The sequence below is a fragment of the Typopeltis vanoorti genome, chromosome 21, assembly GCF_054136105.1.
Source record: "Typopeltis vanoorti isolate ZY-2024b chromosome 21, IOZ_Tvanoo_1.0, whole genome shotgun sequence".
NCBI lineage: Eukaryota > Metazoa > Arthropoda > Arachnida > Uropygi > Thelyphonidae > Typopeltis > Typopeltis vanoorti.
Window position 1 is genome coordinate 87,126,696 of NC_143569.1, and position 144,179 is coordinate 87,270,874.

Here is a 144,179-nt window from a genome sequence, read left to right on the forward strand (position 1 = left end):
GTCGACATAACAAGGTATTCAATGTACTCAACACCCATCCAACCTGCAAATAGAATTCTTTTTACACCACAAGTGGGTAGGTTTGATATTATTATTATTTTCCGGAGATCTTTCTTCTACAAAGGCAACGTTTTCAAGTAAGGTTCAAAAATATGTTGACTGTGAGTAAAATTTAAATATGGGTTACGTCAGTTATTACAATTTTAATATTAAATACTTTAACATTAAAGTATTTAAAAGTAATGTGAAAGTGAGCAATAAATACAAAACGTTATATTCAGGCAATGGGGCAATGACAATCAAGGAAAATAGTATTCAACACTAAATACGAGGCTAATCATCTTAAATGGCAGTCAGTCTCAAGTAGAGTGATGTGGGCAAATATGAGAATGGGGAACTGGACAATGAGACTTATTTGTGCCTATGGTCCCACAGAAGGTTCTACTAAGGTAGAAGTGGAGGGATTTTTTGAGGCTTTAGAAAAGGCCACTGACACAATGAAAAATGAAAAGTTGGTCCTTGTTGGGGATCTAAATAGCAGAGTAGGAAATGATTGTGAGACATACAAAAATATTTTGGGAAAATTTGGAGAAAAGAGCAAAGCTAATAAAAATGGCAAATATCTGTTGGATTTCTGCTCAGGACATGGACTGGTTATTACTAACACCATGTTCCAACATAAAAATGTGCACAAATTCACATGGAGAGAAGAGGCTAGGAATAAGAAAAGTCTCATTGACTATGTTATTGTTGATAGTGATGTTTTCTCCCTCGTCAGGACACCAGAGTGTACAGAGGATTTGAAATTTGAAGTGATCACTATTTAGTCTTGAGCAGGATAAAATTGAATTTCATATTGAAAAGAATAACATGTAAGAAGGAATAAAAGTTAAGCAGCTCTCAGAGGTGAACTGTAGACTAAAATACACAAAGATTATTGAAGAAAAAATGAAACAGTTTGAGAACAGGAATCAAATCTTGGAGATTCAGAACTGAAGAAAATCAATGTTTTCTTCAAACTCTGAAGAACACATTGATTGATTCTGCCAGAGAGGCATGTGGTGAGGTTGTCTGCAAGGATAAAAAAATCAGAACTCCCTGGTGGACACAGGAAGTTAAAGAGGCAGTGAAGGAAAAGAAGAAAGCATATCAAAGGTTTCTGGCAAATAAGTCAGCTTGTGCTCTTAGAGAATATAGAGACAAATGCAAGAATGCTAAACACTGTGTAAAACTAGCTAAACAAAAGTCATAGGAGGACTTTGGCAAGAATATAGAAAATAAATATCACGAAGGTGGCAAAATATTCTGGAGGTTGTTGAAGAAGCTTAGGAATGGAGGAAAGAGTGCTGTAAAAGGAGTTGGAGATGATAAAGGTGACATGAAAACGGGAGAAAAAGATATCCTTGAAGTATGGAGTAATTACTTTGAAAACCTGCTAAATGAAACAAGCAGTGATGACAGCACAGTGTTAAAAAACACTGACCAGGCATGCAGTCAGGAATACATATCCATATTTGAAGCAGAAAAAGCCATCAAAGGCTTGAAATGTGGAAAGGCAGCTGGAGTAGATGATATTCGACCAGAAATACTGAAGTATGGTGGTATAAGAGTCTTACAGTGGCTGCACTGCATAGTTCAGAAAGCCTGTACAGAGGGACGAATTCCCGATGATTGGAGTAGAGCTCTCATAGTACCCATATATAAAAAGGGAAATAAAACTGAATGTGAGAATTACAGAGGTATTTCCCTACTGAGTGTTCCTAGCAAGATCTATGCAAGTATACTTGAGAAACGGTTGAGAAGAATTGTGGAAAGAAAGCTTGGTGAAGAACAAGCTGGATTCAGGCCAAATAGAGGCTGTCAGAATCAAATCTTCACTTTACAACAAATAGTCGAGAAATCATGGGAATATAACAAAGATCTGTATTTTAGTTTTGTCGATTTGGAAAAGGCATATGACAAGGTGCCAAGAGAGAAGCTGTTCAATACGCTGCAGTTATATGGTGTGAATGGGGCATTATATCAAGCAATACTTAGTCGTTATTTGAGTTGTAAGTCAGCAGTTAGAATTGAAGGGAGTACAGGAAGATGGTTTAATGTTAAATCTGGTGTGAGACAAGGATGTCCATTATCCCCTCTATTATTCATTATCTATATGGATCAGATTATGAAGGAAAGTGGTATTAAACAATATCTCCAAAATTGGAGATATTAATGTCAGCTCTTTGCTTTCTGCGGATGATGTTATACTTCTAAATAAATCCGCTAGAAGTCTACAAGATTCTCTGACTAAATTGAATAGCTGTTGTAATAGATATGGTATGAAGGTCAGCAATAAAAAGACAAAGACAATGAAAATAGGCAGAATCATTGAAAATATCAACTGTTGTGAATGGAGAACCTGTGGAACAAGTAAAACATTTCAGCTACTTAGGCGCGATTTTTACTGAAGATGGGAAATTAAATATAGAAATAGACAACAGAATCAGCAAAGCTGGTATGGTAGGAAGTAAATTGAATAAATTCATATGGAATAAGAGAGAAATTAGTCGGAACACTAAATTAGCTGTATACAAGATGGGGTTCAAACCAGCTTTAATTTATGGATCTGAGAGCTGGGTCAGAAGTAAAACACTTGACCAAAGACTAGAGACCACAGATATGAGAGTCCTGAGAAAGATTAGAGGCGTGAACAGATGGCATCAATGGCAATATCATATTAAAAACGAGGATATTAGGAAAGAAGTTGACATTGTCATCATCCAGGAATGTGTTAGCAGAGCTAATCTCAGGTGGTATGGTCACTTAAACAGAATGGGCGAGGAAAGATTAGCAAAGCAACCAGGTTGGCAGGAAAACGACTCAGAGGATGACCAAGATATAGGTGGATTGATTGATACGGTACAAAGTGCCTTAGACGATAGAAATATAAGATCTGATAATGTTGGAGTCTTCACAAGTAACAGACTGATTTGAAGGAAAATTGTAGATAGGAAGTTAGTAATGATGTAATTTTTTTCATGTAGTACTATCATATCCTGTACACCCCTTGAGGGTACATGGCAGGAATTTGATGATGATGATGATGATGATGATGTATTTAAAAGTATTTATTAAAGCTGCTAAGTGTTTAATATTAAATGGAATATGTTATTGATACTAAGGAGACCCAAGTCAGATATCTCAATCATGAATACAAAGAAGCTTCATAGAACGGTAGAAAAATAATTTATTCTACGTTTTATATATATATTATAACAAAAAACAAATTAATTCTATCTACCGGTGTTAATAACCTTAATATTTCTTCTTTTACACTTATCAGGCTGGAAGTACTCTGCACTGCAACAAGTGATGAATGATTTTGTTAAAAATTCTGAGATCAATAGACTCTATGTTCTTCACATGTATTCTGCTACATTAGGTGAATTTGTTCTTGGATGACATACTTCCCATTTTTTGTTTGTTATCTTTATTTTATTCTAAATTCTTTATTCCCAAAATGTAATTACTATCTCTTTTAAGTACTGATTTCTTTTATCCAAACAAAAGATTATGATACTATGACACTAGTCTTAAGACCATTTATCATAATGATTTCGTTTATTATTGGATTCATATTATTTGTTCTAAACAAAACCAAGGAACAGGCAGAGATATAAATAAACAAATAATAGTTGTTGCTTTCTTTTATCTGCGAATTGTCTCAATAAAAAATGCATTATTTCAAAATCATTGTTGCTTATATACGGACGATGTATTTAAAGCTATGCAATCATTATATTATGTCTGTCGATCGCGTGTGTTCTCTGGTCGATTTGGATGTTTTCGAGTGAAAAAAAGTTTCTAATAGAGGGGAAACGCTACCATTTCCTTGAGCACGAGACTGTCCAACCGTAGGTCAAATGTCTCGTTAGTCATTGCAATTATATTAAGGATGTGCTTTCTTTATTAATAAAAATTAATTATCTATTATTCCGTCTTTTGTAATTATTTTATAAGATGCAATAGTAACCACGAAATGTATAATCAAAATTATTTGAATGCATCGTTAAAACTCTTACTGGTGATTCCATTAATCTGCAATGAAAAAAGGATCAAATTCTACTCCATTCCTCTTTGAAAGAATTAGTAAAATCAGCCATTTTCATTAATTCGACTAGTGAAGTGGATCTTTTTGGCTGCGTTTTATTCCTGTAGGGTTCAATTTGACGATCTCCGCTAGTTACTGAAATATTCCAATGACTTTCCCTTGAAGCTACAATTTTATACTAACTCTTTTTGAAGTGGAACTTATCATTTTGGAACGTGGTTAGGGCCATTTACCATACAATTACCAAAATATAGGATACGTAAAATCGCCCAGAACATCACCGAAGGACTTATCATTATTAAAATGACGCCATTAAATATCCTCGTTGGTAAAGTAACTCAGGATAAAAGTGTTCTCTAGCCATCCTCCATAATTCAGTAGGCCTATCGCATCAAAAGAGCTTGCATCATGACTTCTCAATTTTTAAGACCCATTTCTATTTTCTGTATGGCTTGTGCTATGCCAATCGATGATTTATACTGTGCACAACATCTCTACAAAAGATATGGTGGAATCTTTCCTTAAAATTCCAAGAACACTCTAATCTCTAAGTGGTAAAACACTTATGGGAGTTCTGTGGCTTCCTCTCTCTGCAGTTACAGATTGTTTAGGATCTGAGGATGACACGAGATAATGATCGTTTACTCTCGGCAATTTAGGCCTTCACTAGTTTCACATCCTGTACCTTGTATCACCATCCAGTGCGGTTGCATTTCCCCAGTATGCTGCAGACTGCGGATTTCGAAATGTTTACTGGTTTATAATGAAGTTCTCATACAAAAAATAATACGACAGTATGGTCGGTGGACAAGAAGGAATTATTCATATTGATAGGAAGAACTGTGAACCATTAATTGGGATAAACAAGAGAGAAGTCTGACGCAGAAAGCTTAATCTCTTTTATATTGCTACCGTCTAATATCACCAAAAATTGATGTACGTAGGAAAAGTGATTCTTGAGGAAGCTCCAGCATTAGGTGCATAATTAGCAGATACAGAAAGAACCGTACAATTACAAAGCTGGCAACCTTGTTACAGAAGTAAGGGGATTTGACTAAATGATGAGGCTTATTTAAAGGATTTTGTGTTAAAATATTCAAAAGCATTAGAGATATTAGGAGAGACCACTGGCGATTCTCCATAGTTTCTGTGGTATTTTCCCAGATATGGTGGCCTAAATAAGGAGATCCTTGTTGATCAATTATGGCAGAATCCATACTAGGAGTAGTATTTAGTTGAAAGCCTTCAGCATAGCGTACCTAGTGGGAAGTTGTTTCTTTCAGTTATTTTAGAGAAAATTAGCGCGAAAGAAACTGGTTGCCAGTTTTAAGTTAATGTGTGACCATTTGTAGAAATGGGTTGTATGCGTGCTAATTTTCACGCTTCATGGAGTCAGCTCTGAAGTGAAGCATGCATGGAGAACGACTGGAAGAAATGGAAAAAAGGTTAGGAGCTTTTTTGGTGTTCAGTTTGAATGGACATCATTCTTAGGAGAGATCCAATGAATTATGTCCATTTCTAATGGTTGGGAAAATTTATAAAAATTAACTGCGCAGTAATTTATGGAGAGATAAAAAGCTAGAAGTTTTTTGTAGTTGTAGCAGTAGAAGTAGTAGTAGTACCTGATGATGCGATAGAACCATCCGAGTGGGACGGCATTGTGCGAAATGTAGGACAAAAGTTACCATTAATAGCTTTAACAACAGACCAGAAGGCATAACTTCTATTTGTACATGATGCAGTTTTTTCCTGCTCTTAGATCTTTAACATCAGCTGTGCATGTGCTGATCACTTTCTTTCTTTGTATTCCAGACTTGAAGTATTCAATATAGGAAGATGGAAATTGGATGATGGACAGTAGAGGATGATCGGTTCTTCTCTTTACAGCCTTTTTGGAGAATACGACAGTGAACAGAATTTAAGATGGAATGGTGAATAAATATTTGCATAAAAATAAAAATAATTTTGGTGATACTTTTGGTGAATAATTTCAGATGGAAGAGACGGAAAGAATACTCCAACCTTGAGAATGAAGCAGAGTTTCAAAGTTCATCACACTTGGAATTCTCATAATGTCCTCAAGGCATGGATGGGAGCCGTTGTGTACGAGCTCGTATTTATTACTCGACTTGAGAAGAGGTCTTTAGTAGATTTTTTTTGGTGTTGTTTCAGTTACCAAGGGGACAGATCGCCTTCAACAACTGATCACAAGTATTGAAGAGATACATTTATACGTTTGGAGAGTAGTTGTGGTTATCTTGTATTCTGATGTGCCTATAATGAATTTTTATCTGATCATTTGTAGAAGCAAATGTCTGAGCGTCACTACTTGAATGATCAGTGCAATTGAGAAAGGAATTGCAGATGAAGTTTTGATCATGAGAACGTCCGACTAACAGTGAAGATTACTTTAGTCTTCGGAAGGATGGACTGAAGAAAATAGACATTTAAAATCAAGAAAAATTAAAACGTTCAGAATGGAGAGGACAAATTTTTATCAAAATGAGAAGGTTCCATTTTGATGTTTTTCTTCCAGTTAATGAAATCTGCTGTCAAAGTTAGATTCTTCGAGGAATTGCTAATAAAATAACATTTATGAAAGCCACGACACAAAAGACGGAATTCGCATCCAACCAAAAACTTCCACCCATTACACAATACTAACCAACTTACTGGATAATAGCAACCTACCCTACCACACATTTGTCCTCAATAGTGAGAAGAACCTTAAAGTTGTGCTCAGAGAGGTAACAATCAATTATAATAGATGAAATCACATCAGACTTCCAAATCAGAGGTTTCAGACCTGTTAAGGTCAGCGGCATGCACAGAGCCGACAAAACACCATACTCCCTTAGTACTGGTAGAAATCAGCAAAGACCAGAAACACATCTACGATCTCCAAACTATCTGCGATTTAGTCAACGACACAATGTCATCGCTGCTAAACGTTTGGCCATGCAGAACGCTGTTGCAAAGCAGATTACCGATGAGTTAAATGTATTGGCAAACATACAACGACTGAATGCCAAAAACAACGCCCACAACCAGCAAAGTGTACAAATTGCGGAGGTCCACATCCCGCAAACTACAGAGCTGTACGGCATTCCCACAGAACCAAAAGACTCAACCCCAAATCAGTAAACCTCCACAAGAAAATAGAAGCCACGAGCTCCACAACAATACCCATACTACACCCATGCCAACTTACCCCCAATAGATCTATACCACGATAAAACTACCCAAAATTCTACTAAACCTGACCTGTCAAATTTAACAAGCTTCATCGGAACAATGCTATCAGATCTTCGACAAACTAACCCCCTACCCCCTCAAGAAGCCAAGGATCATTCTTAAGCATACTCAACTACTATCCTCAGCAATCCTAAACAGAATAGAAAACCTACCTCACTACAGATTGTCAGCTGGAACGCAAATGGAATAACAAACAAATCCCAGAACTACGGGAATTCACAGCAGAGACCTAAGCTGATATTCTTCTCATCAACGAAACACATCTGCGCCCAAGCGACAAATCAAACTTAACAACTATATCACCTGCCGTACGGACAGGTTCTACGTAAGAGGAGGAGGCACAGCCATCTTAATCAAAATAAAAATTAAACACAATGAATTCGCTAAGCTCCAAACTGAACTCATTGAAACAACAGGAAGTGAAGTCCACATGGAAAACACAAACAATCTCAAGATATTTGCAGCCTACAATCCCCAAAATACCCAACTTGGAACAGTAGAAATTCAAACAACAACGTCAGAACACTTAACTCATATGCAACTACAAGAAACATGACAATGATAGGACCCAGAGAGCCCCACGTACTATGGAGCTACCGGCCGTCCACACGTACTTGATATAGCAATATTAAAAAAAAAAACATAGCACACGACTATCAAATACAGGCAATCATCGCCATCAGTTCGGACCACAACACCATCATATTGCAACTAGGCACCATACATGATCTAACAGAAAACAAGATCACCTTTATTAACTGGAAACAATTTCCTTCAGCCGTCCAGGAAAACCTAGGCCCAGTGTCACACATAACATCTACTGAAGAAATAGAAAAGGCAGTGGCAACCCTTGAAAAACAAATATTGGCAGCAATATCGTATATAACAGACACAACCACCTGTGCACCCCCAAAACAGACTCCCTGAGGAAATAAAACAACTTATCCGAGAAAAGAATAAGCTCGAAGACAATATCACAGAACAGTGGATCCCACAGATAAACAGGCAGTTAATAGAGCAAAGAACCAGGTTCGGTACGCACCACCGAAACCAACTTTGGAACAACAAAGTATATCACCTAAGCACAGAAGACCAGTCAATATGGAAAGTTATGAGGTCGCTTCGCTCAAAGCACAGCACACTCCCTCCAATCCAAGGCGAATATGGAACAGCATATAAAGATGAAGAAAAAGCACAGGGATTTGCAGATAGAATAGAAAGAAAACGCAGCCCCAATTATTCCCAAGCGGACTTAAACTTCATAAGAATAATCCACACCCAATTGCGCAAAATAACTCAGAACGCGAAGCCCTAATCCAACAATAAACTCATATCACCAGAAGAAATAAACCAAATCAAAAGAAAACTCAACAGCAAGAAGGGACCGGGCGGAATCACGAACAAGGCACTCAAGCTGCTCTCTCGCGAAGGCATTATGAATCTAGTGGCAATCACCAAGGCCATCCTACGGCTAACTTACTATCCAGAAAGGTGGAAACTTAGACGTCTTTCTAATTCTAAAACGAGGACAAAATACACAATTTTCATACAATTATCGATCTATCAGTCTACTATCATGCGCAGGCAAGATAGCCGAACATGCTATACTTGCAAGGATTCAAGAGGCAGAAGAAAACAACCTCGTCATACCAAATGAACAATTCGGAGTCATTGAATACATTACCCAATGGCATCAGCACTCTGGTGCAATCTTCTTGGACATCGCTGGCATTACTGATTAATTTTCAAGCAACACCAAGTAGAAATGGAATCCATTATCACTAGTTCTACTTATCAAATCATATCTGAACAACAGAAAATTTAGGGTAAAAATAAATGGAATTAGATTCACTGAAAGAAAAATCACGGCTTGAATAAAGAAGACTGGAGTCCCCCAAGACTCCAGTCTTCTTTACTCTTCTCCATATATATGGCAGATCTCCCCAAGTTGTCCCCATCCATCACCGCTCGCTATGCCAATGACACGATCATCATAGCCAGGACCCCTCCAACCACAGCTGGCCATAAAGAAACTGCAGATAGAAATCAGGTAACCATAGAATTAGTACAGCAAATGGCGCATCTCAATCGACCAGAAAAAAGCTCCGCAACAATACAAATGTTCGGGAAAATAATCCCTTGGTACAAATCAGTCAAATATCTAAGAGTTCAGCTTGATAAAAGCATAACCCTCAAGAGACGTAAATAATGTCTCCAAAGCCAACCAAACCACAGTACAGCTATATCAACTCCTGACTTGGAACAGCCTCCTAAAAAGTTCGGAGTGAAGTACCAACGGACACCCCGTGATTTTTATCTCTTAGGATGACTGGGGGTATTCTTTCTTTTGAGTGTGTATCATTGTTAAGCTCCATTTCCACTGGTTTGGGTGTGTCTCTGGTAATGGAGAATTTCCTATTTTTTTATTTTTTGGAATTCCTCCTACACTGTATGAGGTGGCAATTGGTTTGGAATTTTGCCGCATTGAATGAATCAATCCCCGCATCTCACGGTCAATTGATTCCATAATTTGACCTTCATTAGTCGCAGCATTGCCATTCGTTACCCTGGTTAGTAAATAAAGGGTAAAATCTCAAAAAATCGGACGATCTCTAGGCCACTCCATAGTGGACGAAAGACCGTCCAAATCTCCGCGTTGGTTCTACTCAGTGAAACTCGACCACTGAGCAGAACCGCTCAAATTCCGAAGAAAATAATTCACCGGCAAGAACCCCTCAGCGGGCCGTGCCGGAGACTCAAAGTGCTCCCTTAAGGCAAAAACCTTAAGAGAGCGAACTCAAATACTCATCACCCAGGATAACAGCAACAGCCGAAACTCAGTTAACTTCCTTGGTTCAGCATTGCCATTTATTACCCTGATTAGTAAGTAAAGGGTAAAATCTCAAAAAATCGGACGATCTCTAGGCCACTCCATAGTGGGCGAAAGACCGTCCATGTCTCAGCGTTGGTTCCACTTAGTGACCGCCCCCCGACGGGCTCCCCGTTTAAGCAGAACCGCTCAGCGTTGGTTCCACTGAGTGTCGGCCGCCCCGTCCTAGCACCCCGACTACTGAGTAGAACCGCTCAAATTCCGAGGAAAATAATTCACCGACAAGAACCCCTCAGCGGGCCGTGCCGGAGAACACCTTCCCCGGAGACTCAAAGTGTAAGGCAAAAACCCTAAGGGAGCAAACTCAAAAACTCACACCCAGGATAACAGCAACAGCCGAACCTCAGTTAACTTCCTTGGTTCAGCATTGCTAATTGTTACCCTGATTAGTAAGTAAATGGTAAAATCTCAAAAAATCGGACGATCTCTAGGCCACTCCATAGTGGGCGAAAGACCGTCCATATCTCAGCGTTGGTTCTACTCAGTGACGGGCTCCCCGACCACTGAGCAGAACCGCTCAAATTCCGAGAAAAATAATTTAATTCACCGGCAAGAACCCCTCAGCGGGCCGTGCCGGAGAACACCTTCCCCGGAGACTCAAAGTGCTCCCTTAAGGCAAAAACCCTAAGAGAGCGAACTCAAAAACTCATACGCCCAAGGTAACAGCAACAGCCGAACCTCAGTTAACTTCCTCGGTTCAGCATTGCTAATTGTTACCCTGATTAGTAAGTAAAGGGTAAAATCTCAAAAAATCGGACGATCTCTAGGCCACTCCATAGTGGGCGAAAGACCGTCCATGTCTCAGCGTTGGTTCCACTCATTGACGGCCGCCCCGTCCAAGCACCCCGACGGGCTCCCCGTTTAAGCAGAACCGCTCAGCGTTGGCTCCACTCAGTGTCGGCCGCCCCATCCTAGCACCCCGATGGGCTCCCCGACTCCTGAGCAGAACCGCTCAAATTCCGAGGAAAATAATTCACCGACAAGAACCCCTCAGCGGGCCCTGCCGGAGAACACCTTCCCCGGAGACTCAAGGTGCTCCCTTAAGGCAAAAACCCTAAGGGAGCGAACTCAAAAACTCACACCCAGGATAACAGCAACAGCCGAACCTCAGTTTACTTCCTCGGTTCACCATTGCTAATTGTTACCCTGATTAGTAAGTAAAGGGTAAAATCTCAAAAAATCGGACGATCTCTAGGCCACTCCATAGTGGGCGAAAGACCGTCCATGTCTCAGCGTTGGTTCCACTCATTGACGGCCGCCCCGTCCAAGCACCCCGACGGGCTCCCCGTTTAAGCAGAACCGCTCAGCGTTGGTTCCACTCAGTGTCGGCCGCCCCATCCTAGCACCCCGATGGGCTCCCCGACTCCTGAGCAGAACCGCTCAAATTCCGAGGAAAATAATTCACCGACAAGAACCCCTCAGCGGGCCCTGCCGGAGAACACCTTCCCCGGAGACTCAAGGTGCTCCCTTAAGGCAAAAACCCTAAGGGAGCGAACTCAAAAACTCACACCCAGGATAACAGCAACAGCCGAACCTCAGTTTACTTCCTCGGTTCAGCATTGCTATTTGTTACCCTGGAAGTCCTAAAAAGGACTATTCATCTTCAAGTCATAATTTGACCTCAAAATAAAAAACTCTTTTATAATAAATTGTTATTATAGTTACTAAGGTGTGCGAAAATTTATACTTTAATATTTTAAAATAAAGAAGGTTTCTAAATGTTTTATTAAAAATTGCCATTATAATAAATTTTCCATTAAATTATTAAATTCTTTGTTATTACTTTTGAATAATTTAAAATATTAGTGGATTTAGTATGGAACCGCATATCAAGCTACCACAACTATTTATTATATTAAGTCTAACATATTCAGTTATAACTAATGTAACTTTTTATACTCGTATATAATTAGTCATACATTATTAGGTGACAAAATTCAAAGGTGACACAAGTCTCCTTTGAAAAGAATGATCTCATATTCTAATTTCAGATCAATTAATCAATCTCCAAATCGGTCGGAAACCGAGAAAACAAATATTACGAGACTCCCTCACGATGATACTGAGCGCTTTTACAGAACCATATCTTCACCTCACTCTGACTCCATAAGTGTAATATTCCTAAAACTTTAATAAAATATTTATAAAATATAATTGTAATTGTTATATTGAATTAAACTTTAAAAATATATTGAAATGTTTTAAAATTTCCTAAAAGTAAAATAAAACAGGTAATGCACCTTTTATTAATTTATATGTAAATCATATATTAGAATCTTTGAGGTGTGTTTGTTGGTATTTCTTAATTTTAATATAAAATTATTAAGAAATTTTGTTGCATGTAATTGCATGTAATATTAAGCATAAATTGTTTTATAACTGTCTTTCGTCCCAGAGCTGCCATTGGCGTGATAAACAAACGAAATAAAAATAAATACTACACAAATTTTAAAAAATCTTCTCTGCGATAAGAAACGTTGTTAAGCTTTTTTCTTATCCCAGCTTTTCAGGTAATCCCACCTATATTTTTTTTTTTCAGTGATGATTCTTGTGTTGATAGTTCAGTACTTCTGAGACTGTTCCGGCAACCGTGTTTTCACTGTTCTCCTTTTACCTTAATAAAACTGCTCCAGCAAACATGACAATCTAATCACCTTCTGCCATCGAGAGTATAAGTGATTTCAGTAAATATAAAATATAATTTGGTCTGCTTAGTCCCAAATGCAGCACATCCTCGTTCGTTCAGCTCCGCGTGAATATCATTGTAATGGTGATATTCGTTCATTCATTTTGGTATGGTGATTCAAATGGTAAAAGTCACCAGGAGCCTGAGATGTGCAAATACCGCTGGAGTAGATGGCATTGACTAGCTGAAATACGATGGTATAAAAGTATTGTAATGGCTAAATGTTTCTATTTTATAAAGCTAGTTTTGTTGGAGTTGTCTTTAGAATTAGCACCCTTAAGTCAATTAAGGTTATAACGCCAATGTGTCATGTCTATTAATTGAGTGTGTTCTTTGGATAGTTTGCCTGTTTTGCAGGGAAAAAACAGGAAGACTATCCTGAAATAAAAAATTTCTCTGTTATTTCCGTATGTGACCAACTGGCGTACTTACAGCTGAAGAACACGTGACGTTCTTCACTTCGTAAACAAGTTGCGAACCTTCTTGAAATGCTTCGGTCAATTGCTGCACACACAGGAAGCTCTGTTTATCCGTAAACCTTCTCAGACGACGTCGTTCCTGACAAACTTAGGACCACAGTTACTCCTCTTAGACAAGCAATGTGGGTTATTTTTCCACTGATTAAACACCCGGAACATCTCACCGCGTAAGTGGCGTTTACGTATATCTTCATAAGTGTGTCTAATTTAGTGGCCTATATTATCGATATGCAAGTACAGTCTCGATTAATTGACACTGAATCTTGATCGCGATAAAAATGTGTTACAAATACAGTTCAACAGTATTCTGTCAAACGTGGATTTGTAGACGAACTTTTTAACCTCGTTTTAGCTTTTATAGCCATTCCATTTAATTGAAGCTTGCGTCATATCAGAAAGCATTCTCTTTTAGCCTATTTTGTGATAACCAGCTGAATTTTCGGTTTTCTTTATTTTCTCATATCGTTTGTATACATATTTTATGAAAACTCGAGATTGAGATTCAGATATAAAAGGTAAATAATTAATTAAAAAAATTCCAGAAGGACATAGATGTCGCTTCTGTTGTTACACACAATGCTACTAGTTATAATTAGGATCTCCATTCCCATCTATTCATTGGACATCATCAGATGCCATATGGTCACTCAGTTAATTGGTGATGGCCATAGGAATCCTCGCCAGGTGGTTATGTTGAATGCTTTACTCGATGCTTCAACTCTATGAAGACCATTGAGGATCCATCCTTCCTTTTTTTCCGGGAACTTTATCTTCTATTCCTCTATTGAGAAGTCCTCCTTCTATCCTTCTAATGCACCCAAAGTACGCATATCGGTCATTGAATTAGAAACTCTTATATAATATCGTGTTGGATCTCATCTCTATGTTTACTGGGCATCTACAGATGCCGTATGGTCACTCCGATGCTCGGTGATGTTCCACGCCAGGCCTCGCCCTCGCCATATAGTCCTGTTATTTGCTTTTCTGGCGGCCTCAACTCTCTGAAGATCAGTCACTCCACACACACCATCCATCCATCTCATTGATGGTCTACCCCTGCCTCTTTTTCCAGGAACTTTACCTTCTATTACTGTTCTGAGAAGTCCTCCTTTCATCCTTTCTATGTGTCCAAAATATTTTAATTTTCTTCTGTGAATATCCTTAAGGAGCCTCAAAGTTCTACTAATCTTTTCTAACACCCATTCATTTGTACGCCTTTCAGTATATGATATCCTCAACAGCCTTCTGTAACACCACATCTCAAAAGCAGATATCCGTTTCTTATCGGACTTCTTTAGGTTTCAAGTCTCACATCCATAAGTCGCTGTTGGAAAAACTACTGCATACAAAATCCTCAACTTTGTTCCCATGAAGATAGATCCATCCTTCCAGATTTTAGACAGGTCTCTGACTGTTGTTTTAGCCATTCCTAACTTTTTTCTGACATTTTCTGAACAGCAATTCTTCACATTAATAATGGATCCCAGGTACCCGAACTTGCTGACTTCCTCAATTCTTTCTCCATTAAGGTACACTTGTTTCTCAAGAGCTTCTCTGTTTGTATTTCCTTTGAGAACCATAATCTTTGTCTTGCTAGGATTGAGTTGAAGTCCTCTGTTATTACTGATCTTGTTAACTTTGGACCTCCTGGTAGCTCAATTTACAGCACATAAGCAGTTTGAATTGCATCTATGTATACAACATACCAGGCGTTCACGAGATAGTTCATTAACTGGCTCAGGTTTGATAGAAGAGGACTTTGTTGCCGGATCTATTTTTCTAACAAGTCCCACACATGCTCATTAGAGTTCAGATCCAGATTTTTTGGTAACCAGGGAAGATGGTGGAAGTTGCTGTCATGCTTGCTGAACCACTGATGAACAATTCCTAAGCGAGGACAATAGCATTATCGTTCATGAAATAAGTCACTTGCTGAATAAAAAAAAAATCAACGTTGCAGGATGAACTTCATAGGTGACAATGTTAAGATATTCCTTTCAGGAATATCTTAACATTGACACCACTTCCAGAATCTCAAGTTTTGTTTACAAGACAAACTGTGTTCATTACTTCGTGGTCCGACGATTTCTGGTTCAAGGTATACCAATATGAATCGTCGGACTACATGACACTTTTTGCAGTTTCCAGTCACGATGTTCCTGACACCACTGTAAACAAAACAAACGGGTTCTTCGCAGAAATAGGTGATATCCGTATATTCATGCGCTGCCAGTACCGATCCGCTTCAATCCCTACGCATATCTCAATGAGAGATGGGTCGGGAATAGCCTTGATTAAATTCTCCGGTCAGTTGCTGCACACAAGAAATTGTTTGTCCGTACAAGCCTTCTTAGATGACGATCTCTCTCTCTCTCTCTCTCATAACCACGGTTATGCTTCTTGGGCAACCAATTTTGATTATTTTTCTACTGATTAAACACCCAGGATATCTCACCTTTTGAGAAACTAGTCAGCTCATCTGTTTTCAAAATCGTGACTCTAGTCAGACAGGCACCCACAGTAAACTCTTTATCGAACTTCCAAAAGATCCTTTGTGTTTCCTACTTGTGACCAATACTATTGGCAATTACTGACTAGCAGCATTCTTAAATAGCTGTCTAAAATACCGGGTGACGCACCTGGCTAAACATTTTACATACGCTGCATTAGTGAGGTTAACTTACATCTCCATAAAGGTTTATAATTTCCTGCCGGTATGTTCATCTTTCTTCTGCCAATATCCTTAAGGAGCCTTAAAGTTCTATCGATTCTTTTTAGCACCCATCCGTTTGTCCGCCTTTCAGAATATGATATCCTGAATAGAAGGCTGTTGAGGATATCGTATCATATCAAAAACACCATCTTTTTCCTATCAGACTTTTTTTTTTTCCGTTCCAGATTTTATTTTTGACTAAATTACTTCATTACAAATGTATTTATTTAATTCCTTTTTGTATTTAATTCTTTTTGCATATTTAATGCATATTGCATATATTTAATGCATAGAATGCATATTTAATATGAGATTTTTTTTTCTAATTTCTCTATTTTTCACATATTTTTGTATTGCGTAAATTATTGTTTTTATTTTATATTTATAATTGCTACAATAGTTTATTTTCATCTGTTTCATATTAATAAAAGATAATTCACTGAAATGAAGACCCGGAATGCGAAACGAAAATACGATTAAAAGAAATTAATGTTTGGAATGCAAATAAGCTTTTTTTTATTATTGAAAGCTAATCAAAACACGTATATTGTAGTTTATAGTAATTTGTTCATTTGATTTCCAAATCAGTTAATCTCGATCCCAATATGCATTTATTTTACCTTGAAAATAAGTTCCCAATCTATAAACTCCACTTAATAATCAGCCATGATTGCTACAGTATAGTGCCACCATCTTGTGGAAATATACAGAACGATCCAGTTAAAAACTTGCTTATATGAAACCATACATCGTGAATGACATTGCATTAAACTTAGACGTTATTAACTTAAGAATAATAAACTAAACCTCAGACCTTGTTGCTTTTGCTCAGTATTAAATCCCGAGATAACTAAAGTAGTGGTTTGCAAACTCTTGGAAGCGATCTTCCAAGACAATAAAGCGAACTTGTTGGTTCAAATGTTAAATTTATAATAAATTACTATTTTACTCTGTTTTGTCTATAAAAATAATAACAAATAAATCAGTGTCTATTAGCGTAGTAATTCTTTTTTCTCGAACTTTGTTCTTACAAAATGTAAAGTGATATAACACAGTTGCCTGCAGCTTGATGAGTGAATTATCTATATTTATTCCACAAATTAAAAGATCATGAAAAGTAGTGTTTCTTTGATTATAATTCTAAATCTCTAATTAAAAATTAAGATTTTAAACAAAATTAATTTTACTAAATAATAAATTGTTTTCTTATAAGGACAATCTTTGAACTTTAAAATGTAATGCAAAAAATTTGTTTTATTTATACACCATTATATAATTTATATAGATAAGTATATAAACTTGAAAGTAGGAACTTGAATCAATCGACCGTGAGATGCGGTGATTGATTCATTCAATCCAATATCCTTGGAGGGTAATGGATGGCAATTTTGTAGCCAATGAAGTTCTAACTGAGGCTCAGCTATTGCTGTTACCCTCCTGCCATGATCAGAGCTTTAATTGCTCAATAACATCTTATCCATACACTGTCCTCTACAGATAACGGGGCAGATGAAAAGCATTCTTGCTTCGCCCCTTTAAGCCAGTCCTTATAAGGACTATAAGGAATTGTTGTGAGGGGATGATTAATTCATTCAATCCAACATCCTTGGAGGGTAATGGATGGCAATGTTGTAGCCAAAGAAATTCTAACTTCGGCTTGGCTATTGCTGTTACCCTCCTGCCATGATCAGAGCTTTAATTGCTCAATAACACCCTATCCCTACGCTGTCCTCTACAGATAACGGGGAAGATGAAAAGCATTCCTGCTTCGCCCCTTTAAGCCAGTCCTTATAAGGATAAGGAATTGTTGTGAGGTTTCGGGGAATCAATCGACCGTGAATTGCGGTGATTGATTTTATACCCTTGGAGGTAATGAATGGCAATGCAATGCTGTACCAATGAAGTTTAACTGAGGTTCGGCTGTTGCTGTTACCCCCTTGGGTGATGAGTTTTTGAGTTCGCTCTCTTAAGGTTTTTGCCTTAAGGGAGCACTTTGAGTCTCCGGGGAAGGTGTTCTCCGGCACAGCCCGCTGAGGGACTTTGTCGGTGAATTATTTTCTTCGGAATTTGAGCGGTTCTGCTCGGTGGTCGGGGGAGCCCGTCACTGAGTGGAACCAACGCTGAGATAAGGACGGTCATTCGCCCACTATGGAGTGGCCTAGAGATCGTCCGTATTTTTGAGATTTCACCTTTACTTACATAGTCGGTGATTGATTTTATACCCTTGGAGGTAACGAATGGCAATGCTGAACCAATGAAGTTTAACTGAGGTTCGGCTGTTGCTGTTACCCCCCTTGGGTGATGAGTTTCGAGAGTTTTGAGTTCGCTTTCTTAAGGTTTTTGCCTTAAGGGAGCACTTTGAATCTCCGGAGAAAGTGTTCTCCGGCACGGCCCGGTGAGGGGCTTTGTCAGTGAATTATTTTCTTCGGAATTTGAGCGGTTCTGCTCGGTGGTCGGGGAGCCCGTCACTGAGTGGAACCAACGCGGAGATAGGGACGGTCTTTCGCCCACTATGGAGTGGCCTAGAGATCGTCCGATTTTTTGAGATATCACCTTTACTTAAACAGTCGGTGATTGATTCATTCAATCCAATACCCTTGGAGGGTAATGGATGGCAATGCTGTAGCCAATGAAGTTCCAGCTGAGGCTCGGCTATTGCTGTTACCCTCCTGCCATGATCAGAGCTTTAATAGCTCAATAACGCCTTATCCCTACACTGTTCTCTACACATAACGGGGGATATGAAAAGCATTCTTGCTTCGCCCCTTTAAGCCACTCCTTATAAGGATTAAGGAGTAATTGTTCTAAGTTGTAAATATACTGACTTCTGGGTTTTTTTAAATCATGGAAATTATAAAATCATGTGCAATATAGGTATTTATTATACAAATATTTCATCTTGCGTATCACAAAACATTATGATTTTAAGTGAAGAATAATAGTTAAAAGAATTAAAAATATATTTAATATAGTTAAGGACAACAATTTTCCGAAGTTTAGGGATAGAAATGCACTCATTCGGATTAAGATTTGGATGATGAAATGGACTTCAGCACTCTCCTAGAATAAGAGTTGTTGAATAAACCTTGTTTACACATAGATTTATGCAAATTATACCATTGTTTATCGTGGCTAGCGTTGTCAGTTCCGTGTTGTGCTAGTCCAGATTTATGAGGTTTGATATTGCCTTGGTGTTCAGAAACAAGTTTTTTTCTGTTTGTCCGTAATAAGATAAGCTGCATGAACATGGAACTTGGTAAACATGAGTAGGTATCATTAGTGAAAGTTTGACCTTTGGAGAAGGAATTAAACTGCTACTTAGTTGATGGACTTGAACTTAGTGATGAATGTATTTCTTCATTGTCTTTGCTACACGTTCATAAACGCCCTTTACATATAGGAGTCCGTGGACTTTCCCCCCCCCCCTTTTTTTTTCTGCATAGGAGAATCATTAATTATTTTCTGTGTTACTCTTCAGCCGTTTAGTAAAGCTGTTTGTGTGATGGTTTCTTGTCGAAGAGATCCTCGGGAGGAACAAAAGTTTTGTGGAACAAAAATCCGTCTCAATCGGTACCTTTCCATTGTATGTCAAGTGATGTAGATTAAGATGTCAGCCATGAAGCCATGAATCTAGACTAGCAGAATCCATACTGGTGGTCGTTGTTTAACCAGTGAGTCTCTAGGTAGTGAAGAAGTAGTCTATTGATAACTTTCTTCATTTCCATTAATATGAGAGGGTTGCAGTAATGGCGATTGATAGGTAGTTGGACGGCAGACTTTTATCTCCCTTTTTGGAATAGGCTGGATTATAGAGACAATAGAGAACAGGCGGTAGCTTGAGCACAACGTCTGAGTACAGTTAGAGAGACAAAATCTGGACCAGAAGACTTTTTTGTGTCCAAGTGTTTAATATTCTTCTGATGTTTTTTTGCCAAAAACTACACGAACTACGTAGGTGGTGATTTGCCTTTAGAATCTGTCTGTGCAGGATATGGATGAAAATATTGATATTAGGAGGTTAGCTTTGTCTTTATAGCCTGTAGTAGTGGTGGTGTGTGTATATATTTATTTATTTATTTATCTATCTATGCTTCTGCAATATATATTACTCAGAAAGAATTTGACACTGTATTGAGTACTTTGAATACTGTTTCTGAAGTTTATTTTATTACTGAAAATGCAATATCGAATAAATTACAAAAGAAATAATGCAACTTTTTTTACATCATGTACATCCCTCTTGTTCAGAATCATACCAGTATCTGAATTGAAACATGAGAATTATTAAATCCATTATAATTTATCGTATACTTAAGATGAGCATCGTACAATCAACAAGATTAACCTTTGATTTTGCGTAGTTATTTACTTCCCACCCACCCCACATAAAGTACAATATTCGATTTCTGTTACCGATTTTGATTTTATCGAAGCACCCACTGTTTCGCATTTAGAGAACAATTCTTCCATTCTTTAAATAAGAATCTGAAATGCTATAGTATATTGAAGTTGACTGTTTCTTCGTTCTTGTGTACAGTTTCTCAATTGCATTTCTGCTTCAGTTCTGTATTAATATTTTTAAGTCATTGAGTAATCCACACAGCTAAAAGTGTCCGGCACTATGTCGCTGATATACGTACTGAAAATCACTGATAAAAAAATAAGAAAGAAAAATATTAATCTTTACTAAAAGAGCACACCTCCGAAGAAGTGTTAGAATTAATAAAAGGCTTCTTCGGAGGTGTGTCATATCGAAAGATATGTTATCGTAGCGTTCCAAGAATTTCGCAGTTCTTTGAAATTGTGTTTCAAGCACAAACTCTCCTCTTTTTTGCTTTATATTATATGGATGACGTAAATTATTTTAAAATTAAAATTCTTACTTTAGAAAATAACGAATTGAAATTTAAAATTCGATTATCCATTTTTAATTATTTAAAAATATCAAATACGGTTCATTTTAACTTTAAAAAATCTTTTAGAAATTTTAAAATATAAAAATGAAAATATTTAAAATAACAGACGAATCTACTTCGTGCTTTATAATTCTGAATGTGTTTATAGAATGCCTGAACACACCGCGCAATGTCGCTTTGATCGTCTCCATGACAACAGGATATTTCCACTACGTGAAGTTCTATCAAACAACAAGGAAGTGTGAATTGAGAATATTATAACAATGAATCAACCAGCTTCATGATACGGGCAATTCGTTTTCCTAGGAATGTTTACAACACACAGCAGGAAACGCAACACTGGTTTGTTTTCTTCAGGTTATATTCATCGTCAGACGTATCATAGAAAGGTCCTCTCACATCTGGTGTGTTGCAGAAGCCCCTCGAAGTGAAGTTAACACTACAGGCTGCATATCCACTGCGTTAGATTGTTCCGAAATGATTTTAATCTTATGATCGTTCTGCTGTATTTGCAGTGTTTGTCCGTTTCTTGTCACTTCTTGACTATTATTTTTTCTTTTACCAAAGAAGAGCATCCTCTCCAAACGAGCAAAAGGTGCCTCGATGGTCAAGTAGGTGAACATTGCTAAGAGGATGCATATCCCGAGATTGGCAATGAAATCGTAGACCTGCAAAAAAGAAGACAAAATAAAATAAATAATAACAGTTAAACGAAAAATATGCGGTCATTTTCAATCAAATATTTATAAATATAAAATCACTACATGCAATGTTCATGCGGATAATTCAGCAATATCACTTGTAAAGTTATTATTGATAAACAATGAAATTTCATGTTTATGGCTATTCACATTCAACCGTTTTATGTTTCAATTTATATTAAATCAACACAATGCTTATTACAGTTTTTTTTTATTATTATTATTCATATCGGTCAGTAAGGCAATTCGAATAAAATATACTGTAACAAACACTGCTGAAGGTTTTTTTTTTACTTACCTAAACATTTGCTATAAAATTAATAAATCTGCTGTATAACCCTACAATCTAAAAGAACCGAAGTAAACAGAAGAATATTATAACAAAATAAGGGGATAGGGATAGTATAACAGTAATGTAAAGCAGAAATTCGTATACTTAGGGGTGGGGAGAGATGAGAAATCTTCCCAATGATTCTAAAGCATGTACGTACCATGTTGTAGTGAGAAAGGAAGTAGCCTCCCTTTAGTGAACCGTATCGTGTCCAAATCACAAGGCTGTGGGTTAAATAAATACAGAAAGTCAATCTGCTGGGAATAATCCATCCTTTCCAGGAAAGAATCCAATCCACCGGACCTGGGAAGGAAACACAAAACATTCAGCATATTTGTATCGTTAGCTTTACAGTACATTATCCTTATCTTTGTGCATTATTTTTATTTTTCCCATCATCTTTAGAGTACATTATATTTGTGCATTATCATATTTATAATTGTACATCATCTTATCTTTCTATATATCACTATTTTATATATTTGTACATTATCATCTTTATATTTGTACATAATTTTATCTTCGTATATAACTATTTCATGTATTTGTACATTATCATCTTTATCTTTGTACATAAATTTCTTTACCTTTGTACATTATCATCTTCATGATTATCTTTATCTTTGTATATAACTATCTTTATATATTTGTACATTATCATCTTCATGATTATCTTTATCTTTGTATATAACTATCTTTATATATTTGTACATTATCATCTTCATGATTATCTTTATCTTTGTACATTATCATAATTATCTTTCTTTGTACATTATCATTTCATAACTATCTTTATTTTTCTACATTACATCTTTATCTCTGTGCATTATATTCATAGATGTCTGCTGATTACTGTAGTTTTTCACTTTAATTCTGTCAGCTTCCTAAAATTTCTGAGCTATTCATGCAGTACATCAGTATTAGTGCGATTTAGCAATTATTTTCCTCAGTATTCTCCAATGCGTAAAACAAGTATTTTTTTTTTGTCTTTCTACCAGTTTTTTTTAGAAAGATACTTTGATTTGTATATTGTTTATTTACCTCCATAACCTTGCAGACAGGCAAATGTCATCCATGCCAGACATAATGCAAAACCTGTGCGATGACATCCTGAATAGATAGCATTGGAAATAGGCAGTTGCTGATTACCACGTATGGACTCCAGAGGCCCGATTAGAACACTAAAAGCCACTGTGACGGCGCAAAGCCATCCAAGCACTCGTAAAACCTAGAGAGAAAAGAGGTAGGAAAAGAAACAAAAAAAGGAATTAAACAAGAGAAACCTAAAATTGCTAAAATCGTAAAAATGACAAAATTAAAATTTAAACACAAAATATCTGAAACATTAAATTAATTCACTGAATAATAAATTAATAGAAAGTAAGCATAGATTATCAAAAATCATTTTTAAATTCTTTTAAAAATGATTTTTGACAAATGATATAATACAATAGTTACAATAAGGAATAAGAGATGGCAGCAGCTGCCTGTCGTATTCACCTCCATGCAGCATGCTGAAAAAAGTATACCGAAGTTTACAGGATTGTAAAAGGTGAAAATAAGCCATTCATTCCTAAAAACAGTCAGGACTAAAAAGATGTCTCTATTTCCTTTAGAAAGCAAAGAGACGTTATAAGATTTTTGTTTAAAAATTAGAGAAAAATAAAAATTAATTAATTAAATGGACTTATATTATACTCAGAGTCTCACTTACCGGATGCAAAGAAATCTTTTTCGACTTTGAGTGAAAATATCCAAGAGCAATTCCAATGCAGTAAGGGGCCACATGGACATAAGTGCGAAAGAACACCTCACTTATCATAACTTTCCGAAACCTAATAAATATAAAATTGCACCAAATTAGCAAAATAAGAAGAGAAAATATTAAGTTATTTTTCTCTTAACAAAATATGAATATACATTTACACTTAGGGCCGACGGAAGTGGGCATGCAGAGCATGCGGGCGCCGCTACGAAGGGGACGCCGCCACCAGAGCACGGTTCATAAGTTCATTTTTAATAAACAAAATTTTTATCATAAAAACAAAAAAATTCTTAGCATGATCAATATTAAACTAAATAAGGCCGGATACACCGAATAAAAATTTAAAAACAATGTATATTGCTACCTCTTTGATCAGCCGTCTGTTTACAATTTTGCAGTGAGAGCAGGCTAAATGCTTGCCTATGATATAACAGAACATGAAAGCACAGAATGTGAAGAAACAGAACAAAACAATGTTGTGTCTACTGCAGTCTATCTAAAGTGAAACGGTGAACGGTTTTTATGAGCAGAAACGAATTTTTGTGCAAAGCATTTGTTGCTAGTTAACCAGTCATATGGTTCGCATCTCAGTAGACTACTGACAGTAGCGCAGTGCGGACTATTATTTCGTCTCTGTGTCGTGTTGTGTAATAATTTCTTGTGGGTATAAAATAGAAATGGAATCAAAAATTAAAAAAAAAAAGTTATTCGATGCACAAAATCGTAAGCGTCATGCTGCGAAAGAAGCAGATATTAAGAAACAAACTGGGGTTCTTAATAAATTTGTTAAAATATTAAAATATTCTGATGCAGATTGTAACCAACTCGATACATCAGAAATCAGAGTTGAGGAACCGTGCACATCATCCAATTTGCATGAAAGTACTATTACAACTGTTGAACAAGATAACAAGAGGCATGATTTAAGTTAAAAACAGTTAGGAGAAGATTTAGTTGTAGTTGACCACGAAACTAACACATTGTTAGCCTCTGTAAATTTAGAAGATCCAGGTGAATGGGGAATTGATGAACTTGATGAAAAATTACGAGTTGTTTTAATTGAAATGGGGCTTGTTCAAAAGAAAAATATAATATATCCCAGAGATATATATGGTCGTAAATTTGGCGACACGTATTATAATAGAAAAATGGAAAACGGGGAGCTCGTGCCAAGAATATGGCTCATTTATTCCGAAACTTTAAATTCTGTTTTTTGCTTTTGTTGCAAACTTCTCGCAACTACTGAATCAAATAGTCTTGTAGAAGGTTATAACGATTGGAGAAATGTAAGTACAACTTTGCATAGACATGAGACTAGTTTAACTCACATAAAAAATTACTTAAAATAGAAGGAACTTGATAAAAATTTAAAAAAACAAAACGGCAAAGGTTGGTCGATTGGCAGAGCCTCTGCTACTAATGGCTCAGTTAAGTAAGTTTGAGCTCGGTTAGTAGTTGGAAGGGAACCAATCGTTCGATGCTGTTGGCACACTCTCCTTCGATGAGTCTTTGGACTCCCTGGAGGTGTCAAATAATAATGATAATAATATTGATTTCCAGACTCAAAACATGTATGAAATGGAAAAGAAACATTGGACGAGTGTTTTAGAACGCTTGATTGAAATTATAAAATTCCTTGGTAATCGAAATTTAGCTCTTCGCTGATCATCTGCTAAATTATATGAAAGGAACAGCGGATGTTTTTTAAAATTACTCGAACTGTTTGCGAAGTTTGATCCCGTTATGGAAAATCATGTTGAAAGGGCCCTACAATAGAGAACACTATTTGAGTAAAGACAGTCAAAATGAAATATTGGAAACTTTAAGTAATGCAATCGGGGATACAATTTTATTATCAATTCGAAAATCTAAATATTATTCCATAATTTTACACTGCACCTGATGCAAGTAAAACTGAACAAATGACCATTATTATTCGCTTTGTTTCCTGTGACAATGGAATTGTCAAGATCAGGGAAAACCTTTTAGGTTTTTTTGCAGATATATCAGATTCCACATGACGTGGTTTATGTGCAACAATAATGGAACAACTGGAAAAATGGAACATCCCCATTGAAGACATGCGAGGTCAAGTGTTTCACAATGCGGCAAATATGAAAGGGAAAAAATATGGGCTCAAAATTTTGCGTTTGAACAAAAATCCTCGAGCTTTTTACGTGCCATGTGCTGCCCATACTCTAATCATTAACGATGCAGCCAAAGTGAATGCAGATACAATTAGTTTCTTTACAATTATTCAAGAAATATAAAATTTCTTTTCATTCTCTTACAAACGTTGGGCAATCCTTTTAAAGTTCGTAAAAAAAATTAACATTGAAACAGCCATCAGAAACGCGATGGGAAAGTAAAATTAATGCAATCCGCTCTCTACGATATCAGTTAGGAGAAATTTACGATGCAATTTTTGAAATTTTAAATAATGAAAATTTTAATAAAGAAACTCAGAATAAATCACAAACGTTGTGCTAAATTAAGGACCACAAATTTATTTGCGTTTTTATAACTTGGCATAATATACTTAACAGAATAAACCCTGTGTTACATACTGAATGATCAAATTTGGAAAGGAATTATTTCATTCAGAATCTAACAAGTTAAAAATGTAAAATGAGAAACTTGTACTTGGGCAAGAAAGTAAATCCACATATATTAAACTTAAGTAGAGCTGAAAGAACGTTGATTTAAAAATGTGAAAGTAATCCTGTTTACACAAAGTTCATGAAAGGAATTTTGTATAAAATTGTAGTTAAAATAGAATATCCTATGCAGTGTATCTGAATTAATTGAGTGTAAGCTAAAGTCTTAGCCGTCCAGTGTAACTTATGGCCTAAGGCAGAGAGAAATTATATGGAAGATGAAGCTCGAACGCGTTCTTGGAAGACGCCATTCGCGGAAGATGCGTGCCGTGCGGAAAAAACGTAAGGAAGAGAGGGTGCCAAGGAGGTGGTATAAAAGGAGTTTGCCCCCTCTCTCAAAGCTCCTTTTGGTTCCTGGTTCCTGTTTTTCGTGGACGTTGGCTCTCTCTTCCGGCGGCTGGGTGATTCCGGATCGGCCATACAAGTTATGCGTTGTCTTTTAGACCTCAATAAACATGTAAATCAAAAATATCAGCTAACGCCTATTTGTTCCCGTATAGGGAGTAGGCGGGGCCGTCTACCCTATCTAACGTTTGGAGACTGAGTGGGCAGTTCAATCTCCACTGGTAGTCAATCAGAGAGAAGCTGGCCCAAGGCTATCACTGATTCATCGGTACACAGTGAAGAAGGCGGCAAGCCAGTGCCGCCATCTCGTGGTCCCTAACCCTAACACAATATTTTTAATGTCTGAAAATAGTGTGGGTTCGACGGTCGATTTTCTTGAGTTTACGGGACGAAAAACCCGAGTTACCGGAGGAAAACTCTCTAGCCCGTGCCAGAGATCGACTAACTCGGGAACCGGTCGAAAAAAGGTTTAGAAAAATTTCCTCTATCACTAGATTTGAACCACCAAATCCTTTCTTCGTGCGGTCAAGCGCCATAGATTGCAAACGCCACTTCTACTGAGCTACACAGGCTCTTCAATAAACATGTTTTGTATTTTATACCTGATATTGGCCTGAGATATGAATTCAAATTACCACTCATAAAACTGAACCTAAGCGGGAGGGATATAGCAGTATAGTAGAGATTTATGAGCCACGACTGCATGCTCAGTTTGATATAGGTGAATTGAACTAGATTAAATATGAGTATGAGTACTAGAACTTTCACCGCTGTATATTATTCTGAGAAGGTCTCCTTGGATAAGAGTCACATCTATCCTAGGATATTGGCTGGCGCAGCTTTAAAAAAATAAATGTGCCAATATTTGATCAGGAGACAGTCTCAGATAATAGAATTAAGGGTTTTGTTCCTGACTATAAAGTAACTTTATAGTCTTTATAGTAACTTTTAACGTCTAGAAGTGTATAAAGTTTATACACTTCTAGACGTTGCAATGCGTTCGTTAATAGAATGTTTTGAACAACTAAAAACATATTATGATAATTTCAATTTCTTGTATAGATTACTACAAATTAATAACGAAGATTTACGAAGAAACTGTGACGATTTGGAGATTTGCTTGAAGGACGGCGACAATAAAGACGTAAATGTAATAGAACTATATGACGAGTTATGTGCTTTCCGGGATATTTTTCGGAAGGATAATTTAAATATTCAAAACCCTTTCGATATTGTTAATTTTATTGTGTCCAATAATTTATCTTTCACTAACTTTTCAATTGCTTTAAAAATACTGTTAACCTTACCTGTTAGTGTAGCGAGCGGTGAACGTTCTTTTTCCAAGTTGAAAATTGATCAAAACCTACTTAAGAACGGGTATGCCAAAAAAAAGGCTTGTTAGTTTGGCGCTAATAGCTATTGAAAATGATATATGTGGGGAATTAGACGTTAAGACCATTATTTCTAATTTTGTGAACATGTAATCAAAAACCGTAAAATTTTAATTAAAAAATTTCAAGTATATTTATGTAATTTAATTTATTTTCTGTTATTCTGTAAAGATGTTATTTTTTGAATACTTATATTAAATGTTCTAATTATTTCTGAATTTTTTTATTATTTTTTCATCTATCTTGAGTTTCTTTTATTTTCTAAAAGATAGTTCCACTTATAAAAATTATTAAAAAAAATTTTACAAGTTACTAAGAATTTAGTAACTTGTAAAATGCAAGAATTTTTTAAACTTTAGTTCAAATAAATTTTAACTTTAATTAAAATTCATTTTAATTTTGTTAGCGATTCGGGTAGGTGAGAAGGCTATAATCCCTGTATCATTATATTGAAGTGGCTTTATCAAAATTTGCTTTAACTTTTGAGAATTTTTTGAATATTCGGGTTTTTAACGATTATCCTGCCTAGTCAATACTCCCGGTTCGTTGCATTTAGCGAACCAACGTGTGACTGTTCTGTCAAAATTTAAGAAATTTCAAATAATTTAAATTTTTATTATTGTAAAAGAACCACACACGCCCAGATCGTTACAATGGGCGCTTAGATAGAAATTGCATGCGGGCGGCAAAGACCCTACCGCCTGTTCTGCTTACACTGCTTGGAAAGAAGTCAACGGACACCCCAATGAGCAAGGTGCATCGTGCCGTTTAATGAGTCACATGTTTGTAGACGGTATAAATTGGAGGAATATGATGCTCCCAAGTCAGTGTAACTGGGTCATGGTGAAATGCCTGCGAGAAGGGAACTTACGGACTTCAAACGAGGCATGATAGGATGCCATGTTGCAGGCCTATCTGTTTGGCAAACTGTTGACAAATTGGGCCGTCGCACGTCACCAGTCATTGATACCCTACTGAGATGGGAGCGCTGGACTTCAACTGCAAATGCTACCTGCAATGCAGACCCACCATATTCACCCCAAACGTGGCCGTAGGATGCTACGAAGCATAATACGCCAAAATGGTCCAAAATTTTCATTGCTCGCTGACCTATACTTGTGGAAAGTAAGTCTCATAGGATTGCTGCAGTCATCACAGGAAAGGGGTCCTATATTATATTAAGGTGGGCGTCATGGCTGTTTGTTCCTCACACTGTGGCATCCGTTGACTTCTTCCCAATCAGTGTATGCATGTTTTTCTTATATCTGTAAGTTTAGCCCTCTCCTTATTGACAATATACATTCTAAAAATTATCATTGTACAAACTACTACAAATATTTACTAGTGAAATAATTATAAATAACAATAACTATAATAAAATAATTATTATAATTATTCCAATCAGAAATGGTTAATTCCTATCACAAATGGTTAAGCAGTAAAAGATTAGAAGATGAAATAGAATATAAAAGAATAAGAGCCATAGCTAAAAGAGAAGTCAGAAAAAGACAGAGAATCATGGAACAAATTTGTTTCTAATTTAGAACATGATTTATATAAAATAAGACCCAATGTATATTAGATTTTGAAACACCTAATTGCAGATACCAAAGAAAACATAAAATTAAACAGTGAATTGAAATTAGAAGAATTTCTAAATTACTACACAGAACTGTGGACAGACAAATATTTTAAAAAAGACAACTGGAAAACAATTAACGAAAATGAAAAGGAAATAACGAAAGAAGAATTAGAAATCAGCCTGAAAGAAACAAGAAACGGAAAATCACCTGGAGAAGATAAGCTAGGTTCAGAACTATATAAATACGCAGGAACAAGATTCAAAGGAAGACTCTTATTATTTTTAAATAAAATTTACTCAACTGGTATCCCCCCAATAGAATGGAAAAAAGCAATTGTGATTCCTATCTTTAAGAAAGGTAATAGAGATGACTCTAAAAACTATAGAGGTATCAGTATACTAAAATCATGTTACAAAATATACAGCAGAATCTTAAATAACAAACTAATAAAATATTCCGAAAACTTTATTCTAGAGGTACAAAATGGATTTAGTAAAGGACGATCATGTATAGACCCAGCCTTCTGCCTAAAATTAATAACAGAGAAAAGAAGAGAATATAATTTAGAAACACATATTGCATTTATTGACTTTGAAAAAGCATTTGACAAAGTTAAAAGAAATATATTATTTAACATATTAAAAGAAAGACAAATACCAAATAATATCCTAAAAGCTGTCACAAGTATATATGAAAATAATCAAATACAAATAAGATTAAATCATGAGCTATCATATACAAGAGAGATAAACCAAGGGGTCCGACAGGGATGTCCCCTCTCAGCAATTCTTTTTAATATCTACTTAAATGAAATAATAATAAAATGGAGTAAAAATTTACATCAAGGAATTAAATTTTCACCTACAATTAACTTAAACACTCTCCTCTTTGCAGACGACCAAATAATAATTACAAATTCTGAAGATAACTTACAGAAAGCTATTTTAAATCTAAATGAGATATCCAAAGATTATGGTATGATAATATCAACGGAAAAATCAAAAACTATGGCCTTTAAAGGACAAGATCCAGCAAGAACTAAAATAGTATTAGATAACAAGATCTTAGAACAGGTGAATTCATTTAACTACCTAGGATGTATGATCACTTATGAAAATGAAAAAGATATAAACATAAAACTTGCCTCAGCCTGCACTACCTTTAGGGTCAGTTGCTGCAGTATCCAGGTATTTGCTTACGCTTGGAATCGCCGAACTTTATATATATATAGTTTCTACTATATTCGGCATGAAACTCTTTGAGTTTCTTATTCGGCTAAGAAACTATATGGGATGTAATATCCCTAAACTTAAACAAGTTATATGTCGCCGAATTGAAGCCTTTGGCTCTTCATTTATCTAATAAAAATTGCAAAATATTTTAAAATAACAGGAGTAATTAACTCTATATTTATATCAAACCTAGTTCAAAAACAAACCAGGCTAAAAGTATACAATACATTAGCCCTACCGGTCTTAATGTATGGAAGCGAAATCTAGACAATAAAACAAAAAGACAAACAAAGATTAATAAGAGCAGAAATGAAGTTTATGAGAAAAACTGCATAGTATGCCCTATTTGATCACAAAAGAAACGAAGATATTATGAAAGAATTAAACCAAAAACCAGTAATTGAAAAAATTATAAAATATAAACATAGATGGATGGAACACGTTCAAAGAATGAAAACAGAAAGATTACCAATACAAGCCTTAAAGTACAAGCCATTAGGAAAAAGAAAACCAGGACATCCTCTTAAACGATTCAACGATGACTTCTAAGGCCGGAACAGGCCATACTAGGCCTAAATCCTTGATACGTATGATGATGATGATGATTCCAATCAGAACAGATTGAACTCCGTAACGCATTCGGTTGTTTTTTTTATTTTATTTTTATTTTTTTTTCGAAAGGCTTTTTATGTACAGTTTAACTCTTTTTTTTCTGTTGTTGTTTGTTTTCTTTTAACAGCAAATTAATTACTTGTTCATTTAGTCTTTCCAAGTTATTCTTATAAAGAGCCCATCAAGTTGAAAGTGCGATCGACATGCGACCGGCGTAAATTTGGAATAAATGTTTGGAAGTGGTGGCGAGCCTTTTACCATTGAACCACAGATGGCATATCTATTTTGTTCTTCACGACGTAACAGTATTTTCAAATTATAAACACATAAGCTAGCTACAGGGACACGTGATGGAGACATGCAGAATGTATTGTTGTCATGGAAACGTTGCATATTCAAAAACAAACAAACGAAATTATTATATAGCCAGAATTATTAATAGAGATAATAAATATAATAATCATTTGAATGCATTATATTCAGTGTAGTGGTGGAGATGGAGAGTTGGATAATGGGTGTCCTCTCGCGATGAGTTTTCGGACTCCTTGGAGGTGTCACGAATAATAATAATAATAATAATATATTCGATATGTTGCATATTATTCGCTTTCAGTGAAAACAAGTAAAGAAACAATAACTAGTAATACGTTTTGAAAGAGGTATATCGTTAGTAGACATATCGATACAAAATTAATCACAGAAAACTCACGTACAAAGATTATTTAATAGCATAATTTTCGCCTGTGTGTCACAGGCATCTTATATCACTATCACAGGCGAAAATTAATTAAATAATCTTTGTACGTGAGTTTTCCGTTATTAATTTTGTATCAATAACTAGTAATATTATGATTATATAACAAAACTTACTCTCTGTCTACTTGGGTGGCAAGCGTAATTGGGGGATAGTCCTTTATGTAAGTCAAAACGCCAAGGGCCATATTACACCCTATGGTCCACATGAAGACACTTAGAAATCCTAGTACTGGTTTTCTGAAATGAGAGTTCAAATACATGAACAACTCAATAAAATATACAATAAACTAAATAAAATTAAATAATTATTAAAACGGTTTTTTTTAGATGATAGCACTTGTCTGCCGTAATCTCTTCTAAAAGCCTAGCGGTCACTATCAGTAATGTCTGAAGAATGGAGACTGTTAAAATCTTAAAAAGAAAAAGCTGAAGAAGAGCCACCTATATACTATTTATGATGTATTATGAAATGAACTAAGAAATAAACAATAGCTAGACGAAAATAACTGAATAAAAAAGAAAACAATTATAAGTAAATAAAAACCCAGGAAATGTCATTAAAAAATAAATAAATAAAGCAAAGAATATAAAATTTTAAACTGCAATAAAACAAAAATGAAAATTTAATAAATTAAAAAAAAAAAAACAGTAATGTAGACCAGTACTTTCCAAATCTGGATGTCAGGACCCCCTTTGGAAAAATAAAAATATTTCACGCCCCCCTCGAAAAAAATCGTAATATAGACATATATTATTATAATATTTATTGTATTTATATTCAATACAAAACATACTCAGCGAATATTGCAAAAATCAAATGCAAATATTACATTTTTAGCATCTTACATACACATTTGACATGACACATTATCTCATATTTTTATATAGAGAGATATATTGTTATTGTACATTTGCAGTACAAGTACATGAAACGTAAAACGATTGATTAGTAACAAAGAAAGAATTAAAAAGTAGTTTAATGATTTAATGCATATATCAAAAAATACTCGCCATTGGAAGAGGAAAATCAAAAAACATTAACGAACTTAATAGTTCGAGCCGTTCTTCATTTAAATGATACCAAATGATGAAAACAATGTGTGCATGAATTTCAAAACTTTGAAAAAGCTGATGAATTTCTTGTTTGCTGTGATCATAAATATTTATTTGAGGGTAATTTTTTTTTTCTTTACAATTTTTCTTTCTTTCTTTCTGAGCTAATTTTCATTTGAAATAAGAATAAATAATTATTTATTTTTATTGGAAAGAATATCTAATATAATAATTGTGTTAAATATATGCAGGGTGTCCGTGAATTCATGGCCCAAATGTGAGGGGATAGTAGTACACATCGAAACCATCAATAATCATCATAATGTGGCCACAAATGCAGCTCGGTGCCGGTAGTGGGCGCAGACGTTCGACTGTCCATCGTAGCTGGCGATGTGTGCAACAAGTCCAGTGTTTACGAGCAGGTATGCCAATCATTACTCTGCCATTGTGCCGTGTGTATCAACTTTGGTGGGCGGACTTTGAGCATCTGTTGTAATTATCTCCAATAAATGTGACTCTGGAAACCTGTGTTGTCTGTGCTTCATTTCCGACTCCTCATTGCGTTTGCAGCCGCATATTCTATGACGAATATTGCTGGTTTCGGTGAGTACTACCATCCCCCTCACGTTTGGGCCATGAATTCAGGGACACCCTGTATATAACTATCCCTACTGTGAAATAAATGTCGGACTGAGAGGACAACAGTCAATTGGGACTAACGGAAATGAGTTTTACATAGTTGAACTATGTTAAAACTTAAAACCATAGTTCAACTTGTTTTGAAATGTCACATGGAGAAAAATCACGTGGATTACATGTAAACACCAGAGTTTCAAATGAATATTAGCTCAACTGAGCTAATATTCATTTGAAATAATATGAAATAACTATTTATTTGATGTGCTGGCAAAAGAAGTTTCTAAAAGAAAACGCTAACAGGGAGTTCAAAACCTTGTTTGTCTCATATCTGTTACTTAAAATTACTAATGCTAAAGAAAATATAAATAAATAATAAATTTCAGTTACAGAAATTAGTTAAGAGCACAAGGAATCGAAGGGAAAATTAACAGTCATATTGGTTTAAAAATAAAATAAAACGCATGCATTAATTTACTACAGCATTAATTTCCCATGGGAAAGAAGAGTTCCAATCTAAACACAGGATTTCTCACCTACGTACAACACTTTGGCGACCGGATAAGAGACATATCTTTAAGATAAGACTTATTGAGAATTCTACAGTGTTGGAAAATAAATTCAGATACATTTTATTTATTTATTTAATTTGCTCAGTTATTCTCTTAGAATATGTAGTTAAACTGAATTTTAAAAGTAAAATAGAGAAAATAACCAATCAATTTGAAATAAAAATTCATTTCACTTGTCAAAGAATTCCATACTCTAACAGCATTCGGAATTCGAAACCGGAAATAACACTTACCCTAAACTAAACGGTGCATAGACTTTCCCACCAAGCTTGGCAATACATAACATGAGTAACTGTGGGAAGGAATTAATACAGAGAACCAGTCAGATAGTAATCTATATTTAGTAGTCAACTAGATTTTCTGGTTATTTACAGAAATATCTTTCAACTCCAATGTTTCGTGTATTTTTGTGCTGTGAATATATGTTATCCCTAGTATCCTATAATGCAAAAAGAGTCAACTGCATTTCAGATCTTGTGTTTGTGTGTTTTGTGCTATGAATATATTAAAATCAGCAATTTGGAATATTCAGAAAACCTCGATAGTTCCAAGATGTCCCATTCTGGAAAGAAATGTAAGTTAATCTTTTTTTTCTTTATTTTTAAACTTAAACATAACAAGTGATTTGTAATTACAATAACCGCTGGTTGTATGTTTGGTTAACCACAATTCTAATACTGGATAGTTTTTTTTCATAACGCTGCTGCCATATCTAAGAATTCTAAGAACTCTAAGAATTCCCACCCTTTAACAGGAAAGAAATGCCCCAAAATGTATTGGAAAATTAGTACAGCCATCCATAGACAACCAAAGACTAAACATGATGACCATGACAGATGTGTGTCACCCTGGGGAAATTCCAAGATATCTTATCTCAGAAACATCGCCTTCAATTCCATAGGCAAACCAAAATCATGTGATATCACAGAGAGACATATGTTCCCCAGAAATTTCCAAACACATAACTTCACGATTACTTATCTCTAAAATCACCCACAAAGCTATATGCGAACCCAACACACCACGTGATGTCCATGACAGAAGAGGATGCCCCGGTGATATTCCAAACATTCCAAACTTTATCTTATCACTATTCATCACCCATAATGCCATATACAAAACAATACACATCCAAGACACTGACGTCACTCCCCCATTCAAACTACCCATATTTTGTTCATAGTATCCCAACAATCACCACACGAATCCTAATCCACTAATGATATCTTCCTTTTCCATTCAAAACAATAACATCTCTTATTTACAACTAACAAATCATGTCACTTATCTACATCTGATAATAACAAACATCACTTCACGATTCCTTGTCTTATCTTGATCTTGATCTGGTCAGAAGTGGCTACCATGCTACTCATACATTTACTAATATTCATTAAGTGCCAAAATAAGCCGGAAGCAAAATTTGTGAACCAACACCAAATGTGTGATTTTTTCCATTAAAATATAAAAAATAACAATAAATAAATAATAAATAATAAAAATTAAATGTATTTCTTTTAAGATTAAAAAAAATAGTCTTAAAAGATTTTAAAATTGTTTTCATTATTTCACAGCTCCCCCTCAACAAAACCTACAGCGCTTCCCACTGATGTAGACAATGAAAATTTTTCAAACGAAATTAAAATATGCTGAATGAGAAGGCTTCGAAAATATGATAAAAATGTTAAAGTTAATGTATGAACAAAAGCAGAATAAAATTTAAAATAAAGCATAAAATTTTAAATAAAATAAATATAAACTAAAAAGCAAATATATAAGAAATAAATAAATTACATTATAATAAAAATGAAAATAAAAGATTAAATTAAATTAAAATTAAATAGATATAAAAATAAAACGTGATGTGTCTACCTAAAATTAGAATAGGTAATAAAAATAAGCATAAGGACATTTGTAGAAATATTTATTTCTCGCCAATATTTCAGCCTGAATATTACAGGTCATCATTCGTGGCAATGATACTTAATTGAAAGATCGAACGCAAACAGTGGATTGATTAGAAACAGTAAGAGCCTCATGATGTTATAAACTGCTCGTAAAGAAGTCATCAGACATCACAGTGTGAAGAACATGGCACCATATTAAAAATATATAGGACCTCCTGTCACTACTCTGATGTCTGCAGCAATCCTACGAAGTATACTTTCCACAAGCGTACAGTAGCGATCGATGGAATTTAGGACCATTTTTCTTGTAGACATGTAAAGGGAGTCCTGGACTGTGGTGGGCCGATGTCCCTTGACCTCGTCCAATGCTCCAGTTCATCCCGCAGATGTTCAATTGGATTGAGATCAGGGATCTATGGAAGGCAGTCAGGTGTGTTGACGTTCATGTCCTCAAACAACGCAGTTACAGCAGCAGTCTTATGAGCCCAGTGTCTTGCTGAAAGAGACAATGGTCAGTTAGAAGAAATGCCACAAAGTAGGAAGCATTGCACTGCCACGAATGCTTCCTACTTTGTGGCGTTTCTTCTAACTGACCATTGTCTCTTTCAGCAAGACACTGAAAGAGACAATGTTTTTCCTGGTTGGGTCTCGGACATCTTGTGGCTTAACGAACACTGATGTCCGAGACCCAACCAGGAAAAAAGGTCCATACTATTACATCGCTACCTCCGAATTTCATACTTGGTGTTACCGACTCTTGTAAGAAGACGTTCATTGGGCATCTGCCACTCCCACAACCGTTCCATCTATTCGGTAGAGATGTCGTGTGACTCGTCTCTCTATAACTCAGCTTTCGAAACTTCCCCACCTCACTATACATGCTCCTTGTACAACTGAAGACGAAGCTCTATATTGAGTCGAGTAATGTGAGGCTTGCGCATTTCGTCCTACCATGGAAACCGATGTTGTGAACCTCGGTTCTTAATCTTTTTGTGCAGATTCGTGTTTCGATTAATGCCATAACTCCGCACTCAACGTGTCTGCCGACAAATAGCTGTTTTATATATTATCCTTTATAGCACTCTACGGTCATGTTCGGTGAGTGTGATGAGTTTTCAATTGCGAGTATTACTTGCAGTTGACTCCCTGCACTTCCCCGTTAGTATGGTATCACTGATTGATGACCTGGGATGACCCAATTTGTCAAGAATTTGCCGAACAGATAGGTCAGAACTCAGAAAAGAAAAAGTGCCAGAGTCAGTTCTCTTTTGGCAGCCGTTTCATCTGGACACAGTTGCACTCACAAGAGCATCATATTCTTCACATTTATACTGCTACAAACACGTGACTTGTTACATGGCACGATGCACCTTGCCCATGGCGCTGTCCGTTTACTTCTTTCCAAGCAGGGCACATAAAGACAACGCAATGGTAAAAATGAGGAAACGTATTATTATAAGTATTTATTAACAGTATTAAAAAAATATAAAACTGTATTTTTAAATTATCCAAAATTGTATTTTTTAAATAATCTAGTACAAACCATCGACATTCACGAATTAAATTCACTATGGAAGTAGAAAAAGTCAACAAACGATCCTTTTTAGATATTCGAATTCTTCCTCACCATCAGGTGAATTAGTTACTTCCATTTATCGAAAGCCAACTTTCACTGGATGCAACACTCAACATCATTCTGCTCACCACTCCAGTCCTCAGTGATAAATATTATCACTGAAAACTGGAATTATAAAAACGTTTTACTCGAGATACTTCCATTGTTTGTTCTACGCCTTAACAATTACAAGTAAGAACTCTTAAACATCAAATGATATATGAAATTCAATGGCTTCTAGGAAAGGACCACAGAACGTATTTTTAATTCCTTTAATCCTACTCATATAACAAGCAAACGTACATTGAGTCCCAATCCCATATATTTCTGGCATCTCAGAACCTCAAATCAATCCATTTTTCGTGTTCTATCTTGTAATTTACTATCATTGCCACTAAAGATGGCTTGTGGCATTCAGATTGAAATACGTATATGGCTTTAAATGAATATTATTTACTTATTTCCTTGTGTTTTTCGTTTGAATAAAAGAAACATCTCATAGCACAAGTATTTCTTAAAGAACAATAATAAAAACAAATTAAAATTGTAAATAAGGAAGCATTAATGTTGCAGTAATGTATAATAATATTATTGGGTATTTTATTTATGGTCGCTGTGTTTTGCTAAGACTGTCATTTCTGTAGCCTTAAAAAAGATCGGTGACAAAAAGCGGCATTGATAATCTCGCACAATATTAGGAATGTTAAAATGGTAGCATTTCCATTTTAAAAGGCCTTGGAAAGACCACATCTAAACATTTTTTGCTCAGATGTCGTCAATGTGATTTGGAATGATGAAAAAACTTTGGAGAGAATGAAGAATCGGCTAACGAAACCTATTTCAGGACTATAGAATGTTAGCTTACGAGGACGGATCGAAGGCATAGAATTTGGTGATATAACTGAACTTGAAAAGAATCTAATTTTAAGGATATTATAAAAACCCCTCTTACCTGTATAATGGGATCAGGAAGAAGAGCGAAAGAATATGAAGTTGTAGATCACAACTCAGAAACCACAACGGATGGAGACACTGAAAAGAAAAACAAACAATAATAACGTGTAAAATAAGTACACTTGATGAAGTGATATATATATATATATATATATATATATATATATATATATATATATATATATATATATATATATATATATATATATATATAGAGAGAGAGAGAGAGAGAGAGAGAGAGAGAGAGAGAGAGAGAGAGAGAGAGAGAGAGAGAAAGAGATATCATTTCTTCATTACATGTATCAAGGAATTTGGCATAATACCAATAGATCATACAAATGATGATGAAACTGTGATATCATTATAATTATGTAGTTACATAACATTGTTTACCAAGAGAGTGTACTGACAAACACATCAGTGTTTATGTATTTTACTAAATGAAGAATAGCTGAAGCCGATTTAGTGATGGGTGTGAAGAAATATTATGAACCAGTCCAGTATGATAATATGCAATATTACTAAAAGTGAACAAAAAATGCTAATACTTCTGTTCTCCAAAGATTACTGGACAGCTACCTAGTCTCTACCCTTAGCTGGTCACCCAATGTTTGGCCCAAGACTATTCGTGATTTTCAGTTACTACCTGTACAGGAGAGTACCGCAAACGCCATCATATCGGGTTCCGATCTTAATATTATATATTATTGTCTGAAATAATGTGAGTTCTACGGTCGATTTTCTTCAGTTTCATGGCATGAAAATCCAAAGTTTTCGTATTATAAAATATCTAATAGATATTTTATAACTTTTAAGATGTATTTGCAGTGTTTCCAAATGTTAGTATAAAAAAAACAAAAATGTTAGAATGAAAGCCAACGCTACAAACATGATATTTATTCCGAGTGAAATAGATTAGATGGCAAAGCATAAAAGTGGAATGTGACGTCACTCCCGTTTCTACTTATCAAACAGAAATATTCATATCGTGTTATTAATGTTACATTATTATTTCTGAGTGAAACAGATTACTTTGCAAAACAAAAGTAGAATGTGACCTCACGTCCATTTCCGCCAATCAAATAAATATATTTATGTCATGTTCTTTACTATCTAATGTAATAAAGTCTACTTACATGATCATCGATATGCTTCCAGTTGCTAATGTATAAGATGTTGTACCACCAGTTGTTGTAGCAATTGGCGATCTCTTTACCAACTGTCTCGTACCATAAAGGACCATCGGCGATCCACGGTAGAAAGAACATGAGTCCCATGCAAAATAACATAGTTGGTGTGAACCTGCGTCGAACATCAAGATACAGTTCAATGATCGCTTAACTGAAGTTAAGAACAAAATTTCATTTTTATGTTCACAAATGTCGAGAGATGAATTTACCTGAGGAAACGTCTGAGAATAAAGATTCCGATATTTAATTGACCTTTAGTAGTCCTCATAAAACTCAGCGTGCCATAAGCGGTTAGAAAGCCACTGCAAATTGCAAAAGAATTTTTGTTGTGGAAAAATTTTAAAAAGATTTAAAATTTTAACATTTGAAATCTTTAAAATCATTAAATATTTAAAATCTTTTAAAAAATTAAAGAAATCGAAATTGAAAAAAAATAATTTTTAAGCTTATGTTCGAAAACCCGAATTAATAAATACATGAAAATCCAAGAAAATTCAAAAGGTGACGGGACTGGAAAATTAATATATTTTTATTTGATGAATTACACTCTGATATCATTTATGATAGCCAATAAAGGGTTATAATATAAGGTTCATTCATTTTGTATGGTGATTCAACAGCCTTGAGCGCCTTTTAGAGGGAGGTATGGCACCACCTCAATCCACCCTATTTTTATCCGGGCTCAGGGCCGGCATAGCTGACAATTGAGACCTATGTTTGGAGGGAATGTCTTAAGTATTCCTGACTGTATCCATGTGTATTCACGGGGCCGGTTTGCCTGCTTGCAGGATGAAAAACCCCAGATAAACTGGGGGAAAACCCTGCTGTCTACACCCAACACCGGCTAACTTGGTTATGGCTGAGAAAGATCCTTAAGCTCCTCACGTCGTCGACGAGAATCGAACCTAGGATACTCCTTCCCCAGGCATATGGTTGCGAAGCGCATAGCCACTAGGCTAACCGCCTGGACATAATATAGAGCGAGTAGCTGTTAGGCCGAAACAACTGCTATGAGACTAGTGCCTTATATCTGTTAGTTTTGTGTCCTTTTCTGGGTGGGTTTCTGTTTTGAGGAATGAAAAACAGAGTTTCAAAGAAGAAAAATCTTCCCACATACATATAAGTATATCTAACTCTCTACCAGATGAAAAAAAAACGCACCTCATAATGGTTCTTTCTAAACAGGATTCGAATCCAAATCTGTTCATCCAAAGGACATCGTCAATACCGAGTACGCTACGAAGGCTCATATCTGGTTATTGGAAGTGAATAATAAGATTATACCATTGGCTATGAGGACAACTTTCTGAAAGATATGCAAAGATGAAAAGGGTCAAAATGAACGTGATATCATTTAGCTGGTCTAATGACATGAGATGGTAGATCCCCTCCCTAGAATCTAGGACTTCCCACCCTCGCAGGCCGCAAATCAAACATAAATTAATTATACACTCACTTTACCAAAAGATATACTGAACTCATGGCCTTAGTTGCGTTCTTCATGCCTAATCAACCAATCTTGATCCACAACTGTGTAGTTTTATGTACATGTTCTCAATAACTATATTGCTTCTCCATTATCCTCATTTAAATACTGAACTGATCAGGCCATTATGCATTATTAATGATAGAAACACTATATTATTACCTACTTGCCACACGCTCGTATCTATCCGTTTTTTTTTCTCTTCATATTCAGATCTCCTGCTTCACATTACCAAAAATAAATAAATTAAATTAAAATACAAACTGGACAGGCTTTCATTCATATAATCCAATCTATTTGGAAAAATAATGTTTATAAAGACTGATTAATTCATAAAATGTCAAATATTATCGTCAAAATTTATTTCTACAAGTGCAGAAAGAACTGCAGATACACATGGTACTTCCATGTAATCCAAGGACTTAGGTGAGGCCATTCTATCCTATACAACTCTAGTCGATACATCAACACTACTGACATCAACATTTCAGTATTCACAACAGCATTCTTGTACGTCATTCATAGTTTTACCGAGAGTCGTGACTTGTGTATCTCATTTAATATAATTTTATTAAATGTACCTCATTAGGTTCGATGCATTTTTCCAAAAGCAACTACAATTACAGTGCCTAATACAGTTAAATGCTAATGGAGAAATCAACATTAATTTTATTGTTTGCTATTCATATGTTTGTTCTGTTATTTTTTGAGAATTTTCTCGAAGTGATTTTAGCGCCCCTACCTGAGAAAGAAAAACGTATCCACTGACAACCAGCCATTGGCAATTACCTCAAATTGAACACTCTGGAACCAGGTAGGCGCTAGGGATAAGTTTCCTAAAAAAAATTCAGAAATCATTGCAGCACAATTGAACTCTGGAAATAATATAATAAATATAATATAAATAAATAATATATATTTCTACTTATAAAACCACAATCTATAAAATGGTATATTTGTATTTACTATAATTCTATATGAATTTTAAAATAAAAACTAATATAAATCACTTATTATATAGCGTATTATATTATTTAACAATTTATAAATAGTATAAGAAAAAATATCTTTAGTTTTCACTTAATTAAATAAATTTATAAACACACCTTTTCTTTAATTATATACTGTTTATAATGTATTGCTTTTTTGGCATTTTACTTACACATAACAGATATTTCTGTTATATCTTTCTAATGTTCATCATTTCTGTTATATCTTTCTAATGTTCATCATTTGTGTTATATTATATTTTTCTTATTTATAACTTATAACTTATATTTAAATATAACATATATATTTTTCTTATTTAAATATATCTTTCTAATGTTCATCATATCATCATATTTGTGTTATGTTATTTTTCTCTTCTGTTCATCACATTTCTGTTATATTTTTCTTATTTAAATATTTAAATATAACTTATAAGTGCAAATTTTGGTCGACGTTTTTTGATATTCATAAAATAACCACAATCTCGTTATGCTTACTTGTTGCTTGTAAAGGTTTCCAGCCGTAGGTGTGGATTAGAATAATCCAGGTTATTGTGATGAACCTCATACCATGCAGTGGGGCCATTTCTGAGATAGATGACTGGGTGTCCACTAGCTTCGTATAGTTAGCGTGTACAGAGAAGGCCTTGAAAATCTCAACTAGATTACCTAAAAAATGGAAACAGCGGAATAAATGGTGTTCCTTATAAGGATTTCAGGATCATGGAAAAATAAACAAAAAATATATAAAAGTAATTTTAAAGATTCCATCGCTCACCCATCGTTCGAACGTACAATACGTTTATTTACAACTTTTTGCCGATGGGAGTTATCGAGTGAAATAGCACCGGTTTCTTCCAAGTTTCTCATTGTACATGGGTGATGTTGGCCAGGAGATCTGCTGTAGACCTTAGTAGGCGAAATTCATATAGTTGGTCATTGATTAGGTTAATAGTTCTCAAAATAATTAACTTTTCTACTAATTATTGGCATTATTCATGAGTTGTCATCGTAGGCAATTATTTAAATAAATTTCAATTAAATAACTGCAACTTCCAAGAATTTTCTTCAAGAAACGCATGCTGAAAACGAAGACGACCTTAATAGAAGAGGGAAAATAACTGGTTACGCTCTGATTGGTGCTACATACCACAGGAATTATGGCATTGCAACATATATCAAGGATGATATAGAAAATGCTTCTGTCCTGACAACGAGATGTGAAAACGATGCCCATCTTGTGAGTGTGAAAGTTCACCACATGACAATAGTCAATGTCTATAAACCTCCTTTAACATCATGGTCTATAGATGTGATACCTACTTATCAACATCCAACAGTATGGATTGGTGGTTTTAATAGCCATCATGAAGAATGGAAGTACCGTGATAATAACAACGACTAGGGTACTACCCTCGTTCAATGGGCAGAAATAAATAATATACACCTTGTATTTGATGCCAAGGATAGAAACACCTTTTGATCATCAGCATGGCAAACATCGTCTAATCCGGACTTATGTTTTGTTTCAATAAACACAGAAGGGCAACCATTACCAGCAAGGCCATATGTACTTTCTAACTTCCCACACAGTCAACATCGACCGGTGTTACTGGAAATTGGTATGACACTACCTATAGCAAGATCCTTTCCACGACCTCGTTGGAATTTTAAAAAAGCAAATTGGAGAAATTTTACGAATAAATTGGATAAATGTGTTCGTTGGATACCTGCTAGAGTTGCGGAGTACAATAGATTTGTAGGAGCAATCATATCAACTGCGAAAAAATATATCCCTAGAGGTTACAGACAAGATTATGTCCCCGGATGGAATGAAGAGAGTGAACATCTCTACAGAGAGTTCCTGAAAAGTGAAGATCCTGAAATAGCAGATGAATTACTACACAGCCTGAACTCATCTTGAAAAACAAAATGGATTGATACGGTTGAAAACCTTGACTTCAAACGATCAAGTAGAAAGCCTTAGAATCTTCTCCAACAACAATCCACAACTAATCTACCTAAAAGAAAAAACACAATTATCTCCCCTGAGAAAATAGCTAATCAAATCGTTAATATGTCAAGAGCCACCTAGGGACCGTGAACTTACCAAGAAAGTTAAGAAAGAACTTAGAGCTTTAAAAACAAATGCCCCTGCTTTCTCTCAATATGCCTCAATCTTCACTATAGATGAAGTAAAAGCCGTCATAAAAGATATCAAAGCAGACAAGGCCCCAGGCTTAAACGGTGTCCATCCTGAATTTCTGATTAATAGCGGGCCAAATACTATAAAATGGCTCTGTGAATTCTTTTCTGATATATTATTGACTGGCCGACTACCTAGCCAGTTTAAGCAGTCAAAAATAGTTGCTATTCTTAAACCTGGAAAATTACCCCAGGAGGCAAAAAGTTACAGACCTAATGCTTTATTGAGTTGCACCTATAAAATGTTAGAGCGCCTTCTGTACAACAGCTTGTCCATACCAATTATGCAGCATGTCCCGATTGAACAAGCTGGTTTTAGAGAAAAGCGTGGTTGCTGTGATCAAGTGCTCACTTTAACATCATACATAGAAGCTTCTGGACTTCAGAAGCAAGAAAAAACATCAGCCGTCTTCTTAGAGCAGCCTATGATACAGTATGGCGTGAAGATCTTATATACAAATTTCTTAGCATTATCCCATGTAAACAGACCGCACACTTAATTTTCTCCATGCTCAATGAACATTTCTTTCAAGTTATATTAGGAAATAAAATGTCCCGACAACGAAAACTTAGTATTGGCACCCTTACTTTATAACCTATACACATATGACTTGCCTGCTACCATCTCACGCAAGTTCTGTTATGCTGATGACACTGTAATTGCCATTCGACACAACAACATGAGTCAGGCTGAAGACGTACTTACAAAAGATCTGAAAACAATCGGTGAATATTACAAAAAATGGAGACTCCAGCTCAATCCAGACAAAACAGATGTATCAAGCTTTCACCTTAATAATCACATGGCAGATGTCACTTTACATATCTTCTTTGAAGGATGTTTACTACGACACAATAAGTTTCCAAATATTTGGGCGTGACCCTGGACCGCACGCTTTCTTACAAGCAACCTAGCAAACGTTTCTGCTAAGTTAAGAACCCGTAACAACATAATACAAAAACTAATAGGCATGACATGGGGAGCAACAGCTGATAATCTGCGGATTACAGCTCTTTGTCTAGTTTTCTCTGTTGCCGAATATTGCTCACCAGTGTGGCTAAATAGCACACATGTTAAACTTGTTGATGGCCAAGTAAATAATACAATGAGACTGATTTCTGGCACAATTAAATCAACGCTCACACACACACACACACTGGCTTCCAGCTCTTAGCAACATTGTTTCACCGAATCTGTGCAGGACTAAGGCTCTTTTACAAAAGTATAAGAAATCTTAGAGAACACAGTCCTACCAATACATTTAGATCTCCCACACTTAAGTGTATGACGATTGATATCAAGATACCCACCACTACAATTAGCCCAATTACTACTACAATTTGACTTTAACCTGAAGTAGACGTGGCAAGAACAGTAGGAGAGCCAGACGGATGACATCGCAAAATTTTCTCTCAAAGAATTACAAGAAAGTTTTGATGGTTGCTCACACCTCCCACGAAAATCCTGGACTCAGCTTAATAGAATACGAACTGGTCATGGTGTATATGCCGACATGATCTTTAAATGGGGCAAACGACCATCCCCTCATTGTGATTATGGAGCTCAAAGACAAACTGTGGGCCATATTGTGACTCAGTGATATCTCAGAGCATAATCGGGAGACAACGTGGACTTTTTAAGTGCAACACCCGAAGCTATGAACTATCTGACCAATATGGATGTAACCTTTTAATTTTATTGGTTTTTAAAATGATTTTTAATTTTATATGTTTTTGAAGTGACAGTGTATTGTACTGCATGTTTTGTTATTCATGCCATACGAATAAATAAATAAATAAATTTGAATATAAATACGAATTTTCTACATCACACACTGAGATGTCTGATTACACTTTCATCTTGGTGATCTTATTTATTTTTGAACGTATTTCAGAATAAGAACTTTCGTTCCTCGTGTTTTGCAATGGGTTTACATTACCAGGTTGTTTTTGAAATTCATCACTCTCCTTTCTTCCCTTGAGCAACTGCAGTGTGATTGTAAAGCTGGTGATGTCCTTTGTTCTTTGCTCATTGCTGACTAGGGTCCAATTTGTTCTTTTTTTTATACCCAAAATTTGGATTCTTCTTAGCCAATTTCGAAGAATTTTGTATCACTGTCTTTGGCATGACAAGTGGAATTACTTTGTAGCACTTTTAAATTAAAAACTGGAGTTAGAACTACTTTAAAGCTATAAAAACGGGAGCAGCGATATCACCTTGTACCTGTTCGCGTGCCTACAGAGCTCCCTCTCTGAATTGGTCTGTATCACCATTCAAATTTTTGTTTATATGCTATCTTGTTTTGACTGTGTATCAGTTATGTGAATAAAATAATAATAATGGGATGGAAGGGGTGGTGAAGCGCAATACATAGCCTCTCCCACTGAAATGCCACCCTCACCTGATTCTGGTGGTCCATCCTGTTCTAAAAGCAAAAACGAGGAGCTGACGACCGAGTATAGGCGGTATAACTTTAACATCCTAATAAATTAAATGCTGGTAGATCTGTCAGTCCAGAGGCGTTAGGTAGCAACCCTACCACTGGACCCAGCGACAGGCTAGTAACCTGCCCTGAGGAAATTCAATATACAATTGATCCTTGAACAACGTGGGGGTTTAGGAGCGCTGACCTTCCTCGTTGTTCGAAAATCCGCGAATAACTTTTGACTCCCTAAACAATTAACTGCTAATAGCGTACTGTTGACTGAAAGTTACTGATAATGTAAACAGTCAATTAATACATATTTTCTATGGTATGCATGTATTATATACTATATTCTTAAAATAAAGTAAACATTTATTGAATCCTTCAGTTTACGTCGTCTGTTTACAAGATGAATTGTTCTGCCAGTTCCTACATCAATATTGTCTTAATAGATACAAAACACTATCGATGTTATAGGTATTACTATCACTAGACATAAAAAGGAAAGGCAATGTGAAAATTTGAAGCCATCTGGTGTGAGGTGGGATCTAACAAGATAAATTACATAGACTTAGTCGCTTGGGAAGTGATTAAGTTTATGAATGTTCCATTCAGAAAAGGTTACATGTTGAACTACAAAACAGGAAATTATGACCAACTGAGGGGTATACTGAGTTCAGTGGAAAAGTATCAGTTGCTGGATGGGAAGAATATCGACAGTGCATGGGAAGCATTTAAACAATATTTAAATGATGCGATATCAGAATGTGTCGCGAGAGTTCGGAGAATTAATAGAGTACGAGTCAAATGGATGTGTAATCTTATTAAGCAAGAGATTCGTAAGAAAGGGACGATGTGGAAGGAATACCGTTTGTATAAGGATGACGTCCGTTATGAACGTTATAAGCAGCAGGATAAAATAGTCACAACTGTTATAAGGAAAGCAAAGTCTGATTATGAAAAGAAACTGGCTCTGCGTGCTAAAGACAACCCACAAGAATTCTATCGATATGCTGCAAGTAAAAGAAGGAATGAATATGAAAGAATAACTCTTCTAAATCCAGATGGCGTAAGGGTTACAGATGCAGAAGAGGTTGCTCAGTTAATGAGTGCCCATTTCGTTAAAAGCTAACCTGGTGAACCCAACATTGAGCTCACTGTTAGCTCTTCACTAGATGAAGAAACACAGGTTTGTGTAGCCGAGGTATTAGAGCTGTTGCACAAACTGATTTCCCAATCAGTCCCAATTGCTGAATTCTTATTCAGCAATTGGGACTGATGGAATATCAACACGTGTGCTAAAAGTGTGTTCAGATGAATTGATCATTTCTTTGACCAGGATGTTTAATATGAGTCTCAGAACAGGGAAGATTCCGCAGGAATGGAAGGAATGTAATTCCATTGCACAAGGATGGTGCAAAGACCGATGTATCCAAATATCGACCAATTGGTAACTCAGGAGTGGTGGTAAAGATTTTGGAAAAATTAGTTAAGGCCCGCATTCAGAAATGGATTGACACTGAATCTCTACTTTGCAATGAACAACATGGGTTTACTAAGGGAAGGTGATGCTTTAGCAACTTGCTCACATTCTATAACAATGTTACCATTGAATTGAACTAGACAAGGGGAATGGATACACCATGATACTTTTGGATTTTGCTAAGGCTTTTGACAGAATACAGCATGGCAGACTGCTGCATAAATTGGAGAAAATGGGTTTGGGTTATACAATATTAGCATGGATAAGAGGATGGCTGACTGACAGATATCAAAAAGTGGTATACGGGGGATCTGAGTCTGCAAGGTTTAAGGTAAATAGTGGTGTACCACAATCAGTGCTTGGTCCACTGTTATTCAATCTGTACATTAATGATATTGGGAAGGATTTGACAAGCGGCATACAGTTATTTGCTGATGATGCAAAGATAGGTAGGGTAGTCAGGAATGTTGCTGATATTCAGTCTTTGCAGAATGCTTTGAATAGGCTGGAATTGTGGGCATGGGAAAATGGGTGTCAGTTCAATGTCAGTAAATGTAAAGTCATTCACTTCGGCATGATTAGATACCAAATGTCGTATTATATTGGTGGGATTAGGCTAGAAGAAACCGATGAGGCTAGGGATCGTGGAGTGTTAATAGATAGGAAGTTGACGTTTAGGGGCCCTATGGCAAAGATTGCAAATACAACTGAAAAGATAATTGCAATGTTGAAACGAACGTTCACATGTAAAGATAAGGATATTATTTTGCAAATTTACAAGGCCTTGATGAGACCTCACTTGGACTATTGTGCGCAGGTCTGGTCTCCTGCTTTCTGTTGTGATTCTGATAAATTGGAGAGAATACAAAGGAGAGTGTTAAAAATGATATCAGGATTGTGGAATGCTGAGTATGAAGACAGATTGAGAATTTGTAGACTGCAGTCACTAGCAAACATGAGAAAGAAGGGGTGATATGATTGAGACTTACAAACTTCTGAAAGGGTCATATAGGATTTCAATAGGTGGAATTTTTCGATTTATGGAGGGTGGGGAAAGGACGAGAGGACATCTTTGGAAGCTGAGAATGAAGGCCGCCAAGAAGGGTGTGAGGGCTAGAGTTTTCTCTCAGAGGGTGGTGCGTGATTGGAATGGATTGCCATTGGATGCTGTGAGTGAAAGCACTATGAATGAATTCAAGTATAATAATGATAGCTGGTGAGTGTAGTATGTGGTCTCCCTTGATGAGTCTCTGACTCCCTGGAGGTCTCTCTTAATAATAATAATAATAATAATAATAATAATAATAATAATAATAATAATAATAATAATAAAAGAAAGTCGTAATTATTTACAGATATAAGGAAGAAGCAGCAATATGATTACTTTATGGTAGCCTTTATTTTATTCTTTTATTCTAATTAATTAAATAAATTTAACTATTTAAATAATAACAGTTAATTTAATGCAGTTATGAGTTAACACTGCATTTTTACGTTTGTTTATATTTCTCTCGACTGCAAATGGCCATGTACGTCTGTGAGTGTTTGTAAGTGCGCATAAGTTTTTATAAAATTCAACTTTTTTATAATAGATTTGAGTATATATTGTATGGTATTAAATGATAAAATAGACTAGTGTCTACATATGTTTGATGCATTCATGACATACCTAATTTTTTTTTTTAATTTTTCCGATATTTTTAAGTTACACGGTTCATCTGCGAGTTTTTTTAATTTGTTGAAATCTTTAAAAAAATTTCGAATATATTTATTTTTTTAAAAAAATCTGGTAGAAGTAGATCTGCGCTGTTCAAACCTTCTTCAAGGGTCAACTGTACTTTCAAGTCTCATCCAAACAAAAACAGTACGGATTATCTGGGAAAATACCGGGGGGGGGGTTGGAAAAATGAACACATAAAGAAGATTGCAACATGGAAATGTGAGAAGCATCGCATACAAAGAAGAGAAACTTGATAAACAACTAAACCAAGCTAACATAAAGATATGTATAGTAATAGAAACAAAAAAAGTAGAAAAGAAAAGAAACAAACTACGTACAAATCTACAGTGGGGTAAAAAAAGATGAAAGAGCAAAAACAGGTATAATTATTATGCCACATATATCTCTAAAGAACAATATTGTATATTATAAATATTTGAACGAAAGACTAATAGAAATTAGACTCAAGATATTAAGAAGCATAATTTTATAAAGAATTACAGAATGCCATAGATAAAACAATCAAAACTGACTATTTACTACTAGCAGGAGATTTAAATGCCTGAATAGGAAACAAAAAATACAAAACAAACAGGTAAATTTGGCAAAGATACATGTAATCAAAATGGTCACAGATTTCGAGATTTTGCCCATTTATAACAATATGAGAATAACGAATTCGGTGTTTAAACACAAGGAAATACATAAAAATACTTGGTCAGCCAGAGGATGCAAATCACTAATTGACTACATTATATCTAATTTTAAATTAGTGGAATTAATTTTAAACTTAGGAGCATATAGGTTTTGAATTAAACTCTGATCATTATATGGTATCAGCAAAAATTAGATTTAAACCAAAGTGGCTAAAAACACATAAAATTGAAAATTCTTATCAACCGAGTTACAAAATTTCTTCATTATAGGATCCTGAAGTTAGACAACAATATCAAAAATGCACAAACTTAAAAACAGAAACCACACATGAATCAATAGGAATGGGAAATTTGAAACAAATTCTCACAAAAGTAGCAACAGAAAGCTTAGGAATAAAACGCAAATGGATTAGAAAAAGAGGAATACGAGACTGGAACAAAGAAATGGAAATTATAATAAAAACAAAAAAAAAAAGACAATTACCAGAATTAGAGTATAAAAGAAATAGTAGAATTGCAAAAGGAGAAGTAAGGAAAAACATAGAGAGAAATGGAACAATTTCGTAACAGAACTAGAAAAAAATATATTTAAGCCACAAGCCAAAACCTATAAAGTAATAAAATACATGAATAAAGAAACAAAATAAAGATAAAAATACAAACAATAGATTTAGAAAAATGGCTGACCTATTTCCAAAATCTCTGGACAGATGAGAACAATGAATTAAAATTTTATAAGACAAAGAATGACCTAACAGAAAATATCACAATGTTAGAACGAGAAAATACATTAAAGAAAATGAAAAAGAAGAAATACCAGGAAAATACAACATAAATATAGAAATACAAAAATGCAGGTGAAAAATTTAATGGAAGACTTCTGAAAAATTTTAATATGGTTTGGATGTCCGGAAAAACTTCTAACTTTTGAAGAACAAAACGGTTTCGGGAAAGGCCAATCCTGCATAGATCCAATTTTTACTCTACAATTATTAATAGAATTAAATAAAAGAGAAGGGAATTTCAAAAAGAAACACACGTGGTCTTTATTGATTATGAAAAAAGCCTTTGACAAAATTAGTAGACAAAAATTATTTAAAATATTAACCGATTTAAACATACCAAACCAACTTTTACAATCCATTCAAGAAATATATACAGGAAATAAAATAGCAGTTAAATTAGAATACATCTCAGAATGGAAAGATATATCAAGAGGAGTACGACAAGGATGTACTCACCTCTGCTTTTCAATATATATACAAATAAAGCTATAACAATCTGGAAACAGTTAACCCATTTGGTATACAAATAACCCCAAAAATGAAGATAGATACACTACTCTTTGCGGATGATCAAATAGTATTAGCTACATCAGAAGATGATTTACAAAGATCATTAAAATCATTAAATGATATCTCAAAACAATATAACATGACAATATCTAAATAAAAACAAAAATAATGGCAATCAAAGGAGTAAACCAAATAAGAACTAAAATAGTGATAGATAATAAAATATTAGAACACGTAAATACTTTCAAATACTTGGGATGTGATTTATCATATGAAGAAGAAAAAGACACAGATACTAAAATAACAAACTCTTTCAAAGTAAATGGCATAATAAATAATACATTTATGCCATCCCTAGTACAAAAACACACTAGAATCAGACTATATAATGTCTTGTCAAAACCAACTCTACTATGCGGAAGCGAAACATGGATCATAAAAAGGAAAGATGAAAAACTAATTCAAACAGCAGAATGAAATTTCTCAGAAAAACAGCTCATATATACCAAGTGGGACCATAAAACAAATGAAGAAATTTTACAATCCCTGAATATAAAGCATTAATTACTACATAAGACAGTATAAACAAAAATGGATAGAACGTTTAAATCGAATGGACAAACAGCAGACTACCAAAAATATTATACAGATACAAAATAAGTGGAAAAAGAAAAATCAGAAGACCAAGAAAGAGATGGCATGAAACCGGAACAGGCCACCTGGCCTAAAATCCATGTTAGGAAGAAGAAGATAATTATAATAATAATATTTAAGAACCTTTTTTTTTCTTTTCAATATCAATCAGTAGTTTTAAAATTCATCCCTAGATGGCCTCACTATCATCTTTTAATAAATATATTGCAGGTCATTAAAAAATTACACTTACCAGAACTCTTAGGTTGCACCGACCTCTGGTGTACAAGGTCACATGCTGTACCTACTACAATTAGGACTAGTATAATAGACATCACTACCCTAGAATAATTAAAGAAAAAAAAATATTAATAACTAGAAAGATTTAGAAAATAAAATAATATTTATATAGCCTTTAAATATACTTTATAAAATCATTGTGACAATTACTTTGGCGAGGCAGAATTACACAATTATCAGTATCTTTTAGAAAATAAACGCGATTACTTAAGTATCGGCGAAACGACTTACAAAATTGCAATGTGTATTGGCTCAACTTGAATTTGCTCTTCTACTTGACATCTCAAAACTTTGGCTTTCATAAAAATCGATTCCACAGCTATAGAAATAGACAGAATGATTGTCAAGTGGATATATGTGAAGAAAGTAAGTAAAAAATATAAATATATTCAGATGTAAATAGACAAAAAATTAATTTTATTTTTATGAACTATTAACTGCAACTGTCTTGCTTTTCTAATTATCTTCCTTAGAATAGAATTGATCCATCGAAGTATTTTGCATTTTATAAATAAAAAGAAGTGTTTACGTGCCATTGTTTCAAAACTCTAGCCAGCCACAAGAAAGAACAACTTTGACTTTGATCGTCGACTAGTGGAACGGTTTCTAGGATCTTTGCTAGTCCCCGAGTTAAATGATCTTTTCTGCAGATGTGTGCTTTTCCTGTAGAGGAAGCTGTTCTTTTTTTTATCTCGAAATTCAGAATTGACCGTAGGTCGCATACTATTTCAGACAACAGTATGAATATTAGGGTTAGGAATCGCGTAATGGCGGTAACTGTCTGCCACTCTTGCTTTAATGCCTTTGAAATCATCGTCAGCAACAAGGTTGACTTGGGCAGAGTCTAGCTTACCGTATTTCAAAAGTAGGGTTAAAAAGTGCCATTTACTCCATTTGGTGAATCATAAAGGTCTTAAATATTTTATTTAATTTTATTTTATATAAGTTAAACGGGACTTGACTCATTGAATATGATGAATACTTTAGGCTTTTTTACCAGTTACTTTAATTTGTTGACTTTTTTAGAACATCAGTTCACAAACTTCCATCCTTTCTAAAATATTTATAAGATCTCGCATTGGTATTTCTTCCTTCATTTTCATTTTAACACCGACCAGTCATGTCACTTATTTGATATTTCTTTATCACCACTGATGTTTCTGTACATCAAGATTGTCTGTGATCATTAACATCCCTATCTTAAGGACAGCATCTTATTCATTCAAAACCACAAAATCTGAACATCTCATCATTTTCATTACTATGGCTTAATAACTAATAAATACTAGTAATAAATAATAAATAATGATTTTGTTTCAACAGTGGAAAAAGGTATCGATATTGCAATATAAGCAATATTGCAATATTGCTTATATTGCTTTATGATAAATGAATGCAATGAGTAATTTCATTTATTTTAGTGAATTATTTACTTTTTATTAAATACATTGATGACTAATTAATAATAGTCTAATTTTGTTAAAGGCATAGAATAATTGTTATACAACGCATTGAGAAATTCTCTATTTCATTAGCAATTCGATATGCTGTACATAAGTATGCTTCATAATATTTAGTAATATTTGTAATTACATAAATGAGACATTAGAAGAAAGTGGTCCTGTAAGCACCTTGGAAAATCATTGAGTCAATGTTGTACCGAAGCTGTAATTCATATTATTAAGTTAATATTCATAAGTCTTAATACATTTCGATATAACTTAATGATGGCTAACTATGACTTGAATCTCGTATCGATATTTTTGTAGATAAATGAGGTAGGAAGCAGAAGGTGCTTATTTAGCTGTAATTCACTTTTAGGAATCTTCTCCACAACTGTAGAAAAATTGTTCCTATCTTATAAGCCGTCAAGAACTGAGTTTATGGCTATCAATGATTTTAAATCATTGGAGAAATAGGGAAAGACTGAACGAGATGGCAGACAACTGCTGCCATCTCGTTATCGTAAATCATAATTCGTATGTGTCTGAAACTGTGTGACTCCTATGATCTATTTTTCTGAGTTGCTGGGTTAAAATTCCGAGTGAGAAAAATGTATTTGGCTGCAAGAAAGAGACTAATACTTGCCTTAGGTATAACAGTATAGATTCTTTTGTCATTCTAGCATTATAGATAAATGTTGTGGCGCTGTGCCGTGTGGCTGGTAGTTGATTAAGGTGGATAAAGTGGTTTACGCGTTTTAGTGAAATATTTTTGTTGAGGAGTATTTCTTTTAAAATGATGATGTTTAGGTTGAGCACATTGCATATAGGTTTGTGTAAATTGTCTATTGGTTTTTAGTGAGTATATTTTATGAAACTAGTGGTAGTCAATGTACGAGCAACTAAGCCTAATTTGAGTAGAAGCTTATTACAGTACTTTAGGTGTCTGTACGTTGTATGCAACTGCTTAAGGATTTCTGTCGCTAGTACTACGATGATCAATTTAGTTAAAAAATCCTAATATAAGGGGAGGGTTAGCGAGGGGCCAACCACCTCTCCTGTAAAAACCCTGTTGGTTACGAAACAAGCACCACAGAAGCCTCGGAATTCGGAAGCCTTTGCGACTATGATTATTAATCGTTTTGGGACCTTGAAGATACGTAGTTTAGTGAAAGAAGGAGCTCTTTTTAATGTGACGAATGTCTTACGACAGTATAAAATTGGACTTTGTGCTGTACAAGAGGTGCGATGGCCTGGACATGGTTCAACCCACAATCAGGGGTACACGCTATACTATAGTGGTGACGACAGAGGACGAAAAGTACTCAGAACTGCGTTTTTAGTTAGTGATACATTTCTGTGTAATATTTTAGATTTTAAACTTGTAAACAATCGGCTGTGTACTATTAGTTACTATTAGAGTTAAAGGACGTTTTCAAAATGTGTCTATTGTGAACTGTTATGCGCCTATTGAAGAGAGCTCGGAGGAAGCTAAAGATTGTTTATACGAAGTGCTTGAGCGTACTTGTGCTAATCTACCATCCTATGACGTCAAGCTAGTAGTGGGAGATTTCAACGCGAAACTGAGGAGAGAGCGTGTGTGGCGCCCTTTCGTGGGTAGTGAGAGCCTACATGAGGAGTGCAATGATAACGGGATTCGAGTTGCGAGTTTTGCCGCCGCTACGGGATGCTTTGTAAAGAGCACTATGTTTGCGCATAAAGACGCCCACAAGCAGACCTGGAGATCGCCGGACGGTAGAACAGCTAACCAAATAGACCATGTACTAGTGTATCGACGTCACCACAGCTCCATCTCGGATGTGAGATGTTTTAAAGGAGCAGATGGAGATAGCGACCACTGTCTGGTAGCCTACGATTTTAGGCATAGAATTGCCGTTCAAAAGCCCGCGTGTCCTACCATACTATCGGCGTGGAACCTGGACAAGTTGAAAACAGCGGAAGGCAAGCGGGCTTTCCAGTTAGAGTTGCAGAATCGTTTTGGGATTTACAGGAGGAAGATGATCCGGATGGGATGTGGGACACCATCAAAAATACGGTCGCGTTAGCTGCCTCGAGAACTGTGGGAAAGAGAAAGAAGAAGAGAAAAGCATGATTTAATAGAGAGTGTGAAGAAGCTGTAGCGAAACGAAGGGAAGCACTATTGAATACCGGATAGCAGGAAGAAAGCTGCATATGAGAGGGTGAGAAGAGTGGCGAATACATGTCTACGCAGGGAAAAGCGGAAGTATCTTAATGAGAAAGTGGCTAGTATAGAGAGAGAAATAGGGTGCCGAATAATGGACGGGAGATGTACCAGACGATCAAAGCCATGCGAGGTGGTCAGACACAAGCGGAAACCATAAGAGATGAGAGTGGAAATCTATTAACAAACTCAAAAGATGCTCTCGCTCGGTGGCGTAGATATTTCGCGAGCTTGCTGAATGTCAGTCAATATCGGAGGATTATACTCCTTATCAAACTGCTGAACCATTTATTGAACAGCCGACATTTAGTGAGATTATTCGTGCTATCCGCATTCTGAAAAATAATAAGGCTCCAGGAGTGGACTGCATACCGGCGGAGCTCCTTAAGAATGGTGGGGACGTCCTGCTGGAGCAGCTGCACCGGCTCATCTTGATGATCTGGCTAGAAGAACGGCTTCCGGAGGAGTGGAATGAGTCACTGATCACTCCAGTATATAAGAAAGGAGATAAGGCACATTGCGGCAACTATAGGGGCATCTCACTGCTGTCGACTGGCTACAAGGTGCTGTCTAACATCATACTAATGCGCCTCACACCATATGCAGAAGAGTGCCTTGGTGACCAGCAGACAGGCTTCAGGAGGAATCATTATACAATAGACCAACTCTTCATGCTGCGCCAAGTTTTTGAAAAGTGTTGGGAATATAACCGGGAAGTTCATAATATTTTCATAGACTTTTCTAAAGCCTATGACTCAATAATACGTCCAAAAATATATCAGGTGTTAGAAGAGCTGGGAATTCCTCGAAAACTCGGAAAAATGGTGCAGGTGTGCGTAGCTGGTTCGAGAGCAAGAGTGAAAGCAGAAGGTCTGTCGGACCCGTTTCAAGTACAGACCGGTGTGAAGCAGGGTGATGGGCTTTCTCCGATTCTCTTCAATCTAGTGTTGGAAAAAGAAATTAGAAACACACAGCAAGTGGCAAGTGGAGTCCACATGGGGTGCAAGTTAGGATTCTTGGCTACGCGGACGACCTGAAAGTCATGGCGCATCAACGGGACGACGCAGTGGCATTGATTACTGCTATTGAGGAATCTGCAGAGGAAGTTGGTCTGAAGATAAACGCCGAGTAGACAAAATACCTTTTTATGAGACGCCATGCTGCTCAAGATCCAGAGGGAGCTGCACAGTTTGAGAGGGTGAAGGTACTTATTTACTTGAGTTCTTTCGTGACTGAAGACAACAAAGTTGAGGCTGATGTCCGGAGTCGGGTAAATGCTGCGATTGTGGCCTATTATCAGGTGCGTCCCCTGTTCGCTTCGCGCTTGCTGTCTCGGACTACAAAGGTGGGTCTCTACAAGACTTTGATCAGGCCTGTTCTCCTCTACGATGCTGAAGCGTGGACTCTCACGGTGCGACAAGCCGATCACCTGAGAGTATTCGAGAACAAGATGCTACGACGTATATATGGAAGGGTCATGGAAGACGGAGCCTGGAGGAGGCGGTCCAATGCTGCCATACACGCTTTATACAATTCGACAGACGTCTTGATGGAGCTGCGAGCCCGGCGTCTTCAGTGGCTGGGGCACCTTTACCGTATGGGACCCGAAAGGACTGTGAGACAAGTGTGGGAGACCCGACCCCGATCATGGAGGTCGCCATGGAGACCGAGAAGGAGATGGGTGGATCAGGAGAAGGAAGACCTGCAGGCTGTCGGGCTGGAGACCAGACCGTGGCGGACAGTGGCAGAGGACCGTACCCAGTGGCGACATGTGGTGCTTAAGGCCAAAAGTCCCCCCAGACTGATGTAATGTAATAATGTAGGGTGATGTTGTTATTGTACTATTCCCGTGGAGTTTCATATCAAAAATAATATTACTTTATTAAATATTACATAAGAAGTGTCTCATTATGAAAGGCCCAATCTGCTTGCAACACGTTTGTAATGATAATTTTAAATTCATTCACACTTTTAGCATCCACAAATTATTCAAGCGTAAGCGTGAAACTCACCACCCATCATTCTCCAATCCCTTAATCCTGCAGCAACTCACAGGGATGGCACTCTTTAACCCTTTCACTTGTTCTGTCATTTGAAATATGTCTCTCATATTTCAAATGACAGAATATATCCATCTGCTAATTTCCTCTTGATAGCTTATAGTTTTCAGTAATATCACTCCTTCATCTTTTGTCTTTTATCGGATTACATACCATCAGCCTATTCTCATATTTAACATTACACAGTCTTGATATCTTTTTTGTTAAACAACTTTGCACCATCTCCAAAGTCACTTTATCCCCATGACCAGATCTGAGTACAATAGTCCATATGTGCTCAAATAAGAGTCTCACAAAACAGAACCACTTTATCTCTGCTGATCAACGATAATATTTGCAAATGTAACAATCCTCTAAGTGTTTACCAGCTTTGCAATATGTCAATGGAATTCCAGATTTCTATTCACCATCAACCCAAGATTCCAAACCTCTTCTTCATCTTCTGGTATGCCTCTGGACTCCATGGAAACACTGTATAATAATAATAATAATAATAATAATAATAATAATAATAATAATTTTTTTAACAAAGTTTATTATCCTCTTCATATATACAAAATATTTACAAATATACAATTGAAGTATTACTGTTACATTTTTGTTCAACAAATGGTCAGTATTTAATGTTAATTGAATATCTTATTTAAATACATAAATAATAATAACTAATAATGTATTTTCCATTTTTCCATACATATTTACAATTATTTATTTAGTGTGCTAAGAGAGAGAGAGAGATATTTTTTCATATTAACGATATTGGTTGTGGAATAATTTTTTTTTTAGATAAATATACATAATTTTTTTTCCAGCATTTTGTCATTAACATTTTTATTTTCATCTGCAGTTCGAGTAATTCTCAAATTATATTCATAGTTTCATTTTTTGGTATCACTTTTTGGTATATAATAATAATAATAATAATAATAATAATAATAATAATAATAATAATAATAATAATAATAATAATAATTCCACAAGTGGCACTTGCATCCTCTGCACTAGGCCACCCAAAGATAGATTTATAGTTCAAGTCTAGTGGCCAACTGGAGGAACTTTTTCTAAGCCTTTCTTCAGCTAGTTCCAGAGATAGTCGATCTCTGGCATGAGCAAGAAAGTTTTTTCTCCCAGAAACTCAGGTTTTTCATCCCATAAACGTAAGAAAATCGACCATAGAACCCACATTATTTCAGACAGAAACACATCCTGTTAGAGTTAGGTACCAAAAGATCGCGGCACTTGTTTGCCAGTCTCTTCATCGGTTGTCTCCTACAATTATTGATAGTCATGGGCTAGCTATCTCTGATTGGCTACTGGTTCAGATTGAACGGCCAACTCAGTCTTCCAAAATAAGCTAAATAGGATTACAATGCCTCGCCTACTCCCTATAAGGGAATAAAAGGCATTAGCTTATTATTATATTATTTCCACAAAGTATGCCATCTTCCATCTGTGAGTCCCAAAGTTCAAAACATTATTATTAATATTATTAACCATTATTTTCATGGAGTCTAAGAGTCATAGCATAGCGGGAGGTCCACACCAACCATTATTCCCAATACACCTATCATACCATGCCTATCAATGCTTATAATATATCTCGTTAACTGATTTCCAGACAAAACCACTACTAACTCCCTCATACATCCATTCTACACATTCTAACCTGGTAGCAAAATATTACATCTTGTTCTGTCCCGTATAATGGTTAATAATATTAATAATAATGTTTTGAACTTTGGGATCCACAGATGGAGGATGGCATACTCTGTGAAAATAATAATATATAACAATAATAATAATAATAATAATAATAATAGTGAAACACTACTAACCATCTCAAGCTACATCCATTCCACACATTCCACCCTGGTAGCAGAACATTTGAACCTCACGTTCCTGCTAACTACACTTTTAATCGACTTCCGATGATAACTTCTTGTTCTTTCCCGTCCTGCCATATATTGACATTTTTCGCTATATCATTCTAGAAATCCTTCTTAACAATTTATGCATTTCGTATACAACTTATATACGAAGAATTCCACAAACATGAAACCAATTTCGTCACCCACGTATAAATTCTTTCAACCACTTCTTCATCGCCGAGAGGCCCAGGAGACCAAATTTAAGCACAGCAATCCAGATCCGACTTATCAAGCTTATAAAGAGAGATTTTAATGAGTTTGTTATTAGTCCTAGTTGTAAGCATCCACGTGATCTGCTGTATCGTTTTGCCAATATTTGCAATAATGGCCTCTGAAATTAAGTTCCTTGTCAACCCAGACCCATCAAATCCCTGGCCTCATCAATTTCCAGAAGTGAAACCCTATCAAAATTATATACAGGCTGAATCTTTTTCAATATAAAAAGCATAACTCTACATTTTCATGAATACACTGAAATAAACACATTATAATATTCCCAGAATATCAACTTATTCAAATCACACTGAAGGATCTATTTCATTACTGTTGCCCACTTTAACTTAGCATCATCATCAGCAACTTCTTCTTTCTTTAGTATTCTGCAATTGAGCAGGTTCTTTTTTTTATTAGCTGAAACTTTCCTTCCACTCTCTTCTTTTCTGAGCCTTCTCTTTCACGGTTGTGCACCTGTCTTCATTGAGCATGTCATCTAGCATTGTTTTCCTTACTCTTCATCTGGTCTTTTCCCGTCTATCTTTCCTTAGATGGCATCTCTGATGATTCCATTCCCTCTCAGAATATGTCCGATCCAGTTTCCCCTTTCTTCTTTCTATCCTCTTTAACAGACTCCTTTCTTCTTCTACTCTTTTTAAGACCTCTTCATTAGTTATTTTATCTGTCCATTTGATTTTTTCCATCCTTCTCCAAATCCGCATCTCAAAACTTTCCAAAATCTTAATTTCTTCTTTCTTCAATGTCCAAGTTTAAGATGCATAGAGAGAGAAACACTCCACACATAACATTTTATTAGCTTTTCTTTAGGTTTCTGTCCATTTTACTTCCGAATAAATTCTATTTTCTATTAAAGGCATCTCTTCCCATCACTATTCTTGCTTTTATGTCACTTTCACATCTTCCACCACTGCTAATAACACTTCCTAGATATTTAAATGTCTTTACTTGATTCAATTTTTCCCCATTTATTCTGATATCCATCTTTGCCTCTTTCCTTGCTATTTTCATCACCTTTATTTTTCTGATGTTAATTTTAATTCCATAATTGATACAGGATTCCAGTAATCTGTTCAACAGATGTTGTAGTCCTGTTTCAGTGTTTGATAGTAATGCCTTGTCATCTGCGTATCTTATTGCAAATATCTGCCTACCTCCAATCTTTATTCCATCTTCCGAATTCTCCAGTGCTTCTTTTAACATTGCTTCAAAGTACATGTTGAACAAAATTGGTGACAGAGAACAGCCTTGTCTTACTCCTCGCACAATGATACCTGGTTCTGTTGTACCATATATGTCTCTCACGATGGCAGTTTGTCCCATATATAGTGAGATAATTAGCCTTCTGTCTTTCCAATCTATACCAATCTTTTCCATTAATTCCACCATCTTATTCCATTTTACAAAGTCAAAAGCTTTCTCAAAATCTATATAACAGATGTTAACTTCTTTATTCACTTCCAGACTTCTTTCACTTTCTATTCTTAACAGTCCAATCGCATCTCTTGTTCCCGTACCCTTCCTGAAACCAAACTGATCTTCTCCAAGAAATTCTTCCACTTTAGATGCAATTCTTCGTGTTAAGATTCTCATGAGTATTTTTGATGTATGGGAAATGAGGCTTATTGTTTTAAAATCCTTGCAGTTCACTGCATTACTTTTCTTTGGTATAGGTATAAATATTAAGGTCATAAAATCTTTGGTAGTTCTCCTTTGTTATAAATTAAATTTATTATATTGGTTATTTCTTCAGTTCCTTCCTTCTGAAGTTGTTTCAGGAATTCTGCAGGTATTTTATCTATTTCTTCTGCCTCCTTGCCACATTTTAGTTCCTTAATGGCCATTTCTATTTCTGTCTTCAAAATCTCTGGGCCTAGATCATCTTCATTTACCTTCTTTATATCTTCTAATGGCAACTCGTTTGGTCTATTTTCCTTGTCATCAGCAACAAACAACTGAATATCACTCATTAAATTATCTACGGTTTCAATCCAATTACAGAGCCTTGCGACCCAGCAATGGTCGCTTCTTAATCTTTGATTCTACTATATTATACACAACTCAGAGATATCTGACGATCACATACCGATCCATCTCACCAATTCCATATCTATCCTTATTTGCTCCCATTTACTTTCAGATTTCGTGGCATCCTGTCAAATACGTTTGCAAAATCCAACATAGCGTAGGCATTGCATTTTTTCATCTCCACAGTTATTCTATTATAGAAACAGAGTAAATTGCTAAGGTATGACCTCCCGTTAACAAAGCCATGTTGACCTCTAAAAAGTATCAAATTAATATCGACTTAATCTTGAATTCTAGCTTTAACCATCTACTCTAAAACATGAAGCCGCCACTCCTGAAGTAAAAAATCTCTATTTTTTCTACCTACATAATCTATGGGACACTTTCTTTTCGTCTGAGTTCTCTATTAATATTTTGAACACTTGTTTAAAATTATTTTAATTATTATTGTTTTTACCTTAAAAAGTTTTTCTCGTTTTATTTTGTAATTCTTCTTAATTTCTGACAACACGTTACTTTCCTTAATTTTTTCAATATAATAATACTGTATTTGAGAAAAATAATTATAAAAACAATATTCTAGGTTATTTTTGTTAATTAATTTAAAATACTAATTTATATTAAGGTCAGGACTGGAATATAAGAATCTTAAATTCATTAATCACGAAATTATTACATACAATAAGTATTATTTATTTATTATACTAATTTAAATTAGAAAACTTTTCATACTTTTTCGATAGGTGGCAGTAAGGTTATTCATATCTCACGAAGACTTCTGCTGTTTGTTTATAAAGTATGTTCGACGGAGAAGGTTATAAACCAATTAATTATTTTTTTATTAAATATATTAATTATTTAATCGATATCTGAACATGTTTATTCGCGTGATGTTGTAAGTAGTTATTTGTTACCAAACTTTATTATGTTAGTATTTTATTAAAAGATCCAATTAAATCTTGAACGATGAGGTATTTGAATTGCTTGCTTTACCTGTATTAGCGATTTTCGTTAAATCGTCTGCTGAGCACAGGGAAGGCAGACACACACCAAAACGCATTGGGGGAAAGGCATGAAAAGCATGCATAAAATCGATAAGTTCCTGCGCAATCTACAAAGGAAAGATAAAACACTTTTATAAATGTAGAAGTACTTAAAATATTTTAGTAAGATTTCAATTTCACTCAATAAATATTTGAATATTACATATTTATAATTTGTAAAAATAACGAATAAACAATAGATTTTAATTAATTTTACTATACTTTATTTTATTTTCATCTGTCTGTATTTTGCTATTATGAACAAGTACTTTATCTGCCTCATTGTATTATGAAAATTATATTTTTTTTCTGTCAAAAATGAACCTGAGAGTTTATATTTGGTATTTCATGTCTTCTTTCGATATTTTATAAGGATACACGATATTCCATTAATAAATATCATTTCTGAATTTTTCATATTTCAAATTATGTGTTAACTGGTCGTTATGGAGATGGCAAGTTTCTCTTCCATCTAAAAACAGTCAAACCGACATAAGGTGCACATTGACACGCATAATGGAGTTAGAATCATAGTCTTGCCATCCAAAATTAGGTTTATAAAAACCCAGATTACATGGCTGTAATAGGTCATTAAGCTTAATACATAAGAGACGATAGCTACTGTCTCAAATTATGTATTCCGCTCATCACCAACATAATAACAAAGCCAACCCATAATTTCTTCAGACCAGAATGCAAACGTTTGCCATTAACAACAGTAATCCGACGTTCATTCTTCTCTCTTACTTAATAAATGGTAATTTCATGTATATAATGAGTACACAATCTGTAATATAAAACGTGTTATTGATGAGCTGGTTAGCTAAATTCCCAGGCAAGCTTTAAATGAATTCAGGAGACCATGGAAGAATATTTGCAGTGAAATGTTGCAGAGAGTTTAAATTATGATGTCACACACACACACACACACACACACACACACACCAAAGATATGCCCATTTAAATTATTTCCGCCTGTGTTATACGTTGGTGCCAAAATATTTTAAATATTTTACGCAAATACTTTGTTTGGAACGATTTAATTTAGCTTCCTATTCTTTGTCAGTTTCCATGTCTTTTATCCATGCAATAATGTGGCCTTAATATTGCAATAAGATCTTTAGTTTGGTTTTTATTAAAATATTTTAAGTATTTATTAAAATTAAATATTTTTATTAAAATATATTGAAATATGTAAAATAATATATTTCACATCACAAACCATTCTGATGCTGTCTGCTGTGTCTGCTCAACTTTTACTTTGTTTTTACACTCCTTTTACACTAAGGGTACATTGATTTCTGCTTACAGTGTGCGCAGAAAGTATTCTGTATGCTAGGCGACGGGTAGTCTGCGTGCCCAGGCGACAGGCGAAAACATTTGGAGTGAGTTAGCCCCCCCCCCCCACTTCAACTGAACCCAAGACCAATGGAGATCTGCATTGTTTGCAAACGCTTGCCAATTGCCTTACAAAGCGACACCAGGAATGTTCTGATATGGAAGGAACTGGGGACATGCTACCATCCTTCTAATATCCCTGAGAGGCACACTTCATTCACCACTTTCTTCAAGAAGAGATTATCACATATGGACTGGTCAGCCTGGTCTCCTGACTTTAATCCTATTTAGCATATATGGGAGGCTCTAGATAGACGTGTGTTGCTTTCAATCCTCCTGCCCAGAACCTCGACGGACTTAGGAGAGCTTTTTCAGGAACAGTGGTTGTTATTAGCAACTGAACTTCTGGACCCTTTTACAAAGAGTATGAAACATCGTTTTTTGACCATTGTATTGCTGTGAGAAGTGAACACATGCCTTATTGAGGCTTTGATAATCTCATTTTGACCTCTTGTTTTTTACCATTGTTTTCATGTACCCATTTGTTACTGAATTGAACTATTTACTTACAATTCTTGTAGGTGTTTCTTTCCTGTCTCATATTATTCTGCTTTTCAGCAAATTGCATAAAAATTCCTCATACAGTTTTTGAGTTATCGTGATGTTTCTCTTTGTTCCTTAATTCACGGAAACCAGTGTAGTATTCTGGCATATTTGTCAGAATTACATAACCGCTAAATCCATAATGTCTCTCTATGGATACTGTCAAAAGCTTTGTTAAAATCTATAAAATTTAGATATAAGGAAGTTCAAAATTCTCTACTTTTTTCAGTAATATTCCTTCAAGTAAAAATGTGACGTAAGTACTTCCACCTGTTCTAAAACCAAGTTCGTCACTGGAACTGAATCTAATATAATATTTAATTTTGTACTTAACAGAAGGTTCATTCACTATTTAACTTCTTATTTTGTCAGTTATATTGTTTTCTATATTTAAAACTTCATCGGTGTGGTCTTTCCATCTTTCAGTAATCTTATATTTTATTCGAAATCATCTCCTCGTCTTACTTTTAGCACTTAAAAGAGCTTTTAAAGTTATCTTGGATTGTATTGTGATTACTTCGGCTTTTATTTTTATCATCCATACCAGATCATGATATGTATGACTTTATATTTAATACGCTCCCCTGAGATACTGTTGCTGATTTTTACGTGAATCTCACCGACGACAATTTGCAAAATGGATGGAGTAAGAGTTATTTTTAGGAATCCAATAAACTGATGGTTTCTCAACCTTCCATGTCATAAAATTATATTTTTTGAAAAATATGAGGGAAAAAAACGAATATGGATTTTAATTTAAAAAAAAAAATTAATTCTTATGTTCCTTTTAGTACCTATTGAGGTGCAAGTTACCCCAAATTTCTAATGAATTTTCACTTTTCTTGCATTCAATTTCCGATGCTTGTCTGTATTTTTATTCTTTGAGAAAATGCTGTTAGAAAATTGCATATCTTGAGTATGAATATGAAATGATCATTTAGATCCTCCATCTTCATTGATAACTGCTTAATTATGATTCTTATAGTTGCGCTTATCTCTCTATTAAAAAAAAAACTTAATGTAGCAAGAATTGTGATTCATCTATCTATAAATATTCGCAAGAGAATCAGAGAATCAGCGACTCTGATTCTGATTAATCATGTTTATTTCTTCCTGGGTGAATTTTTAACTTTTTTCCTGAGTGCATTGGCTTATTTTCAGCTCAAGGTTAAACCTCGTCGGTCAAGAAAGTCCAGTAATAGTTGCAGAATGACCCGCTTATGACCTTCCAACCGGTACGTTAATAATATCATGTTTCTGTTGGGGAAAGTTAAAAGAGCAGAAATAGCCTTGAAACTTCATAGTAAAACGGATTTAATGCTTTCTTTCCTTATACTAGAAGGAAGAGGTTAAATAAGTCAATGTTGGTTTTCCTTCCGATGTCTGTCAATTTAATAACCTCGAAACTTAAACCTAATTAATATTCCATGTGTAAAATTGGACAAATAGGAAAACCCGAATTGATGATTTCGTACCGAATCCTCCATGTTTGGAATAACTACTTTTCCAAGCGAATCGTTCTTCTGCAAAGGCGGCAAAGGTGGCGTTATGGTCAGGGAGCAGTACTGACCTCTGAAGTCTTCACTGCCATCTCTTTTCGTTTTACGGACCTTCAGACATTCATCGAAATTTCCGAATTGCATAAACGATCCTTCAAAAACCCCTGTTGGTATCTTAGCTGTTGCATCCACCACTAGAATAAAAAAAATAAAAAGAGACTGGATTAGAAAGGTTGTGTGTGTGTGTGTGTAATCAAATGCAATCAGATCAATTCTGTGAATACAAAATTTTTTTGTATTCACAGAATTAATTTGTTTTGTTATTTTTTTGTTATTTTATTTTTTTTTGCTTTAATGCTAACAACTCAGAGAACACCTTCTTTCCAACATGGCATATAGTTTTACTTTCATTAATTCCAATAGAATGAGTTTCACAAATTCGCTGTCCATCACTTGACGCATTCTCTTCATAATGAAAGACTTTTAGAATCTCGCAAGGTGCAAATTTTCCGAAATTTATGAAAGCTCTTTTCATCCGAACGTTGATTCTTTCAGAGCATATTTCTTGGTTAAAAAAAATTAAGGCGTGTTCCAAATCGTCTCTTTGCCTTTTGTCCGTCTGAACTTGTGTGCTAACAATCTAATAATATAATAAAAAAATATCGTTCTTGAAATAAATGCATACTTCATTTATACAGTATACTTTTCTTTCTTGTTGGAACAGCGATTCTAATAAAGTTAATTGCCTGTCATTGACTTTTGCTTAGGTAAAATGATTTCAGGACAAAGACATCACTTTCATTTCAGTATAAAATTAGCTTTTAATTTTATTTAAATGTTTGAGTTTTTTTTTTAATATCATTCAAATGATTCCCATCATGACTATGAATCCTTTCATTTGGACATTTACACGATTATTGACTGAGCAGTATTAAAATATAAAACCAAATATATTACATAGGCTTATCACGTGATGTGGTTAAAAATTAAGTTATTTACTATTATTATTATTCGCTGTTATATAATGAACTTTCACATTCACCCATTACATTATTAGAAATTGCTCAGGAGGTTTGGGGCTATAAAGACGTATTGCATCAGTAGGAATTTCATTGAAACCTTTAGACCGTCAAATCCCTGATTAAACTAGTTGCAATGATACACTTTAATGAGTAATGACCTTACGTGTTACACATCATAACTAGAAATGTATCAGAAGTAGTTCGATGCTAACCTTAAATCTACTTTGAGTTGAGTTGAGTACGGAAGGTCCATGAATTCGCTAAATTTTTAATACGAGCTTATACCGTGTTAAAAATAGGCTGTCATTTGCCTAAATTTCTTTGTTTCTCCGCACTTTTGAAACCATGTGCTTATTTTTTTTTTAATTCATTTATAAGGGGATGTTTAGTGTGTGGTCCATATGCTTGATGTGGTACTTTAAGCGATTTTAAAAGCGTAGGATGATTCGATGAACCATTTAACAAAAACGAACAACATCAACAAAAATATATTGAAGACATGTAAATGAGTCAAAACACATAACAGCAGGAGTACAGTATGCAGGACTTTCAAATTAACATTCGTGTAGAGATAACTGATTTGGCAAACATCTGTTCAATAGACTCAATCCATCAACGACTCAAGCATCGGTGAAAGCATTCAGGAATCCACAATATTCAAATTTATTTGCTTGACACGCATATGCAAGTGTTTAAACACGTGTAACGCTCCAACTCTTTTCGTTATTTATATTTCGACAGTATTATTTCTGTGTTAGTTCTAGTTTCTATCAGCAAACATTTCCAAATGGATTATATTTTATTAGGCTTGTCGCGATAATCTGTCATTTGTGGAATCCAGTTTAACATACTTCTCATCACTTTCCCCATACACCCAATAAATGTTGATGTTAATAAATACTAAATGAACCCAAGTTCAGTTGAGGATCTCTCTGGCTTATGAGATACTTTTTCGTTTAAATTAGGTATTGTTTTATGCAATTGTCTCAGTATATTTTGTCGCGTCTGACACAGTAACCTGTCCTTTTAGGTCACCAAGGTTTTATTATTTTTTAAAAAAAAAAAGAATCGTGACCTGGATTTCACAAAATCAACTTTGCTTGTAAATTTACCTACTAACTTAAACAGGAAATCGATATTGCTCAATGTGCACGCAATTCTCTAACGGTTAACCTTCGATATCAGGTTACTTTGTTTTTTTTCTTTCTCTCAAATGAAAGAGAGAGATTAAATGATGCCTTCAAGAGATAGACGAAAAAAAACAACTTAAATTACCATCTTAACTGCGTATCAGTTAATGTACAATCGTCAGCACCATCCATAACAGAACAATTAAATTTAATCTTAAAATCTTAAAAATATTAAATGGTCCACTAATAGCTGATCATTTAAAAAAATTAGGTTCAAAGCTCTGTTGAAATTATCATACAAGTTATTATTATTTTTTGTTTGTTTGTTTTTTAACAGTACATTATTTAGATATTGTTGGTTGGGCTGTGATATCGTACATTAATTCATCCTTGTTCGCTGAAGAATGGAAGTAGCGAAGGAAATATTGCGTTAATAATTGCAGTATGGGGATGGGGGGGAGAAGATAATCTCAAAGTAGACAGCTTGCATCGTACACCTACTTCTATTGTCCTATCAGTGCCGGTTGTAACTTTTAAACGTTCCTTTTTTGATGCCATGATTAAAGTTTTTTATATATTTTGTTTAAGATATATTGAAAATAAATAAGTAAATATTTCCCATATTGAATAGATCAGGGATCTCAAACTCAAACGCAGCAAAAGGCCAGTCAGTTAGCTGTATATCTGACGCGGGGCGTATTCAATATTATTCTGTGGAATCCAAAACATAAACTTAAAAAAGAAAGGCTCTAACAAAGACTCTTTTACTACGATAAAGAGCCAAGAGACTATTTTTCCAGCGGCGTAAATTAAGTTAAGGGGATAATAAATCCCTTATTATTTTAATACGAAACTCCGAAATCGAGTAGTACAACACCCTAGTGTTGTACTACCCAGGTGTTGACTTACGCTTGGACTCGCCGCTAGTTCTTCTGCATGAAACGCTTAGATTTCGATCTCCGAGTTTCGTATCGGCGAGTCCAAGCGTAAGTCAACACCTGGGTAGTACAACACTAGGGCAACTCGGAGCAAAGGTGGAGCAAGCTCCGTCACTATCCTTAATATTTTCCCATAATGTAAAATGCAGCTCCTAGGATATGTATTACTGTTTTACATTATGAGGAGAGGTCACTACCCTGACCGGTTTTGACCTTTGTTATAGGTGAAGCCGGCTCTAAAAATAAGACGATCCCGAAAGATCGCCCAACTCAGCGTTGTTCCACTCAAGTTGTAACAACGCTGAGTTGTTACAACCTGAATGGAACAACCTGAGCCTGTCACTCGCCAACCACTCAGTGACAGGCTCACCCTGTCACCGAGAAGAACTTCCCAGCATTGGCTCTACCTAGTTGCTGGCTCACCCCACCACCAAGCAGAGCCATAATCTCAGTGGTGGCCCCACCCAGAGACAGGCAAAAACCTACCTTTAAGCGGAGCCTCTCAAAGCCAGATCCGCCCCGCACCGGTTTCCACCCTCATTGGGGTTTCATCAGTGAGTAGACCTGGAATACCAAGGTTTAAGTGAAACGAACTTACATATACCCCTACTGACGAATTGCCAGACCGGTGTACCCATATATTATTATTACTACGATAAAAAGCCAAGAGGCTACTTTTCCGGCGGCGTAAATTAAGTTAAGGGGATAATAAATCCCTCATTATTTTAAAGCCGGATACGAAACTCTGAGATCGAGTAGTACAACACTAGGGTGTTGTACTACCAGGTTGACTTACACTTGGACTCGCCGATAGTTCTTCGTCATGAAACTCTTAGATTTCGATCTCCGAGTTTCGTATCCGGCTTGCTTTAAAATAATGAGGGATTTATTATTACCTTAACTTAAAGGCTCTTTTGTTGCCGGGCCTTTACGACTTACGTAAACAGTTACACCACCACCATTTCAATTTTAAATTTATAACCATTTTTATATTTACATTTTAAAAATATAAAAAGTTTAGAAAATATAAGTTCAATTACAATTTTATTCATACTTTAAGAAAATTATTTAAATACATAATTTTGACTTACAAAAATAAATATTTTCATCTTCGAGTCCTTTTTTTAATTTGATTTTGATCCTGGAACCTGACATCTTTTCCTCCGTACTAACATGTCAATATCTGCTTTTTCGTTTCGTGTTGCAATATGAAGTATTTGCATTAAACTAGAATCTTTTATCCGTGAGCGGAACTTTGAGTTATTAAGTTTCATAATTGAAAATAATTGCTCCCATACATAGATACTTCCAAAGACTGACAACATTTTTGCACAATAAATTTTATATTTGGGATATTTACTGCCGAGGTATTTATAAAAATTTGGTATGCCAACTTCGTTATATTTATTTTTTAGTTCAGTATTGCACTGGAGTTCAATTACTTCCATTTGTAATTCTTCGTCAACATTTTTCAATATTAATTTAAAAAGGTGAACGGAATAATAATAATAATAATTCATTTTTTTCAAACTGGTTGAAATCAGAAAATCTTTTTTCAAATTCAATTTTCAATTCTTCCATTTGAGGAATGCACTTTTCAGCATCATTATTATTTCGAGAAATCGATTTAAGTGTAGGAAAGTGGGCTAAATTATTCTTTGCCAAATGGGTTTGCCAAAGATAGAGTTTTGCCAGAAATGACTAATTTTTGGCAAACTCTATATCAACTATTCACGTCCTTGCAGAGCAGTATTCAAAGTGTTTAAGTGGCTTATTATGTCAACTAAACAGGCCAAGTCTTTGCACTAGTCTTCATCGGTGAGCTGAGGAATCAATTTTCCTTTGGATGAAGTAAACTTGTCAATTTCTTTTAAGAGTTCAAAAAATCTTTTTTAAACGACGCCACGACTAAACCACCTAACCTCCGTATAATATAGCCAACTGGTGTATTGTGAATTCAATTCGCGTAACAAAGCATTGAATTGTCGATGATTCAACGCGTGACAGCGTATCCAGTTTACTATTTTAATTACTACACTCATGACGTGTTCCATCTTTTGTTTTTTAGCACAAAGTGACTCCTGGTGTATTATGCAATGAAACGATTTAAGTTTGTCCTTGCAAAACATTTCCTTTTTCATTTGAAGTTTTGTAACAAGTCTGACGTTAACACTAACCGTAGAACCCCATCTGTAGTCACACTTACTAATTTTAACTGGTCCGCGTGCGCATTTTCAAGACTTTTCTCAATACACAAATATAAGTCATTTCCTGTCGTTGTTCCTGACATAGGCACTATATCCAATAGTTCTTCAGTCACATTCATATCGTTGTTGTGATAACATTGAAAAATATCCTCTGTTGAAACTTCAGTTCATTTTTAAAATCTTTAAGTTTGTCATCACGCATCCTTTATGTATATTTATCACAGTTCTTATGGTTTGTTTCACAATGGCGTTTTAAGTTATATTCTTTCACCACGGCGACACTTTGTCTACATATCAAACATGCTGGAATATTTTTTACTTCCACAAAGAAATATGCCTTCTCCCATTTTTCTTGAAAAGTTTTGCCTTCTTGATCTGTTTTTCTTCTTTTAACTTTAAATTCAGACATTGTTATGGGCAAAAAAAATATAAGTTATTGAGGTAACTTTTTTATTAATACAGTATCATATTACAACGGTAACCTGTAACTTATTGACATTGTATCACGTGGCTTAAAATGGCTGCGTGACAAGTAACTTCCATTCAGTGTTGTCAGCATTTGATGATAGAAACATGGTACAAAGAATTGTAGTAATAAGTTTTACTTTTGTTTAAAGCTGTCATAGAACATTTAGAAGATTCTGTTTTAATCCCCGCAGGATGTTAGAAACATTGATTTTTAGAAAATAAATCATTAAGGTCGTGGGCCGAATACGAAGCCTTCGCAGACCGTATCCGGCCCGAGGTGTTTAATAACCTTTTATAAATTATTAATAGGCGTGAAATGGATAAAAAGTAACGTAGATGTATTATATTTTCTCAATAACTTTTCTTTTCTGTTTAATTCGTACAAGTGAAAAAAGCGACCTCTGCGAACGAATTTCACAAGTCTTTCCAGCTGATCCTAGAAAGATTCGATGAAATTGAGATTGTGAGTGAGATATCTGCCTAGCCCATTGTACCGCATTGCCTCACATCCGCTTTTCTGATGAGGGCATTGGCCTGTTAGCACGTATCCTATTTTCTCACAGGTATATGAATTGAAGTGCATGTTAAATACTTTTGTCCCCAAAATACTTTTTTTGGGACAAAAGTATTTGCAGGTACTTCCACTGAAATTTTCCTTCGCTACGACTTAAGGACATTGTAGAAACAGCAACGCAGTTGTTTTAAATATAAAAACAGATTTATTTCAATGTCACATGCGGATTGTAAACATGATAAGAAGTTCCTGCTGTAAATCTGTCATCTATTTATCGTTGTGAATTCTATCACGTATTTTCCTGAAAACATTAAAATCCAAGGTTATAATTACATTTTTAAGATTGTTATTTTATTACTAGGAAAACTTTTATCGAAACTGGAAAGGGTAAACCATTTGTCTTAATATCTTGCTTTTTTTTATTTTTATTTTATTTTTTTTTATTTTATCATTTTATTTATTTTTGTAGTCATGAATTGCAGAAGGAAGGTGACATTAATTTTATTCTTTATTTAATTGCTTCGTTTAAATACCACGAACACAGGAAAACAAAACATTAAACACACTGAGCTTGACTCTGATTTTTCTAAAGCAACACCTCGAGGGCCTCATTTCCTTGCTGCCTTTCATCTCGCTCCACGCAAACTTGTCAAGGTTACGACATTCAGGGACATTGCTTTGAATGACACAGTGTGCCCGTTTAGTGAGACTGATTTTTTACACGACGGCTCTTTAAATAAAATTAACGTGTTTATAGTTTCGACCGCTAGAGTGTGTTGTAAACGCAGCTGCAACTTTCTAGTTGGGTGAAGCAGCAGTTTTTGGGTTGCAACCGTTGAAGTAAGAGTATGTGAGTGGAGCTGGTCAGAAGTCCTTTTTGCTACATGGAGCAAAAAGCTGTGATAAAAGTTACTGTAAATTAGGAAAAACTGCTACGGAATTCTACCAAGACTTAAAAAAGAGAGAGAGAGAGAGAGAGAGTTTACGGCAATGACGATGACTGTCTCAGCAGTGCACAGGTGTTCCGCTGGTTTTCAACGTTTAAAGAGGGGAGGGAGTTCCTGAAGAATGAACTATGCTGTGGACGACCACTTTCTGCACGGTTCAAATGAAAATATGGTGAAAGCTAGGGAAATTGTTGCCCACTAGGCTTCTCGCTGACAGCTTGGTGCCAGCAAGGAAACGGACAGATTAATCTTAGAAAGAGATTTGCAAAAGACGAAGATTTGTTTGAGGTTTGTGTCGCACGTTGAACAGACAGAGCAGTGGGTTGCATGTTGTCAAAATTTCATCCATGCAGTTGATCGAGAATTGCAAAGAATTGTCGCCGGTGATGAAAGTTGGTGTTTTTAGTTTGATCTGGAAACGAAACGGCAGAGCGTGGAATGACGTAGAACGTCTTTTACCGGGAAGAATAAAGTCAGATTGCAAATATCCCATGTCAAGACAATGGCCATTGTTTATTTCGACGCTGCTGGAATTATATCCACTGGGAATTTTTGTTCCCGGTGGATACGTTTCGACAATAACAATTGGTTTCTGTTGCACGACATCGCGCCTGCGCACTTTACGCTACCTGTGAAGCAGTTTCTGGCTTCGAAGTCGATCTGTGTGATCGACCCCCCCCCCCCCAATTCGCACCCAGCACACATTTTCTCACTTCTCCCATCTCCTAACAGCATTGTGATGATACCACGGAAGTCGGTTTCTCATCTGGGATATCGCTAACCTAAACTCCCCATGTTGTATCGCGTTTTAACTCTGCTTAAGTGACCTGACAAATTAGCTCGTACGAAACGATTTTGCACTCTTTACCCAAATCGAAACATTTTTCTTTACAATTTCGTTGACGGGAAATGGTTTACCGTTTTGATATCATTCGTATGCCCAGTGGACCATGGAAGAACCAACATGACGTTGGTTCTTCTTGTCGGAAATGGAGGGATCCGACGATTATGAATTTAAAAAAAAAAAAAAAAACTCTTAGATATCGTTACTTTCCCCATGACTGCAAATTTAACATTCTGGTTTGTACCACATGCTAACGTAAGGTATACATGTGCCTGAACGTTTCCTGCTGTGGATGAGAGTAGTCATAAATTAGTGTTGTCAGTGTATATACTTGTAGACAGAAAATACTAGAAATTATTTTAGAACTCATATTTTGATAGAACATGCTTTTAAAGATTTATTAAGTGTGCATATATGAATATCTGTAATTAATAATAACGTTTGCGTGTGTTTTGAGTTGCTTATTAAGTGCGTACACCTAATTAACAGTGTACATCTGTTGGTAGATTTACTAGGTTTACTACATCTATCTCTTATATGCTTATCAGCTCCCGCATGCAAAAGGTTACAAAACCTTTAGCGCCTAAGCGCAGTGTGTTGGCAAGTATTAAAAAAGAAGGAAGGTGTTGATATGTTTTTTGAACATCTGGAGGTCATAGTCCTGGGTGGATGTTGTGTGGAAGGCTGTTCAACAGAAGTAGATGGAAAAGGAGGAAGACTTAGTTCAAAGAGTTGAATTTGAAATATGCATGGAGGTTGACCAAGCAGCTTGGTCAACAGGGACATCATATAGATTCGATCGTAGTTAGCTCAATCTGGACTGAAGCAGATCTCTATAGTGATTACATGATTCTTCTTCATCCCACGGATGCTCGTTTGGATTGAGATGAATGATTTGTTCCGTGTGGCATGACTCATAGTAGCAGCAGTAATAGTAGTAACCCCTTCCAGAGGGATGCCAGCACCCTGTAATGTTACCTTTCGATACCACTTTTTAATTCCTCAAACTGACACACTGGCTGCAGAACGCACTCAATTAATAGACATACTAAAGACAAAATATGATCTTAGTTTTGGCAGTAATTTCCGCCAACTCAACTAAACTCTGACAGAATGAGTCCATTGATTCTGCTATTGTCGTTTTACCTGGCTTTCCCTAAAACTTAATCAATTGGAATCGAAATTGGTCACTTCTGAATGTCAAAAAGTTGTAACTGCCTATTTTTAGCAGGACAGGAACAGAACGATGAAGTAGTCTTATGTTGATTTTAGATTTCACGATACTTATAGTCCGCAGCCAATTGATATCTGAGCTACTATAGAACATTTGTGCGTGAACATTTCAACGACGGTTTCCAATAATTTCACCATTACGTCTAGCACTACATCTCCGAAAAGTCATTTAAGATGCCGAGTAATATTGATAACAACGTATTTTAATAAGAAAATTAATAACCAGTGGAACCATTGACTACAAAAACAGCAGATATCCTTAATGAGTTATGTTCCACCATAGTTTTGAATTAAATGTCCCTTTCCTTGCTCGATTTTCCAGATAGACTCAAAAGTATTCTATAGAATTAAGTTTCTATTAGTCAAGAACAATCCTGAAATAGAATTGAAACCAGATGTGCGTGCAAATCTCTCTTAGCAGGTCTGTATCTACTTCCATAGAATATTCAGGTACCACAGAGTCCAAAATATATTAAAAAATCCTTACATAAAGCCAAAACAAAATTAACCTTATTACTTTACCAACATACCAAGTGATTTAAGATATTAAAAGTTCATTTGGTCTTCAATAATATTTAATTAACAATTGAAGTAAGTCTAGTTGTTGTTATTACTTTGTGTGTGCGTGCGTGCGTGCGTGCGTGTGTGGGTGTGTGAAATGCTGTATTTATGGTGTTGTTCCATATAACTGCTAACCGACATAATGATATGCATAAAAAATCATCCTAAGCAGAATTTATTCTCATTTATTCAACTATCCAATAAATTCTCTTCCACAGAATATTACTAATGTTCTTCGGTCGTCCCTAAAGTAGGTCAGTATTGGTTTGCCACATACGTGGATGGAAAAAAGTTCAAGGAACGTCTAAGCATTCATTAATCTGTGGGAATAAACTGACCTGTTTATTATTATTATTATTATTAAAATAAGAAAATAACCAGATGTACGGAGTTTTAACAAACAACATATTTCGAAATAAATGGAATTTAAGTTGCATCTTCCTTTTCGTCTGCTTTTTTAAAAAATATGTTCCAACGCGAACTGCTAATCGTCTGCCTCGTTTATTCATCTGCAACCAGACGCAACCTCTTTTCCATTTTTTCAACAGTAAACACTATTTTCGTAGTATTGTTTGTTTACTCTTTTTGAAATTATATTTGAAGAAACAATTGCTCGTTACTAGCTGATGGGACAACCACTTGCTTGTGGCACACGTGCAGTGTTCGTTTGGTCATCAAACTTGCACTAGCCCAAGGCGAACTAGATAGGTAGGTATTCGGATGAGGGGCCCCATTAACGTGCAGATCGTGATTAGTGATAACCTCTTCATCTCTTTATTCCACCTTTATGGTATGACGCATGTAACGCTTCGTTTGACGTCATTTACCTCGACCTTTCTCCGAAATTGTCGTAGTTCCCGAGCAAAAAAAAAATGTCATAAATCGTTCTGATGTAAGAGTCGAAACGATAAAGAAGGGAGAAACGGTGTTTTTTTTTTTTTTTTTTAGCTCGTCCAGTTAATCTTTCGGATCCTGTTTAGTAAAACGGTTGTGCATTATTTTCTAGATGTGGAGTAGATACTTTGATGACAGTAGTCAGTTGTTTCACAGTTCTATACTCCAAATACATCCTGGCCTACATTTCTTTCAATTACTTCAAGTTTATTTGGTCAAAAGTAGAATATCGTTTTGTTTCTTGAGTTTATTTTAAAATCAGTCTTCAAAAATTCCTTGGGGGGGGGGGGATATCCTTTCCTTTGAAGGTTCATTTTGCGAAATACATAAGCACTATTGGGATTATTAAATTATAACCTCCGTAGCCTAGACAGTAACGGCGATGACCTATAATTGGAAAGACCTGGATTCGAATGCTGTCAAGGTCGCTTTCCAATCGAAACGAGTTAGTCAGTCAGAGTAAAGCCACAGTATCAAAATACCTGATAAGCCATAACTTTAGATACTCATGAGATTTTAAATGTGTAAAAGTTCGCCATAACACAAACACGTCCTTTGAGCTAAGAATTAAATGCTGTAAAATGAATTTAGTGGATGAGTGCAAAATTTTCAAAACACTTGTTAACCAAGTACTATAGGACGTCTTTATTAGGTTCTATGAGAGTCAAACACCATTACTGCCCTGCTAAATGGAATCAAGAGGTTTGAGATATTATCGACTGCACTTTTATGTATCTAGTCTTGAGACGTCCGTGTATTGTATTTGCCAAATGCGTGTGCCTCAGGGACGATCTGTGTCTGAAAAGTTTCAATGGATATCGTTGCGAGCTCCATCGAAATCTCTTAGCTTCGACTGCTTTCTTAATGAGATCGAAACCAGTTATTTCCTTCTACGAGTGCGACTTGCCAACAAACTGCTAGTTGATTCAGGAGTGGTTTCTAATGATTTGAAATTATTTATTTATGAAAAACAGTAAAAATACAATACCTCTATTACAAAAACGTTGGGCTGAGTTCTTTACCTGGTAATATGTATAAGACTATTAGCGGAAAAACTCGGTTTATTCTTGTCTCGCTAATAATAATAATAATCACCCGACCTTGAAGCAATGTTAACGATATTTTAATGAAGACACACAAGTCCACTAATTGTCGTCAGTACAAGGAAAGTTTGTCAAATGAACACTTGAACCGCATTAGGATCTACTTAAAAAATAGCTTTTATCCCCAAATAATCAGTTGGCGCCTTTTCAAGCCACATTAGCGATCATATTGTGCATTGCTCTGAAGTAGTTCCTTGATGATTGACACCAATGGCGATGGTGTTTTCATAAAATTGAAAGATGTCCTTGGTTTTTGTCTCTTTCCAAGGTTTCCATCATTATATGTCACTCCTTACGATACCCTGCTGTGAAAATCTTTCACGTTGTTATTTACTGCATCTTTATGAAAAGATGTTTCTAACATTATTTCCTAACCAGGAACATCTTAACAAAAACTTTTCTTATAAAGGAAAGGACAACAAATTAAAATATTTCTACTAAACACATTACCGACTTCTGGACAGACTGTTGAGTCATGCACTATCAGTTTTACCGTGAAAAACTCCTTAACTCCTCTACAGAAACAGCCAAATACACTGATAAAGTGGAACGTTAACTGTAATTGAGGATAAATTACTTATTTTTAAGTGTTTTTGGTATTGCTGGTGTTGAGGCTGGGTAATCAGAAGACAATATAAATTCACAATAATTAAACGATTAATAATATAGTAACGAGAACCTTGGCTGGCACAGTGCCAAGAAGTCAATTCATGTTGAAGGGGAGAAAGAAATAAGGTGATGTACGAATTCGTCACCAAAACGCGTAATCACGTGGTTTATACGTAAAATTTTCCAATTGTTGTACGAGCAAACTAGTTACACTTTAAAAACTAGAATTTTCATAAAAGAAAAGCTAATTTTCCGACGTATAATAATAAACCCTCATCATTGATTACCCTATTATCAGATTCACCTTCTTCGGCCATGCACAGAAGTGTTGACGAGTACCGCATTTGTAGTCGGACAGTATTAAAAACGATATTTATTATGAACTTCTTTATTCCAGGCTTTTAACAGATATTTTGCCTTAACAAAGTGTGTTAAAATTCCCACAAAATAAACTGCACGCATCACACAAAATTGTTATATAGCTTGAAACAGAGAGCTAAACGTTAGCAAATTGTGATTTATTAATATATTGACCAAAACACTAAATATGTTATATTTCAATTAACTATTCTGCTTTATTCGTCCGTAGCTCAGTCGAAGCGCTTTGATTTTAAAGACCTGGATTCGATTCCCGTCAGTGACGTGAGGAATCTTTATCTGGTCTCTTTCGACGAAAGGTGTGTTAGCCGATCTCATACGATGGTAGGGTTTTTTTTTTTTCACCTGAAACTATTATGGGGGGTTCTTTCCCCAGAACAGACAAACTGGCCCCGTGAACACACACATCGACGGACATAGAACACACGGGAGGCATAGGGCCAACTACCTTATCCTCGAGTTTCGGTTGCGAAGTCCAAGTATAGTTGGAAGGTCGTCGATAGTTAAGTGCCTGTTAGGACCATTGATCATGATGATGATTTGCTTTACTGTAAAATTAGAAACTCCGTTCTGGAAAAAATACCTTAATCATATTTTGAATTCCGTATGGCAGGCTAAAGAATTATCCTAACGTTAAGGTTACGAAAGGCAAGCGAGGTAGATCGTTGAACTTAATGACCAGTTAAGTACTGCGTATTTATTATTATTATTATTATTATTATTATTATTATTATTATTATTATTATTATACAACAGAAAAAATTACCAGTTTATATGGATAAAAGACAGCAAAATATTCCTTAGAAAGACACAAGACGCAAAACCAATTGAAATAAAATCCGTAGAAGACCTCAACAGGCTGCCACATTGAAAGGAATATTGACAACTCGTAAAGAAGGACCAGCACACCAACCAACATGAATGCAGACCATCAAGCAGACGTAATCACCCCGGAACATGATAACTGCCACATTCTGAAATCAATAACAGAACGGAAACAACTGACAATCCCCAAAAAAGGACTATCTATTCTCCACATCAACATCAGAAGCATTCAAAAATACTGGCTGACCCTTCAAACTTATCTGAAGGAAGATATAGACGACATGGACATTTTAATACTGACTGAAGTATCTACGACAAACGAAGAGGCATCCACCTACCAAATGCCACATTTCCAACAACACAAACACTGCAGACAAACAAAACAAGGCGGTGGTATAATAATATTTACCAAACATAAACTAGAAGTAACAGAAATAAACTATAAATTAGAATACGCAGAAAACATATGCATCGAAATTAAAACATCAAACAAGAAAGCTTGATATTAAACGCAATATACAGACCACCCAACTTAAGCACCACAAAATTCCTAGAAGAACTGAACAGATGGCTTTCAACCACGAAAGTAGGCACCTCAAAATACTTGATAATAATAGGAGACATTAATATAAACATTAGGAACATAAATAACAACACAGAACAATACCTAGACCTATTATCGGCATATAACATAACCCCATCCATATAGTCATATACACGAGAAGAGATAGTCGGAAATACAACAACCTCATCCTGCATTGACCATAAATATAAGTGGCCCTCCAAACAGCCACAAAGCAGCCGTCATAACATGCAAACTAGCAGACCATTATTTCACAGCATTGCAGTTACACACTGAACCAGAACCCATAAAACTCACTGAGACTACAAAACAGTATTATAGCATTCTAAACGAAACAATAGTAAACGATGAAATCAGAAAAACAGACTGGATTTAGATAGCATCTTTACACTCTGCTGAAGCTGCATATAATAATCTAAAACTTGCATTTAACAAATTATATAACAAAGCATTAACAAAAATAAAAATACGCTCCCAAACGAAACAAAATCCATAGATAACAGACATACAAATAAAAGATGCCCTATGAAAACAACTTAAGAAGTCGCCTAACAATGCCGCTTTAAAAGCGGAATACAAAAGAAAACGGAATCTCCTAACAACACAGATTAGAACGGCAAAAAGAAACTATTACAGAAACAAACTAACAACAGCTCAGAACGACATAAAGGAAACCTGGCACCTGATTAATGAAATGCTGAACAATATACACAGAACCACTGCCTCGGAAACAATAAAACACAGCTTTGCCTGCAATCCCAAATCCCTCAAATAGTTGGCAAACAACTTTAATCAGCACTTCGTGAACGCTGTCCAAAAGCTACAAGAAACAACCTTTCTTCACACAATCGAACATTCTCCACTAGGTCCACGAGCAACCCACATCCCAGTCGATGTGATTCCTCATAGTAACAAAAGAAGAACTATCACTGGTTGATTTGGAAAACAATAGGAGACATGAATATAAACATTATTTACCTCTTTGCTGTACGCATAGGATAGCGTACAGCAAAGAGGTACATGTAGCCTTGGAGTACCAAAAGGAGCTGTCCTATCTCCCATTCTATTTAACATACACACACACACGACATAAGCCAACTACCCCTAAAAAGTAAAATCTTCCAGTACGCAGATAACACGGCCATAGTATCCATTCACAACAACTCAAATATCACTTACACAAATATGCAACACGACATCAATCAAATCACTAACTGGTTAACCGAAAACGGCATATATATAAACCCTGGAAAAACAAAGCTAATGATATTCAAAAATCCCCAAACCCAACTCATTGAAACTAAATATCTCACTATCAAGCATTCATCCTCCTATACACAAAGCGTAGAACCTAAAATCACAACCTTCGCAAAGGTGAAAACAACACGCTATCTTGGACTTCACTACGATGCTGATCAAAGTTGGAATAGCCACACAAACTACCTGCATACCAAGCTTAGGATAATAGCAAGCAAACTATACAGATTAAAAGACATTGCCCCAACCCACATAAAACTACTAATATATAAAGCATTATGTGAAAACATTTTAAGATATGCAATCACATCATACGCATTCTGCGCAGACTACAGACTTAACAGGCTACAATGGTTGCAAGATAAAATGATAAAACTGATATTCTGGGAACAACCCACTCTTATGCAGGAAGCACGGACAAAACACAAAATATTTAAGGTGAAACACTTACGCCACTACACAGTCATGTTAAAACACTACTACAGCCCAACATATAGAGTAACCCGAACAACATATCAAATAACAAGACCACAGTCAACAAACTACATAACATATAAGTACAACAATCATTACGGCAAAGCCACCCGCAACTTCTACGTACCTGACATGATAAACAAACTGCCGTTCGACAATAGAAACCTAGGAACATACAGAGAGCTGAAACAGGCGCTATATAAATATTATAGCGAGAATGAAAATTAGAGCAATTCCTGTTTCTCTCTCTCTCCCCCACACACGCGCACGCACGCACGCACGCACGCACACACACAAACTATGACAAACCCCCTCTCAAAAACCATCTCTACAAGAACACAAAGAAACAAACACATCATGTGTAAATCCAACCCTACTCAAAAAAAAAAAAAAAAAAGAAGTTAAACTGTAATAGCAGTTGAAGTCTTCCAAGCACGTACCAACAAACAGTAAAATCCACACCTGGCTTTCTACCAGTACAGAAACATTACCACAAAATCACTGCCACCTATTATCTTTCTCAGATAAGGCTATGCAAAGCTTCGAGGAAGAAATCAGAAATGCCAACCAAAGAAAGAATATAATACATTATAAAGAAAAAAAAAAAAAATATATATATATATATATATATATTGTTTCTTAGCCGAATAAGAAACTCAAAAGAGTTTCATGCCGAATATAGAAATTATATAAAGATCGGCGATTCCAAGCGTAAGCAAATACCTGGATAGCAGCAACTGACCCTTAAGGTAGTGCAAGCTGAGGCATGAAACTCTTTTGAGTTTCTTATTCGGCTAAGAAACAATATGGGATGTAATGTATTATCCCTTAACTTAAATAAGTTCGTGTCGCCGAACTGAAGCCTTTGGCTCTTCATATATTTAGTAGTCCGTTATTCACAATTGTAATGTATTATAATTATTACTGTATTTATGTATGTAATTTATCTGAGACATAATAAAATGTTTAAACGTGAAAAAAACATTATTATTCTTATTATTATTGTATGTATGTAATTTATCTGAGATATAATAAAAAAAATATTATTAATCATTTTAGCAAGGATTATCCTTTTCGAAAAGGTATCCGAGGTAATTTGAAACGAGTCTATAACAATGATGCATCTGGTAATTCGATGATGCGAAAGATAGCGGGTTCTAATAGCCTATCACGTTCCATTTCGTCACATCAAATTTTCAGTTGCATTCATATTGAAGATTGGTGATGGTGAGGAAAGATAAGCGATATTTTAACCTTCGATCGCTTATTTTATCTTTATATTGGTCAATATGCGAAGCACCTCGAGTGCTGACGATAGGGATTTAGCGACACCATAACTGCAAGTACGAATCACTGTTGCGTGCTAGTGTGACGCTTTGAACACCGCAAGATAATAATATAGCAGCAAACCAGACGTGTTCCTCATATCTTTATTGCTTGTTGTATTTTACCGATGAAGAGTTTGTTTGTAGCTTTCAGTCAGCTATCTGAGCCAAATTAACTGATTCAAATTAATTGAGTATTTATATCTACCATATTTTAACATGCATAGTTAGATTTTAATTACTGATCTTGTACTGTGAAGGTTAGTTTGTTTTCAAGGATTATTATACTTCCTAGTTGAAAATATTAATTTGTTTTTATGATATACAATCTGCTTCCTACAGGTAACATTTGACTAAAATTTAATTTATTAAAAACATAAAAAACATTCTTAATTGTTCTATCTACGATATAACAGACGATAATCTTTGATAAATGTATAGCAGACGAAATCGAAATAAAAATGATGATTTATTCAATCGTCTGCTAAACTGGTACAGAGATAATCAAAATTTGCTTTTGGTAACAAGGAAAGAGAGCTGTCTGAATTCACAGACAAGGAAGAAAATTAAAATAATCTCTCACGTATTAAAAATTCAAAACTATGCCACCATTATTTAGACTTTTTTTTTTAATTTTTATTTTGTATTTATTTTTATTTTTGAAGCCATGCATGAAAGAAAATGTTATTGGACAGTTCCGATAACCGTCAGTAATAGAAATATTGCAATACAATTAAAAACGGAATAAAAAAGAACATGACTTACTTCTGAAAGCCCAAGTTTTTAACTGATTCAAACCAATTATCACTTTTACCAAAGCTGCAGAGCATTGTGATGATGTCTGAGCCTTATCCTGCGTTTCCATCAGCCGTGGGAGAATCTGTTTCATAATACTACCTAACGTTTGTTTTAAGAACGTTTCCACCAATTTCTTAGTAATTTTAGGTAAAGTTCCATTGTTGTCATTCTGATGTTGATGAGCGTTAAAATTCACTGTGGATGCACTGGATATACTCTTCGAGGTGGTTACTTGAATCGCTTTGGTCGTTTCTAGAGATGTATTGAATGTAACGTGTTTCGTGGTAGCCACCACATCACCCTTAATAGAGGATAATAGAATATTCACAAAGAAAACAAGGAGCTGCCAGGTCCACGGGATGTTCATGGCGAATGAAGTGAGTTTTACCGCTCCTGCAGACTGTTAGGTTTATTAAGTAGTTGGCCTCGATGTCGAACACCAGTCCAAGTTGCTTTAAAAAAAAAAAAAAAAAAAAAAAAAAAAAAAAACTAAATTGATCGAATGGCTTTACTTTCTTTAACGTTGCCCATGTGGGGAGACGCTCACTCAGGGTTGTTACCGGAGGGATCTTACTAACTACGTCACGATCTCGAGTAGCACGTGTAGGGGGGGCGTGGTTTGCCAGACTCAAGGAGAAGCATGCTTGGAAACATACTCAACTGTGAGCAGCATAACGTATGAAGCCGGCAGAGATGTCATAAAAATATATTTTTATTATTTAACCCGAATTCTCAATGTCATTTCATATTACTTTTTACTCTTTAAATGCATATTCAGGTCATTTAGAATTATGATTGATGAATTAGGAGTCGAGGTTTTTCTTGGGAATTCCCCAGTTGGCACCGTACACTGAAAGCGTTTCCTTATCGAAGTTTCCGTGAGATATTTAAGTCCAATGGTTAATGTTTCCAGTCCCCTTTATTCCCCCCCCTCTCAAACTTTCATAGCTGAATACAACATTGTTACTATTATAAACCCGACAAGTTGTGTGTTTAGAATTAATGTTTGATACCATATTACACAAAACAGGTGACAAATGTTAATTAGCTAAGTGTAAAATAATCATTCAACTGAATGTCCAGAAATCGTTTACATACAATGTCTTTTGTTGTTGTTGTTGACACATTCCGATAACAGAATGATATATTTACATTCTAGAGATCGGATGTGTGTAATGAGCTCATTAAAAAAATTTGCATCTACTGATTCGATGTAATTGCGTTCAAGGAAGATTTTAAAACATTATATCACTATACTCTTCGTTTTAGATGAGTTTTAAGTAATGCATAAATTATCTTGTAATTCTGTAGGCTATATCAATGATATAAGCTGACTGCACAGATTTTTATGAAATCTAGTGTTTTGAAGTTGAGAGAATTCATTGAACCATTGCAGTCTTGTTTTCAAATAAACAATATTTGATATTTAAATTGGATTTGCGCTTTAAGTGCAGAAGATGGTTAATATACAGTAGAAAGAAAATGTTTTCATCTTATTCAAGGAAAAATATATACTGATATAGGGGACATCGAGTGAAGTTTTGTTCCTGAAGTTGCTTCGCCCTCTTAGACACAAATTTAGATTTATAAATTCGTTATTATCAAGAGTTCACAGCGGTAGCTCTTGAACCAAACATACGAATAAGGTAGAGTCACTGAACCATTAGGGCCAAAATTCGATCAGTTGCAGCTCCAAGTTGAACGGTGAAGATATTCAAACTTTTAATATTTTCATTACTTAATTATTTGTACGATATTTGTAATTTTTAGGGTTTTTTAAAGGTAGATAGATAAAGTTTTTTCTTTATTTAGAATTAACCATTGAATCTAGTACATATATTATGTATGTTTGAATGGGTTCATAGACCAGTTTTGCCATTTTTCAGCAGAAAAACACCAAGTCTGCCTGAGAAGTGCTATCAATTACGTTTGAGACAAGCTAACTCGGCTCCTTATTTATTTCAAGGAGTTTCCATAGACAAAGCCCTTTAGTTGGAAGAAGCTGGATTCGATTTCGTCCATGACGCGAGTACCCATTGTCAGGTGTTTTCGATTAAAGGTGAATTTTCCGGTCTCATACGGAGGTGGAGGGATTTTCTACCTTACACTCGAGTTTTATCCCTCGAATCAGTCGAACCGGCCCTTGAACTCATATATCTACAGGCGTACAACACTTCGGAGAATGATGGTAGCTTCCACTGGCTCTCAGCTAAACAGTAGTAACTTCTGGCTAGTACTTTATCTCGGATCCAAATGCCACTGTTGGTATCCTGTATTCCCACTAATAATAAGCTCCGAAGACCAAATCTGTTTTTGTTTTGTTTAATATCGCTTCAAATCTTCAGCAAACACTGTAGCTGTGCCCCATAGAGAGAGGGATAAAAATCACCTACCACGTAAGTTTGTGTCCTGATTGCCAGGTCAACCTAATCACCAATGTGACGGCAGAATATAATTCATTTAATTTCGTAAATTGTTATGCTGGAAGAACTGAAGTCAGAAATAACGAAAATATATGAATATCTTAAATTCTAAATGAAGTGCGGTTTATTTGAGTACATTTCGGTGTCTGGAACATTGCACGCGCAGGTTTCTAACAAAGGTTGTGCTGAGGAGATCTAATAGGATGTACTTGAATTTATGAACGATGTATCTCTATAATATAATCCACCAAATAACTTCCTATCAACATCGAAGTCTTTCGAGAAACCAACAAGTCTATTTTACGTCGACCACTGTCTCTTTGAGTGACATTAGCACAACTGGTTGAACATCGCTTGACAAGGATTTCTTCTTAACGATTTGTTCACCATTTCCTTCTTCTGCTTGACCACTCCCTTTTCTTGTATCTTTCTCTTTCGTTTTGTGTCCTGTAAAGATTAGCCTTTCCAGACGTGAGAATGGAGCTTCGATAACGAGATAGGCAAAGAGCGACATCCCCAAGGTAATTGCTAAGGTGGCAAGATATTCGTAGATCTAAGAAACAGAAAAAACATAATTGAAACTGCCACTTTACCAATAAGGAAATTAATTTCACTATCCAAAGTAGATTATTTTTATTCTTTTAGCCACTTAAAATTAAATGGTTACAATCATTTGGTTTACGAGTCTATGCAAACACCATCGATAAATGGCACTGAACAACCTGCTCAGTATTAGTGTGAATAATTGACATTGAATATATAGGGTAATAATTTTAATAATTGCAATAATAAATATTGTGTAACAATCACCACTGGGCGGATATTTTTCTAAAAATATAAAATTATTTTTTGTTTTAGCATTACTGGAAGACAAAGTTTGAACATGAAGTACATCTTCCCAACTAAGCTTCTCGTAGAGTCTGCTGACCTCGCATTAATTGCCTTGGTATCCCAGATCTCACTTATGTGACTGTCAAAACCATCTGCTGGCTACTTATTCCAATTACAATGCTATATACAAACGCACGATTTATCTTTTAAAAAAGTAGTTCCAAAATTTACCATCGGAGGGCGCTGTATGGTGGTTGTAGTAATTTTTGTGTGTGTAAGAAGGATAAGAAGCTATACAGGCATAAATAAATTTTTATTCATTTCGATTGTGCATTCTCGGGCTGTACTGTTCAATGTTCTGCCCTTCCCAGGATGCACAAACTGCATCCTTTGCACAGTGTGTTCAATAGCAAAATGCAGCTAGTCGGGAATTGATGTTGCACACACGCTACGTTATGCTGTCTTTCAGCGATGGCAAGTTATTAGGATGATTCCGATAAATCCTGTCTTTGCGAAATCCCCCAAGAGGCAAAATTCACCGGGGGGGGGGGGGTAGATCAGGTGAAAGACGCGGCTATGCAATGGAAAACGCACGGCTGATCACTGACTTCCGTGAAATACTCTCGAAGAACCTCCTGTACGAATCGACCAATGTCCTCTATTTTGCAGGAAAATGACTGAATCCGTGCACTGCGTAAGACAACAAAATTGTTTACCACATCGCGATACCTCTCGGCAGTAATGAGCACGTCACAAGACCCGATTAGCGAATGTCCTCAAAGAAGGATGGTCCAATGATAAAGGAAGCTGTGAACTCGCACCTAACAGTAACTTTCGAATGCAAAGGAATTTATTGGATTGTTTGTTGGTTTTGCTTAGCCCATACCCGGCAATTATGAGTATGGACTAAGTTAAAGTGAGCTTCATCTCCTCACAAAATCATCCACCTCCACGTAGCGTCCAATTCCACTCGCATGTCAAATGGCATTCGTTAAAGGGAATGTCTGTCGGCTTTCAAAGTCCTGCGGGCGCAGCTCATGTGTCAAGGTTACCTGAAATAGGTAAAATGCAGAATATAATCTTCCATATAAGTTTTCAGACAGGTTACACGTATAAGGTACGTGTGTCTTGATACAACACGTGCACTGCAGGAACCAACACTGTAATCCATGGCGTGCTCCACAACGGCAATAGCAACTTCATTCACTTGTTGTGAATTGATTATTTTGTGACCTCTGCCAGGTCTTACTCTCAACGATCCCGTTTCAACAAATCTTCAAAACGACTAATCATTCATCTCAGAGCACAAGGAGATAGTGGACCTGTTCGACATTTGTTCTGGAGACAAATTCGCGGAGTGCAGTAACAGCATTGCAAATGTTACGTACGAGACATGCAGCTTCAAGAGAAAAGCACGTTGGGGTAAGGTTAGCGCCATCACTGTGGATGGTATTAACAACCAAAACGAAAAGAAAAATCCCGTGCCCGTTTTTAAACCCTTCTGGCACCTGCCGAGTTGCGTAATGTAACTTTTATGCATTTGGTGTTTACAAATAGTTCCTAGAAACTACTTTTTTATTTTCTCTCAGGCATCGCTTCAGCATGCCGCAAAATGCATTCCTGCAAAGTTTTGCAGCATGCGAAACACTGAATGTCGCTCCACAAGGCTCTAAACAGAGATACTTTTGCTCACCCTCTCTCTCTCTCTCTCTCTATATATATATATAGAGGGTGAGCAAAATCATCCATAAGTTTTAGTAAATTAAAAAAAAACTGTGGCGACATCTGTTGGCACTACACTTAAACTACTGCAGAGAAAAAAAAAATTTGGGGAACCCGATTTAACATTCACAAGTCAACTTAGTTTAGTAAAACTTGTGCTGCCACCTATTGACAACCACACCTACTATCACCCATAATTGCTCACTCAAACCATTACTCGTAATGCCATTAAACCAATAGGGGGTGGCCTCACTAGCAGCGGTATCCCCAAAGTTATGACGTCAGCAAACGTTCGTCCCCTATGCAAACAGTTTTATTACCCCCGTGATATCTTCTCAACACCCACAACGCATGAGTGCACTTTTCAGAATTCAACCCTTGAACAAAAATGGCAACATAAATTAAACTGCTTAAAATTAACTTTCGTTCTTATTAGATAATTAAGTTTAATTTGAACTAAAATGTAAATTTCAATTCGAGTATTCAAATTTTAAAATCATGCGTCCTTCTTTTGCATTGCATAACACACTTTCGTAGAAAAAAAAACAGTACTATGGATCTCTTTATATGCGAAAAAAATCGACGAAAGATAGTGCTCACCATATTATAATGAGTGAAATAAAAGCCATCTCTAAGGTATCCGTAGCGAGTCCAAATCACTAAGCAATGCATCAAGTACATACAGAAGGTTAGCCTACTCGGAATGATCCATCCTTTCCAGGACAGTATCCAGTTCACTGGACCTTGAAAATAACAAGCAAAGACAATTAATACCATCACTGAAACCCCCTCTTCTAATGCACGTAAATGAGCAGTATTAACTTAATATAAAACTGGCTTTTAATCAATTATACCTTATTTTAAATTCCAAGATTTAATACTGATTAAGATATTCTTAGATGGCACATTTTTTCAGAACTTTTTCTAATTGTTGAATTTTCTAATCAATGAAGCTAAAGATGGAGAGTGTTTCCCACTAATTTTCACAAGTTAGGACAAAAGCTGCTGAATCTGTTATATCTTACTGAATAATGGATTAGTGTGGACAAGGTAACTTTGCCTCTAAAGAATTCCAGGTTGAGCAGCGTATTAAAACGGATGCGATTTTTCCACTTACCTCCAAAACCTTGAAGACAGGCGAAGGTCATCCAAGCTATGCTTAAAATAAACGCTGTGCGATGAGATGAGGCATAGATCGCATTCGAATAACGTGGTTGGTAGTTGCCGAACATCGACTGCCATGGCCAATAGATGGCTGTAAAGGCAGTAGCTATGGCACTGCACCATAGAAACGTTTGAGAAATCTAAAACAAAACCAACGTGATCAGTTTGATGGGAGAAGGAGAATAACGTCTATGTAAATAGTTCATATTTAAGGGTTCGAATTTTGACTATAAATTTTCATCAGATATGAACTTACTGGATGTAGCGAAATCTTCTTACGCTTATACTGAACAAATCCAAGAATCATGCCTACACAGTAACTGGATACGTGGGTATAAGGTCGAAAAATAACCTCACTTATCATCATATAAAGCTGCCTAGAATTGGAGAAAACCAAACTCAAAACTACGAAATTCATCGAAAATAAAAAATCTGAATATTATTTTATAGGTTTCCATTGAACCAATGGAAACCTATAAAGTTTCGTTTTGAAGCAGTTTCACTTACTCTTTATGTGCAACAGTCACCAATGCTGTAAGATTCAAGTCTCTAACATAAGTCATTACTCCAATAGCTAAGTTACATCCCAGAGAACACGTTAACAGTACTACAAAGCCCAGCATCGGTTTCCTAAAATAATAGACATGTTTATTTAGTGAAAGAAATCGACATTGCAAATGCATATGTTATGTTCGGGATACATAAATTTATATGAAATAAAAATATCTTAAAATATTCTGATTCATACAAACTAAGAATTACCTGTAGAGTGGAATGAGAATCAAAATAGACAAAAGATGAAACTGGAAGTCGCATCCCAAGTACCACGTCGGATGATAACACTAAAAAAAAAATGTTTAAGTTTCAAAATTACTTTTTTGTTAGTTTCTTTTCAGGTAAAGGCTAAATATATGTGAATAGATTTGAATTCAAAAATGGCAAAAATCTAAGACTAAAAATAAATATTTACCTGTTAATCAAATAATTAATTGTGGATGGAACTGTATTCGTGTTAGTGATATATTCCACTTGATTATAACTTTATTAAGTGCAAAAACGTAATATTTATTTTATAATCTACATTCAGTTTCGTAACATCATTTACGTGACATACTGTCAAGAGAAATATGGATTGAAGGCTCATCAAAAATTAATCGATATATATTTCATCTCATAAGAAGTGTGTGGCCGTAGCGGAGAAAGTTGTGATGATATTATAGACCTGTTACTTAAAAAGTCATATTGCAACTCATAGAAGGTTGGTGTGAGTCAACACCAGTTCATTTCATAATAACACCACCAGTTCCTCTGATGTTATTATGAAATACACGGTCCCATAATGCTCTCTAGTTTGTTCACGTACATATTGCTGTAGACACCTATTAGAATGTCCCTTCAAAAACTTTGGGGGAATATTTAGTGGGAGGATGAAAGCGCTGATAATACAGCAGGTAGTAATTTGAAAGAACTTCGTAATAGTTATCTGATGCAACATGTGAGCCAACGTAGAGGGGGGAAAACCTTACATTTCATAATACCATCAAAAGATTTAGTGAAGAGTCATACTATTTCCCAAATATCCCGAAAGCAATCATTTGTCAGTGGAAAACCAATTAATTATGAATAAGGATGATAAGTGATGATAAGGAGCATGGGAGGGTGCACTATTAAGTCATTGCGTTTGAGAATATGTTAAAAAGAATAACGAAATATGAATTAGAACACATTACTGGCTGGGAGTGACTCCAATGCAAGCTGGGTAACGTTGAAGGACATCTTGCATAATCCGTTGCCTTAAGTTATTACGAGCAGTAAATTTTACAACAGTCTAGAGTTGGCTCGATGCACAGTGAAGTTCTCAAAAATGCATTTTGTAAGATAAAAAACGATGGATAGATTATAGATCTGATAGATCAAATATATATGTTTTCACTAAATTATTAATTTCGACCAGCATAATAATAGGAGAAAAAGGAATGATTTGATAGAGATATGCAGACTTCTAAAAGGGGCGTACATGATACCAGTAGATGACTTTTTCGTGTGATGGAGGATGAAGAGACGACAAGATGACATCCATTGACTCTGAGAAGCGAAACATTTAAATAATGGGAGGAAGCTAACGTTTTCTCTCATTCAGTGGCGATGATTGGAATGGCTTGCTTCTGGATGTGATGAGTGTGCGTAGGGTGAATGAATTCAAGAGATGGAATGACAAGTGATGTGGTCTCCCTCGATTAGTCCCTGACCCCATGATCAATAAGTCAGGGACTTAGCGAGAGATAACAATAACATTATTCTTGTTGTTGTTGGATAGTATCTTGTATCAAAATAAGACAGGGTTGATATACACGATTGTTTTAACATGAATATAATAGGAATAAACGTCTGTAGAAAGAAACTTTAAAAATAATTTAATTTACAGAAATATAATTAAAAAACAAAACACTCATTTCCACTAAAACATGTCACAGATTATTATAAAATTTGCTACATCACATAACCATCATAATCATATCACGTATTTTATTTCAATAATGTAATATGGTAATTTTAATGAATGCAAGGTAATTTTCTAATTTAAGTTATGGTATTTTTAAACTTGCTTTCTTCCTAATTGAAGGTTTAGCAGACAAACATTCATACGCACCATTTTCTTTAAAGGTAACCAGTTGTTGACGTACCCTAGATTGTACATCCACCTCTTATAGCAATTGTCTACCTCAATACCCGCTGTCTCTTGCCAGATGGGTCCTGAAGCGATCCAGGGCAAGAAAAATACCGATCCAATGGAAAACAGCAACATTGGAGTGAGCCTAAATAAATAACACGATTCTCAGTGTAAAAATTTTATTTCTTAATAACATTATGGATTTCATACTTTAATTTGCTAAAAATCTGATCTGCCCTAGAATCTACACTATTTCGGAAACAATATGTACCAATGGGACTTAGAACCACGAGATAGCAGCAATTGCCTTATGTACTGGTTCCCCTGATACTCATGGAATCTTGATAGTCTTTGACTCAGCTATCAGTTTCCCCTGATACTCATTTAAGACAAAACAAAAAAGGTTTAAAAATGTGCTGTAAAATCTGTAAACAGGCTGAAATACAGAAACAGCAGAACATATGCATCCCTTAGTGGGCTCTCCATAGTGGGAGAACATCAGTTTTCTTTTCATTTTTTTAAGCAATCATGAATTGGTTGGGCGCAGTTTTATAATGTTTTTGGATTTAATATTTACCTGAGATATCTCTTCACTATGAAAAGAAAGATGTTCAGATGTCCTTTAGTTGACTTCATGTATTTTAGAGTATTCCACGTAGTAAGGAGGCCGCTATAAAGAAACAAGAATACAAAAATCACTTGCGTTTCATAAAAGGGCGCTTATTTGTGACATTTATGTGTAAATTGAATTAACGTATAAAAAATTCTAAACCAATTCGATATAATTTCTAAACTTAAATAGAAAATAAATAAAAAAACACCTTAAGCAGAAGTTTTTCTGGGTTACAAAATGCGTAAACTAACAGATGGCTGTTACGTCATCACATGTAATCTGCATATACAGACCATGGCACTGAAAGGATTCAGAAATAATAAAACTGGTATAAAAATGGAAGATAAAGATAACACAGTGCTGTCCGAAAGCTAAGGACGAACTAAATTTTTACCAGAATACGAAGAAATTTTCATGACTACAGCCAAATGTGGACACACATTTATTACCAGCATACTAATAAATTATATTACGCAAATATGTATTATTAATTTCGTACACATTAAGTTGCAATACATTTTTGTCAAAAGTTGCAAATTTCCTAAGGACGCAGTTAAGGAATTAATGTATCCTGCTTAGAGAAAACTATTCGGAGAGACATTTCAGTAGGGAATATGTCCATCCCGAATTGCGATTCACCTCTCACAACGTCGTACCATGCTTAGCACCACGTGATTCAGGAGTTCTTGGGGCAAACTGGCCCACTCCTCCTTCAGTGCAAAGGAGCAATGCGTCTCCCCATTGCGACTCAAATGTGTTCTGTGGGGTTGAGATCTGGGGGTCGTGCTGGCCACTGGATTCGATTTTTATCCTCGGTCTCCAGAGTATCTCCACTGTTCGTGTACGATGTGGTGTGGCATTGTCATCCACAAAATATGAATTCTTCGCCTACAGCACCACCAAACAATCGAATATGACGTCGAAGAACTTCATTGTAATGTCGGTCACGTCACCAGTCGTAGTCCCTTTTTTCCAGCACTTGTACCTCGGTGCATCCATTAAGCATAATGCCTCCCCACACCATGACCCCAGTACCGTCGTATCCTTTCAAGAGCATTCTCGCGGTGGTATGCACCACCACTTTCACGCCAGTTGAAGTGTCGTCTAGAATCGGAGGAAAAACTAAAATGGGTTAATGTACAGAGTACATTAACCCTTCGGTGTCCGTACAACTTTTATGGATACAACACCGCTAAACACGTGTTCTACGATGTGCCGTAGATAGTGGGATGCAGATTGCAGGCCTTCGGGTGTAGAGGCCTACTTGTCGCAGACATCTTGCCACAATTTGTCGAGATATCCGCGTACCTGTGCTTGAATGGAGCCGACTTGCAAGCTAACCTGCCGTGATGAGTCGATTAGGTTTTTGCTGTTCTAACGAAAACTCCGTCTTGAAACTCCTTGATACAGCGAGAGCGAGCTCTTAGCAGACGTCTGGAACATATTCCATTGGTTTGAAATGCTGTACACTGCTGATGATGTCTTAATATTACAGTGACAGTTGCACATAACTGAGAAGAAATTCCTGGTTAGGAGTTCGAATTCGGGATGATTGGAGTAGAGAACTAATATTACCCATCTGCTAATGGAGGAATAAAAGTTCATATGAGAATTACAGAGGAAATTCTCGCTGGAATTTTTCTGGTGAAATTTATGCAAGCATATATGAAAAGAGGATAAGGAAAATTTTAGAAGGGAAGCATGCAGAAGAATAAGCTGGATTCATGCCCAAAAAAAAGAATTGCTAGATTCAGATTTTCTCTTTTAGACAAACAGTTCGGAAGTGGTGGGAAATATAAGAGGTATCTACACTTTCAGTTTTGAATTTTGCAGATCTAAAAAAGGAAAAAAACATTATTCAAAACGCTGCAGTTATACCAAGTAGGAGAAACATTGAACAGAGTAAAGGTCTATGTGTAAGTTGTAAGTCACCAGTTAGAAATGAAGGAAGTACCGGACGATTGTTTGATGTAAAATCAGGACATGGGTACGCATTAATCCCACAATCATTTATCACCTACGTGGACCAAGTTATGAACGGAAGTATCATTACACCTGATATCAAACACGGCGATATTCAACACACCTGTTTATTTTATGCAGATGATGTTATATTTCTAAAGAAATCCAACAAAAGTCTGCACGATTCTTTAACCAAATTGAATAACGGTTGCAACTAATTTTGCATGAAAAGAAAAACAATGAAAATGCGCAGAAATAATGAAAACAACGTTGTACCACCATTTTATATTGCGCTATCCATTATCTATATGAATCACATTATGGAGGAAAGCGGTATTAAACCTGATATCAAAATTGGAGATGTTAATGTCAGCTCTTTGCTTTATGCGGATGATGTTATACTTCTAAATAAATCCGCTACAAGTCTGCAAGATTCTCTGACTAAATTGAATAGCTCTTGTAATAGATATGGTATGAAGGTCAGCAATAAAAAGACAAAGACAATGAAAATAGGCAGAATCATTGAAAATGTCAACTGTGTTGTGAATGGAGAACCTGTGGAACAAGTGAAACATTTCAGCTACTTAGGTACGATTTTTAGTAAAGATGGTAAATTCAATATAGAAATAGACAACAGAATCAATAATGCTGGTATCGTAAGAAGTCAACTGAAAAAATGTATATGGAAAAAGAGAGAAATTAGTCGGAACACTAAATAAGCTGTATACAGGACAGCGTTCAAACCGGTTTTAACTTATGGATCTGAGAGCTGGGTCAGAAGTAAAACACTTGACCAAAGACCGCAGATATGAGAGTCCTGAGAAAGATTAGAGGTGTGAACAGATGGCATCAATGGCAATATCATATTAAAAATGAGGATATTACTAAAGAACTTGACATTGTCAGCATCCAGGAATGCATTAGCAGAGCTAATCTCAGATGGTATGGTCACTTAAACAGAATGGGAGAGGAAAGATTAGCAAAACAAGTGTTCTTTGCCAGGTTGGCAGGAGAAACACTCAAAGGAAGACCAAGATATACTTGGATTGATACAGTAAAGAATGCCTTAGAAGATAAAAATGTAAGATCTGATAATGTTGGAGTCTAAATCAGTCTGTTACCTTGACAGACTGATTTAGAGTAACAGACTGATTTGGAGGAAAAGTTTAGATTGGAAGTTAACAATGATGTAAATTTTTCATGTAGTACTATCATATCCTGTACACCCCTTGAGGGTACATGTCAGGAATTTGATGATGATGATTATGAAAACAAGAGTTGCACTCTCAATAAAGAAACATGCCTATAGTTGTCTCCAAATATAGTACAAGTAAAATACAGTATTTCTGCTATTTAGTCGCAAGTTTTAGTGAAAAGGCAAATTTATATGAAATAAGAGGGAAAATAGCCAAAGCATTAACTAGCAATTTAGAAGACATTCAAACTTATTGATTGGCACCGTTTAAGTTATTGAACTCAGGATTTGAAATAACACTAGCAACCGCACACATATATACGAAAGTTGTCAGAAAAATTAGGATAGTAAACAGATGGCATCAGTGGTAGAATCCTATTCAGAATGGAGGTATTAGAAAAGAACTTGGCATAAATATTCACGAATGTATGAACAGAGCTAATCTAAGGTATTATGGTCGCTTAAGCAGAATTGAAGAAGATTGGTTTGCAGACGTTCATTCAATGGAATTGAAAGTGAAAAGTTCAAGAGGAAACCTAAGTGGATTGATGCATAAAGTACCTTAGAAGACCAAAATATAACTTCTGATAATACTAACGCGTGACAAATAACAGACTAACTCGTACGAAGATTGTTGATAGGAAACTAGTAAATATCAAAGTTAATTACTTTGTGTTAATACGTGGTGCTATCACAGTATCCTCTACTTTGAAAGTACATAACAAGAACTTAGTTCAGATAAATACGTGTTTGTGTTTATGGCGATGATGTCTGACATTGATTGCTCACGTTTCAGTAAGGAAATACCGTGAGTAGACATATTAATTAAAATCATAATAACGGAATTAACTCAGTAAAATAGTATTTATTAGTACAGCCGTTCCATGAGGAACCAACTTTTGTGAAGGACTCTTGTCTTGTTCCAATGAACTCTATGTCTAGTGTTGATGGCGTGTTCTGCAAGTCCAGACTGTTCAGGTTCAAGGTATTGAATATAAGACTGGTGTTCTTCTAGCCGAATAAAAGCTGATCTTCCTGCTTTTCCGAAATAAGATAACCCACAAGAGCAAGGAATCTGGTAGACACCTGGATAACTGAGATGTGGAAGCTTGTCCTTTGGAAAAGTGAGAAAAGTGGAGATTTTCCTGATTGGTCGAAAGAGAATAAAAATATTTAGTTGTTTTAAAACTTTTGTTATGCGTTCACTAAGAGAGAGACCTTTCATATAAGGGAGAAGAATATCCATTATTTCTTCTGTATTTGAAGAGGAAGATATATCAAATCTACTCAAAGCTCTTTTGATGAACGAATTCATATATCCATTAGATAAAAAAAAGAATTAATATATTGCAGTTCTTTTTGTAACAGATCGTCTGAAGAGGACGCCCGATGAACCAGTGTTTTAATAGTTCTAATTGTGGAAATTTATTGACCTTTTTTTTAGTTATCTTACATTAGCTACTTAGGTGGCGCTTTTCGGAATTATCAGTTAATGTTTGATTAATTTTATACATGTACTGAAGATGCCTGTGATACTGAGGCGAAAATTCTACTAAAAGTAATATTTTACCTGAGTTTATTCCGTTATTATTTATTTAATTGACTGTACATATTTTAATAAAATTTAGATTTATATCCTTACAAATAACTGAGGCATATCAATTTTGGTTAATATCGGTCAGATCTTCCCCTGTAGTCCAACCTATAAACTAAACATTAAGTTGCATTAATTTGATTACATTCCGGGTATTTATTTTTTTGAAGGTAGGAGTGATATATTATGTAGTACACAACTTGATTATTGAGCCGACATAGCATGAGATTTGGAAAGATATTGAAGGTTGAGAACTAACAAATGAGCATAGAGTCTACGGGTTGCAATACAGTGGAAATACCATTACTCTCTGCCCAAATAAAGGAAAAAAGGCTTGTTATTTCATATACATTTATCCAGCTGACTTCCTACCATACCAGCTTTGCTAATTCTTTTGTACTTTTCCATATTTTGTTTACTGTCTTCACTAAAAGTTGTGCCTAAATAACTAAGATGTTTAACTTGTTCTGTACGTTCTCCATGTTAGGTTTCAAACTTAACTGCAAGCAGTTTTTAATTCCAAGTAGGTTCTAGCTTTCATCACTCGTTCAATCTTGTGTGATTATAATCACAATTACGCTCGTGCAGAACAGAGAAGAATAGAAATGTTCAAGTGGCATGTTATTTTTTCGAATTTAAAAATTCTGTTTGGTTTTTATGCTTACTCCACATATACACTACCCGCACTGACTGGCAGGAGTAACTGGGTGAAACGGAAATAAAAACTCGTGAAGAATCCCTCTCAAATTACCACTGTTTTGAACTGAAATTAAGTAAACAAATAGGAACATGTCAGATATATATTATCACACTTCTCTCTCTCTTTCTCTTTCTCTTTCTCTCTCTCTCTCTCTCTCTCTCTCTCTCTCTCTCTCTCTCTCCCCCCGAATTATAAAATAAAGAACCAAACTTCTAATCAGAGCCTGTTCAGCTCATTGGAAGTAACGTTAACACCCACAGCGCTAGGCCGCTCTAAATAAGACCTAAGTTCAATTCTAGTTGCTGACTAGTGGAACTTTTTCTAATCCTTTCTTCTCCAAGGTTTATCTCTAGCAAACCTTTTCGTCTTGTAAAAAATAGACCATATTTATATATATACAGGGTGTTCGGGATAAATTTGACAGTTTCGTAAGGAAAAAAAAAATCTTCTTTGTATCTATTAAATTTAATGAATTGACAAAAAAACATTACAGGCAGAGTTAATTACAATACTATCAACAAGATTTACTCAAAATAACCACCATTAGCATCGATCACAGCTTCAATTCTGCTTCGGAACCTCGAACAAGCTGATGCTACAGTCTCCCTGGGAAGGGCCGCAAAAACTGTTTTAATTTTATCCATTAACTGGGCTTTTGTATTACTGGAAGTGCGATTGGTGTCTTTTTCAACTGCGCCCCATACAAAATAATCCATGGGGTTAAGGTCTGGGGAGTTTGGAGGCCAAACATTTGGACTGGTGAAGTCGTAGAAATTTTCAGACAACCATTTTTGACTTTTCCCAGAGGTGTGGCAAGGGGCCGAATCCTGCTGCCATACATACGGCCTACCATTGGCTACCCTTGTTATCCAGGGCTTGACTACAGTTAGCAACTCCACGAACAAAGCCCGAATTCCAATGCCAGGGTTCTTCAACACCTGTTCCTGCAGATTTGCGAGAATTCTGCTGTACGAACGCAATCAGATCGTCTGCTAGGGATCTTTCTTCTTGCTACATCCTCGTAGTCACCATTGCAAGTCTCTAGTTCATGCCTGATTGTTTTTACTGTATTCAGGGAGCATTGGGCAGCAGTCGTAATATCCTTATTTTGATGGCGGGCACGAATCATCATGATACAAGTTATTCTCTTCCATGATTCAGGTGGGTTCCAGCTATCCATCCTTTCTGACATCTTGTATATGAATGAAGAAGGGTCCAAACTTTTAAATGAAGAGAAGTGTGTGTTAATACATGTAACTTACGGAAAAATATAATTAATTATAAATATGTCAAATTTATCCCGAACACCCTGTATATATTTTATATATATACTTGCAAGAAAATAGGCCATAGAACGTACATATTTCAAATAATAAAAAATATTATGTTAGGATTAGGCCTCACGAGATGGCGACTCTTGTCAGCTTCACCAGATGCCGTTCATAATTAGTGAATATCTTAGACCAGCTATCTCTGATTGGCCACCTGTGGAGATTGAACCCCCCAAGTCAGTATCCAAAAGTTAGATAGGACTAAAACGGCGTCGACTGCTTCGTGTATAGGAGAATAAAAGGTGTTAGCTGATTTATTTTATTTTTATAAATTTTGATCCACTAGATGTTGTTCCGTGTTGTTGTTACGTTAAGGGATCTTCACGTCTAACATATTATTGGTATACAAAATACAGCACATCATAGGCAGAGGCATAAAGTAGTAGAATCAACCTGGTAAAGTAACGTTGAGTAGATTGATAGCGTTCACTTTTTCTTTTTTTTAGACCACATACCCCATAGGTGTGAATTCTTTTAAGGTATGAATGTTTCTGAAAGTCGTTATATCTTAGACTGTTTTCATCACACTCCGTGAGCATAATAACACTTCCGATCATTGACTACTTGAAGTATCTTGAAAAAGTTTCATGTTTGGCCTAAAGAGGAGAGTTTCCAGATTATCCAATTCTTACCTCCCCATATTGGAATGCATAAGCCAGAAACGGTAAATAATTTGAAAGACCAAGGAAAGTTTCTCGAAACATATGTTATCCATACGTATCGTTATCCTTAGTGATGTAAGATCCATAAGGTTGTGTACATCGCATAAAGTGAAAATTACAGACAAAAAAATTAATAACGAATCGTCACGTATATTTTTGACAGAAGTAACTTATCTAGTAGGGCACATTATAGTTTCGTTAAGGATAGATCAATTGGGATAAATCTTGTTGCATTTCATGATAAAATCACAAGCGAAATAGACCATTAAAATAGCTATGACGTTAATTATGGATTTGCCAGAGTATTTGGTTGTTCCACATACGAACCCACTGATTAAAATGTATTAAATTCATGTTTATTCTCACTAGTGAGATGAATAGGAAATTAGATGGTAGCTAGATGGCAAAAGTATGGTGTTTAGATGAGAGGGTTTAAAAAAAGCGAGGCTCTTAGGAATAGGGCAATGTTTGGAATATATTCCTAAATTGTTAAGATTCAAGTATTAAGGTATAAATGTAAATTAAGGGAGAAATGATTTCCTTTGAAGGATGGAATATTAGTTGATTATTCAGTTGATCTCAGTTTTCTACATAATGATGTAGAAAACTTACACATGCATGCACATGATGCTAGAAATGCGATAATTCTTCAGTATTAAAAAAATCAGCTAATGCCTTTTTATTCCCGTGTACGGAAAGTAGGCGAGGCTATTTAGCCCTATCTAACTTTTGGAGACTGAGTGGGCAGTTTAATCTCCACTGGTACCAATCAGAGATAGATGGCCCAAGGCTATCACTAATTAAGCGGTACACAGTGAAGAGAGAGAGACGGCTCAAATGTGCCGCCATCTCGTGGTCCCTAACCCTAACACAATATATTTAATGTCTGAAATAATGTGCGTTCTACGGTCGATTTTCTTGAGTTTACGGGACGAAAAACCCGAGTTTCCGAGAGGAAAAACCTCTTGCCCGTGCCAGAGATCGACTAACTCGGGAACCGGTCGAAAAAAGGCTTAGAAAAATTTCCTCTAGTCGGCGACTAGACTCGAAACCAAGTCTTCCTTCGTGACATCCACTGTCCACTGAGCTACACTGGCTCTCAGTATTAATAATAATAATAAATATAGTATTTTATGGTTACCTGAGGAAAAAGAAGACATCCACAGCTAGCCAACCGTTGCAAAGGACTTCAAAGGTCAGACTCTGAAACCATTTTGCAGTATTCGTTAAGTTTCCTAGAAAGGACAAAAAATTATAAACACTCATGCAGTTTAGCTGAGTAATTATCATCAGTTATCAAAGGTAAATCTTCATTCAGGCAAATGAATCCATTATAAATTACCCACTTGTTAATCATCTTCCAAATTTCGTAGTTTTTATTTCTGACTTCCTTCAGGCAAACTCCAGCTAAGTAAAGTTACAACATTGGTGGATGAGAAACATTGATGTGGTGTGTGGAGAATTTACAAGGTATTTGGATGTCATATGAAAAATTATTGTTTATACTTCGGCAAAGAGAATTGGATGATCAGTTAGTCGACGAGAGAGAAGATGCCGTCGGATAATTCTCAAAAAAGTAGAAAAACGAACCTGTATCTCAGAGGAAGAAGATGATAAGGGGGGGGATCTCTTGGGATTTGGTCATTGAATTCTTGAACCGCTGCTGTTTAATCTTGTACTAGTGTTGCGAATTATTTGAAGACAAATATTTCGAAAGACATATTTCGGTGATTACACTACATTTTTATTATTCAGTTATACAAAATACTGAAATAATAGTTCCCGACAAGTTTCGTAAATCGTAGGATTTACATCTTCAGGGGTAAATCGTATAACTTAAAGTTTAAATAAGAGAATTAATAAATACAAATCATAACCGTCTGGCTATTCATAAAACTCAAATAACAGAATGCAGATATAAAACGTTATTGACATTGAACAATACTGGACGATATCACGTGTTCTTGTTCTCGTTCATACAGTCCGAGCTCAGATTGAGGTAGATTTTTTATTAGAGCTGACCACACTTGATGGAGAATTAAACCTTGATTTTTATTGCATTGAGTTGGGTTTTTTAGCATATTAGCAGATTCTTTAAATTTTCTTATGTATCAATTGTTTTCTATGCATGACATCGTCGTTTTTTGTGTTCAGATGGCATCAATACCAATGTCATATTAAAAACGAGAATATTAGGAAAGAACTTGACATTGTCGGCATCCAGGAATGTGCTAGCAGAGCTAATCTCAGGTGGTATGCTCACATAAAAACAGAATCGAAGAGGAAAGATTAACAAAACAAATGTTCTCTGCTGGTTGGTAGGAAAAAGATCCAGAGGAAGACCAAGATATAGGTAGATTGATATGGTACAAAGTGCCTTAGACAATAGAAATATAAAATTTGATAATGTTGGAGTCTTGATAATAATAGACTGATTTGGAGGAAAATTGTAGATAGGAAGTTAGTAATGATGTAAGTGTTTCATGTAGTACTATCATATCCTGTACACTCCGTGAGGGTACATGGCAGGAATTTGATGATGATGATGATGAGACATTTCTAGAAGAAAGACGACTATCGATTCGATTATGATCGTTGAACAAATGAATTTTTCGTAGGCTTTTTTTTCTGTCGATTCGAGAGTTAGTTAACCTCTAGCACAGGTTAATAGTTATTGTTGTAAAATCCTGATTTTAACATCTGGATTTTAACGCACAACTCAAATCAGTCGCCCTCAGAACTCACCCTATTTTAAACAACAACATGCGTTTGGGTTTAAAATCACAGGTTGACGGGTAGTTAATGGCTCTTGAAAATCCTCAAATAGTCATGAGATTGGCTACTGTGAGGGCTAATGATGAAGACTGACTACCCTCCTATTTGTTTATAACGTCCCCATTTAAAATGATAATAACGGATTTAAATAACAGCTTCGTTATTATTTTAAATATCTGCTAATAACAAGATTGTTAAAATTGTACTGCTCAATTTTGTCTATCCAAAACTACACATTTAAATTTCTGTTCTCAAAATATCCATAACAAGTATAACTTACGAGCGGTATGAAAATTCAGCCAGCTGTAATTATGATTGATAATCACCCAGGTCATGGTGATAAATCGGATCCCATGGAGAGAAGCAATGTCCTGATTGGAGGAATTAAAGTCTGCCAGCTTATTAACGTTTGTGTATAAGGAAAATGCCTCTGCTATTTCTATAAAAGTATGAAAAGCAGTTAAAACGATTAAATAGCTGCTATATTACAACACAAATATTAGAGTTAAAATACGAGTGAACATTGTGAACTTACCAAATTTCGAAGTATTGTTGGATACTAGCGACTTCTGGCGGAGGAAGTCGATAGTAGTACCTATCACAATCAGAACTAATATGATGGACATCACTGTGCTGGAAAACAAAACATCCATTTGAATAATTGCACAATTCATCAGAAACACCTTAAATATGAACTGTGTTCAGGTTTCTAAAGGTAGCGATCATTGCAAACTTACAGAAAGACGATGTGTATGGGTTCCACTTGAATCTTTTCTTCTACTTGACATTGTAAAACATCTCCTTTCATATGAAGATAATCCGCAACTGTAAAAACAGTGGTCAGATTTGATTTTCACATCAAGAGCAATCATCTGAATTGAAATTAAAAGAATAGCCCTTTTAGAAACTTCGCTTACTTACAAATTTAAAAAATGCAGTTTAGCGTCCACCGAGAATACCTGTGGATATTTCATTTTTCTGTTTATTTGAACATTCATCGTATATTTTATCAAACTTTTACCAATCAGAAAAGCTCTTCTAAGAGGACGATTAGCAATTTATTTATGAAAATCAAATTTTATTTAGCTAAAGTGAATTCGTTTGTGCTTACCGGATTGCACTATATTTTTGACGTCCTCTTTGGAGCACGCGGAAGGAACACATACTGCGAAACGAAAGGGATAAGCGTAGAAAACGTGCTTTGTCTCCACTATATCGTGAGCAATCTGAAAAGAAAAGAAACACAACATTTAATTAATTGTAGCAAGGACATCCTAAGGGTCTTAGTGCAATGGAATGACATCGTGTTTGTCAATCAGACATTTGACAGATTACTTTTCGTCTTTTAATTTTTAATGTTCGTCTCACCTCACAAAAGGTTCGAAACCGTATTACTACTGTGGGTGGACTATAGGTGAGTATAATTTGGATACTCTTTGTTAGATAATTTGTAAGCCGCTTCAGACTTCCAATGAGCAAGGTCGGTCTCACATAGGCAATGAAATTGATTCACAACCTAAGGACACGACATTTACAAACACTTCCTCAGTAGGATTCAAACCCGCACTTTATAAAATGAAGACCCTCTCCTGTTCTCGTCTCCCCTAATTATTTTATGTGAGTTCTACCACGGGAGATTGTAAACCTGTTGTACATTGGTAAAGTGAGTGAACTAAGGGTTATCCGTAACCCTTGATGTAGAGACCAAACATGAATTCTTTGCAATCAGGGTGGTGAAGATGGTGGTCTTACACTGAAGAGATGAAAATAATCTACCAGGTAAAGGCATTCACGAAACAAGCATTCCAGTCCTGGTTTTTGAAACTGGCAACTTCTTGGTTAGTGATGGGTACGCCATCCACTCGGCCAGCCAGATTGTAACAAATTAAATCTTTTAAGATATCCGTGTTACTTTCTATTGCAAGTAATACATCTAAATATATATGCAGAAACTATCATCACAGAAAAAACTGCAACATAAATACTTAGAAGTATTACTTGCAATAGAAAGTAACACGGATATCTTAAAAGATTTAATTTGTTACAATCTGGCTGGCCGAGTGGATGGCGTACCCATCACTTTAATTATTTAATTTAATTATTTAAATTCTGCTGTGAACGCATTGAATAACAAAAGTACAAGAAATAATTGTTATTCAATGCGTTCACAGCAGAATTTAAATCGGGATATCAATATTTAAAGCACAAGAAACATAAGAAATGAATACTTACAGATCTTTCCATATCTACAGTCATTCTTTGTGCAAGAGAAACATTTCGTGGAGGTTCATAGTAGGAGGCTACAGTCACTGAGCAATATTGACCCCTGAAATCTTCTGTCCCATCTCTTTTCTTCTTACGCACGTGGACACACTCATCGAAAGAGCCGAACTGCATCGTTGAACCTTCAAGAAATCCAGATGGGATTTTACCCATCGCGTCGATCACTGAAATAAAGAAGCCCACAGTTCGATGAGCAGGTCGATAATCGCTTTCTTGTGTAACTCGCAATATTTTCTGGGGGAAAAATGATTACAGAAGTAAACAAAGAAAATAATAACTCACTCGTTTATCTGTAAGTACGTAAATAAATTATTCCGATATTTTGAAATTTTATTTCGGACACGAACATATCCTGTTAGGTGCCAAGAGATGGCAGCACTTGTTTACAAGTATTTTCATCGGATGTCGCTTATAATTAGTGATAGTATTGGGTCAGCTACCTCTGATTGGTGGAGATTGAACTTCCAACTCGGTTTCCATAAAGCTAGATACGGTTAAAGGGCCCCGCCTTCTTATAAAAGAATAAAAATCATTAATAAGTTCTCTTCAAGTTCTCTTCTCTGCTTTAACGGCTCTACTGACTTCCATTGATGGTGCACCTGATGTTTCCATTATTGGTAAAGCTGATGTTTTCATTATTCCTGCTTGTTTCCACAATTTCTGTTATTACTGATTTTCATAGCATTTCTTATAGAAGTTTAATTTTATCCAAGTCTTCAGAGGAATTATATAGGAGTAGGTAAAATCCTGAAGATTCGCTGTTGATTTATTTTGGAGTATAGCACTATCTTCATAAAGTAATTAAAAAACTGAATATTTCAATATCAGGTTTAATGCAACCATCCTTCATATCCTTCCTAACGTGACCTCCATAGATGTTTAATAAGAACTCATGTAGTGTATGCCCTTGTCTTATATCTGATTTTATGCTAAATCATCGTTTTCTATCTCTTTCAATTTTTGCTGTTCACTTACACAACTATAGGTAATATATATATATATATATATATATATATATATATATATATATCATGTGATCCTGAAAGCTCTTTCAAACCTACAGTACACAGGTGGGCTAAAAGATTTTATTACATTTTTATTTTTATTTATTTATTTATTTTTGAGTCTGTGTAGCTAAGTGGAAGTGTCATGTGCCGTGATGGCGCTAGACCTATCGAAAAGAGGGTCGCAAGTTCAATTCAAGTCGCAAACTAGAAGAACTTTTACTAAGCTTTTTTCCCACCGGATCCTGAGTTAGTCGATATCAAGAACGGGCAAGCGGGTTTTCCTCTCGGAAAATCGAGTTTTTCATCCCGTAAACTCAAGAAAATCGACCTTAGAACCCACACTATTTTCAGGCAGTAAACATAGTGTGATTAGGGACCACTAGATGGCGGCACATTACAGCCTTCTCTCTTCACCGGATCCCAGATATAATTGGTGATAGTTTGGCCCGGTTATCTCTCATTGGCTCCCAGTGGAGACTGAACTTCCTCCTCACTCTCAAAAAGTTAGATAGGGCTGAAAAACGGCCTAGGCTACCTCCCTATAGGGAAGTAAAAACCGATAGCTCACATATATTTTTTTACATACTCCGAATACCTAGCTCTAGAGAGGTTTCTGGTCTTCGGTTATCAGATCAACGGGTGGCACGATAAAGTTCATGTTTGGTCTAGAGACCAAAGATGAACTTTATCATGCCACCACTTTAGACCTCAAATAAGCGACGGTATTGTCACCCTTGTTAGTAGAATGCATTATCCATAATGCGAACGATCAATTTGTCTCTTGTATTTATCTTTTCTTTGTATACTTCACTTTTCATCCATCCCACAAACCAAAATCTAGGAGTGAGATCTGGAGACCTTGGTGTCCGATCCATCGTTTATGGAAGTTTTGATTTAAATATTGTGTCACCTGACGGCTATGATGTGCAGGAACCACGTCGACCTGAAAGAACATACCAATCCTTTTAGCCAAGGCAACATCGTACAATAGCGGCGCAAATTCATTTAGAAGAAATTCTAGATAAATGGGACTTGTATGACGATTTAATAACAAAACAGGCCCAATCAAGTGATTTTCGAACATTTATTATGAACTGTAAACGACAGTATTTGTCAGTTATTGACAAATACTGTTATTTACAGTTCATAATAAATGTTCGAAAATTCCACCGCCAACCTCATGCACTTTGCAACTCTTGTGGGTAATCGCACATGTTGTTCTTGATTCTTTTGTGAGGGCAGCATCATTGACATTATTGAGACGCCCATGGGCAAGGCAAGATGCATCGTATACCATGTAACGAGTCACGTGTTTGGAGCGGTATAAATTGAAAAATATGATGCTCTCAAGTTCCTGCAACTGTGTCCGGGTGAAATGGGTACGAGAAGGGAACTGTCGAAATTTGAAAGAAGCGTTCGGATTGGATGCCATGATGCAGGACTATCTGTTCGACAAATTGTTGACAAATTGGGCCATCTCAGGTGAACAATCAGTGATGCCATACTGAGATGGACGCGCAGGGAGTCAACTGCAAGTGCTACCCACAGTGGACAACTCACGACACTCACTGAACGTGGCCTTAGGGTGCTACGAAGGGTATGCAAATAATAATAATAATAATAATAATAATAATAATAATAATAATAATAATAATAATAATAATAATAATAATCCTTAGAGACTTGTGAAATTCAATGAAATTTATGATTGCTATTAACTGTTTTATGCTGTTTCACTGGGCTGCCTTATTAATAGCTAGATTAATGTGTATGTGTGTGTGGGGGGGGGGGGGGGTGTCTACACTTCGTATCCCAGAACCAGCTCTTGTATTTGTGTTTCTGACATTACAAAATTTGATGAGTAATTATATGCTTTTCGAAACGTATAAAAGATTCCTACATGTAGTGCCAAATGCGCCTAAAAAGAATGATTAATTGGGACTTGAAAAATACCGTAAATGCGATCCGTACTTTTTTTTTACCATAGAGTTTTGCATTTACATAGGAGTCAATATCTATCCTTTTACACGACACTAAAAAATGCGATTTTTTTTTTACTGTCTTTTGTATAATCTTGTAAACATTCATTCTTAAAATCTTTGTATTCCCTTTAGGAATTATTTTCCTTTGTATTGTTATTTTGTACTGGTAATGGTGTGAAGGTCAAATCTGGTCTTTCAAAAATGCATTTTATGTATCTGATTATTAAAATAACATAAACACTAAACATTTTTCTACATACAAAGCAGACGACATGCAGTTGACACGTGAGAACTGATTACAAATATCAAGATTATAAAAGTATTTTTAAATTGATAAACATAACTAATTCATTAAAATCCTCGAACTCAACCACCGTTTTTTTCCAAAGAGTGTAGACAGCATGCGTTTTACTCACGCCAACTCGAAATCGGTGTCATAAAAGAAACATCTGTTTATCTGCGGGACTTGTTTTTTAGCTCCATTGCTTTGTTAGCCACATCAATAAATCTGAATTTTCAAAAGCATATTATCATTCGTGCGGTTGTTTCCTTATCATAATTCAAAAGAATAAACATTTCTCTCACCTTGAAGCCAAACTTAACCAAGCATTAAATAATTGACTTTCGACAGCAACTATAGTAGAATCTTATTTTTCAAGGAGGAAGTAAATGTAAAGAATGACTAACCAATTGGCCTTCATAATTAACATGGCGATAATTTTAATGAACAGCTGACAATCACACAAAAATAAATAAAAAAAAAGAAGAAAGAAACTAGACAAGTAACATGTAACATATACATCTCCATTATAGAAGTTCGAACACATACCGCTAGGGGATGACTTTTTTTTATAAATAAAAAAAGTCGTTCGATTATTTCATCTCGTTTTTTATTTCTTTGTTATTTCGTCTGCTTCACTGGTATATTCTGTTAGTGGCGCAACCAAAACTATTTATGCTAAAATTTTTAACGCTTTTTAACGGTGTTTCAAAACTATTTTACACGCCGTTGCGATCCCTGAACATTCAATAAAAATTGCTAATATTTTTTGCTGGATATTTTTACTTATGACATAGAACAAAATGGAAGTGTGCCTCACACAAGTAATGTTATGCATCAAAGTTATGCATTTTTTTTTTTTTTTGTTCTTGTTTTGTTTGGCCAGCATAAGTTCAGTGCTGATCAACACATCAATGTACAGTAAAGGGATATTGGTGAAGCGTAAGATTTAAGCTTACTGATGGATAGTAGGCTGAAATCTAGAAGCGGCAGGTTAAGCATTGTTAGACATGAGCCAGTCTGAATCACCGACTTCACTCTTGAGCAAGATACCAGTTAGGAATAAATTAGAATAAATTTCTGACATTAATTTAGCGAAGACGTTGCTATTGAGAAGTTAGACAGAATTCCAATCCAGGTTCTTTCCAATATTTCTGTTGATTTGGATTCGATTTCTCTAAGATAACGTTAGAAACTTAACTTTATAAAAGTTTTTGAACTGAAGTTAAGTTAGCCATCGTCGGCAGCTGTGCTCCAAGGCTATCAGTAATTTCATAAGTATCAGGGAAGATAGCACTGCCAAAAACGGCGCCATTTGATGTTCATAAACCCTAATAGGTTTATATGACTGAAACAATGTGACTTCTAGGATAAATGTTTGAGCTGTGGAGTTAGAAATTAGAGTTTCCAAGAGAGAAAACTCCTCCTTACCCTTGTCAAAGATTGACTAGCTCAGGGACAAGATGAAAAAGAAAATAAAATAAAAGGAATCCGTCACTCAGCGAATTAACTTATAACGGTCTTTCTTCGGGCAGTCTAGAGTTGTGGAGGCACACGTCATTTCCAAAGGTCTTAGGAGATATTTCATTCAATATTTAACACACGATATTTCCCCTCACACAGGTAATGCATACTTTTGAGCAATGCATACACCTAGAACAAAAATTATATTAAAACAACTGATATAACCACAAGATAGAATATACGAGAATATAAGAACATAAGTTATCATCATAACTCTGTCACTAGTATGTTCTTTCTTGTGGTTATATCAGTTGCTTTAATATCATTTATGTTCTAGGTGTTTATCAGAATTTTCAGACCCCCCCCCTCGTAGTTCTGTTTTACCTATTTTTTTCAATAAAATAGTCTAATTAAAGTGAAACGAGAAAATAAAACAAACTGTAATTGTCATTTCGAATAATTTTACAATAACAGATAACTCGTTTAGTTATTAAGCTAGTTTAATAGGGAAAATACTTCACCCCCCCCCTGCATACCCTCATATCCATTCGACACTTTGACATTCTGGTTAGCATCATTTATAATTATTAATATAGAATAATACTAATCAATAATTTTCATGCGTAGTATATCAGTCACTTAAGGCCTACAACCTCTCCGATTGTTTGTAAACTGCCCGTGTTCTCCTGGTATTTTGCCCAGTTGCAGGATGAGAAAAACTACAATTTCTAGGAGTCAAAATCACGGTCGTTTAAGATAAAACAGGCAGACCTGTCCTCAACTGAAAGGCTCTGATAAAGGGCCTTTGCCTGAGCATTCCAACTCATGCAAAGGCCCTGGTCCTACTAAACAAAGCTTCATCGAAGCTCACTGAGTTCTGAAGGCTCGTTGTTTATATGATATACAATATTATACTGATTACAGTTAAATTTTCGATCGTTTCAAAGGAAAATATTAACGCATTTTAATTACATCTGACTCATTTGGGATTATGTACATATAATTTTCTTTCACCTAATTTTCCACTACAAATGGTCCGATTAATACTAAAAGTGAAATAGCTCGACACATTTCAATAGCGATTCTAAATATCAAATTTCGTTCAGTTACACACAGCTAGTATTTATTAATATCATTTAGAACCATTTTCCGCAATTGGTGCAATAAAAATAATCAAGATGCAAATTTAAACATATGGATACAGTGTTGCTTGTTGTGTGCGCGCTTGCGTGCATTTGTATATGTGTTTGAACACATATTTGTTTAAACACAATGAATTTGACATTTCCATATACTTGGCTAAATTCTCTGTTAGTTTATTTCTATTTTATTGTGGCGATATTTAAAAAATCATGATTAAATCTTTGTTTTTATTTTTATCCTATCCAATACACTTTCCTGGGTTTAACCTCATCGTACAATCTGATAATGTTATAAGTTACTAACTAGCAGTCTAACATGAAGTTCCGTAAACTAGAAGTACTATGCTAAATTTACCATTGAATTTCAATTTGTTTGATTAATAATAATTTTGTATTTGATTATTTTAATTAGTCAATCGCTAATGCCAATGTCAATTCTGGGAAAGGCCATAACCACTGACAGCCTTACCATTCAGATTATCGAAATAGTTTAGATCATTTTAATAAACATTCCAGACAGAAAATTTCGTCAAATTTTGTTGAGATGAAGTTAGTATGTTACACATTTAAAGCCCCTTAGCTCAGTCGGTATAGACGAAGCCGTTTGATCGGAAAGATCTGGGTCGATTCCCGTCCAGGACGTGAGGAACTTTTATCTGGTCTCTTTCGACTAAAGGTGAGTTAGCCGGTCTCATACTGTGGTAGGGTTTTTTTTTTTCACCAGGAAACTCGGGTTTTTTATCCCTCCGAACAAGAAAACCAGCGTCGTGAATACACACACGAATCTACAGTCATAAAATACGTACTTAATCCCTCACTAAGAGGGATCAACCAGTCCTAAGGGGCGATGGAGGAACGGTAAAACCCCATACGAATAAATAAATAAATTACACATATAACAAGCATGTAGTAAAGAATTATATTAGGTTCATGCTCAGCACTGGTATAATCCTTTTTCTTAATGTTTTAAGATTAAGCAAATATCTTGGTTATATTATGAAAAAATTATTTGAATTTGAGAAAATGAAATGCGTCCACTCACTTCTGAAAGCCCAATTCTTCAGCTGGTTCAAGCCGAACAGAGTCTTCATCAAAGCAGCAGAGCACAGCGGGGATATCTGGGGTTGAACAGGAACATCCGACATCCGTGAAAATATCTCTTTCATTATTTTGCTCACGATTTTTTTCAGAAATCTTTCTATTTCCTTTACCGAAGGTCCCTGTCTCTGTGCAGAATCAACATGACGAGTAGTTAAATCCAGAGGAGGTGAGGTAGAGATGGTACTCGTGTGAATTACTTGGTTTAACACGTTGGTCTGAGAAGATGTAACAATCGCCGTTGCATTTGCAGTAGATATCTTCAGATCACTGTTCGCACAGGACGATAGGCCTATTGCGAATATCACAAAGAAGTTCCACTTGAATGGATCACACATGGCAGAAAGATTTGTCTTTGCAGAAAAATCAGTGCAATTGCAAAAGCGAATTCATTTATCCTAAACCAACTTACACCGCTTTTTACTGAAAAAGAGCTTTATATAAAACATTAAGAGCACCCTTCTTCCTTTCTCTTCTTCTTCTATCGTCCACTTTCCTCCTCTTGACTACTACTAAGACGGCTACTACTGTTTTGAATATATTAGAAAGCTCACCATTAATTAAATCAGAAAAGGTACTATATCTTTACCGAGGAGGAAATCCTGTCGCAACTGTTGTTACTGAGTGACCCAGATTGGACAGCATTGCATAAAAAAAAAAGCTTACGATAAAATGCGCCAAAGGAATGGGAAACGTGTTGTAAGACACAGGCAAAGTAGCCTATGGTTGGCCTCGAGGATAATCTTGGAAGTAAACGTGCATTGAATTTATCATTCGATCTTTGTTACACACACACGCACGCACACACACACACACACACACACACACACACACACACACACACACACACACACACACACACTGATGCTTAATATTAGGGAAGAGAAGATAAATAATTTAACAGTGAAAAAAAAATGAAGACAACGAAGCTCTTAATTTACACATAACAACAATGTTTTTCATACTTTGCAGCATAGTATTTCATCGTTTCGGAGATTTCAAAAATAATGGGATATTATTCCTAAGCAGTGACGGTTATTACTCCCAAATTCATTGTAAATTACTTCTTTATCATAAGTTAATGATCTAAAGAACAATATAGATGTATGACCTTTGTTTCAAAAGACGTAACATTGAATCCTAAGAAAGAGAGACATTTCTAAAGACTTTTGGGCTGAAAGTGAGTTAGTCAGTCTCATACAAGGTAGCATTGTTTTCTTGTCTCGAGAAAACGTGGCTTTGTCCTCCTCCAAAATAGACAAAGAGGCCGAAAACGACACACGCAATTAGCAGACAGAATAAATACCTTCGCTTCAGGGCCTTAGTTATAGCTTTCGTAATTTCATCTAACCCTCACAGCAGTCATAATTTAAAACATAATTTACGTGTTGTTTGGGATAGGAGCAGATTCTCTGAAAACTTAGGATAAGGCCAGGTTAAATAGCAATATTAAGTGTGACATATTAACAACATAGCACTAATGTCGCACTTTAGCCATCAGGCATATTAGAATTGTATATGGCGAGTATACTCTCCATTATAAACGAAAAAAGCAGAAACTCTATTATTGCATAAGTGGCTCTTCAAGTTATCAGCCTAATATTAAGGCGTAGTTCTACATGAAACTGGCATTTGGATTTTGTTTAGCTGTGTAATAACGCTAAATAATCCAGTTTCTTGACAACAAGAACAATTAACATTTATATGATAATGTGTATTTAGTCTTAGGGCTAAATGATTGAGTGCATTTCGTCTTTAACAAAGATCAAGTACATGATATTTATTGTTTGCTTCTACACTGTTCAATATATCATACATTGATGCTACAAATGTTAGTTTACAAACAATAAATCTATTTTTTTTTATTCTTGTAATACAGTCGTGACAAGAGAAAGGACGAACAATCAATGTATACCAAGAACTGTCAATATGCTATCATTATGTCAATCTGTCGGTCAAACGAGGTCGGGGATGTGGCATGTGTTAAAAAGAACATCAAAATATGAGTTCGTTGTTTACCCGTTGTTAGTTCCCAAAACTCTCTAATGTCAGTTGCAAATCAATAGAATCTCATCTATAAATTATTGATTTACTTCTTTGTCCACCTCAGCCTTCGATTGAACAAAGTACCAAAAACACGCTGGCTATCTATTATTCAAGCACTATCGACCTTTATTTATATTTCTTGATGTCGTATATGTAGAACAACATCATATCTCTCATAAGACCACTTTCACACCTTTTGACAAAGGTTGGATTGAAAAACACATCAGATGATTCTGTACACGGTAATTTGTGGTAGCCAACGAGATTTCTCCAGCAATGAGCCTTGAAAATTCTTTTGTCTGCTCCTACCGCTACTTCATACCACATTAAATCGAAACTTTCGTCAACGTCTTATTTCGATTCTTCAAAAATGAAGATGAGTGGTAAAATGTGAAGTCCTACCTGAGTATAATATATTGAGTTGGAATTATGAAGCTGTTATGTATTGCAATTGTATGCTGGCAAATTTATGTAGGATTCTGGAGTTTTTCAATACAAGAAATTTCAAGTAAGTTCAGTTCAACATAAAGTGAATTCCAATCCTAACCAATACGAGAAATTATCAAAAAGTAATCCCATCCTCTTAAATCTAATAGTGACAAAGTATATTCCAAATGTATGTAAAAAATGTCTTGTGAGGGTATCCCTTCCTTTGTTATAAATCTGAAAAAATTTAAGTACTGTACCAAAACCTGTCAGCACTGAAAATGCGCTACGAATGGTATCCACCGACCCTAACAAATTATGTTGGTGATAACAAACGTTGTGCACTTGATCTTGAACTTTGACAATAGTTAAAAGGTGTGCACATGATATAATTTATAAATACTCGAACATAAAATAAAATGTTCATATGGTAAATGTCTCATCTGCTGACACGTTTTTCAGACGTAGGGAAAAAAAACAATTTTTTTTCCATTAAAAATGTTCATATGTTTCGTTCATGAAATATAGAGACTTATCTAACTTTTTTTATTCCACAAACGTTAAACTAATAACCTAGTTTTGTTTCTGGGTTAACTATGGAATATTTAGCAACATATAAGAAACAAAATTATTATCGCAACAGTAGATGTTAATTACTTGAAAATATCAAATGCTGTGTTTAGTTGATAACAAAATGTTACTAAAATGAAAATACCTACAAATATGTATGTCATCCCAGTCCTTGCAACTGTTTTTAAATAGTTACATCTTTGTAAAGAAGATCTTTAAAATCTTCGGAATAGTATCTCGAAAAAATCCATGCCCGAACCAATCTAGCCAGAGGAATGCAGCACAAAAGCATGTTGGGACGTCTATGAAATTCGGTCAAACAGGACAATTCATACTTAGCAAAAACGACGTCACATGTTTGCAACACTCTCTACAACGGTAGGGCCCTACGCCCTATCGTTCTACTTTTTCTACCCAAATGGGAGTGAGACCTCATGGAAGAACATTTATCATAAAAACATAAAAATATAAAAAAGCGAATGCCGAGAATGCCAAGGACGGCAGAAATGATCTCCAAAATTATTTCCAGATCTTCCAGGTGCTTCGGAAAAACGTAAGTGCTCAAATGAACCTTATATTCACGTGGATGATGGCTACTTTATAATGTTAAAGAATGCTTGAGAACTTTTGATATGTCTTCACATTAAATTGTCCTCCCTGTGAATTTAGTGCTGATCTCATCCGGTATTAGCATCGTTATTTCAGTAAAACAATTACTGTCATCATAAAGACGATGATAACTGTTGAATCATTATTAACAATTCATCCTACACACAAAATCGTGAAACAAAAAAGTGACACAAAATTATAATTATAAAAAATAGGAAAAAATAAATAAACTAGCGAGTTTAATTGCAGTAGTAATGTAAAGTAAAAGAGAAAGATGACAAATTTCAGTTCGAGATCCAGATAGGAATTTTTTTGTTTACTTTTTTATGTGAACCATATCCATAAAAGTCCGTATATATAAATACGTGGATGGACTAAGGGTTATATACGGACTTTTATGGATATGGTTCACATAAAAAAGTAAAAAAAAAAATTCCAATCTGGATCTCGAACTGAAATTTGCCATCTTTCTCTTTTACTTTTTTACTTTTACTTTTTTACTTTACATTATTACTGCAATTAAACTCGCTAGTTTATTTATTTATTCCTATTTTTTATAATTATAATTTTGTGTCACTTTTTTGTTTCACGATTTTGTGTGTAGGATGAACATGGAACTTTGCAAGCCAGGCTAAAATAAACTGGACAATAGTCTCACGCTGTAGGATAAAAATCATTTCTATTGCATAGAATATTTTTATCGCCCAAACATTATTTAATTTTAAGTTGTGTTGACCTTGTTTTATTTTATTTTAATTATTCGGTGAGTTTGTTTTCATCATCATCATCATCATGCGTATCAAGAATTTAGGCCTAGAATGGCCTGTTCCGGCGCCTTAGAAGTCATCGTTGAATCGTTTAAGAGGACATCCTGGTTTTCTTTTTCCTAATGGCTTGCTTTAATGCTTGTTTTGGTAATCTTTCTATTTTCATTCTTTGAACGTGTTCCATCCATTTATGTTTATATTTTTTTAATTTTTTCTATTACTGGTTCTTGGTTTAATTCTTTCATAATTTCTTCGTTTCTTTTCTGATCAAATAGAGTATACTTTGTAGTTTTTCTCATAAACTTCATTTCTGCTCTTATTACTCTTTGTTTGTCTTTTTTGTTTTATTGTCCAATTTGTTTTCATTCATAACTTTCATACTTATGGAATTGCAGGTAGTAAACATCCACATGAAAATCTGACCAGTCTTATAACCTGTCTAATCCAGAATGGGCCTGTGATGGTTGTGTATGAATCGGAAGGTAAGAAAAAAATTATTCTTAAATAAGTTTTTCAAACAATTCATCCAATTTAATTCATCCAAAAAGAAACAAAAACGACTAAAGTATATACAGGACCAGCAACATAACGGTTTGCACACAACGTAATTATTATTATTATTATCTGATCTCCATGGAGTCAGAGACTCATCGTGAGAGGTACACACTATTGCACACAATGTTCATCCAACTGTGGCTCTAACTGATTCAATGTGTGTGTGTGTGTGTGTGTGTGTGTGTGTGTGTGTGTGTGTGTGTGTGTGTGTGTGTGTGTGTGTGTGTGTGTGTGTGTGTGTGTGTGTGTGTGTGTGTGTGTGTGTGTTCCAAAATATAGAAATTTTTAGCACATCATTTTGATATAATCCCTTTTAGTGCATCCATGAAACAGCAAATATCTGGAAACATGGAGATTAACATTTACCCACAGGCAGCCTAATAAAAATCTGGGCTTTAAGCCAACAGCTGTCCAACAAGTTTTCACACAACTATTGTTCACTTAACTATTTGATGTATTCAATGTTATTTCTCTCTCCATCAGAAGTTACAGTCAACTGGCTAATACTTACCATTTGTCAGTTTTATGATGTTTACTATCTGACGACGTTTACCCACCAAACAGCCAGCACATTGCTATGTTGATGTCTTGTATATGCTTTACTAGTTTTTGTTTCTTTGGTTTTTCTTTACTATTTACTTTATCAAAATGTGATAGCTTTATCACCCAAATAAACTTTGCTATTTTTTTTATTGCTCATTCAGGATATTTTTTTAATAAAATTTTGTTTGTTAGAATAACGATATGAACTGTTATCGTTCTAAATTACTAACATTTAATTAATTTAAAGCAATAACAGTATTTAAAGTTTATACTGGAATATATTAGCAATTTTACTGAAAACGTTTTCTCTACCAGATTCCATAATCTCTATGGTTAAGATCCTGCACATGAACTACTTGCCGAGTATACTTATTCGCTTTCAATGTTCGGTGTCCTTTGCTTCAAGAAAAATCCCTTTCGATTTCAATGATATCTCCTCAGTAATTTACGTTGGATCTAGTAATGTCGAGAGTTTTTTGATGCTGGTAAGATAGAACTATTTTAAATGAAAATAGAGCTAATAAAATAATGCTGTGTACATTTTAATGAAATAAGATTCAAAATTTCTTTTTTTTTTCAAAAAAAAAACTTTGTTTTAATGAAAATTATGAAAACCATTTTGATATTTTAATTTTATCACGTGTTACTTTGAGCTTACTAACCTGCTTATATGCAATAAACTGGCGTGTTCGAAAAATAGCCATCGATTCAGGTTTTATAATGGAATTAAAATACTTTTAAATTGTAGTATGAAGATTATTATTTTATTTTTATATAGCAGTCATGCTTATACGATGTCAAAATTTTTGGAGCTTTTGTATTTTTTAAAGGTTCAACCTGTCCCCCGTTTGTCACTAGTGTCATAATTTAAAAATGAGTTATGCAAATATACGTGAGCTTTGTCTTTAAAACTTCCAGATAAATTTATTTGTTTCTTTAACTTCGGTGATTAGATATACAAATATCCACAAATCTTCATATTTTGAATCTTAAATCAAATGAATGAGTTCTTTTTGTACTGCCGACAAAATAGCGTCAATATTTCAAATTTATATTTACATTCACATTTTAATAAGCTGACAGCATATAATTAAAAGATTTATAAAACCTATTTTTACCAATAATTAATAACTCTTACGTTTGTTAGCCATACAGTGTCTCACGGAAATATAATGCCTAACATGAAACAAATTAAAATGAAAAACATTGATATCCAGTGCAAATGCAATTTGCATTTAGACCCTAACAAGCAGACGACGCTAATTTAATCATGTCTCCCTCTTACGGAATTTGCTTGTTATAATAACGGTAAAAAATTAAAATAAATATATAGCAATTTTAAATACAGTATTTTTAACTTATGTTTCTTATTATATTTCGTTGTTTTTCTGGCACTAAATCAGCTGATCGCAAAAACGACGCATAATATTAAAAAATCTGAATAAAATTATAAACAAAAAATTACACGCTCAGAGTATGGGTAAACGTGCATTGTAAATATTAAATATATATATATATATATATACAAGGAAAGTTAACCATTTGTAAAGTTAAGGTTTGATTTTTTACTTTGTAAACTATGTAACATTGTAGATGGGGAGTGCGCCCTCTATGGCAGGATTTAAGCTGGTGGTTTTTAGTGATCCTTTCCAAATTGATTTCGAAGTTATGCAAGTTCTACTTAATTTTCAAACCTACTTCGTATTAGAATCTACTTGTGACAGCCATGTAAGTTGAATACTTAATAACTTTATCTTGTTTGTTATTATTTCATAATTTGTAGAAGATTTGCACAATTTGCATAATTTGCACAAATGTTGAAGACATCAGCTTTCGATATCACTTAAGTCAGAGCTAGTGGTTCATTTTAATATGCCCAAACTGTACTGCATTTTGTAATTCCAGTAATGTATACATACGACGTACTGTCCATTTCATTATGTTAATGTTTCCTTTTCTATCCGAAGTCTACAAATTTTTTTTTCTTGGTAGCGGTGTGTGTGCGCGCGCGTGCGTTATTAGCATAATTCTTTAAAGGCCTTTTAAATCTTTAAAGTCTTTTAACACATAAATATTGTCGATACATGATCTTCCATGTCTAAAGTCATTTTATGAGAGCAGATTGTTGGCAACTTTTCTGTCTTTTTTATTCAGATTTTTACTGTAAATTTTGTAACCTATATTTAATCATCTTATTCATGTGTAATTTCCACAATCATCTCTGTTCCCTTTTATTATAATATAGATATAGCCTTTGCTTTTGGCCGGTCTCATGTAACTTCATATTTTCTCCCACAGTTATTTATTCATTTTAAGAATCTTTGATGTAAAGATTCTCCACCATATTTCCAAAACTCTGTGTTTGTGTCATCTAATCCGGTTAATTTTCTATTTTGTGATACCTTTATTGCTTCTTTTAGTTCTTCAATTTTATTGGTTCTATATCAGTACTGATTTCTCCATTATTGTCATATGTTATTAAACTGGGTCAGACCATAAATTCTTATAATGTTCTATCCATTATTTCTTGTCTTCCATGAATGTTTTATTCTATTTTATTAATAAATCTTTTCCAAGAATCGTGGTGAACTCTCTATTCTAGTTTTAGCTATTTTTATTTTTGGTATATTTATCCTGTTTCCTTTATATGTTTTTGAAGGAACGATTTGTATGCCATTTGTTTTTCTTTTATTACATTTCTATATCTGTGTTCCAAATTTTTAATGTTTTTCTTTTTACTATTTTAGTTTTCTTTCCAGCTACTTTAGAAGCTGATTTATGGATATCTTTATTAAAGTTTTTCATTCTTCGTCTTCTATATCTTCACTGATTTGAATCGGGATTGATATGACTGATTTACACTCTCTACCGATAATTGTTTGGACACCCATATTATCTGAAGTTATGGAGCATTCCAGGTTTGTTTATAACATAAAAACTGGTGTACTGATAGTAGGAAGTAGTATTATTTTATCACAGCAATACAGATGGTAAAGCAACACGACGTGAACTCAATGACTTAAAGAGAGGTGTCCCATTGGTGGCATATCCATACGTGCCATTGCTGCTCAACTGGAGCATCCAAAATTAACGATTGGCGATGTGATCAACACATAGAGACGTTCTGGCATCGCTAATGCATGAAACCACCCAGGGCGGCCGCCAAAAATGACTGACAGGGACAGGTGGGTGTTAAAAGCCAGCTATAATTGACACATCCCATCTGTGATGAGTGTCAGAGCACAAGTGACACCATCTTGAGCATTTTACGAAAAGAACTCCGTTTACTGGGTTTCCACGGAAGAGAAGTGACACGCAAGCCCAGTATCACAACAACAACAAACAAGACGGCTCGTCTGGCTTGGTGCAAAGAGCGTGTGAACTGGAAAATTGACCAGATTGGAAAACAAGGTTCACCTGTTTCCAGTCTGATGGCGGGGTGTGGGTGTGGAGGCAGCCTGGTGAATGTGCAATGTGTTGTACCCACAGTAAAGTTTGGTGTTGGAGGAGTAATGGCGTAGGGTGCATTTGCAGGTTTGCAGTTGGACCACTGGTCATTTTCCGTGGTTCCATGAAGGCAGCTCAGTACCTCGCTATTCTCGATAATCAGGTGCTGCCTACACGTTGGAATTTTTATGGAACGTATCCCTGTTACCATCAAGACGACAATGTCCCATGCCACAAATCGGCAACTGTTATGGAATGTTATGAAAAGATGGGTGTTAATCGACTGTCCTTGCCTGCGCAGAGTTCTGACTTTAACTCTATCGAACACTTCTAGGACGAATTAGAGCATTGATTGAGGTTCAGAGTAGCATGTCCGCGATATGTTGCTGAACTTAGTGCGGCTTTGATGAAGGAATGGAGACAAATTCCACCTGATGTCTGCCGCATTGGTGGACTGAGCCTTCCTTAATGGGTGCAGGAGGTGATCAAAGCCAAAAGTGGACATACCCGATATTAGGTTTCACCAGCTGGTATAAATTGCAAATTGCTAAAGTGTCCGGGAAATTATTGGTAGATAGTCTCGTACTAAGAAACCTGAAGTGTCAGAGAAGTGTATTTTTCGTAAGCGAACTCGCGGTCGGTGCGTAAAGTATTTACTTAAATAAAGAGCCAAAAGGCATCAGTGCGGCGATGCAAAATTATATAAACCAAGTGGATATTAAATCCAGCATTATGTAGAATATAGAAACTATGAAATTTTGCATCGCCGAACTGAATCCTTTCAGTTCGTTATTTTAGTAAATATTTTATGCACCGACCGAGAGGTCGCTTACGAAAAATACACTTCTCCGACACTTCGAGTTCCTTAGTACTGAACTAAGAGTTTAGAGAGCAAGAACTTAAGAGAGCAGAAACGAGAGTTTTTGCTCTCTTAAGGTTTCTACCTGATGAAATCAACCAGTTTGAAACAGCTGTCAGGCCAGTGAATCCTTATCAAAATGGACCAATAAAAGGCGAATATATGGACGCTTGGGCAAACGCTCCTGTCTTCTATATCGTCCGCGCTAGGCCAACTCGTGAATGCCGGCGAGTGTACTCTAGTAAGCTCTCTGGTCAAATTTCGTACCAAACTTTCATAGTTTCTACACTCAGCTTAGAAATAATGCTGGATTTTAATATCTACTTCATTTATATAATAATTCACTAGAAACTTTCTTTTTCCCCGATATTGCCTCTCCATACACATCCCTTTGATATCTATCAGACAACCAATTGCCATTCCATTGCACCAATTTCATATTCATACCCACACCTTGCCGCCTAAATGTCAGTTTATCAAGAGGCACCCTATGAAATGCCTTTAGAAATTCTAAACAAAAATAGAGTTTATGCATTTTCCTCATAAACAACTCTTGAAACAAGAATGCCCCTTAACAAATCCGTGCTAACCTTCGCAGTTGATATTATTTTCATCGGCCCAGTTTTGTATACGAGCTCTTAGCAATTTTTCTGAAACCTTAACAACCACAGAATTAACACAAACTGGTTTATAATTTGATGCGTCCATTCCCCCCTCCCACCCTTATGCAGTGGCACTATCTTACCTTTCTTCCACTCCCCAGGGACTTTTCTATTGCAAGGCTTTCATTAAATAGCCAAGTAAAGGGAGCTGGTAGTTCCTCAGTGCACTCCCTTAAGACTCGGAGAGAAATTGCACCCAGTCCTACAGACTTGTTGACATCCGGAGTACTTATTATTGTATATACTTCTACTTCACTTAGTTCTAATCCACAAACCCTCTTCATTCTCTTTGGCATAAGACTCATATTCCCAGAATGAAACCCTGTAAAATAATAATCATTAAACAGCTCTACGATGTCACTCGCCTTGGTCAATAGACCACCTTTTACATCTAGAAAAACCAGCGCCTCCGTAGCTCAGTCGGTATATAGACGAAACCCTTTTGGTCGGAAACACCTGGGTTCGATTCCCGTCCATGACGTGGGAGTTTACCTGGTCTCTTTCGACTAAATGTGAGTTAACCGGTCTCACACGGAGGTAAAGGGTTTTCACCCTCTACCTCTGTATGAGAAACTCGGGTTTTTCGTCCCTCAAAACAGGCAAACCAGCCCATGACCAAATACAAATCTATAGTCAAAAAATACATACTTAATCCCTCATTAGGAGAGTTCGATCAGTCCTAAGGAACGGTAAAAGAATTGGGGAAACTCCACACGAATAAATAAAAAATCAGTCAAGACCATTCATCCACAATTCTTCCTTCTTTTGCTAACCACATATCGAATTATTCCTTGGTGTTGCCTCTTGCATGTGGTGCTAGCCTCCTTTCGTATTCTGATTTTCCCTTCCTGACTATTCTAGTCACTTTCTTGCTCGAACTTTCTATTCCATAAGCAAGTGTTCACATCTTTCATTCTATACTTTGTCCATAACCTCTTTTTTTATCTTCAGTTCTTTTTTAATTTCATTGGTCATCCATTTTACCCCAAAATTTAAAATTTTCTTCCCGTGTGGCATACAATTTGCTACTTTTGTTAACAAATGGTCCTTAACTAACTTCCGTGCACCACTAACCTCTTTACCCTCTAATTCCTCCATCCATGGCACTCCCTCAAGTTGATTTCCAAGGCTATCAAAATCGCCTGCCATACACATTTCCTATTACTTTAATACTTTCCTATCCCTGTGCACCCACCCCACCTCAGATCAATACTACATAGTAACTTTCACCAAGCGGAGGCAAAGATGACATTTAGAAAGAATATTATAGGGAATTATAGAGGTATTTCTCTAATGAGTGTTCCTGGTAAGATATATGCAAGTATACTTGAGAAACGGTTGAGAAGAATTGTGGAAGAGAAGCTTGGTGAAGAATAAGCTGGATTCAGGTCAATTATAGGCTGTCAGGATCAAATTTTTACTTTACGACAAATAGTTGAGAAAGCATGGGAATATAACAAAGATCTGTATTTAAGTTTTGTCGATTTGGAAAAGGCATATGAAAAGGTGCCAAGAGAGAAACTATTCAATACGCTACAGTTATATGGTGTCAATGGGGCATTATATCAAGCAATACTTAGTCTTTATTGGAGTTGTAAGTCAGCAGTTAGAATTGAAGGAAGTACAGGAAGATGGTTTAATGTTAAATCTGGTGTGAGACAAGGATGTACATTATCCCCTCTGTTATTCATTATCTATATGGATCACATTATGAAGGAAAGTCGTATTAAACATGATATCAAAATTGGATATGTTAATGTCAGCTGTTTACTTTATGCCAATGATGTTATACTTCTTAATAAATCCGCTACACGTCTATAAGATTCCATGACTAAATTGAATAACTGTTGTGAGTGATTTGGTATGAAGGTCAGCAATAAAAAGAAAAAGACAATGAAAATAGGCAGAAGCAATGAAAATATCAACTGCATCGTGAATGTATAACCTATAGAACAAGTAAATCATTTCAGCTACTTAGGCACGATTTTTAGCGAAGATGGTAAATTAAATATAGAAATAGACAACAGAATCAGTAAAAGTAGCATGGTAGTAAATCAACTGAATAAATTCATATGCAATAAGAGAGAAATTAGTAAGAACACTGAATTAGCTGTATAAATAAATCCGTATAAATAAATATAAATAAGCTGTATAAATAAATCCAATTTTAACCTATGGATCTGAGAGCTGGGTCAGAAGTAAAACACTTGACCAAAGACTAGAGACCGCAGATATGAGAGTCCTGAGAAAGATTAGAGGTGTGAACAGATGGCAGCAATGGCAAGATCATATTAAGAACGAGGATATTAGAAAAGAACTTGACATTGTCAGCATCCAGGAATGTGTTAGTAGTGCTAATCTCAGGTGGTATGGTCACTTAAACAGGATGGGAGAGGAACGATTTGCAAAAGAAGTGTTCTCTGCCAGGTTGGCAGGGAAAAGACCCAGAGGAACACCAAGATATAGGTGGATTGATACGGCACAAAGTGCATTAGAAGATAGAAATATAAGCTCTGATAATGTTGGAGTCTTGACAAGTAACAGACTGATTTGGAGGAAAATTGTAGATAGGAAGTTAGTAATAATGTAAATTTTTCATGTAGTACTATTATATCCTGTACACCCTCAAGGGTACATGTCAGGAAATTGATGGTGATTGCAGGAATAAATCTTCCTGTATTTTCCTTGAAGTATCTCACTATAATAAAAATTACAATGAGTACATTGATTATCGTTTTGAGATAGTTTCTTCATGATTTTTGTATGCTCATTAAGATAGTATAAATTTATAGTATAATTTTTTCTCTAAATCAATAAGCTCACTGTTTCTCTATCTTATGTGCAAGCTGGTAGGTCCGTGAGTAATTTAAGAGAACTGTTTTTACTTAATAGCTAACTATTGGCAGAATTCAAATTTTTCTGTTGCTTGTAAATCTTACCCATTATTTTGATATTCTACAGTGTTTATCTTCTGTAGGTACCCGAATCCAGTTGTTTCAAGATTTATGATATATTCCAGGCCTCATCTAGTAATTCTGGATTTTTAATTAAAGAGATTTCAGTGCAACGAGATACAGCTTGTCCTAACCATCGAAGAAGCAGTGGTTGGAATTTAGACGATCGTAATTTAACCATCGCAGGAATAAATGTAAGATTTTTCGAAGTTTATAAGTATAATAAGCGAAAGAAAAACGTTTTGTTCTTATGGTGATTTTATCTATTAAATAAATCTTAGCTTTAAAAAAAAACATATTGCAATTAGCATTCTTTTCTAGTAAAGAAATTCACTACTTTTATTGTTTAAATATTTTTTAAATCTTAGCAGTATTTGAATTTTCTAAATAAATCATTTTCGTTTTGTTTTATTTATTTTATGGCAGGTTTATCCTTTCCTAATAGCTGACACTGGAGAAGATAACAACCCAGTAGAGATTAATGGAGTTGAAATATCCATACTGGACACTCTGGCAGCTTATTTTAATTTCAGGTATATTGTGACATCTCGCTTTTTACTCTTTTTACTAGAAAAAAGTACAATGGCAATGTTTTAAATCCTGACATTACTGAACTAGATAATGTGACTTATGGTAATTAAGATGAAAATGTTTATTATTCTTATTTTTATTACATAACATCTCCTGGAGTCATCTCCATTATGAAAGGTAACTAGAAAAGAATGTAATCCAACATGATAGTATCTCTAAAATCTTGTTTTAAATTTATGTCACATCTGGTTATTCACCATCTCATCTGGATCCACTATTCTTCTCACAAAAAAATCGATGCCTCATTCTCTTATCCATCATATCTTTATAAAATTGCCGATAACCAAACTTTGGAAACGGCTCGCTACGAACCTTGTTCACCTTCTTGAAATGTAGAGACCAAATCTGTGCAACTGATTACACAGATTTGGTCTCGATCTTTAATTAAAACTAGTCTTGATGTTTAAGTAAAACTTTATACAGCAGAATAACGGCCGTTTCTTTATCTTTCATGTTGTTCTTCAATGTTCCTCATTACTCAGAAGTTTTGTTACATCAGCATCGTGTTTTATAATTTTGTCCAACTTTGTGCCACATACAAACATTTCGCTATCTCCCTGGGAGCCATTCGAAATGTTACATCATTCTAACAAGTCAAACAGTTGCACGCTCTCCTTCCTAAATGGAGCTCTTCCAAGTTCAATAGTTGGACGTCTGTTATATAGAGACTGAAGCGAACCAAAAAAAAGTTCCGTGCATCGTCTATATAGCAGGGTTTACAGATGATCTCATTCTTTCTCTGGTAATAAGTGTGCTATATACATACATCTAGAATCTTTTCAAAATGGGATTGTTATATTTAGTAGAGAAAGTAACATGATCATCATGCGTATTAAGGATTTAGGCCTAGCATGGCCTGTTCCGGCCTTAGAAGTCATCGTTGAATCATTTAAGAGGACGGCCTGGTTTTCTTTTTCCTAACGGCTAATAACTAAGAGAAAATAACGAAGATATTAATTAAATAACGGGATATGAAGTTAAAATGACCTCTACAAACGTACCAAATGGGGAAAAGTCAAACGTTCCAAATGTTTTTAAGATGGCAGATGACTTTCATTATCCGATGTGAGACCACTGCCTTGTTTATTGGAGGCCCAAAGTGATTTCAAAAAGTTCAATGTTTGGTCTCTAGAACAAGGTTTCGGGGTTATGTAAAAATAAATAAACATTTTAAAAAATTTAATTAATAAATAATAGAAAAAAACAATCCTTAGCTCATCTGCTATGGAGTTAAGGTACTATAGATATACAACGTTTTGTTGATCGGAGTCGAATTAAAAATAATAATAATAATAAATAAATAAAAATATATTTTATGCGTCAAAATTCAACATCGGTTGTGAGGATTTTCTGTTTTTACTTGAGATATTGACTTCTATTAAATCCAGCAAGTATGTTATTATACAGTACCAGAAGTGCTGGGTTGGGAAAAAAAGTTTTGCAGAATCACAAAAGATAAATGCGATGGCGTCAAACGAAAAAGCAAAAGCCATTTTACGAACTGTAAACAGGGAAGAAAGAATAATACAATAATTAGTCTTATGAAATGTCATCCCTACTAGTTGTATTGGAAACGAGACTGTAACTTTATGGATTTTAACCAATAAATCCCTGTTTAAGAATCATTTACATAGCAGTAAAATATGCATCTATAAAGAGAGCCATTATTTATTTATTTTTATTATTTATTTATTTATTTTGCTGTGTCATAATCTCCGTTTAGTCACTTTAGTAGATTACGATGATGAAAAACTTTTTTTTTTTTTTTTAACTGCTGTATACGATCACATCTGTAGTTGTTCACATGTCGTATTTTATAAACATTCCCTACAGGGTATAAATTGAAAGATACGCAGGCCAGTCTTCTGATTAACAGGCTGTTATTTCGAAACACGAAAATAATATCAAGGCCGTCTTGCTGAGAAGAGCAAGTAGGAAGCATCGATCTTTCTTTCAATGACGTGTATTCTATCAACACAGCAGGTTGCCATCTTACTCCACTCTAACTTGTTTGTTTCCTTGTCAGTATTGTGCAACATGCTCACAATATCTGCTGACATTCACCTATCAAGCAGCCCCGATTACTGACAGTGAATATGAAAATAAAATTAAAAAAAAAAAAAACGCCTCACAGTTCCGTCAATGAAATCTCTGGTGGTCATCCGGGACTTAATTTCGATTAAACTATTGTTAAGACACAAAGGTTTTAACGAACTTCTACTCTAACCATGGTACGAACTTCTACTCTAACCATGGTACTAACGTGTTGTAGGTTTTCAACCTACAACACGTTAGTTTTCAAAAATATGAACAAGTGATTGACATTACAAACGTCTATCAGTCGTTCATATCTTTGAATTTCTCTGTTTTTTTCAGACCCTTTTGAAAAATATACTATATTCCTACATCTGCATTTCTTTGACAGGTATAACATCATCATTCGCCCACAAGGAAACTGGGGATATAAAAATGCGAATGGAGAATGGACAGGATTAATTGGAGCTTTACAAAAAAAGGTAAAACAAATAAATAAACGCGATCGGTCATGTAATTGTATTTTCTGTAGCATTTATCAATTTCTATCAATTAATAATAATTCGAAATTAATCTGTTTGTTTTTCCAGGAAGTAGACATGGCTGTTGGTCAACTCTCGATCAACTACGAAAGGCAAGAAGTAGCTGATTTCTCTCTTCCCTATTTCTTTGATTCTCTCTCCTTTGTGTCAAGAGCGGCAGCTCACTACTCCAAAGCCAACGTTATTATTAGACCCTTCTCTTGGCAGGTCAGTGGTCTTTTCCTCTGTTGTGTTAACATGTCAATGTTTAATAGAAGTCTATCTCCCCTCCCCATCTAACTTTTCCTGTGATTGACACACCAAGGAAACAAAAAAACATTTCGCTTCTCCTTGACCTACTCTGACTTTTCTAACTGTAGGTGGTATTTGATTTATATGATCATAAATAAAAGGTAGTTTTTCATATCCTACCAAAGTTAATGTTAACCAATGAATCAGGAAATATTTTCAAGAACACTTTATATATATATATATATATATATATATATATATATATATATATATATATATATATATATATATATATATATATATATTGCAAAATACAGTTCAAATGGAGTGACTATTTTGAGTTTATCATTAAGAATTATAAAACATAGTGCCTGCGTATCCCTCCGGAAATGTCACCATACGAAAGACACCATTATGTGTTGGAAGTCACCGACCAGAGGAAACTCTTTAGACCATTCTCTTTTTTTTTTCAGCTGATTCCCGAGTTACTTTATCTTCGGCTCAGTCACGTAGTTTTTTGATTCATTGAATCTTCCATCTTGAACTCCAATTCAAGAAAATCGACTGTAGAACTCACGCTTTTACAAACAATAATATTTAATGTTACGAGATGGCATTCGTAATCTGCTGCATCTACCAATTATTTCCTCCCTTAAACGTCTATGAAATCAATTATAGCCTTGGACCCGGTATTAGTAATGGGTGAAGCGATATTCAAAAATGTATATCTAAAACAGCCTCTCCTATCTCCTTTGGGTAATAAAAAGGAGTTAAATGATTTGTAAGTCACTAACCGGTAACATTACATGCGTCACAATACGTTAATTTTCACGAAAGTTCTTCACTTCAAACTGTATAGAAGATTGGAAACATATTATACGTAATGTGTGGTTGTGGGATTTGAACCAACAGCCTGTTATTAAAGCAAATACACTCTACCAACCAACCCGAGAACTCTTTTCACTTACCTGTAGTCTCGAATATATTAACAGAATTGCTCTGATGAAATTTCAAGCCGTAATCAACAGTGCTTCTGTAATTTATATGAAAATGAAATTAACAAGCTGTGTCATCTTTTCCCAAAGTTCAAACTGAAATTTATTGCTTTTGCATGGTAGCAATGTGTATCAATTAAAATTTTCCATTCATAAGAAGACGTAATGATTTTTAACGTGTTTAAATATGAGAATAAACAAAAATACATCCTCTAACACAAGTCCGCTTACATCTAAAAGAAGTAGGTGGAGCTCCTTTAACCTTAACTTTTTGAAGACAAGCAGGCAGCCAATTCTCATCCTTCAATCTTCACTGATAATGAACTCAATCTAACGAATCAATACTCTCGGGAGAGTGTACAGCAGACAGATGCCACCATCGCGCGATCCTAAACCCTAACATTACATTATTGTCTGCAATAGTGCGAGTGTTTTGCGGTCAAATTTTTTGAGATGCTGGTTTACAAACCCGTGTTTCCGGGAGGAAAAAAACCTGGTTGCCTGTGTGAACGATTGATTAAATTGTTAGCCTGCGAAAGAGAGGCTTGAAAAAAAAAGTTCTGGTCAGTAAGAATTACTTCTACAACGTTCTTTTCTTCAGGATGAGTTAGCCAGACTCATAGAGGGTGGAAGGGATCCTTCCATGAACATTCCGCAAGACAGACAAACCGACCATTACAACCCACACAATTAACGGACATAACACACTGGCCTCATAGCTTGAATTGCTTCAGCAATAACTCCAAATCAACCAACCAAACTTTCTTCAGGCAGCCGAGCGCTATGGAGGCTAATATCATTTTCACAGGAATACACAGCCACCTTTATTTAAAAATTATTTCCAAAATATTAATGAAGTAATTATTTATATATTTTACTTGTTCTCTGATTGTGCATTTCTATAAGATAATTAAAACCAATTATTTTTTCTTTGTTATTGATAGGTTTGGTGTGGATTAATCATTGCCTTGATTGCTGGAAGCATAATTCTGTATTTTCTCCATCGAGCAGTGCTTTCTTTTCATCCTTATCCGATGAGCCATTTCAAAGCACAGTGGTATTTACTCTTGACTTTTGCCCAGCAAGGTAATTAAATATTTTGGAGAGTTAATCATTTTCATGCATTTGAAACACTGCATGTAATAATTCAGCCAAGTAATAGACTACGTTAGTGTAGTAACGTTATGATAGCCTATGGAATCTTCTCTACCTTTGCCATGACTTGACTACATATTTTAAAAAAGAGCATAGAATAGTGACAGATCCACCGTATTCAGATGTTAACAATACGCTGTTGCAACCCATGTTTCGAAGCCAGAGTAAATATTTAGTATTAACTGATTTTTTTAAAAAGTGAATAAAAAGGAATTAACTTTAAATTCATGTTAAAAATTCAGAAAAAAAATTGTTTTGTAAAACTTGTAAAATTAGTAAGCAGACTATTTATAAAAAAAAAAACTATTTATAAAAGGTTTGTCCGAAACATGTAACGTATAAATAAATCACTTACGCCTTTTTATTTTTCAAAAGGGCTAATGACCCTTACTTTTGGAAATCGGTAAGCAGCTGTTCTCCATTCTTAGTCGTTATGGATAGTAGACTCATGTTTACCTGCTGATGTTTTAAAGACTTCTGGTAAGAATATGGTAGATAACTGCTATGATCGCATAAATCTCAAATCATATAGTATTGCCTGAAATGGTGCATTCTGCAGTCGATTTTGTAGTTGATTGGTTAAAAAAAGAGTAAAAATCCGAGATTCTGAACAAAACATATACTTGGTTGTCTCGAAAACGACTCAATTGAGACAATTATTTAAAGAAAAATAGCCTAGAAAAGTTCCCCTAATCGATGGCAATTATAGGTTTGACTAAAATCAAACCTACAACTTTCTTCTGCCACTAGATCGTTTCCACTGTCTTGAATTTTTATTTATTTATTTTTTTTTTTTTATAAAATGACATGTTTACTTAGACCACACAGACACTAGCACCTACTTTATCCTGATTTATTCTTAATCTGTTTTGAGTGGCGTACTAAGTTAGAAAAGCATTATGGATATTGAAATGGAAATAATACAATGGTATTACGTTAGTATCCTCAATTTGTAGACAAAAGAATTTTATAGGCATTGGGCTAACCACCAATCGCGGTTAAAATTCAGGGATTCTTGGAAGGTCGCGGGAACTTAAGTCCTATTATAATGATATTGTTATCGAATAGTATGTTAAAAACTAATCATAATATAGTATTATGGAATGACGCATTTCACTAATAACGTTCAAACAACCTGCACTAAGCTCATTATGTGATGGATATTCCACTGTCCTTGGTAATTATGTTTTTTTGTTGTTTTTTTTTTTAGCTCAATGCATGCATACAGATTCTTAATGCGCTGCATCTATCTGAGACTGATCGTAAATTTCAAATAAACGAGGAAAACATCTTTGCTTAAATACAAAGTCCTACCTACATCATTGATCATTACCTCCATCTGACTAGACGTACATCCTTCTTATAATTCTTCTTATATAAATCTAACATGAATTACGTAATATGTCTGGGAAATTTAAGTTGCTCATTTGCAATTTAAATTTCCAAATGATCAACTACATTTGGCAATAATATTTCTGTTTGTCTGAATAACTTCGTCGTTAATAAAATATAGAATTTGCCGAATACGTAGTATTATATGAAGAATCTTGCTTTATGCAGTGTTCCATAAGTGGAAAGTCAGCAGTGTCCAAAGTATCCCTTTGGATACAAGTTATGGAAAAGTTTGGAGAGAGTCATTTGATCACTCTTCACACTTCCGAAACATTTCTAACTTCATGTCTCGGAGACAGGGAACATGTAAACGTGTATGGTTGGTGAACCAAAGAATGACAAGCAGTGAATCTTCCCTTGTGATAAATATAATTTTCCTACATAAGAAACATCCTTCCCTCTTGATATGAGCGATGATTAGAAAGCGTTCACCTAGGACACGTTTTGTATGGAATCGAAATTTGGTATGCGTAGATATTACCTTATTAATACGTACCTGCATAGTCTCCTGCTAAAGATGTGCACTTTTTGCCATCAATACACGATCTTTCACTAAATATTACTGTAAAGGTTGCCATTTAATTTTGCGAACGAAGAATATCGTTCAAATATCCAATATCTTATAGAGATTCGTCAGCTTGAACCAAAGAGAATTCCAATGATAGCTTTTATCTTGATATTATTAATAGCATTATTCGTACTAATAGTATTTTTGAATTATCGCCGATTGTGAGGCCAGTGTATTATGTCTAATACACTTTAAAGCATAAAGAGAATGGTTGTGTTCTAAAATTCCAGATGAATATTAGGATCACAAAGATATCTAGTACCTGAAAGTTTAATTTTACTTTATTTTTCTAAATTTTAGCATTCATTTTCCTTTGAAAGTTAAAACCGTTCTGTCCTATAGTTTAAAAGAGAACTTCCTTCCATCGGACAACTAAAATGATATGGTTATCTTTATTCTTCGCCAGGTGGTCACAAACCTGTTCCCGCAGTGAGTAGCATACGGACATTTATATCCTTCTGGAGAATCGCTACTATTGTGGCTCTGTTTACTTATGGAGGGACATTAGTTTCCTTTATGAGTTTGCCCCTCCGACATCCTTCCATCAACACCCTTTCCCAATTAGAGCAACTGGTGAGCAGAGGATTATATCAGTGCCTTGTTGTAGATGGTTCTTACATCTTGAGCATTTTTCAAGTGAGTGTGTTATTTTAGGTTTTAAAATTTCTTTTTATTCATGATTGGTTTTTAAAAAATATGAATTGATCAATTTGGATATTCCACATCTTTTTTTTTTATCCTTAGGAATCCAGTTCCAGTCAGTTTCATGCTCTGGGAGAAAATATAGGTTCTAATGCGGATAATGCAGTGTCAACAACCATGGAAGGGCTACAAAAAGTTCTAGAAGGTGGATACGTCATGATCGATTCCCAGTTCTCAATGAAAGTGAATGCCATGAAACTGCAGCCAAATCTTTTTGATTTTGCCAAGGAAATGTTTTTCATGGATACGTTCGGAATAGGGTTTCAGAAGAACAGTCCTTACGTGACTCGTTTTAATGAAATGTAAGACTGTACTTATCCTTTGTTGATACTAATTAAAATGCTGTGAATAGTTGATATATTCAAATGATTTAACATTTACATAGCAATGGATTAAGTCCATATTCTCAACATCGTGTCGGATTGTCTTTCTCATAGATAAAGGCCTATAAGCCATGGCATTTATTCCACACATTGTCTAAAAATGTTTGTGTTGATCTGCAGCCATGATATCTGCAAAATATTTCAAATATTTTGTTAATTTGTAGCTATGATATCTGCAAAATATTCCACCGTCTTTTATTGGAGGGTTGTGCAGAATCTTCAATTTCAGAATATTCTACAAATCATCCATTGCATTGAGTCCAGTAATGTGAATGTGCTGGCCATTCAAGACGAGTGATATCCTTTATGTGTTCTTCAAACTACTTAGAAGAACACATGGGCTGAGTGACATGACTCGTTATCATCTTCCATGATTCCAACTCAGTTTTAGGAACAAATGTATCACGGAAGTGTGGAAGTGATATGGAAGGAGCTACAGTTAGGCAACAGGGATCTTAATATTCTGATGGGAAAAGCATATCCTGTAGTACAATATAAGTTCTGTTATATTCCACCAGACAATATGAGTCGATGGACACATGAAGTACACATTATGTTAATTATAGGGCACTTCGTGTGCCTTTATTCTAAAGTGCATTAGGCATTAGGCGTGTCCTACTTTGGAATTTTCATAATTCAGTGTTGTGTCAACGTGTGTATGTATAAGGAAAACAATATGCATATAAAACCCAACTTTAGCCTAGTCTATGCTAAGGTTAGGTTGAATTTATTTAATTATCTTGATTTAAATATTATTTATTTATTTTAGAATTCGTCGTCTATTTGAAGGTGGTCTCATTAATAAGTGGTCGGATGATCTCATTAAAGAAACAGCAGATCTGTCTAGTGTTCACAAAGAAAACCAACAACCTCTTTCATTAGCAGACTTGGAAGGTGCCTTTTATCTCTTGTTGTGCGGCTACGGAAGTTCAATCTTAGCTTTGATCATGGAAATAGGCTACTCTTTCATCACTAAACTGAAAAGAAAGTAAAAAATTACATCAGTTATTCCCTAAAAGGTAGTAAATATATGATATAATTAATGAAGCTTTTTTTTCTGGCTGTTGATTATTAGTTGAAACCTTAATGTACTGTTTTTAATTAATTAAAGACAAAAGAATTACTTTCGGCATTTGGTCTGGTAAAAATAATTTACTATAAAGGTTACAAACACACAGTAGAATACGAATCTACCTCCATGGGCACAGACGTCTTGTGAATGTCTAGGACGGTGGAGATGGATGAATGTTGTTACTATCGTCTGCTTGCTAGAAGTACGATGTCACTTGAATAAAAAAAAAGGTTCTATATTTGGTCTTTAGAGAAAGATTATTATTATTGCTGGATAATAATAATAATAATAATAATATAGTATGTAAATTTACGACCTTTTCTGATCATATAAAAAATTATTCATGAATAAATCACGTGGCTTTCGTAAATTTCAGAATTCATGTCGAATTTGTCACTCATGTTGCTTTTATTCAGTACGTTAGAATTCTAATTCCATTCTTGTCCGTCCATGATGGGGTAAGGCCCCTGTGAGGGATTTTTAAGAAATTTAATGCAGAGGTCTTGCGACTCCTCTCCTGCATCCCTCTAAGGTTAAGTATTTTATACTTACAGATGCGTGTTTCACAGGGACAGTTTACGGAATGAAAATCTCGACTTTCCAAGAGGGAAAAAAACCCTTGAACCATCGTATGGAGACCAGCTAACTCACCTTCAGTTGAAGAACCCTGAAAAAGGTTATTCGTCTACTAGACAAAATTCGAACTCAAGTCTTTCCAGCCAAAGGGCTTCCGACTGTACCACTGAGCCAGGGAGTCGCGTGTTGGAATTAAACAGAAGTAATATAAAACTTTGAGCCTCCGTAGCTCAGTCGGTATAGACGAATCCCTTTGGTTGGAAACAATTGGGTTCGATTCCCGTCAGTGACGTGAGGCACCTTAATCTGGTCTCTTTCGACGAAAGGTGAGTTAGCCGGTCCCATACGGAAGTAGGAGTTTTTTTTCACCCGGAAACATAAACATCTACAGACGACACACCGGGAGGCATAGGATTAACCACCTTATTCTAACCACGTTCGTATTAGGCGTGACCTATTACGATTTCAAATCGTAATAGGTCACGCCTAATACGAACATAACGGGCCAGTAGGGCCAAATACGGGAAAGGAGAAATATAAAACTTCAAATATTAGTTTATCGATAGAAGGAACTTTCAGTAACAAATGTTTTGTATGTTCAAGAGCAAAAGCTATCCATCTCTCGAAACGATTGAGATGCCGCATTTTTTTTTTTTTTTTTTAATAATTTCTATTGTTAGATTGCGGAAATAAAATAACAAAGACTCAGAAACTTTCTATATTTTTTGTAAATATTTTTTTCAGCAGGATCTTAGATAGTCATTCTTTGGCATCAAGTACAATATTCTCCAGGAAGAAATTTTTAAGCGGGCAACTCAAGAATATCGACTGTAGAATACGGTAGATATATCATAACACTAGACAGGATTAAAAATGTGATATCATAGCAGTTGTCTACCATATTCTTATCAAATCATTGCAGTTGTCTTTCTGCCATACTCTTAGCGGCGTTTTTTTTTTTTTTTTTAAGCGTGATGAGAAAAATCACTCTTTTTTTTTTCCTCCCCATTCAGTAATAAAAGATCTTAGAAAATTCATTCTTATGTTTTACACCTGACTGTCACTTTCCCTTTAAATCTGGAAATGGCTTAGATTCGAAGACCATGAGAAACCTACATAAGTTTTATTTTTCTTCTTCTTCTTCCCCTTCAGTTATTGGGCCTAGTGGTCTGTTACCGGGCTATCCTTAGCCTTCTAAGCCGTACTCGTCCCGAGGATAAAGTAGCTAGCCCTATGCCTTCCGGTGTGTCCTACGTCTGTGTTCACGGAGCCGATTGTAGGTCCTATGTGTAGATGCGTGTGTTCGCGGGCCGATTTCCCTGCTTGCAGGAAACTTTCCTGCAGGAAACCTGGAGGAAAAACTCCAGGTTTCCTGCAGTTCACGCCCAAGACTGGCTAATTTGGTTATGTCTGAGAAAGATCTTTAAGCTCCTGACGTCGGTGACGAGAATCTAGCTCAGGGCACTCCTTTCCCTGGCATATAGTTGCGAAGCGCATAGCCACTCGGCTAACCGTGCGGACTTTTTTATTTGTTATTTATTTAAATATTTATGCATTTATTTTTAAAATCTGCATATCTGTCGTTTATTCCCGTCACTAAACACTGTGCAGATAAAAGGCAGCAGCTATAATAATAAAGAAATTATAATACTTATTAAAAACATGACTAATGAAACATAAGTTTGTTTGTTTTTTTAATATTTGACTAGTCAAATACGAATGACGTCAAACATTCGGGACGGATATTCGAAACCAATACTTGAGAGAAAGGAAGCGTTTAATTTAAAAAGCTTAAGAATTATTCTTTTGCATAAATACACTATCGAATACAAACGCCTGACTATGGCAACGCTTCTCCACACTAATACGAACGATGCTGTGAATTTTTACGAAACAAACGTAGCGTTCCACTAGTGACACACCTTCCATTCTTACTGAGCATGTAAGGTGTCTATGTGGGCAAGCATTAAGGAATTGTGCCTCAGGGCCTACTCATAGGTTCTACTGTTTTAATCGTTGATTCTGTTCGTTAATAGGCTATCTTCCCATTGTCTGAGGATCTTTAAATTCTAGGAATTTAAAGGAATTTTTTCAAATCCTTGACGAAAGAGAAAGGTAATTAATGAATTCCAATGATGTAAACCAATTTATTTACTAATCGTACACGTTAACCAGTCTCTAGAAATTGAGCAAGTTTCTAAAGAATGTCCTACAATTTCTCGAAACCTGTTTGGAAAAGCAGTGTGTCAGATGATCAAGGACATAAAAATTAATGAAGGGAGGTAAAAATCGAAATCGTATTGAGGTCAGTAAGTTTATAATGATTCACAGGCGAGAAAGCTCGATGCTATTAGGTGTCTCAGGAATTTTATTTATTTATTTCTTTTATATCTTGCTATGAGTACACAGTAATAAGACATCGAGAGTGATAACATTCTCCCTACCCCAAGAAAACGGCGACTAGTTCTTGGAAATCGAAAAACTTCAAGTCTTACAGACATAGAATAAACATGCCCTAACTAGAGAATTTCATGAATATTTTGGTAAAATATGCTAAATGTACATTCGCAAAGATAATATCCTCATTCACTTTAGATTTTAAACGAGTCAAGCGCTCATTACATTATTATTATTATTATTATTATTATTATTATTATTATTATTATTATTATTATTATTATTATTATTATTATTATTATTATTATTATTATTATTATTATTTTTGAGGGCGCTGTGTAGGCATACGAACGGTCGCACGGTGATATCGCTGCTCCAGTTTTTTATAGTTTTAAAGTGGTTCCAACTCCTGTTTTAAGTTGAAAGTGCTCCCAAGTAACCCTACTCATCACGCCGAAGACAGTGACATAAAATTCAACGAGATCGTCTAAGAAGAAACCAAATTTTGAAGTGTTGAAAAGGGAACAGAGAGGACCGTGGTCAACAACCAGCGAAGAACAAAGGACGTCGCCATCTTTATAATCACGCCTCACCGCCTAAGGGAAGAAAGGTGAGTCATGAAGTGTATCAAATGCCTGGAGGAGTTATCGTCCAACGGAAATAATATAACTTGTACGAAATGCAGTAGGACTCTACACTTAAAATGTGCCGGCTTTTCAGAAACAACCGGGCAACATAAATATGAACCCGATGTAACACGTGAAGAATGGAAGTGTGTAATCTGCAAGAGGAACAAAGAAACGCACGTAAGGCAACCACCTACGATGCAGCCGATTACACCGGAGGCGAAATCAGATGACGAACTGAACAGACAAAAAAACGCAGGTGAGTCCTATAATTTAAACTCTTTAAGTATACTAATAGAAAACGGTCTAGTGACTATAAAAGCCAGCTTAGTAGATCTTGTGCAAGAACTCTTTAAGAAACAGAACGAACAAATAACAAAAAAATCTAGCGAATATGAAGATTTGGTAAAACATAATAATTTAGCAGTTATAGAAGTGTTGCAAACGGTAAAAGACATTAAAATGAGCATTGACGCACTAAAAGACAGGCAACACAATTTGATGAAAGAGACATCCGAACTCCGTCAAGAACTTCATTCTCTAAAACTACAATACGAACGTTTAAATCAGCAACAACATAAAAAAGATCTTGTCATAAACGGTCTTCCTGAAACTGCACCTACAGAAAACCTCAGAGACGTGATTTTAAAATTAGGCCATGTAATTGATATCCCCCTACAGCTTAACGACATTCAGTCCGTAAATCGGATTCCTAGGAAGAGCAAAAACCAAGGCTTCTCACGACCTGCCCCAGTCATAATTCGTCTTAAGAGCAAGTCCACAAGAGACAATCTCATAAAAGCCAGCAGGCAGAAAAAACCAGTTGCCAAGGACTTGAACGCACAGCAAGACAATACACCAATCTTCCTATCCGAATATTTAACACCATTCAACCAGAATCTGTTGTACCAAACACGAAAAGCAAAAATGGAAAAAAATTACCAATTTTTGTGGACCAGAGATGCCAAAATATTCATAAGGAAGTCACAAACTTCAAAGCCGATACAAATTAAAAGCGCAGAAGACATAGAAAGGCTGGCACTGTGAAGAAAAAAGCCTCCTAAATAGTTCAAAAAGAAGCCCGCAATAAAAAAAGAACGTGAACCATCAAGACAGATGCAATAACAAAGGATATATCGGCAATTTCACTTTGATCCGACATTTCAGATCATTCATTTGACCTCCCAAAGATCTGCCTACTTCCAACACAGCAACCAAATCAATAACAAATATATGTATATATAACCAGTATCACCCTCAGATAAGCTAATTACAAAGCTTCGAGGGTGCAGTTGAGTTATATCCCAGTAGTAGTATTTATCTAACATTATTCACTTAACATTCTGTAATGAATTCTAGTAGTAAACAGAAAATGTGATAGTAATACTTCAGTTATATATTTAAGTTTAAAATTATATATTTAATTTACAATTTAAATTTAAAAAAATTATTATTATGTGAACTGCAACATAAGTAATATTGTTTAACTTGTGAGTCATTAATAACAAACACCATTACCATGATTATTATTAATGGTAATAATACACACAAAAAAAAAAAAAAATTATGTATATTCTAAAATCAAAAATTCTGTATAATCCTTATACTAATTACTGTAAATATTATTATTGTATGAAACTGAGACATGATAACTTTTTTTTTTTTTTTAAAACAAAAAAAAATTAAAAAAATAAAAAATAAATAAAAAATTACTACTATTATACTCAAGATAACTATTGTATATATGTATGTGTAAATATTTTAACAGTGAACAAAAATATTATTTATTTAAAAAAATTATTATAATTCAAAAATATTAATAACTCGCCAGTATTTGTCATTCACAATTGTAATGTATTATAAATATTATGTATATATATATACGTGTATTATCTGAGACAATAAAATGTTTAAAAAAAAAAAAAAAAAAAAAAAAAAAAAAAAAAAAAAATTATTATTATTATTATTATTATTATTATTATTATTATTATTATTATTATTATTATTATTATTATTATTATTATTATTATTATTATTATTATTATTATTATTATTATTATTATTATTATTATTATTATTATTATTATTATTATTATTATTATTATTATTATTATTATTATTATTATTATTATTATTATTATTATTATTATTATTATTATTATTATTATTATTATTATTATTATTATTATTATTATTATTATTATTATTATTATTATTATTATTATTATTATTATTATTATTATTATTATTATTATTATTATTATTATTATTATTATTATTATTATTATTATTATTATTATTATTATTATTATTATTATTATTATTATTATTATTATTATTATTATTATTATTATTATTATTATTATTATTATTATTATTATTATTATTATTATTATTATTATTATTATTATTATTATTATTATTATTATTATTATTATTATTATTATTATTATTATTATTATTATTATTATTATTATTATTATTATTATTATTATTATTATTATTATTATTATTATTATTATTATTATTATTATTATTATTATTATTATTATTATTATTATTATTATT

General features: G+C 35.2%; 3 protein-coding genes and 1 pseudogene across 3 annotated transcripts; 1 reads left to right on the forward strand and 3 right to left on the reverse strand.

Moving 5' to 3' along the window:
• Positions 1-21,427: 21,427 nt before the first annotated feature.
• LOC150095079 (nose resistant to fluoxetine protein 6-like) lies at positions 21,428-64,443 on the reverse strand. Its single transcript, XM_090411189.1, has 13 exons — positions 64,411-64,443; positions 53,757-53,844; positions 53,479-53,567; positions 43,306-43,476; positions 42,561-42,654; positions 40,542-40,634; positions 40,279-40,444; positions 39,141-39,220; positions 32,520-32,642; positions 23,779-23,899; positions 23,106-23,292; positions 22,225-22,367; positions 21,428-21,700 (listed from the first exon to the last, which is right to left on the reverse strand). The coding sequence occupies exons 2-13, from the start codon at positions 53,825-53,827 to the stop codon at positions 21,428-21,430; spliced, it is 1,611 nt and encodes a 536-aa protein (XP_090267315.1). The 5' UTR covers positions 53,828-53,844; positions 64,411-64,443.
• Positions 64,444-66,591: 2,148 nt separating this feature from the next.
• Positions 66,592-73,316, reverse strand: LOC150095080 (general transcription factor II-I repeat domain-containing protein 2 pseudogene; annotated as a pseudogene).
• A 19,337-nt stretch (positions 73,317-92,653) lies between these two features.
• On the reverse strand, positions 92,654-108,089 carry LOC150095081 (nose resistant to fluoxetine protein 6-like). The gene is made up of 9 exons (XM_090411190.1): positions 107,886-108,089; positions 106,765-106,879; positions 106,391-106,478; positions 106,189-106,286; positions 105,934-106,092; positions 104,020-104,113; positions 95,399-95,491; positions 94,835-94,966; positions 92,654-92,780 (listed from the first exon to the last, which is right to left on the reverse strand). Exons 1-9 carry the CDS (start codon positions 108,087-108,089, stop codon positions 92,654-92,656), a joined length of 1,110 nt encoding a protein of 369 aa, XP_090267316.1.
• Positions 108,090-122,036: 13,947 nt separating this feature from the next.
• On the forward strand, positions 122,037-137,932 carry LOC150095082 (putative glutamate receptor). Its single transcript, XM_090411191.1, has 9 exons — positions 122,037-122,153; positions 128,371-128,541; positions 128,774-128,880; positions 131,364-131,454; positions 131,563-131,721; positions 133,685-133,826; positions 136,262-136,491; positions 136,600-136,859; positions 137,710-137,932. The coding sequence occupies exons 1-9, from the start codon at positions 122,037-122,039 to the stop codon at positions 137,930-137,932; spliced, it is 1,500 nt and encodes a 499-aa protein (XP_090267317.1).
• The last annotated feature ends 6,247 nt before the right edge of the window (positions 137,933-144,179 follow it).

Bases quoted from the DNA above. Each gene is read 5' to 3' on its own strand.
- LOC150095079 (XM_090411189.1), bottom strand. From the start codon at position 53,827: ATGAAAGCCAAAGTTTTGAGATGTCAAGTAGAAGAGCAAATTCAAGTT. The intron at 53,568-53,756 runs GTAAGTCGTTTC...TAATTATTCTAG, and splicing joins CCAATACACATTGCAATTTT to GGTAGTGATGTCTATTATAC. The intron at 23,900-32,519 runs GTAAGTTTTGTT...TATATTTATTAG, and splicing joins GCCACCCAAGTAGACAGAGA to GTTTCGGAAAGTTATGATAA.
- LOC150095082 (XM_090411191.1), top strand. From the start codon at position 122,037: ATGGCAGGATTTAAGCTGGTGGTTTTTAGTGATCCTTTCCAAATTGAT. The intron at 128,542-128,773 runs GTAAGATTTTTC...ATTTTATGGCAG, and splicing joins TAACCATCGCAGGAATAAAT to GTTTATCCTTTCCTAATAGC. The intron at 131,722-133,684 runs GTCAGTGGTCTT...TGTTATTGATAG, and splicing joins TTAGACCCTTCTCTTGGCAG to GTTTGGTGTGGATTAATCAT.
- LOC150095081 (XM_090411190.1), bottom strand. From the start codon at position 108,089: ATGGGTAAAATCCCATCTGGATTTCTTGAAGGTTCAACGATGCAGTTC. The intron at 106,287-106,390 runs GTAAGTTTGCAA...TTTGTTTTCCAG, and splicing joins CCCATACACATCGTCTTTCT to CACAGTGATGTCCATCATAT. The intron at 104,114-105,933 runs GTAAGTTATACT...TGTCCTTTCTAG, and splicing joins GCTGAATTTTCATACCGCTC to GAAACTTAACGAATACTGCA.